Here is a 140,758-nt window from a genome sequence, read left to right on the forward strand (position 1 = left end):
GCCCAGCTGACTGCCAAAGGGCCTCTAGTATTCCCCTCGGTTAAAGTGGATTGATTGTTCAGTGGACTGACAGCTACCATCGGCCTTTTGTCTCCTTAGAATTTTTGGAAGTTTAACCACCTGGAATGCTCCTTCTAATTTCATGACCCCTTAAGGACATATTCAAGTTGACTGTGATCGACAAGGACAACAAGTCTATAACTAGAAACATTTATCTTAATAGGTTGGGAGGCAGCCAAGCTTGTTGGAAAGAGATGAAAAAGTTAACGCCCCTGCCCTCCCCGTCGCGGAATCGAACCCCGGTCTCCCGCGTGACAAGCAGGAATACTCACCATCATGCTAACGAGGAACGCAGACAAACGTTTTCTTCCTGCAGGGAGTGCTAGAATTGGCAAGCACTTTTGTAAGTTTCATGTATATTTCCAAGCCTTGTGTCTTGTTAACATTAACTCTCCTAATTTTAATAGAAACTCTAAGATAAAGTTTCTAGCCGGGAAGACCAGTTGTGGATTCGTTAACAGAGTCTCTACCATACTTGGTGACCTGCACAGGCTCCTCGGAAGAAAGAGAGATAAAGGCGGGGGGAGGGGCGGTGGTCCAAAGAAAGACAATTGAATAACTTTTAGAGCTGTTGAAAAGGGGACACAAAAGTGAACCAGGGGTGGACGAGGAGGATGTCTTTCTGTCTGTCTCCCTCTCCTTTCTCCTGTCCCCTTTTCCCCCATCTCTCCTCCCCCTTCTCCTCCCACCTCCTTCTCCATTCTTCTCCATTCTTCCTTCTTCTGCTCCCATCTTCCCCCTCCTCCCTCCCCCTTTCTCCTTCCTCCTCTTTCTCTTCTCTCTCCTTCTCTCTCTTCTTCCTTTAAAACAAGATTTAAAAATTAAAACTAAGCTCTAGTTTAGATATAGAAAATTAAAACTTCAACAGTGAAAAACGTCACTGCGTTGGCCGGGAATCGAACCCGGGTCAACTGCTTGGAAGGCAGCTATGCTCACCACTATACCACCAACGCCGACAATGACTGCTTTGCAAGGAAGCTTAGATGAGATCGGCACAGAGCGCGCCAGGCTTCTTGAATATGCATCTTTCCAAAATTAAGTATCCACCCGTTCTCGTACCTTCCCCAGGACGCGGGAAGAAGGCCTCTTACTCCTCGCCCATCCGTCCCCACTCTCTTTTCACAAGCCACCTTCCTGGTGCCCCCGCTTGGAAAAGGGCCGCCAGCATAGATGCTTAAAGCGCCCACTATGTGCCCTGCCGGCTCCGTTCCAGGCGCTGAGATTGCAGAGACAAAACTGGAACAGGCCTGCCCTTAGGGAGCTTACTTTACTGGGGGACTCCCTAAAGGAGCTCTCGGATGAGTCAAAAAACAAGCTAATCTGGGGGAGGAGAGCACAAGTCAGGGGCAGAGGACAGGCGCCCCCGTGGAAGAGGATAGAAGACCGAGAAGGGGAAGGAATGGCTTTGCTTTTTGGAAACTGAAGAGAGGGTTCGGTGAGCAGCAAGTAAGCCAAGTGGGCTGGAAGAGAGAGGGAAAGCGCTGGGTTCAATCGGCCGGGAAAGGCAGCCTGGAGCCTGGCTACGAAGCGCAGAAAGGCAGGGTTTGCGCTTTATCCTGGAGCAAGAGGGAGACGCTGAAGATCCTTGAGCAGGGCAGTGGCGCACAAGGCCAAACCTCCGCTACAGGAGATGGTGTTGGGCAGCCGCAGGCGGAGCAGATTGGAGAAAAGAGGGATGAGAACTGGGGGTGGCGGGAGGCGGAGAGGATTTGACCAGACTTGGCAAGCAAAGGAGGGGGAGGAGAGTGGACATTCGAGCACGAACGAGATTGCTAAGACAGGAGGTTGGCGGGGGGGGGGGGAGGGACACCCACCCTTCCAACTGATAAGAAATACACCTATGGGGGGGTAGACCCACTAATCTCTTTTCTATGGTTACCCAAAGGAGGAAGAGAGCACTTTCTCCTGGAGGAATCCTAGAAGGCGTCAAGGAAGAGGCAGCATTTGAGCTGAGCCCTGATTGACAGGACAGGTTATCCTGGAGAAAGGATATTGGAGAAAAGGAGAAATCTGTGCAAAGGCACATCACTGAGTCACGGAGTACCAGAACTGGGAGGAACCTTAGAGATCACCTGGGAGCTAGAACCTAGTTCGACCCTCTCTTTGCAGACGAAAAAACAGAGGCCTTTAGAGGGTGAGGGGCGTTCGGAGAACAACTGCGTAGTCCAGATGAACTAACGGTCCCCACGGTTCTCAGTGCCCTCCCCTCTCCCATATCACACTAGGTGTTATGATAGATGGATGGTGGAGAGAGACAGATAGAGAGAGAGAGAATAGAGGGAGAGAGATAGGTGGATGGATAGAGGAGGGGACACACGGACAGGTAGATGGACAGATGGAAAGAGAAAGAGAGGATAGGAGAGAGAGACGGGTGGATGGAGAAAGGCAGGGACAGACAGGTGGATGGATAGAGGGAGACAGAAAGAGAGAGAGAGAGAGAGAGATGATGATGATGATGGGGGGGCGGTATAGATATATAGGAGGAAGGCCGGGAGGTAAGCTCCCAGAGGGCAGAGCTTGTTTTCCTTTTGTATTTGTGTCTCCGCGCTGCTGCCTGGCCACCCTGCAGGAGGAGCTCAGTAACTGTCCCTGGATGGATTGAGTAGGTGTGTGAAAGGCAGAGGTGGGAAATATGTCTGGAAAGGTGGGTTAAGACCAGCGTGGAGGACCTGGAGGGCTCCGGTCAGTAGCCTGGCCTTGATTCTGTAAGTAATGGGGAGCCACGGCGGAGCTCGGAGCTGCGGAAGCGCTCTTCTGCTGGCACGCGCATTCATTCTCAGACTCATAGAAGGGCGGCTGAGAGGCAGGAACCCGGGTCAACTAGGTCATCGCGTCCTCGGGGTGGCTGTCACTCTTAGCCCCCCACCCCAGCCCGGACCGCCAGGGGACAGCGCTCTTTAATACCCCAGGAAGGGGGAAGGGCGGTGGAAAGGGCCACGTGGGTGCAGAGAGCGGAGGACTAAAGTCGGAGGGAAGTAACGGAGCAATGGAGCCTGCCCGGGCTCTAGGGGTCGCTGGGCTCTAGAGCTCAGATCTCTTATAGCCGTAGTGGATCCCTTACCATAAATGACGGAAAGAGCCCAGAGGCCGCATAGACAAAGGGGCTCCCTCTTTCGTACTGAATGTGGGCAGATATTTTTTTTAAGTTTCACACCAGGTATTTACGGTAAAGAGAATCCTGACCGACAGCTCCACTTTGCAATAGTATCCTGTACAGGAAGAAAGACGCGCTTTCCTCGTAGTCAGGATGGCCGAGCGGTCTAAGGCGCTGCGTTCAGGTCGCAGTCTCCCCTGGAGGCGTGGGTTCGAATCCCACTTCTGACAACTACGGTTTTTTTTTTCATTTCTCTTCACGAACTGAACTCTTCGGAGAAACTACTCGGAGGCCGCGCCAGCGCCAGGTTCTTTGGGCAAGCGCGAACACCGCACGCTTTCCTTGGCAACGTTCGCTTCAGGAAGCGCTTCCCTCATCACACTGCCATAGCGAAGTGCTGGAAGGATGGAGGTGTAACCCTTGGTACTCCAATATCAGCTCTAGAGCAAACGCCAAAGAATCGTTTTTGACGGAAGAGGGTAGCTGGGGTGCCCTCTCTACCGGTGGGATTATTACTGCGCAGCCCAAGAGGTCGGTCAGTTAGTCAGGCAATAAGCATTTATTAAGCACCCACTATGTGCCAGGCAGTGTGCAGAGCTCTGGGAATACAAAGAATGGCAAAAGACAGGCCCTCCCTTCAAGGAGCGCACAGTCTAAGGAAGAAGACAACATGCAAACACCTCTGTACAAACAAGATACAGAAAGGATACATTGGAAAGGGGGAGGGTGGTGAGCCATTCATTCATACCCTCTTCTGTCAAAAAGGATTCTTTGGCGTTTGCTATAGAGCTGATATTTATATTTTCAATGGCTTTGCAAGGAAAAAACAACTGTAGCACCCCAATGAAGTGCTAGCGAGAGGCTGGCTGGAGGACGCTCAGGCAGGGTCTGGGACCAGAGATGTTTCTCCTGATGGGGAAAAAGGTGGGTCCAGTGTTCTCCTATTGCAACATGGTAACATGGTGGGTCCGGAAGGTACATCTGCCCCTCACCCACGAGGTGATCTATACCTAACACAGAGGTCAAACAGATCAGTAAAACTAATTATACAGTAACCTCATCTGAAAGTGCAAGCAGCATTTTACATTTGTAGTACCCCTCCTCCATATTGTAAATTAACAGAAATGTTTTCTCTACCTCCTTTCACCATGTAGGGTAGGAGGGGAGAAGAAAAGATGAGAGAGAGAGAGACAGAGAGAAAGAGAGAATAGATGAGAGAGGAAAAGGTGGATGGATGGATAGATAGATAGACAGACAAGAAGTAAGGTAGGTAGGTAGATAAGGGAGGGAGGGAGGGAGAGGGATAGATGGATGGAAAGATAAACAGATAGATATATAGGAAAGGAAAAGGAAAAGAAAAATAAATTCCTTGTAACAGATATGCATAGTCAGGGAAAACAAATTCCTCAATGGCTGTTTACCAAAATATTTGTCTCATTCTGTACCCTAAATCTGTTACCTCTCTGTAATGGATAACGTGTTTTGTCATGTTGGTTTTTTTACAATGTTGTTATTGCATAATTTGTTCTCTTGGTTCTGCTCATTTCATTTTAATCAGCTTATCAAAGTCCTCAAAATTGTTTATTTTTATAATATCGATGTTACAGTATAGACTATTGGTCTGGTTCTTCACATTTCACTCTGTATCAGTTCATTATAAGCTCTTCCATGTCTTTTTGAAATCTTCTGTTTCCTCATTTCTTACAACACAACTCCCTCACTTTCATATACCACTAATTATTCAGTCATTCTTCAATTGATAGGCATCCCCTTAATTTCCTTTCTTTTTGTTTGTTACCACAAAAAGAGCTGCTGTAAATATTTTTTGCAGAAAAAGGACCTGTTCCTCTTTCTTTCATCACTTTTGAGTGTAGGTGTAGCAATGGAATAGCTAGGTCAAAGGGCAAGCAATGTTTAGTAACTTTTTATGTATAATTCCAAATTGTTTTCCAGAATGTTTTATGAGTCCACCAACAATGCATCAATGTACTTGTTTTCCCACAGCCCATCCAACGTTTGTCATTTTTCTTTTTTTGGTCATCTTTGCCACTCTAATGGGTGTGAGGTGGAATCTCCTCTGACTTGCTTTAGTAATGACTTGGAACATTTTTTTATATGGTTGTTGCTAGCCTGGGTTTCTTCCCTTAAGAACTAGTGTTTATATCCTTAGACCATTTCTCAATTGAGGAATGGTTCTTTCTCTTATAAATTTGAATTGATTCCTTACATTTCTTGGAAATGAGACCTTTTCTGGAGAAACTTATTGCAAAGATTTTTTTCCCCAAATAATTGTTTCCCTTTAATTCTTCTGTTATGTTGTGTCCCAAATCTGTACCCCTGGCAATACTAGGCCCCTTAATTAGAAATAATTTCATTCCAAAATTTCTTATCATAATTTCTCTTGAGATTCTGGACATTTCTCCCCCCTTAATATGAATTTTATTATTATTTTTCTAGTTCTATTAAAGTGGTCTTTTGATAGTTCAATCACATTGAGTAAGTAAATTGGTTCAGGTAGTATTGTCATTTTTATTATATTGCCTCAACCTACCCATGAGCAATTAATATCTGTCCAATTATTTAGATCTATTTTTATTTCTGAACACAGTTTGTAGTTGTAATTATATAGTTCTTGTATGTATCACAGAAGGTAGACTCCCAAGTATTTTCAATACTCTGTAGTCATTTTAAATGGAATTTGTCTTTTTCCTTTATTTCTTCCCAATGGTTTTATTGGTGTCTTATAAAAGTGTTGATGGTTTATTTAGGAGCTTAATGAATGTTCATTGACTTGAGTGGAATTGAATTGGATGGTTAAGCTACACTCTTTCAGTGGCTCTAACTGTCCTCAGGAGGCCCTATGGTTTTCTCTGAAGCACGTGTTAAATGACAAATTTAACCTATTTCTATTATCTGCAGCAGACTATAGCGTTAAGCCAAATTTATGCCAGTCAGGATAAAGAGAACTTAATGTTTAAATGTTTTAAAATATTTGAATAGCACTAAATAAACTGTTTAATTGCACTTCTGATCTGGATAATGGGTTTTGTTTGGTTTGGTTGGATTTTTCCGATTCACAAGCATTTCTGAAGCGTACTATTATATACTATGGTGGGCGCTAAGGCTACAAGTAGAAAGAATGAAACAATCCCCACTGACAATGAGCTTACATTTTAACAGGGGTAACAACAAATACATATGAAAAATATAAAACCTAAGTATCAAGTTTGTAAATGAAAATGTGTACAAGGGCCTTAAATACAAGGTAGTTTGGGAGAGAGGGCACCAACATTGGTATCAGGAAAGGTTTCCTGCAGAAGATGGGGCTTCAGCACCATCTTAAGAGAAGAGAGGAATTCTGTGAGTTGGAAGTAAGGGACAATTTCAGAGAAGATGCAGAAGATCACTATGGGCTGATGCATAGTGAAGTGAGCAGAACTAGGAGAAACATGAATAAAAGAAATCCAAGCTTGTGGAGTGACCCTTGTGAAGGAGATGCAGCCCAGCAACTGCTCCCTCAGCTGCTTTAGCTACATCTATTAAAGACTCAGAAAGGAAAGTTTTTGCCACCAAAGTTCTTGGCCCTGTCAAATGGTTCAGCATCAGAAATGGCATGATTTTATTAGTGGAAATAACATTAAAGAAGAGGCATTAATATTGCTTTTCTGCTGCTCCCTAAAGACAACGAGGCCTTTCCATCTGACTTGCAGTTGAAACTTTCCATATGTGTTGTCTCCGTGATTGGAATGTGAGCTCTGTGAGAGGAAGGAATGTCTTACTTTTCTATTTGTATTACCAGCACTTAATATAGTGCAGGGGGTGGGGGAACTGTGGGCCTCGAGGCCACACGTGACCCTCTAGGTCTTCAAGTGCAAATCCAAACTTCACAGAACTATTTGTTCTGTGAAGTTTGGATTCAATCAAAGGGCTGCACTTGAGGACTTAAAGGGCCACGTATGGCCTCTGAGGACCATAGTTTCCCCACCCCTGGTAGTGTTTTGCACATAGTAAGTGCTAAACAAATGACTGCTTCATTCATTCATCACCGTCTTGGCAATTTATAGAGTTGCCAGGAACACTAGGATGTTAAATAACTTGTGTAGAGTTGAATAGCTAGTATGTGTCAGAGGGACGTCTTGAACCCAAGTCTTCCTGACTCTCTGGCAAGTACACCAAACTCAACTAGAAACAGGGGGCACAAAACAGTTCATAAAGATCCCTGAAGGCTGCATATTTACTTAGCTTTTAAATGTAATGTCATCTTAGTTGTATTTTTATTTATTTTGTTAACTTCTCCTCAATTACATTTTAATCTGGTTTGGGCTGAACTCAGGTGGTCATATGCCAAGTGTGACATCTCTGCATTATACTGTGTCACTGCTCATATTATTAGTATTACAAAGACAAAAAAGGTAGATACAAATATTTCTAGGAATTCTGATTCTAAGCCTGTTGTATACTAAACTAGGCATTTCTAAATTATGGGCATTTCTAAATTATGGGCATTTCTCTTAATTCTAGCAAGTAGAGTGAGCTATGAGTAAAACATTCCAATTTTGTGAAAATATAATTTACAAATTGTCCTACAATCTGCAAAGTCTTTGAATCATGTCCAAATTGAGGCCAAAAGACAGCAAAGAAAGGACACATAAGGAGGTCTATTTATAGTAGCAAAAAACTGGAATATAATGGACTGCTTATCTGTTGATGAATGGCTGAAAAAAAAAAGATGTAGAAATGTAATGGAATATTATTGTATCAGAAAAAAAAAAAGGAAACGGACAGTTTCTGAGTAAAGTGGGCCCTGATGATGAGTGAAGTGAGCAAAACTAGAGACTTTTTTTACAAAAACATTATTAAGAAAACCAACTTTGAAAGTTGATAGAGCCCCGATCACTGCAAACCGCAGTTCCTGAGGCCTGAAGATGAAGCTTGCTATCCTCCTCCTCCTCCTCTTCCTCTTCCTGTGCTGAAGAGGTGACAGACATAGATAAGAGTCAGAATGAGGCCTATGACTGAATCAACAGAGAGGAGTTCTCATTTGGATAAGGTAGCTGGGCTAGCATATGGACTGTACACACTTGAAAGAGGGTGAGACCTTTTGATTGACTCTGCCCCCACCCTTACATGAGTAAAATACATATTTTTGGTATTTTATATTCATGTGTTTCATGTATTCATACATGAAACATATGTGTTTCAATTATTTTTTTTCTCATGAGGATAAACTGATATCTGAAGGCTTTGAAAGTAAGTCTTGGGGCAGCTAGGTGGTATAGTGGATCCAGCTTTGGCCTTAAAGTCAGGAGGACCTGAGTTCAAATTCAGCCTCAGACACTAACTAGCTGTGTGACCCTGAGTAAGTTACTTAACCCTGTTTGCTTCAGTTCCTCATCTATAAAATGAGTTAGATGAGGAAATGGCAAACCATTCAGTATTTTTGCCAAGAAAACCCTAAATGGGGCCAGAAGAGTCAGACATGACTCATCTTCAACTCAACTGAGTTCCAAATTTATCCTCAGACACTAGCTGTATGACCCTGGGCAAGTCACTTAACCCCGACTGCCTAAGCCAAAAAAAAAAAAAGTCCTAAGGATTTTCCCCCTCTTTTGCCTAGCCCCAAAACCCAGGGAGACATATCCATACAACCCAAGGGATATTTAAAATGGAAACAAATTATTTCTGAGGCCTGTGACTCTGGCTGACCTGTAGCCCACATTCCCAGTTTTAGGGTTTACCAATTATATGATCTGAGGCCTGTCACAGTTTACTTCTTAACTTCATTTTCTTCATCTGTAAAATGAGAGGGTTAAAATATATAATCTATAAGGTGCCTTCCAATTCTAAATCCATTTTTGTTGGATTTTATATTTATGGTTTTAAATTTTATTTTAGTGGATTTTATAATCTACTTTTGTTGGGTTTTTTATGGTATGTTTTCTGGAGAATAAGAACTAAGAAATCAAAAGGTAACAGAGGGGAAGCAACAGCTGTCATTTATAGAATGTGTGGTGAGTCTTTCCCTAACTTGCAAACTACTTGTAATCTAGTTCTAAACATAGGTATAACCCCAGATCAAGAAAAAACAGGCCAGGTCTGGGAACAAGCAATTCAAGATAAAGGAGGGAGGCAATTGCTTAGTATGCACTATCTTCCACTTACAAAGAAGGGGACATGCCTTGGTCTGCTTTGCCATAATAACATCCCAACCCCTGCACAATGACCTGCCCCCTTCAAGGCCCAAGGGGCTACATCATCTTCTCTTTGCCCCAGGAATGAAATCACATCTCTTGTTTTTCACTCATAAAGGTAAGGGTTGTAGCTTATTAATAAGTCTGGTGAGCCCTGCCCTCATTTCAAAGTCTGGGGGAATGTGGATGTGAAATAGTTCATGAATGAGACCTGATGTGTTAATTGGTTTTGCTGAACAGTTATCACTCCCACCCACCCTTTTTAAGTGATGGCTCACTAGTTAAGAGAATGACATATTTGGAAATGGAGAGATGATGTAAAACCAAAAATTATCAATAATATTTGATTTTTAACTAATGATTTTTAAAACTCTGATATGTTTCTGTACTTGCTCTAATGATAATTTAAGGCAGCAGAGACAAACTAGTGATTACTTTTCATAATTTATTGAAATTTTCTAAATGAACAACCATTTTTCTAATAAATTATTCAAGTAGACAAATAAGAGAATATACATGTTACAGCAGTTGAATAAAGACCTAAATAGACAATCTTTTGCTTGTCCTAACTAGAAAGGAAGAGTTGGAAGAAAAAGCCAAAAAAAATCACTATTCCCCGGGGAGTAGGGCTTCTGAGAATAGAGCTCCCCAGTGACAGCAGTGGGGGAAAGAGCGAAGTCCTGGGGCTTACTAGAGGCACCTGTCCTTCATTAGCTTAAAATTTCCTTGCTAGCAAAAGTCACTTATTTAATCCACCTCTTCAATGGTGGGTCCAGGGGTGGGATTTGAATGCCAGGCCTGGGCCCCACAGCTGTTCCCTCCCTGTGAACCTGGTGCCTGGTAGAGCTGGGAAACGATGGGATGACACACCCGCTCCAGTTCCTTCCTCTGGTGTTCATACTCATCCTTCTCTGCCAGTTGGTTCACCTCCAACCAGGAGAGAACTTCTTGGCACTTTCCCAGCACCTTTCTCTTGTCTTCCTCCTTGATCTTGTCCTGAAGGCCATCCTCTTGCATAGCACTCTTCACCTGGAAAGCATAAGACTCCAGAGAATTCTTAGCCGTCACCCTTTCACGCTGAGCCTCATCTTCAGTCTTGTACTTCTCAGCATCCTGCACCATCCTCTCGACCTCCTCCTTGCTCAGCCGGCCCTTGTCATTGGTGATGGTAATCTTGTTGGCCTTGCCTGTGCTCTTGTCTGTGGCGGAGACGTTCAAGATGCCATTGGCATCGATGTCAAAGGTGACCTCGACCTGGGGGACCCCGCGGGGCGCAGGCGGAATGCCTGACAGCTCAAAGCGTCCCAGCAGGTTGTTGTCCCGAGTCATGGCCCGCTCCCCTTCATACACCTGGATCAGGACACCCGGCTGGTTGTCTGAGTAGGTGGTGAAGGTCTGCGTCTGTTTGGTGGGGATGGTGGAGTTCCTCTTGATCAAAGTTGTCATCACCCCACCTGCTGTCTCGAGACCCAGGGACAGGGGGGTCACATCCAGGAGCAAGAGATCCTGCACCTTCTCTGACTTGTCTCCCATCAACACAGCTGCCTGTACTGCCGCCCCATAGGCCACAGCTTCATCAGGGTTAATGCTCTTGTTGAGCTCTTTGCCGTTGAAGAAGTCCTGAAGCAGCTTCTGCACTTTAGGGATTCGGGTGGAGCCCCCAACCAAAACAATGTCATGGATCTGGGTCTTGTCCATCTTGGCATCCCTAAGCGCCTTCTCCACTGGCTCTAGGGTTCCCCGGAAGAGGTCTGAGCACAGCTCCTCAAAACGGGCCCTAGTAATAGTGGTATAAAAGTCCGTACCCTCATACAAAGAATCGATCTCCAGGTTAGCCTGGGTGCTGGATGAGAGGGTCCGCTTTGCGCGTTCACAAGCTGTCCGCAGCCTCCTCACAGCCCTCTTGTTCTGGCTTACGTCCTTTTTGTATTTCCGCTTAAACTCTTCCACAAAGTGGTTCACCAAGCGATTGTCAAAGTCCTCCCCACCCAGATGGGTGTCCCCTGCTGTGGCTTTCACCTCAAAAATGCCATTATCAATGGTGAGGATGGACACATCAAAGGTACCACCACCCAGGTCGAAGATGAGCACGTTTCGCTCCCCCCTGCCCGACCTGTCCAGGCCATAGGCAATGGCTGCTGCTGTGGGCTCATTGATAATCCTCAGCACGTTGAGGCCCGCTATGACCCCAGCATCCTTGGTGGCCTGACGCTGGGAATCGTTGAAGTAGGCTGGCACCGTGATGACTGCGTTGCTGACCGGGTTGCCCAGGTAGGCTTCAGCAGTCTCCTTCATCTTAGTCAGCACCATGGAGGAGATCTCTTCTGGGTAGAAGGACTTGCTTTCCCCTTTGTAGGACACCCGCACCTTGGGCTTCCCAGCCTCACTCACCACCTGGAAAGGCCAGTGCTTCATATCTGACTGCACCACCTGGTCAGAGAACTTGCGGCCGATCAGCCGCTTGGCATCAAAGACGGTGTTCTGGGGGTTCATGGCCACCTGGTTTTTGGCAGCATCCCCAATGAGCCTCTCAGTGTCCGTAAAAGCCACATAGCTGGGGGTGGTACGGTTGCCCTGGTCATTGGCGATAATCTCCACCTTGCCATGCTGGAAGACACCCACACAGGAGTAGGTGGTGCCCAGGTCAATGCCGATGGCCGTTCCCTTGGGAGCAGACATCATTCCTAGAGGACTTCTTCCCTTCCTCTCTTCTGGGACTGGAGAGGAAAAGCGGCGTCTGAAGGTCTACGGAGCAAAGGAGACGGTTGCGGCGCTTGGCTCTGATGAGATCCTCTTGGTCTGTCTCGAGGGAAGACGCAGACGGGTCCTGCTGTTCTGCAGCTGCAGCTCTCGCTCTCTGCGGATTCTTAGCTGGGATATGCCATCCTGCGCTCAGGGCCGGCCTTTTTATGCGGCTGCTGGGGACCCACCTCCTCCCTCCTCCCCCGGCCGGGAACCTTCGGGCGCTTTCGTGGAGAGCCGAGAGCCAGGATCCTCTATTTGAATAACTCCGCCCCCTCCGCCTGGATCCGACCAATCAGAACAGAGGACTCGCCTCCTCTAGCAAATTCTCGGCGGTTCTGGTTCTGGCTGGTGTTCTCGAGCAAGGGGGCGGAGGGGGCGGAGGCGAAGCTTGGAGTGACTTATATGTGATATTACAGCAGCTAGACCTGTTTTTAGGACTTCAGGAAAGTTCGCAATTGTTCCCTGGGGTGGGCGAGGCATTCGTCAGGCGGAGGTTTCCAAAGACAGAATCTCTAATTAGTGTCATTATTACCCGCCCGGAGAAATCCCCGTCTTTTCCTGACATTAACTTGTTTGCCCAGCCAGGCATCGGGTGCTGGAATGAAGGGCCTGAGCACCTCTTAAGTGTTCTAGGCATCACCGTTTAGGGTGGGACAGGAGGAAGACCCGAGAGGAGGGGGGCATAGAGGGGGGAGCAAAAAAGGAAGGTGGGAAGTGAGAACGGGGAGACAGAAGAGGGAGGAGGGGAAGGGGTAGCAAAAAAGAAGGGTGGGAAGTGAGAACGGGGGGACAGAAGAGGGAGGAGGGGAAGGGGGAGCAAAAAAGGAGGGAGGGCTGGAGTAGAGAATGAAGGGGGAAGGGGGGGGTCTTAGTCCAGAGATCTGTCACCAAGGAAACATAAGTAGGATGCCAGTGAAATGTTTGGAGAAATGAAGCTGCGTTTCTTCCCGAAACTTGTCTTTGAATGTTTTTTTCTTACGGAAACATAACCTAGCAATTCTCGAAACCCCGTTACTCAAAAAGACTTTGCTTGGGCCCCTTCACAGAACTAGTGCACGGTGAAATGATGGCTCGGAGAGCTGTGGTGTATGGCCTGCATTGGTGGTTCAGTGGTAGAATTCTCGCCTGCCACGCGGGAGGCCCGGGTTCGATTCCCGGCCAATGCAAAGTCTTTTTTTCTAAATCAAATTAAAGCCCATTCACTATTCGTTGAAAATCATTTTTAATATCTTGGTGAACTTTAGATCTGTCGTTAAAGCAACGCTCCGGCTCACTCTAAACTAATTTTTCCACGTATCACCTGCCAAGGGACTGAGCCAAAGAACCACGAGGCAGACGGCAGGAAGGCCGCAACCTGCTCTGTTTTGGGGGTTCGGCTGTGGGTTATCTCCCTGGATCCCAGGAGGCCAAAGGATCCCCCAATTCCTTGATAGAATCAGGAAACAAAGCCATGGGTGGAAAGCAAACCAGCATATGTAAAGAAGGATGTCCCCCCCATCCGTGAATGATTGGGGCAGACCTTTTGGATGTAGTCATAGGTGCTTAATAATTGTTGATTTATTGATTAACCATACACATAGGACTTTGTTATTTGTTCTTTTTCCTGTTTAGAGGATAGAGAAATTCTTTTGAATGGAAAAGGAAGTTAAAATTTTTAAAAGGTAAAATGCACAAATTAATAAGTGTGATCAATAATAATTAAACTTTCATAAAGTCCAGATCCCCTTTCCCAACTCTACCCGAGCCGAGGCACTGCAAGAACATGGTTTGCTCTCACTAGGGGATGACCTTGACCTCTGGGCACCCTGGCCTAGGACACTTCTTCCCATTTTAGGGGCTTATTGACAATAGAATGGGATTAGATCCCTGGAAAGCACCAAGAGGATTTAGGGAAGTGCTGAGGCCTTTTTAATGGGAAATGAAAAGGAAAGAAAAATGTTCTTGTGGGAAAAAGAAGAAAAAGAAAAAAAAGTGTCGTCACTTCTCCCCGTCGGGGAATCGAACCCCGGTCTCCCGCGTGACAGGCGGGGATACTCACCACTATACTAACGAGGAGCACCTTGAAAAAAACTTTTGCTAGTTTCTTCAAGTGAATGAAAATAGGTGTTTACACCGGCTTTATATTCATGATAAACATTTTATTTTATTAGATTTATTTTAATGTTTTATTGGTTTCATTTGTTCCTACATTAACAACATTTACAAATTATTCTCACTTTATGAGAGATCTTGTAAAAAATGTAATAACACAGTTTGACTTCATTTGAAAATGCATGCACCACTTCACAGGTATCGACCTTCACCTCTCTATTGAAATAAATAAACAAATCTGTTTTCTCTTCCATTCCAAAAAATAGGGTACTAACCCCAAGTTACCATCAAAGAAGTAAAACTCGTTGTTCTGCAAGGAAACAGAATAGAGATTATCCTTTTTGACCGTAAAGAAGAAAGAGAATCGACTCGGAATATTCCGTGGACTAACATGCTTTCCCCATAGGCTAATGAGAGACTAGTGGGGGAATGATTACATCTTTTTTTGCAAACCCAGTCCTAAAGATTAAAAGTTTCACAAAATGAGTTTCCCTGACCGGGAATCGAACCCGGGCCGCGGCGGTGAGAGCGCCGAATCCTAACCACTAGACCACCAGGGAGGACACAAACTTGAAGTCTTCCTGTTCCTCAATAATTGCTGTTAAAAAGACGTACCCTTTAAATGTATCTGAATTTTTATTGGTGGTTTTCCCCTTCCTGCTCCTAAACCCTTTAGGTGTTGCCTGGAGTCTTCATTGCGCCTGCGCCACGCGCTACACTGTCCTTTCCCAACCCAGCTGGCCAAGTGAATCTATTAACAAGTTCCAAACCCACTTCCCCATCTCTCAGTGCTGGGAATGAATTACGAGGGAACTTCAGGCTCCCTCAGAGGAAGGAGATGAGGGTCGGACTGATGCTAGAAAAGGGTGCAAGCAAAGATTCTATAGAAGGACCTAGAGAGAAGGTGGGGTAACGGGCATCAGTCCAGGTCGGTTCGTCTCTCGAGTGAAAGCAAAAGTGAGGTTCCAGAAGCCTCCGGATGACCTGTTGGGGGCGCCGTTTAAAAGATAAAGAAATTAAAATAATTAAAATAATTTAATTTCCCCGAAAAGCTAAGATGCGTTGGCCGGGAATCGAACCCGGGTCAACTGCTTGGAAGGCAGCTATGCTAACCACTATACCACCAACGCTGTTACGCAGGGCGTTGTTCATAATTCTATGTCAAGCAAATCCTGAAAGACGTCACTGCCTGTTGTCAATCCCAGTCTTTTTCTGATAGTCACAGATTTCAACAGTCTGGAAAACAAGAGGTTGTCTCGTAGCTGCTCTGAGACAGTGAGAGGCCTCCTACCTCTGTCTCTCCCCAGCCTCTGGAGAATGAGGCGGTTGGTGCGGTTGGTGCTTTCCAAACACTGCTGTCCATGTTTGCAAAAATTTCGAATTGATTCCTTTTCATTTGAGCTTTATGAAATATTCACATTTTTTAAAAAATGAACCTAAGAAGAGACTGCTTTATCCTTAAAGATAATGACAGAAAGGATGAGCGGTCAAGGTGAAAACGGTGAAAATGTTGACTTCACGTTGGTAAGTTTCAGTTCACGACTTTATTTAGAAGTTGGATAAGGCCAAATAGCAAACTATAGTGTCTCCTAATTAGTACGCCACCAAAGATTATGAGCTGCAATAATAATAAAAATACAAACGCACATCAAAGCAAGATTGAGTAGAAGAAATACAGAATACCAACGCACATCCAAATGCTTTAAAACATAGTCAACAGGCATTCGTCAAGGGCCTGCTATGTGCCTGGCAGTGTGCTAAGCACTGGGGAGACAAAGAAAAGCAAAAGAAAGTTCTTGCTCTCAAGAAGCTCAGCTTCTTGAGGGGAGGAAGGAGGAGAAAACTTTTGAACTCAAAAGCATATGGAAATGATTGTTGATAAATCAAAATAAACTAATAAAAAAACTAGCCAAAAAAGAAAAAAAGTTCACCTAATGGGAGAGAAAACATGTCTTTGCTTGATGCAGATTACAAACTTTATTTTCTAACGAAAAACCCATGGGCTATTGCTATCCCATGACAATTTGCTGTATAAAAGTGGGTTGTCATTTCTTCATTAGTCCTTCAGTAGATTTCCTAAATAATTCATATGTATACATCTGGACAGGTCAATATGGTGCTCATTGGGCCAAGCAGGTCACTTGGCTACAGAGTTGGCTCTCCTCTTCAGACCTAACCTGGAAGCACATTGCCTTGTCCAGCTGAGATGCTGTGCCCTACAAAAAACAAGCCCAGCTAATTGGAGGGCTCTGCCAGCCACAGTTTTCTGGAAGAAGAGTACTTTCAGCCTAGCAGCAGAGCAAACTCAGGAAACATCAGCTTGGCCGCACCAAGTGAACTTGGTTGGTAGAATGTTGGTAGATACTATTTTAAAGTCTACTCTCCCTAGCTTCCTCTACCCCCTCAAGATTACCTCTAGACCTCTGAGGGGAGCAATTCTTGTTTGGGGGGACCTGACCTATTTGTCAGAATGAGAGCTGGGAGAGTGATCCCAGAGCCTATATATGGTGTATCTATTCAAAAAAATCAAAAGGCCAATAGCCCCAGCTTTTTGCAGACTACCTAAGGACCCTAATAGTAGTTTGACCTGATAACCCTAATAGTAGTTTGGGGATATTTGGGAATGAGGGTTGGTTGAAGTAGAGTGTATGGGATCTATAGATTTAAACTTCAGCTCCACATTACAAGCAAAATAACTTGTGGAAGAAAGATTTTCAGAGGCACAGAGAGCAACTCTGACCTTCTTTCTCCTTCTAAGTAGAAAAGTTTAGAATTACTTTAATCTAAATTAATAAAATTGCTTCTAGCTGGCAGGTGCCTAAAACACAGTGTTGGTTTTTTTGTTTGTTTTTTTGCTCACAGGAAGTTTGAAGTTAAATTCTGCATAGACTTTAATCATGTGAGGCTATAATTCACAAGGTAAGCTGTTAGCCAAATGCATGGCCTAAGTTCATATTTAAATTTTAAACAATGAGTAGGTACTCCTGAATATAAGAAGCATTTCTTTTAGCTGGCTCCAGAGCTTCTCACTGAGAAATGTGACACATAACTCTAATTTTTATATGCTGTCATCACATATGACCTAGGCTCCCTTGAGCCTGTAAGTGTATGACCAGTTTCTCAGTTTGCACACTAGATGGCGTCCAGTTCGTTTTACTCTTAGTTTAGAAACCATCAACTATGGACCCTCCCCAGTTTGGTAGTTTTATGACCCTTGCCTCCTTCAGGATTATAGCGTTTTTAAGAAATTCAGAAGTACTCCATTCTTCTTAACTCAATAGCTCTTAATTGGTGAATTGGAGCATAAATAATGCATATTAAATATAAGTGTTTAAATTACAAATGTACTTACTCCCTGATTGATCCATGATCTCATCTATGTGGGCAATCCCTTCACTAGTGCAAATTGCAACTCCTCACCATCTCATCCTGTGGATTCTTATTTGTGTCCTCTCATAACTTTCCCCTCAGTCTTTCAAATTCTGTTGACAGGCACTCTGTTTGTCCATGTATTATGTCCCACTCTACCCTTATAATTGGCTTATTATCTATTTTTCCAGTCATACCTATCCCGAATGTTTCTTAAGTTCCTTCTTGTGTGATAGTAATCATTGATAATACATTATAGCTACAAACCACCATGGATCTCATGGATGTGGACTATGCTAACTGTCCCTAGCTCAGATGATAAGAATCAGGTCAGTTCAAGACAAAACTATTAAAAATACAAGTGTAATGAGGGGCTGGCACATATGCAGACCTCATTCCTTTGCTAAGATGGACAAATACTAGGGTGCTACTTCCAGCTGAATTGTGATGCTGTGTGAAGGAAGTGCCTTGGACATATCTGAGCATGGGTGAACATTCTGTTACTGATTCTGATTGAGGGTAGCCTTTTTCCATTGGCTGCATAGCTGGAACTCTGAACATCTGAGTCAACACTAGACATTGTTGCTGCACGAAAGTAAGAGGGGAGTAAAAGAATTCCTTCCTTCATTCATGGCATCCGGGGAGACCATGAGGTAAAGGGGAGGGCCTCGGGGTCTCATGCCCCACTCTGAGGCTGAAAGCCTCCTGACAAAAGATCAACTCCTGGGCCTTTTTGTTCATTGTTTTACATTATAGCTATGGGAAATGGAATCCCTCAGTCTGTGAGTGTCAAGGGTTGAGAGTCAGAATCCAGGGTGGGTTTTGAAGCCAGTGCAGGATTGATGCCCTAAGGAGGGAGGATCAATCTTTGGGAATGACCCTGGCTTGAAACACCAAGGTAGAGACTCATTTGGCAATGATGCTGCTTTTAGACATGAAGTTGGTGGGCTCAATGCTATGTAGGAACTGCACTGTGTTAATTATATCTAATCATAGCTAATGTTTCATTTTGCAAAGTGTTTTACAATTATTATTTAATTTGATCTTCACAGCAACCCTAGAAGAGAGGTGCTATTCTTATCCTCATTTTAGATACAAGAAAACTGAGGTAGATAGAGGTTAAGTGACACAGCTAGCAAGTGTCTGAGGACAAATTTGAACTCAGATCTTCCTCCTTTAGTTTCAAGAGTAGGCCTCTATCCATTTCACCACCTAGCTGCCTCTAGACAATAACAGAGTCACTGAAGTTTTTTGAGTAGGGTAGTGACATGGGTAGGCCTATGTCTTTGAAAGATTATTTTAGCAGTTTTATGAAGAACTGATTGGTGAAAGGAGAAATTAGAGGCTAGGAGACCAATTAAAAAAAGACTGTTGCAATAGCTCCAGCAAGAAGTGTTGGGGGTGTTGGGGTTGGGGTGAAGAGGTCTACGTGAAGGTAGGATGATGGAGAGAAGAAGTGAAGGTCAGAGGTATGGGGAGAGAAATGGGAACAACTTTGGCAACTGATTGGTTGGCGAAGGAAGAGTCAAGTATGATTCTTAGGGTTCATACCTGGCAAGTAGAAGGATGATAGTGCCCTCCACAGAAACGGAGAAAGTTGGGGGAGGGTGTTTTTATCGTAAATCAAATGAGATAACATTTGTAAGGCACTTAGCCCAGTGCTCAACATTCCAGTTAAGATTTCATTGATCAGTTACAGAACTCATTGTTGTAGGATCTTGTAGGGTTCTTTATCTGCAAATAAAACAAACTCATGAAGAACCTCCATATTGATAATACAATACAAGAAGTATACAAAGTGGATGTAAACTCTTACCCAAAAGGTATTTATGAGAAGCTATAGAGCAATCTATGTGATTGATCAAAGCTGAAATTTACAAATAAAAAATATCCATAATCTACATATAATATACAAATGTGTATGCATTTAACTGCATTGTATGTGTCCCACATACAACACATTGTAGATGCTAGATGATACAGCAAAGTGCTGGGCCTGAAGTCAGAAAGATTCATCTTCCCAAGTTCAAATCTAGACTCTGAAATGTACTAGTTGTGTGACCCTAAGCAAGTCCTTTAACCAACCTCTTTTTGCCTCAGTTTCCTCATCTGTAAAATAATGGTGATAGTACCTACGTTGCAGGGTTTTTGTAAAGTTCAAATGAGATAATACTTGCAGAGCACTTAGTACAATGCCTGGTAAATAGTAAGTGCTATATAAAATTAGCTCTTGTTATTATTTTTCAGTAGCCAATTATCAGAAAAGTGCCTAGAGCTCCTCCCTGCTATTCAGGACATCAGGAGCATCTCCTAATAGTCTTTTGCACCAATCAAATCTGAAGGCTGGTTGTAATACCTTTTAAGGAAAATCTAGCCTAATTTTTAAGGGGCAGGCTTTAGGTTATTCCTTTTACCCCAACAAAGACCTTCAAAATCTGCTCTTAGTTTATCTCTTCAACCAAACATTCTGCCAATACCCTACAGGAACTCTCCACTCCCTCAAAGTAATTTAGTCAGTGCTGCTGGCAACACAAAGAAAGGTAAAGATTTCAGTAAGAACAAATAAGATTATACTTGAGTAAGTGATTAGATGTGCTCAGTACAGGATGGCATTATTGAGATAAAGATCATTCCAAAGTTATAGCCTTTGGGAACAAGTTGAAGGTGGTTTTTCTAACAAGGTGATGAGGTTGAAAGGGGGTGGGATCCTTTGGGAAGATGAGCCATTTCATTATTTGCAAGTTTATTTTGTAGTTATCATGTGTTCATATGACTAGGCCTGGATTATTTTTTGACACTGTACTTTTTGGCTGAGTTTCAAATAACTTTTCTGAAAAAAGTGGTAAGGAAAAGATATTCCCCCTGAGATCAGGCCCTCAAAGCCAAATAAAAAAGAACTGAGAGAATTATTTATAATATGAGAGAGGTGGGCAGTTGGAATTAGTCAAGGTCCCTCAGAAAACAATCAGGTTTGTGCAACCAGGGCCTATGGAGCAATGTGTATGTTTCGAAACTTGCCAAGGGAAAAGATTGGAGAAGCTTCCCTTCCTTGGAACCTCTGCCTCCTAGCTGAGGAGCCATAGTCAGCTGTCTTGACCTATGTCCTGCCACTGGACTCCAACGACTGGAGGAAAGAGTGAGACTGGTGACAGAACAGCTCGCTTCAATCCAATTCACTTGCAAGCCGAGACATCACCCTCCTGATGTCATTGGTTTTCTTCAAGAATTAAGGACAATCAACCACAGCCTCACAGCCTGGCTTCAGGGAGAATTTGCCCAAGATACATAGGTCTGTGCATAGTATTAGCTGTCAAATACAAATAATAATATAATATAATACATTGGCCTATTATCTGGTTTTAAAAGAGTTAGCTTTTTTTTTCTCTTATGAGTTTTAATTCCAAAATAAAAAATGAAGCATATGAGGGGTTCATTTTATAAATCAAGCCCTCATGCATTTAAGACTGGTGGTAGTATTCATATCACATACAGGGTTTGGATATAAAAACAGTCAAAACATGGAGGACTTAAATTCTCTGGAGTTTCAGGTATGGGTTCCTAATTTGATCTTAACTAGTTACTAATTATATTAAAATATTTTTGTAAAAAGGGTTATAGCAGAAACACTCAGGAACCTCTGCAAGTTACCAGCCCTTCCTAGAAGAGCTGCCATCAACTGAGACCTTCTCCAGAATGGGACCATAGGAAGTTGTTTCCAGGAACCACAGGAGTACCTGAGACATCTGAAAGTCAACTGGAGATTAAATGGACATTGGGAATTGGCTACTAGGGTACAAAGGCACTTGATCATTGTATTACCTGGAAGACCTGTAAATTTCACTTTTCCCCATGTGTCAATACCCCATCCTTATTTGGATTCTGAGAACAAGGCCATGCTGCTTTGTATTGGCTGCAAAAATGTTACATCTCACAATAATAATAATATTCTTGCCTGCAGGAACCATATCAACCCTTTCCCCCTTATTGTCACCTTTGTAACTCAGTGGAGGATTGCCCTATCTGGTACTTTGCTTTGCCCATAGAGGACTTCCCTTTATCAGTCTTTAAGCCTTATCAATCCATAAAAGATATGTCTTTTAAGGATTGAAGTGGGGAAATCATTTTGATTATTTACTCAATTTAAGCAGTATTTACTCAATTCATTGTGATTTAATGGGTGTCAGTGATTGTAATTAGTGAGTTAAGTAGAATAGACTTAAATTTGATTTATGTTAGTTAATGCTACAAGAATAAGTCATAATTAACTTACCATATATTGATTACAGTATTACTTGTATTTGATTTATGAGACAGATTTAAATTTTACTAGTTAGATCTGTTACAAGGATTAATGTTAACTTGTGTTAGGAATTTGCCCAGTAAGCAATATTCCCATCCCACTCCTAAGAGAACTATGCTTTAAAAAACCATAGCTTCCTTGTTCTTCCTTGTTCTCTTGGTGTGAATATTCTGAACAGCCTGTGGAAAGCTCCAGAATATCGTGGACAAAAATACTGACAAAATACTAGTGGTCGATGGACATCTCCTTTAGCCAATCATAGAAGTTTCCTCTTGCTTCTGAAGATGGCCAAGCATGACTTGTAAAGAATGCATCATTAGTGACCTCCCAAGGTCTAAAAACTCTCAATTATGAGCTTAGGAATCCTTGACCATGAGGAAGGTCTTGGATTCGGTTGCTAAAGGACCACTGTTCTCCCTAAAAAAAAAAATATTTTCCTTGAAGCTCTGCCTCAGTTTCCTTTTGTTCCAGATCATATTTTTATGGTCCACAAAAGTAATGTAGCAATAACAGGGACCTAGAGCCATGGCTCTGATTCATCTGAAATATGATGACAAACCTAACATCTATAGGGACCTACAGATCAAGACAGAGGATATTCACTACTGATTAGAAAAATGCACATTAAAACAACTCTGAGGTACCACCTTACATGTATCAGAGTAGCCAATGTGATAAAAAAGGAAAATGTTGGATATTGGAGGGGATGTGGGAAAGCCAGGACACTAATACACTGTTGGTGGAGTTGTGAACTGATCCAACCATTCTGGAGAGCAATTTGGAACTATGCCCAACGGGCTATAAAACTGTGCATATCCCTTAATCCAGCAATACTACTTCTAGGTCTATATCCCAAAGACATCCAAAAAAGGGGGGCAAGACATAATTGTACAAAAATATTTATAGTGGCTCTTTTTGTGGTGGCTAAGAACTGGAAATCGAAGGGATGCCCATCAATTGGGGAATAGCTAAACAAGCTGTAGGATACGATTATGATGGAATACTATTGTGTTATAAGAAATGACAAGCAGGATGCTTTCAGAAAAACCTGGAAAGACTTCCATGAGCTGATGCTGAGTAAAGTGAGCAGAACCAGAACATTGTACACAGTAACAGCAATACTGTTCAATAAACAACTGTGAATGACTTAGCTATTCTCAGCAACACAATGATTGGAAGACAATCCCAAAGGACTAATGAGGAAGCATACCATCTACCTCCAGAGAAAGAACTGATATGGTCTGAATGCAAACTGAAGCATGCTATTTTTCACCTTCTTTCATTTTTTTCTTTTATTCAAGTCTTCTTGTACGAAGTAACTAATATGGAAATGTTAACACATAATTGCACATGTATAACCTATATATGATTGCTTACCATCTCAGGAAGGGGTGGAGGGGAAAGAAGGATGGAGGGATAGAACTTGGAACTCAAAACTTTAAATAAAAATATTTTTTTAAAAAACAGAGGGTGTTTAAGAAAAGAGTTTACAAGTTAAAGCATGTATTACAAGTGTCAGACAAATGGAATACAGCACCATGAACAGTCCAAAAGTCCTTTCTTCAATGCTAGTTGATGTAGTCAGCAGTAAAACAGGCCTTCTCAGGTGGTTTAAATTCTGTGGTCCACTGAAAGTTCTTTAACATAAAAGTCCAAAAGTCTGGTTGGTACTGCAGCCTCTGGCTGTGAAGGCCTTTCATCCAGCTTTGAAATTCTCTGATGTAGGAAGTAACAGGAATAAGCCAAATTCTCAGAAGGGAAATATCCTCAAAGTAAAGTTTCTAAGTCATTATTCCACCCTCTGTCTGTCTGCATCTTACCTGTGCTAGGTAAGTTTAATTTTTGCGGCAAGTTGATCTTTTCTCAACTAAATATAACAAAAGTTTTCTTCTGTGAATCACACTATCGGCAGCTTATGTTGTCAGTAAGGTTTGGCCATCTTGTTCATTTGAAGATATGTCCTGCGGCCCCCTTGCAAAACTATTTGTAGAGCATCAGGAAAATAAGAGCCTGCAGGCCTGTCTCACTCTAGTGCTCTACGACTGTTGGGGTGAGGGGGGGATCTCTCACCCAGTCTGGAAGTGTGGAAATCCAGAAGCTGCTCACAGGTTTGCATCTAGTAATCTGGCTACTTTAAGTGGGTTTCGGGGTAAAGCTCGCCAGTAAAAATTTAATCTAATAAGTAAGTTGAAGGTAGACTTTGGAGTGACCAGACTGAGGCACAGATATGAAATCAACACGCAGATGTTCAAATTGGTTAAATGTGACAAGTTGGACATGCAGCATAAAGAATACATTCTGGAGCTTCTACACATGCAGTGAATTCCTGACAGTCTCCTCAAAAACCTCAAGAAAATTGTTGGCTACTGTGAGTCTTAAATACAGTTTTTGATTGTTACCAAGCTATAATTGCAATAATTCCTTTTTAGGAAGAGATACAACTTTATAATTCTCATGTTCTCTGATGGATTTATCACTATATACAAATGTGCAACTTTCCACACATTGACTGGGAGGACCCCGGTCCTTAGAATGCAGTTCATAAGAATTACTTCAGGGGGCAGCTAGGTGGCGCAGTGGGTAGAGTACTGGCCCTGAAGTTAGGAGAACCTAAGTTTAAATCTGACCTCAAACCAAACACTTAACACTTACTAGCTATGTGGCCCTGGGCAAGTCACTTAACCTGCCTAAAAACAACCAAACAAAAAGAATTGCTTCAAATGCTGTTGGGGGTGGAGTGTGGGGAGTTGATAAGATCTTATGACCTCATTGTTAACAGATTCCGAAAGCATAACCCGTTGAATATTTAATAGTTTTAAAACAATTTCACACTTTTAGCAATCTAATTCCTAAGATACAAATCCTATATTAGTCAAATAATAATAGCAGCTTGGCCTACATAAAAGTAATCATTTATTCCAACATGGATGGCTTTTAATCTCATAATCTATACATTTTGGAAAAGAATTATTGCTAGATACAGTTTATTAAAGACACAACAAAAATTCTACATGGCAAATTGAAAGCATTGGAGCTTTGTGACAACCCTGAGGGTGGATATTACTTATTACTCTAGAAGATCGGGAAAAAGAGGTGACAAAAGAGGTCACATTACCTCTGTTTCCCAGTCTAAAGGACAGTAGGGAAAGGATGACAGGTTGACCACAGTCGGAGCTGGAGGGCTGATACGTGGAGGACTTCTGTCCTCGAAGAAGGTTCTAAGGTGTTTTGTCTCACTCAGACATAGTGTGACCTTACTTCCTTAAACTGCAATCCCTTGCACTATTAGCAGGGATGCTAAAAGCCTGTTCCCCCAGGAAGAAAGCTTAAGGAAAGTAAGGAGAATAAAACTTAAAAATAACATAATGCTACGTGTGTTATAGTTTTATATATATATAGCTATAGTTTATGCAACATACCTGAGAGGTGGGTGTTAGGAGACGGAAGGCCCAAAAATCAGGCAATGAAGTTTGATCATCAACCTTTAAGCTGCTCTTAGCTACTTTAAGAGGAGTAAAGAGGGATTTCACATTTTCCCAAGGCTTACTCTCCTTTGTAGTTTTAACACTCAGGGAGTGAAGACTGCTCCTGATAGCATCACATTCTCATCCCCAAGGTTTTAGTCTAGGAATGTGTCAGGAAAAGGTTTCCCAGGGTCTTTTGATTAAAACCTACTCATTTCTTTTTTTTTTTTACATTTAATTTTTATTTTATTTCTTCTCAATTACAGGTAAACAAAAATTTTTAACATACTTTTAAAAAAAATTTTGAGTCCCATTTCCTTCCCTCCCCCAAGAAGGCAAGCAATATTATGTTATATCTGTGTAGTCATGCAAAACATTTCTGCATTAGCCATGTTGCAAAAGAAAACCCAGACCAAAAAGCCTCCAAGAATAATAATGCTTAAAAAATATATGCTTCAATCTGCATTCAGACTCCATCAGCTCTTTGGAGTGGATAGCATTTTTGTTTGTCATAGGTCCTTTGGAATTGTCTTGGATCATTGTATTGCTGAGAACAGTTAAGTCATTCACAGTTGAACATGATATAATACTGTAAAGCCCATTAACTTTGATGTTACACCCTGCCTTTTTCATTTTATTTAGTTTTCATAAGTTGTCTGGGCAGTCGATTCCAATGCTGTTATTAATGAAATACTATTGGAGTGTGTTTTTTGGGGGGGTTTTGTTTGGGTTTTTTTGCTTTTGACACAAAATGTTGCTTCAGAATAAATTTTGAGTGGGAAAAAAAAAAAGCAACTAGATCCCAAGGTATGAGAAGCCTCCCTCCCCTTGATAGCTGGATTTTCTCAAGATCTGATGCTGTGGCACAATCTATAACGGCTGAGGAATTTGGTGCTGAGTAAAAAAGACTTTAAGCTGCTCCTTCATTTAATCTGTCTTTTAAAACTTTTAAAAACTGGTTATCTTCAAAACCTATTCACACAGTATAAACAGACTGCAACTTTCTTAAGCTTTAAATCCTTCTAAGTTGCCTGTTTCTTTCAGATTCCAACACTTCTTTTTCTTTCTTCTCTTTGCTTAAAATATTCTCTGAAGTTAAACTCTACCTACTTCCAAGTTATTCTATACATATAGTCAGGAAAGAGTCAGGAGACAGGTGCCACGTACTCCTGGCTAGTTGGCAGGCTGGCAGCTTGCAGTTCCAAAGCACAATAAAATGCAAATGCACTTCCCCTTCAAAGCCTGCAGAACTGGATAAAATTTCAGGGATGTATTAAAGTGAAAGCTAGCCCACAGCACAGTCTCGGGCAGGGCAAAGAAAGCGTCAAACCCCTGATACAGCCAAAACATTTATAAAGATACCTTTAAAAATTGCAACTGGAAAATATTGAATTGATAAGTTACAGGATGGTTGCCCCCAAATCCCCCAAATCGTTTTCTAAGTTGTTCACTGCAGTGTGCAAGGGTTTCTCCTTGTGTGGTCAAGAAAAGCGAGAAGGAAGAGAAAAATGTCAACACGTATAAGACTAGAGTTTGAAAAGAACATTTGGATTTGAATTATTTATCTTGTAGACTGGAAACAAAGATTCCCTTCTTTCTTCTCTGTCAAAGGGATTCCGAAGGGCCCTGAATAGTTTGCCTTGCTCAGTCACCCAGACCCCAGATACCTGTTTTGCCTCAAACTGTGGCGTCAGTTCTATTATCCTCGGAGTCCGTGGAGACAAGGTAGCAGATGTGAAAGAGGAAACACGTCTTGCCTCAGCTCGAATTAGGGCAGCCCGGATCAATTTCAAAGGCCCTTAGGAGGGAGGCAAACCAGATAAAACCTGAGGCTTATGTCACCTTTAACCTTGTGGGGAGGAGTCTGTTCTCTCAGGTAAAAAGGCAAACAGGAAAGGAGCGTCTGGATGAGTGGGATGCTATTTATTTTACAGGAGTAGAGCTGTGTTAAGCCTTTCCGCAGCACTCCAAAGGATAGTTAGGTAAATGTCTATAACCTATTTAAAATGAACCCTTTAGTGATCCTCCAAGGGCTTTGGCATGTTATGTTTAAACAATTTAATGCTATAAATATTTTCCAAGTAACATTTCTTCCTATTTGTCTTGAAAAAGATCAGATTCTTTTTTAACTCTCTCTACATTCCCAAAGTCCCACCAAACCCCTAATTAGAAGCTCCTCTATCTAATAAACAATTATACTAGGTGTTATCAATGTCGAGTGCTACCTGCGGTTCATCAGTACAAGGAGAGGTGAAGACCGGCATTTATGGGTGGTTCCTATCTCTCCACGCTTCTCAGCGTTATACCGCTGCCTTTTAATCCTTTTCTTTAAATCAGCTTCCTTCTGACCCTACACTGACCGATGAGATGGCCCTTTTGATGGCAAAAAGAACACTTGCAATCTTCTGAGAGCTTCTGAACAGTAGCGAGGACCGGAAGAGCCTGTGTTCTTGGTTCCATTTCTTTGTTTCTTTCCTCATGGACATATTGGGCGATGTTTTTTCTTAGCTCATCTGTGTTCTTTTTAGACCAGCCAGGGCCCGTAATCTCCTGTTGGGAATGATTAACAAAGGTCAAGTTATCACAACTTCCTTTTTCCTTTTGTGAGATCTTTTGAAATTGGTTCCAATTTTGAGAGTAGCCAGTGCAGATCATCTTTTTTCCTGATTAAGGAATCCTTTGCTAGTAATAGCCTGGCATAATCAGCTGGCTGGTTAGGGTTCCACTGTGAGTCTGATGAGGGCCAATTAGAAAGACCCTCTGGGCCATGCTTATTTGCAGCTCTTAGGATGGCTTTCTTTTCCTTAGGAGAGAGGAGGATTTCCATTAAGTCAACTGTACCCTTTAAAGCAGCCCTTCTGCCTGTCTATAGAAGGAGCAGATTCCAGAGGGTAGTTAGTATTCTCTTAAAAGTTTCTTATTATTTCTCCTACCTAGAGAAGGTGGTGTGTTTGGGTCCTGTGGAAAAAAAAATAAAAAGAAAGTACTGTCAGTCACAGACAGCCTGACATACTTAGGGGGAAAAAATAATATACTAAGAGTTCTCTGGTAAGACTATTAGTCCCTCAAGGGCTCACCCATGTCTTTAAGTGTCCACTAGGGGAAGTATTTTCTTAAATATTTCCTATTAATGCCCCTCAAAAGACTTAGGAGTTTTAAAAGGACTTGGATATGATAAAATAACTGAAACTTGATCCTAGGCTATAGTACTTTAGAATTTAATCAAAATTTAGCATACATGTCTTTCAAAAAAGTCAATTTTGCTCTTAAACTGCAGTGTCTTTTACAATTCAAGTAAAAAGTTACTAGGTATTACAACTTTGTTTCAAGCCCTACTTCCTCTTTGAGAATTTACTTTCTTTTTGAAAAGTTAGTTGAAAGGTCATGCACAGTTTTCTGAAGAATCAATTTCAAGGCCTCATCACCAATTAAGTGCCACAGGAATTTTCCCATTTGGGGCTTACCTTAGCTCAGAAGGCCACTAAACCTTAAAGTGGAGGTCTCCTTGGGATAGCTCTCCACGGAGGAGTTCCTTGGGTGAAAAACCAAAGACAGCTCTAGGAAATGACCTGAAGGGCTGCCTAAACCCATGGAAGAGTCCCTCAGTCAAGCCCTACATTGGGTGCTAATTGTCACAAAAATCCTTAATAAGAGAAACTGAGGCACAGAGTTCAAGCAGAACCGGCTAGCAATTTCCGATAAATGTGATCCAAAGCCCCTCTCTAGCCAAGGACAAACTGACAGGCAGAACAGCTCTGTTGTAGTAAAAGCATAGTTACAAAATTTAAACAAGGACTTATCTCACTCCTGATTGGTTGGTGCTATTCCGTACCAGATGAACCAACATCCTATGATCCAAGGCCTGTGGCTGGCAATTTCTAAGGGGGAGGAGTTTGTGATATGTATGCTATTGTTTTTCAAAAGAATGGGAATCTCGTGGCTTGGTAAGTCCTGTAAAAAGGGTATGTGAGTGTGTGTGTACACATATATACATATATACACTTGTATACATATAGACATACATGTATAGACATACACACACACATATATGTAACCTGGAGTTGTCTCTGTTGCTAGAGAGCTTGCAGGTCCCAAGCTACAAAGGTGAATGAAGTAGGCAACTGAAGTTGCAGGTTTATGGAGTTTTAAATTCACATAATGAGGGAGAATAAGTAAATTGATTAAATCTTAATAAAATAATACAAAATAAAGGGGGATATCAATTTTTAATTCCTCACCTGAGGTGTAATGTACCTAACAAAGACTAGTAAGGATATGTTTGTTGTATAGCTTATGAATCTAATTAAAGAGTTTTAAACTAAAAAGGCTAGGAGAGACAAAACTTTTTGTAAATTCACCAAGCTAGATACTACAAATAGTAATTATTACACTGAAGGAAGAATATCAGCAGTGACATCTGGAGGTCACAGGAGACAAATATAAATGGGAGGAAATAGAATTAAAACCCATAGCTTCATACGTTTATACATAAATGCCTGAAGTTTAGGCAACAAGGGGAAATGGAAATCCTAACCCAAGGAAGCTGAGAATATTATGTTCTGCATCATTTAATAATTGATTATATTCTGTAATTGACCCTAATTTTGTGTAATTGCTCAAGCCACATTTCTCCACCCCTGAGTTAAGCTCAGGAGTGCAGCCTTTCTTCTGAGTTAGTTTAAAGTTACAAGTTAACTTGTTATCATCCATCAAAGGTATATCTTCCATCCTTGCCTGTCCTTGTACAACTCTTATCTCCTTAACAAACCCTTCTAGGCACCAGGGAGTCTGCTAACTCCAGTCTAACAGGATAGGTATACAAGATGATGAAAGGTCCCATAAAACAATAAACATTCTTTAATTGTCAGAGAAGGGTGGTCACTAGCCTTCAATTTCTTTAAAACCAATCATGTTATCCTCACCCCTATGATGTTTGTCTACCCTATAACAACCATATTGTCTTCCCCACTTGTCCAACTCTGTACTCCCTAAAACAGGCTGGGGAGCCCTACTTTAAGAGAGGCCATTGACCTAATTTATCGGTTGCTGTTAGCTTAACTAAAAAGTTGATCGTGCTTGGAACATTGTCTCTCAGTTTACCCTAATTTTCAAATGTTAACACCTCACCTAAAAGTCAAATTTACATCATAGAAATCTACTTTGCATACTTTACGTATTATATTTTTCTAAAACAGGTAGGAAACCACTCTCTCCCTTCCTTGTTCCCATATTCACAAGATTCTTTTTCTTCTGATCTTTCTCATATTCCTGGATGTCAGTAGGCTAAAGCCACTAGGGCCCAGAAGGTTGTAGAGAAGGGATTAGTGATATTATGAAACAGCTTGCATTACAGAATCTTTGCCTTCCAAGACCCAGAACTGGGTCTGTTTCCTGGGAGTTTCTCAGGCCCTGGCTAGAAGATTCTATATGCTCTGAATCTATCCTTTGCTGGGGTACTTTCCCTACGATCTTGACCAGCCAAGACAAGTTTCCTTTGCTGTACCCAACTCTCCTCACACCAGGATCATTCAAATTCTTCATGAAGGTGGCCCTTTTTATCCATTTGTATACATGCCCTCACCCACAGTGCCCCTGACCCTGGGTTTAGGGAAATATATAGCAAAGAGAAGAGGGACCATTGGAAGCAGTGGTATGAGAGGAGGTTAATCTGCTCCTCAGGCATGGCATCTCCTCCTGAGAATGGGATGGACTAACTATGGTTCTTTTTTTTTCTTTTCTACTCCTTTTAGCCCCAACATAGGGGCATTCTGGGGCAGACCCCAGGAACTTGGAAAACTTGAGTCATACTCCTCACACCAGAAGCCAGAGTACTTGCCTTCTCCCAGAGTCTGTGGCACCCTATGGGTGCCAAAGGCAGGTTACACATTGATTCAATGACCTTTGGGTGCCAAAGATAAGTTATATATTCATTCAATGACTATCTGTTAAGTACAAGGACCTGTGATAGTCCTTGAGGCTATGACTCTGAATAGGACACAGACCGAACAGTTTAAGGGAAGAGAGGGGAGGAGAATGGCATAAGTAACAGCTAGCATTTATGTAGTATTTTAAGGTATACAAAGTGCTTTACATATATCATCTCACTGATATTTATGTAACAGTAATGACTCTGCCCCTCACTGCCTGAAGGCCAGGTGTGTTGCATCTCAACCCTCCCCTAAGGTTCTCTAACACACTTAAGGGGTTTGGAGTTGTCTAGGCTTTCTGTCATTGACTCCAGCCCCAGTCAATGGTTTTCCCTCATTTACAGAGAAGGTCCATTTAGACACTTAACAGATTTCATTTTACAAATAAATATTTACTTTAAAGATATAATAACAAATACATAAACATATTCCTCAACACTTGAAGGCGTAATCCACCCCTTCACACCCCTATAGCACAGTCCCAGTTCTCATGCCAAATCCCTCCTTGGTCTTGAGCAGGGCACCCTTGGTTTTGAAGCCAGGATGTATTGGCTTCTCAGGGCTTCTCTATTGAGCTGGCCAACTGCATATCCAGTCTAGAATGCTGGCTGTAAGGGTCATCATGGCTTGGTTCTGGGTCCAGTGGAGATCCTACCTTCTTCCCCCAGAACTGAGAAGTACAAAAGAAACAGGACAAACAAAACACCTCACCACTATGACCTCACCCTCATGGTATTTGTCAGGCCCATGGGACCTAGAAAGGTAGAAGAGGGAAAGGTAGCCCTTTTCCTTTCACCAGTTCAGAAATGAGACTTTTCACCCTCTTTGGACACCAATGGTCTCATCCTTTTTTTTAAATTTTTTTTTTGGACACCAATGGAAAGAAAGTATTTAGGAATGATATTGAGACTGTCCCAGTCTAGCAGTTTTAAAAATGCAACCTATTTTGGCCACACAGCCAATCAAAGGAGATTACTGTCACAAACTGTGTGGTAAGAGAAGGCAGGATATCTTCTCCCAGAAGCAAGATACCTCCATGTTAGGTAATCTGATCATTGTCCAAAGCCCCCCCCCCATTGCACTTACAACAACCCTGTGAGGGAGATGTTATTAAAACTCCCATTTTACAGATATGGAACCTGAGGCTTAGAGAGGTGATTTTTCCAGGTGACAGCTAGTAATTACCTATGTTACAATGGAGACTGAGGTTAAGTGCAAAGAAAAGAGTTTTGAGAAATTTGAGAAGAGATAAGGTACTTTCATGTAGGAAAAGAGGTAGGACAGCTTTATGGAGTAGGCAGTACGAGTAGGGCCCAAAAAAATGGAGGAAACTCAAGAACCAGAGACAAGGAGTGGAGAGGAGTCTATTCCAGGTATTGGGGATGAGTTGAACCAACACCTAGTGAACAGAGAGGGCAGGAAACAGATGAGAAGACCGGTTTGGCAAGAATGTAGAATATTTCAAGAGAGTAGCATGAGGTATATCTGGAAAAGGAGCACAAGATGTAGCTCTGGGCTCACTCTTCCAATTTTCCCTGGACAAGCAGGTGGGTGTCCAGAGCTCAACTATGGTTGCTCCCTCAAGGCTGAGAAAATTAAAATTATGCTGTATCATTTAATAATTAATTCTACTCTGTAATGGACCCCATTCCCCATTTTGTCAAGCCCCATTTCTCCATTAAGCTCAAAATTGCCATCTCTCCTAGCCTGAATAAGCTTAAAGGCATACTTGAAAAGGAATTATATTTATCACACATGAAAGTAGCCCCTAGAACATCTGTTTGTTTTCTGTAAACACAACCAGCTTGGCCTAGTCCATCCAAGACAAGTCCTTGCCTGTCCCTGTGCAATTAGGGGTGGTGGTTTGATCTTCCCCCAAGAGGACAACTAACCGGGTGGTTCTGATTTTCTAGTCAAGTTTACAAGAAGCAGAGGAGTCCCATAAAATAATTAATATTCCTCAATATTTAGTGAGGGGGTAATCAGTCACACCTGAATGCCAACCCATTTCTCCCAGCTGTAGCCAATCATAGGGCTCCCCAGCTACCCTCATTTCCTGTATATCAATAAAAGGGGTCTTTCCTTCTCATAAGTGTTGCTGGCCTTACTAAGGTAGTTAGTCTGACTCACTTTGTTAACAATGATGTGTGTCACTGTTAAACTAATCTTGCTTGGAGAACTCCCTCAGTTTCTCTTACTGTGTTTTACTTGCCACAGAACTCTATGGACAACTCTGAGGTGTTGAGGTTTAGAGTTGGGAGAGCTGGTTCAGGTGTGACAGAATTCACTTAGACCTTCTCTGTAACCACTGGGAGCTTTATTACATGAAAGCTTCACAGGCCTGAAGTTAGCAAGGAGCTAAACAAAGGTCCCGATATAGGAAAAGACCTAGACTTCTATAGACAGAAAGCTATACAGCCTGTAGGATGATGATGTGTTTTTAGGATTTCTTATTGCGTTTGGAGATTTGGGTACTCGCCAGGAAAGACGATAATGGCAGTAGGAAATGAGGCAGAATCACATTTTAATAAGGTATGGAGGCCCACAGCACAGAAAGTACAGAAACAAGAAGCAAAAGGGATACAGAGGCAGAGGGCAGGCGAAGAGGAGATGGGATGATGACAGAAGGCAGGCGGTGTGGGGAAGAGGTTGGGGAGGGGAAAAGAGGCACAGAGTATCCCTCATATAACCACGTATTAGTGGAACATTCAGCAGCACGGACCTATTATCAGTGCCACCTTGGGGTTAGTTCGTTAATATTTTCAAAGCATCTCAAAGTTATCAGCACCATTTGGTATTCTACTGGTCTTCTGGAGCTTGTCTGAAATTTACATATCATAAATAGAATCAAAAGGCCCTGACAGCAAAGCCTAGCTAGCTTCCCCTGATTCAGCAAACATGACCAGGATGTGATTTTTATTTAATATGTAACACAATTACGACACTTTGATCTTGAGATGGTTTGTATTTGACATCTCGATTCCCCTTTGCAGTCTTACTTCCTGCTATTGCTACTTTATGTTGGCTACTTATGAACTTATTTACTATATTGACTAGAAGGGAAGGAGTAGTCAAGGGGATCAGAATAAGATTCAATTTCAACATAACTCATATCTCATACTGTGTACCAAGATAAGCTCCAAATGAATATATACTTCCAGATAGAAGGGTGACTTAAATAAAGAAATAAGAGCAAGGAAGAAATTACCTTTCAGATCTATGGATAGGGGAAGAAATCATAACCAACAAGGATAAGGAGAATCCCAGAAGATAAGATGGACAATTTTGATTACAAAAAAGTGCATAAACAAAATAAATGCAGCTAAAATTAGAAGTGAAGTAAATAGCTGGGGGAAAATGTGCAACAAATTACTCTTATACTTACATATACTTATAATTTCTCATTTATAAAACTTATTCGAATACCTAACATTTTATAGTGCTTACTATGTGCCAGGCTTTGTAATTATAATCTCCTTTGATCCTGCAAGAGGTTAAGTGATTTACCCAGGGTCACACAGCTAGTGAGTGCTTGAGGCTGGATTTGAACACAAGTTTATCCTAATGCCAGGCTTTCTATTGGCTGCACTACCTAGCACCCATATATAAGAAAAAGAGTCATTCTCCAATTGATAAATGGTCAAAGGATATTAACAGGCAATCTTCTAAGGAATAGATACAAATTATCAATAGACATATGAAAAAATGTTCCAGATGATTAATAGAGAAACAAATTAAAACGACTCTGGGATTCCACCTCACACTCATAAGATTGGCAAAGCTGACACAAAAGGAAAATGACAGATGCTAGAGGAGCTGTGAGAAGTTAGTTGCATTAATGTAGGAAGCTAGGTGGCACAATGGATAGACAGTGGAACTTGGAGTCAGGAAGACTTGAGCTCAAATCCTTCTTCAGACACTTACTTCCTATGTAACCGTGAACAAGTCACTTAACCACTGTTGGCCTCAGTCTTCTCATCTGCAAAATGGGAGTAATAATGGAAGGACGTTATAAAGATCAAATGAGATAATATTTGTAAAATGTTTTGCAAACCTTGAGGACTATATAAATGCTGGCTATTATTAATAATTATTCATAATTATTATTAATGTTGGTGGAGCTACGAATTGGTGTAGTCATTCTGGAAAACAATTTGGAACTAAGCCCCCCAAAGTTATTAGACTGCTTATACTCGTTCACTTAGCTATACTTACTCTTCAGGCCTTTACCCCCAAAGAGATCAAAGAAAAATGAAAAGGACATATACATACAAAAATATTTATACACACACACACATACATACATACATACATACACACTGGCCCCCTCTTTTTCTCTTTTTCTCTCTCTGTCTCTCTGTGTCTGTCTCTGTCTCTTCTCCTCCCTCTTCCTTCCCCTTTTAGGCTCTGTGACCTGGAGAAATGGGCCTCCGTTTGGTTTTTTGTTATTGTTGTTCTTCTGTTTTATTTGTCCTGTTCAATTTTAGGTGCAGGGAAAGGAATCCCCACTGAGACTTGACTCAGCCATGTTGACCCTGCAGGCAGGATTCCTAACTAGATGTTGCAGCTGACCCAATGAGAAAGCCCTGAGATGCCAAGGTGCCTGGAATTTGAACCCAAAGGGGACTTTAGATATGGAACTTGGTGGGACTGTGTTGTATAGGGACTGAGCCAAACTGTGAACCTAATCCACCTCTTCTCCCCAGAGAATGAAGTGGTACAAGGGGATATTGATTACACCTTCTAGATATTGGGGGTAATATTTATATATTTTTAATTGCTACGCCTTTGAGGTAAATACTTATTTGTAAAAGTTATTTTGACTGTTAAGTGGTAAAATGGAACTGGGGTTCAGGAGAATCCTAAAACTGGGAAAACATAATTATCAAAGGATTGAGTCCATGACAGATAAACTAAATATACCCTGACATCCTAAAGTGTACTAGAGAACTCTGTGGGAGGTGAGAAATGTTTGACACCTGTCGAGATATTAGGAGAGCCCCTGTTTTTCAGAGCTAAGTCCCAGCAAGCAAGCTGTGCCTTGAGATTGGCATAACAATTCTTTGCACTCACCCTCTGGATGGTCTCAGCCACAGCAAAATCTCAAAATTGTTTCATACAAATTATTGTATTGCTTTGACCAGAACCAGGTGGTCTCTGAGCCCAGACAAGCACCTACTGTATTCATGTTCTGGTCATGAAGCCCTGCTATGAGTCAAACTTGTCCCATTGGTGCTGTTGCCCCTCATTGTCAGGGCTACAACTCACTTCATAGCCATTGGTTTAAGGGTTGAGATCTCCCCACACTGCCTCGGGTCCCACTCCCCTCAACCTAGGGGCAGGGCTTCAGCATATGTGACCTTGTGGCATGTAATATGTAATGTACAATAATGATAATGTAATGTAATATATGTATGTAATGTAATGTAATATGTGGTATGATATGTAATGGCTTGCAAGCCATTTCCTTCGGTTTGAAATTACACTTCTATTTGATTCCTGATTCTCTTGTCTCTAACCTGCTCTGTTGGCTGGTTCAGTCCAGTTAACACACCTGGTTTCCAGGCAGTGTAAGTCAGGGTAGGCACTGTTACATTCATAACAACCCTACAAAGTAAATAGACAGGTATTATTATCACAGTTTTACATATCAGAAAACTGAAGCTCAGAGAGTTTAAATAATATAATCATGATCCCAGGAATTATAAGTAACCAGTGCAAACTCAGGGCTTCTTGTTTTGAATATGGATTTCTTTCCACTGAGTCATCCTGGCTCTCTCTGTCTATGACATTCTTAAAACCTTAGTGTGAATATCTTTATGAGGAAAAAACAGATATACATGAAAAGTTGAGTCACACTCAAATGTATGAATATGTTTATGAGAAGAGATAGATGTGCATGAAAAGTTAAACAATAACTAAATATATGAAGGATGCATATTTCCAGGCTATGATATGCAGTTGGATAGAAAACCTGTAGATTCTTTCTTATCTACCTATCTATCCATCTCTCTCTCTCTCTCTCTCTGTCCCCAAAATATGCCAGAAAAGACAACTGAGGCAGAGCTCCAAGCCAATAACACTTTATTAAAGGGACCATGGCACCCTCTGATGAAGTAGACCTCAGATCTTTCTCACAATCTGAGATGCCACCTTTCTCCAGGGCCTTGGTTTTATAATGCTTGATACCTAAATGATACAGATGACTCAGAGTAAGCTATAGGATTTCATTGGTTGTCATATCTAAACTTTGACTCTCCAGAAGAACCAAAGAGGCCTGGTAGACAGGCAGGCTGAAAAATATACGTGGTCATATTTTGCAAGGCAAAAGACATCTGCTGTCCAAATCAGAGCCATTTCCCCACATTGAGCAATAGAAAGATAATGATGGGCAGAGGGACAACAAAAAGAGCTCATTAGGTTATCTCTGCCACAGCTGGAGTTTGTTTCCCACTCACCTGGATAAAAAGATGGAGGTCCTCTAGTTAGGCTTCTGTGATTAAGCAAGTGAGCTTTATAACAAGCAAATGAACTTGTAGCTTATAGTTTAAAGTTTTGGGGACCAAATATAAGGAAGACTCTATCTAACTTTATTGAATTATCTCTAATGATAAGATATATAAAATATGTATTCCACTAGTTGATTAAACTAACTGTATATTAATAGACAATAACAGAGATGATCACTATCCCCTACAGAATCACACTATAATGAATAATATTGATTGGAATAAAATAGAGGTTGAATTAATAGGGAAATCAATCATCTGGCAGATCTATCTATCTCCTTCTATCTTTTAGTTATAGACAACGAGACAAACCAAGAATTAAATTGGATGAAAGGGAACTGGATTGCTTTTTGGAAGATCTGTTAGTACTTTAATGACCCCAAACTTATCGTTGAGACAAAGGCCCATCTTTCAAACACAGTCTTCAGCAGTGTGACTACAAGTCAATATCCAAGCAATGAGATATCTGGGTAATCTGAGCAGCATCATTTTGTGGTGGGTACCAGTAGGCTACATATCACTAATGCATAATTGTTTGGGAAAAGTAGTAAAAAGCATATAATCAAAGAGACATATGACCAGAAAGGAAAGTGGACTGGTCAGATAGCAAGAGCAAGAGATAACCATTGACCAAACTGTGTGCTACCCTAGCATACACAAGGATGTCAAGAGATGTAAAGAAAGGAGCCCAGAATATGAGGTTGCCCAGCTTGGAAAAATTTCTAGGAGGACGTGGACAAAAGTCGATGAAAGTCATTAATAGGTTGCAATCTATCCAGTTAGAACTACCTTGATAAGATCCCAGATTCAAATAAATATCACAGTATAAGTTAAGTGGACATCTAGGTCGAGCAGTGAGTAGATAGATGGATCCGTGACTGCCACTGTCCTGGCCTAAAAATATCCAGTTCAGTATCACAGCCTCAGGGAACGGGAAGGTGTAAAGGGGAGGAGTTATCCTTTTCCTTTCTCTTTTCTGCTTATCTCCCTTGGGCCTCTCTCCCTTCCCCTCCCCCCCTCCTCCCCTTCTTCCGCTCTTCCTCTCTTCCTCCCCTTCTTCTATCACTACAGGTTGAAGATCTCTGATGTCCTTTCTTCTGCTGTGGGTAATATTCCCCTAATGTCAGAAAGGTAGCTGCTGTGAGAATGTGTGCATTCATCTGGCTTCTGAGTCCTCTCCAGTCACTCACAAGGATTTGCTCTAAGCCATAATATACCTGCGGATGAGTTTGACACCATAAAATAGCAGAGCCTGGAGGTGTCTTAAATACTCTCATGTAAGGCCCTGTCATTTTCAAAGGAGGGAATGGAAACTCAGAGCGGGCTCGGATTAGTCATGTGCAGACACAGGTATGGGCCCCAGATCTAGATTTGGGTGGTGCAGACTGGGAGAACAAACCTGAAGAGGTCTAGGACTTTTGGGGTGCTGCAAACCCCAAATCGAGGTACCGGGCCCTGCTGAATGAATTCACCTCAAATCTTCAGCCAGAGGAAAAGGCGGGCATGAGAAAAGCTCCAACAGCCTTTGGGGCACGAGAGATTCTCAGCCATTAACGCCGTGAGGACAGGTGGGCCTGAGATTATCAGCATCTCAATGGGGCCAAGGTGGATCTTAAATACTAAAGTAACTTTGGGTGGCCAGAGAAGGGGGTTGGGAAATGGGCTTAGGTAAGAATTCTAATTGGGGAGGGCTGAGAGATTGAATAGACAATGGGAATAGCCGACAGAGGGAACAGGAAGGCAGAAGCCCGAAAGGCATCTGCACAAGATCAAAGGGTGGGGCTAGAACTTTCAAAAGGAAATAAGAGCTGGGGTGGGTAGACTAGTGGGAGTCAGATTCCCTTTGGTGCACGGGGGGGAAAAAATCTTGGCTTGGGCCCCGCCCCCATCAAACCGAAAGGTAGGGGAAGAAAAACTAGGGAAAGAAAGTAGGGAAAGGCAGGCGAGTCGCGGTTTCTTATGAGAGCAAAAGGTAGAAAAAGAGGGAGAGCAAAAGGTAGAAAAAGAAGGAAAGCAATTGTGACTGCGAGTCTGAGTGGAGATCTTGATACACGTCTCTAAGTAGTTTTGCACTGTCTTAAAATAGATTTCAGCATTGCGTTGGCCGGGAATCGAACCCGGGTCAACTGCTTGGAAGGCAGCTATGCTCACCACTATACCACCAACGCACACAATCACTGCGCTTTCAAGTGCCTTAGATGAGTAATTCTAAGGGGGGGGGGGAGAAGGAAAAAGGAAAAATTGTCAAGTTTTTTTTTTCTTCTACAAGTATCGCTACGGTCTGCGTGAGCTACACTGTGATTAATACCCGCAAACGTTTCCAGCGTCTCATACCCACCATTCTGGTCACTCATCGGACCTCACTGCCAGAAGTGGCGAGGGGGGGGGAGGGGGGAAGAAGAAGAGTGGATGGAGGGAAAAAAAACCTTTTCTTCTACAGATACTACAGATATCCCTAACACTTCAGCCTTGGGAGAAGATCCAACAGAGAGTGCGGAGCAGCAGAGACAGGGCCAGAAACTGCACCAAAAAGGGGGCTTCTTCGCAACCTCTTTCCACCCCTTCTTTTGACCCCTCGCCAGGCGCAGACCCGAGGCTTTGTTCCTAGATGTCCCCCAACTTCACAGCCCCGGGGTCCGAGACTCTGAGGATGGCTTAGAAGAGTCCGCGGGTCGGTGAAACCAGACCTGTCCTTCCAGCCCCCAGTCCTACCTTCCTCACCACCTACCAACCCCGTTTCTTATTCGATTCGATTCGATATTTATTTATTAAGCACCCACCAAGTGCTAAGTGTATGCCAGAATTGTAGACGAAGAGACACTAATTGAAACAGTTCCTCCTTAAAAAGTATATATTCTACTAGTGGGACAATAACATGAATACATATAATAAATATAAAACACAAAGTTTAGTTAGTCGAAGTTGGCAGAAGAACACCAACAAGGTGGGCGGGGGAATGGGGATGGAGAAGGACGTTCAGGAAAGGCATTGTGGACAGACTGTCAGGCCTGGAATAGGGAAGACTTTTCTTCATGAGTTCAAATCTGGCCTCAGACATTTACTAGCTGCGTGACCCTGGGCAGGTCATTTATCAGTGTTTACTTCAGTTTCCTCAACTGTAAAATGAGTTGGAGAAGGAAATGGCAAAGCACTCCATCATCTTTGCCAAGAAAACCCCAAATGAGGTCACCAAGAGTCAGACAACAAGACTGAACAATAACAAAGGAATTATGAGGGGTAGAAATGAGAAGTGAGAGAATTCCAGGAATAGGAAACAGTTGTGCAAAAATATGATCACAGAAGGTGGAACTCTGAGTATAATAAATGTCAGGTAGACCTGTTTGGACTTGAGTGTCCAAGGAGTTGTAAAATGAAATAAGTCAGTCTAGATAGACAGGTTTGAACTAGATTGTGCTGGTTCTAAATGCCAAACAGGACTTGGTATTTTATCCTAGAGGCACTAGGGAGCAACAGAAGCTTCAGAATCGAGGGAGTGCTAGGGTCAGACCTGCACTTTAGAAAGATTGGCTAGACAGTTATGTGGGAGATGGATTGGAGAAGAGAAAGGCCAGAGACAGGGGATACAATTAAGGAAACAAGAATGGTAGTGCCCTCAACAGAAATAGAGAAGGTAGTGTTGAGCTTAGAGTTGGGAGAGCTGGTTCAGGTGTGAAAGAACTCTCTTAGACCTTCTCTGTAGCCATTGGTAATGAGTTCAGGGTGGACCCCAAGGATGTTGGGGTGTTACCTGAAACGATGAGGAATAGACATGAGTGGCATAGTGTCCTGAAAGAATTCACTTGCACAGTCTCTAAATTAAAGAAAGCCAATTTATTGGGGTGATGCACCCAAGTAGGCCTGCTCCCCATGAGGCAGAGCCCCAGTGGGCTCTACTTCACATGGGAGGCAGAGCATAAGGGGCAGGCCCTGCTCCCCTAATGGAGCGGAGTGGCCCCTGCTTCCATAGGAGGCAAAGGCAGTTAGCTAGCTCAAAGGTATGGTTTAAATACAATTTTACAGAACAAGGGGAAAGGGACAAGAGAATGGGAGGAGTAAGCATGGCTCCAAAATGCCTGGGATATCAGGTAGTCCGGAGGTGATAGGCAAAGACAACAGGTAAGGGGAGGGGAATAATTGTTCTGGAATTGAGGGTGCTTTGTTAAAGCATACAGATAAGTGTCCGGTGGGGGCTTCCATGCATCTCTGATCACTTTTCTGTCTAGTTACAGCTTTCATCTTATCTCTTAGCTTGCTCCAATTGCCTCAAGCACTCTTTTCTACTTCATCAGTAGGAAGAAAGTGAGTTGAGAGGCAAAGATAATATGGAGTTCAGGAGAAAAATGAAGATCCCTGTGTTGATTTGGAAGTTATCTGCATGGTGATGATAACTGAGTTCTGGTAGCCAATAAAATCATCAAAAGATAAATCAAAAGGCACCAGGATAGGTTATGGGAGACAGGACCACAAAAGAGACTGAGAAGAAAGATTAGACAGATAGGCTGAGAAAAACAGGGAAGAGAGAAGGATGGGTAACAGTATCAAAATGGTGAAACTGTGTCAAAGGCTACAGAGAGCTAAAAAAGGAGAACTAAGGAAAGGTCACTGAATTTCAAAATGAAGAGAACTTGGATAATTAAATGAGATAGTATCTGTTCAGTGTTCAGATGAGACAAAGCGTTAAGTAGTTTGGGAGCCCAAGGGGCATGAATATCCAGATCTTCTCAGGTTTTGATTGGAGAAGGTCCTTTACTATAAATATTTCCACCATTCAAAGTTGCTGAGGGACTGAGTTCAGAAAAAAAAAAGAGTTGTAGACTCCTCAGCTTATAGGCTTCAGATTTCAAATTCTTGCCATCTGGACACCAATTCAAGGCAGCTCAACAAACATTTGTTAAATACTCTCCTAAATCCTCTACTATGTCTACTGCAAAGGTTATAGAAATAGATAGATAGATAGATAGATAGATAGATAGATAGATAGATAGATAGATAGATAGATATGTGGTTTATACAAAGTTTGCATTTTGGTGTTAAAGGAGAAAAAAAATACTATGCTACACATTTTAGACACAAGTGTGTCAAGAAAAGAATTATTTAATTTAACCTTCATCTAATATCCAATCCATTTTTAGCTTGGAGAGAAGTATGTCCAAATTGGCATATTTTGCTCATTCTCTCAGACTCCAAGATGATTTTAGATAGCATTTATAGGACTCTTGAACAAGGAAAAATATTTTACCATACAATTGTGGGGTTAACAACAATAGCCACTACACAGCTCCATTTCCCTAAAGTATTCTCCTGGAGTAAACAAAGGGACCTCCTCCCTTTGATCAATACCTTCATCCTTTCTCTGTAGAGAAGTGCTGGACCTAGCACCAAAAAATTCAGGGGATGGACATTTTTAAATGGATCCTAGGGGTCATCTCCCCCATTTGAATGTAAGCTCCTGGAAGGCAGGGACTGTCTTACTTTTCTATTTGTTTCTCCAGGTTTTAGCACCATTCTTTGCACAAAGTAACTGATTAATGAATGCTTCATTCATTAATTCAAATAGCCCAACCAAGAGTTACTTTTTGTTTTACATTATGGCAACTAATCTTAAAACATTTCCCTAGGGAAGTCCTTTTATTTCAGACATAATTCAACTTCAAACAGGGAAATTTGAAAAAGAATTCTTTTTATAGACCAGAGAAATATTATTTCTTAATATTTCTAGAGAAAGCCCCAGCTTCTGGGATAAGAACCCACTCTGAAAAAAAGTGCTGGGAAAACTGGAAAAGAGTATGGCAGAAACTAGGCATAGACCCAAATCTCACACCATATACCAAAATAAAGTCAAAATGGGTTCAGAACTTAGATATAAAGGCTGATACTATAAGTAAACTGGGAGAACAAGGAATAGTTTACCTATCAGATCTATGGAGAACAGAAGAATTCATGACCAAACAGGAGATAGAGAACATTATGAAAAGCAAAATGGATCATTTTGATTACATTAAATTGAAAAGTTTTTGCACAAACAAAGCCAATGCAACTAAGATGAGAAGGAAGGTAGAAAATTGGGAAAGAATTTTTACAACCAGTCTCTCTGATAAAGGCCTCATTTCTAAAATATATAGAGAATTAAGACAAATTTATAAGAACACAAGCCATTCCCCAATTGATAAATGGTCAAAGGATATGAACAGACAGTTCTCAGATGAAGAAATTAAAGCCATCTATAGTCATATGAAAAAATGCTCTAAATCGTTATTGATTAGAGAAATGCAAATCAAAACAACTCTGAGGTACCACATCACACCTATCAGATTGGCCAACATGACAAAACAGGAAAATGATAAATGTTGGAGAAGATGTGGGAAAATTGGAACACTAATACATTGTTGGTGGAGTTGTGAAATGATCCAACCATTTTGGAGAACAATTTGGAACTATGCCCAAAGGGCTACAAAAATGTGCATACCCTTTGATCCAGCAATAGCACTTCTAGGGCTATATCCCAAAGAGATCATAAAAATGGGAAAAGGACCCACGTGTACAAAAATATTCATAGCAGCTCTTTCTGTGGTGGCAAAGAATTGGAAATGGAGAGGATGCCCAGCAATTGGGGAATGGCTGAGCAAGTTGTGGTATATGAATGTAATGGAATACTATTGTGCTATAAGAAATGATGAACAGGCTGACTTCAGAAAAACCTGGAAAGACTTATATGGTCTGATGCTGAGTGAAGTGAGTAGAACCAAGAGGACTTTGTACACAATAACAGCCACATTATGCAATGACTAAGAATGTTAAACTGAACCCTTCGCAGCATTACGAGGATCTAAGACATCTCCAGAGGTCTCGGGATGGAAAATGCTGTCCACATCCAAAGAAAGAACCATGGAAGTTGAATCTCTATCACTTATTTTTACCTTCTGTTGTTTTGTTTCATCTTTCTGATGGTTCCTTCTATTGGTTTTAATTTTTACTTACAACTTCACTAATGTGGAAATATGTTTAATGGGTATGTAAATGTAAAGCCTATGTCAGATTGTGTGCCATCTTGGGGAGGGTGGGGGGTAGGAAGGGGGAGAAAAATTTTCAACTCAAAAGCATATGGAAAAAAAAAACCCCCCAAAAATTAAAAAAAATATTTCTAGAGAAAGCAAAAGGGCAGATTTTTAAATATACTTCCTCCACATTAGTAAGGGAAGGGAGACATTCACAAACGCCTATTGCTCAAGTAAAAATATTAAGAATTAAGTACATAGAAAAGAGAAGGTGTCTTGAGAGTATATCACAGGGACTATTTACTTCTGGTTGAGAAGTTCAGGAATGATTATGAAGATGAGACCTGTACTGAATCTTGAAAAGAAAAGTTGTATTTCAGCAGGCATGGATGTGGGGACAGGTTACTTTAGGCATGGAAAACGGCTGTTTCTGCAAAAGTAGAGAAGCACAAGAAAGCCTGACTAGGTCCTGGAACAATAAACAGTATAGTTTAGCTGGAGGATAGGGTACGTGTCAACTTCCCACTGTAAAGGATACAGCCTTGGAGGCCTCAAGGAAATTCGTTAAGTTTTGGGAGCTTTCAGCCTAGGGGACCCTTTTTGCCCCTAGCCCCAGGTTATTCTCTATTGTCTAATCTTCCCTGGTTACTGTGCCCCATCTAGGGACACTAGTCTTCTTAGTTTTTCTTTTTTTAGGAACAAGAAGTTCCCTAAACCTGTTTGACTTCCTGAGTTCACAAATCCTCCTTGCCTGTAATGCCCGATTTCCTTTGCCTTTTTCTTCCATTGTCACCATCACAGAATTCCCATTTGGTCAAATGCTCCATCTTTCCTGTCTATTCTGTATTCATGAATTCCAAACAATTGTGGGTAGAATTGTCAGTACCTGCAACAAACAAAAATCAGAAGCAATCCCAAACCAAAACCCAAAGCAAAAATTTAGGAACTCATGAAAGTTTATTGAGTTCACCAACAAGGGAACTGCACATACTGGCGGAGACTCCCCAGAAGAAGAAAAGGGAAAAGCTCATATAGGTTTCAACTTGAGCAAGAGGTGAATTGGGCATGGAGTACCTCTGGATTGGACAGGGCTGTTGCTGGGGGCTTAAAGGGTAGGAATAAGGGACGTGGTATCCTTTCATTGGAAAGGCCTGTGCTAGTAATGGGAAATCTTCTCCTTCAGGTTGGCTATCTCTTGTAAACCTGCTCTAAAAGATAGGACTGTGCTTTCTGTTTGGTAGATCAGGAAGGTCGAAGACAGGGTTGGGATTAGAACATCAGCAGGGTCAGGGTCAAGACTGAGGAACTACAGACAAAATGGAGTTGCTTTAACATTCTCAGCTACACGCACTATGAAAGTGTGTGGTTTTATTTTTTAAGAGGTTGTTCCTATAAGAGAAGAAAATATACAAATTCAAAATTCATACGCTTGAGAACATGGGAATGCCTTGCTTTTATGACAGTTCCTGCTGAGTCCCAAAGATCAGAAGGACCATGAGGTCCCACTTTGTAGTCTATATCCATACTGAAAATCAAGATTTCAAGAGCTTTTGCCCTTCTGCTCCATGGGAAGTTTTTGTCCTCCCTGAGCTCACCTTACAACACACTGCATTTCAGTCTGATGGATGAGCTGCCCCAGTCAAAATCCCCAGGAGATGTGTGAATGCCCTCAGTGTATTATGGAAATGTGAACAAAGTAGAACCCTCCACTGAAGTATCAGTATAATGCCTCATTGTGGTGTGGTGGGGACTCTCTCTAGGGCTAAGCTAAAGGCCTGTAAGTTCTTGTAGGTTTCAGCAAGATGAAAAGGCTTTGAGTTCACCCCTTTGAAAGATCTTGGAAGGCCGTATGATATAACAAGTTGGCCTCAGAATCAGGAGGATGTATACTGGCTCTAAGACTCTGGGCAAGTCATTTAACTTCTAATGGTCCCACAAAACTCTGTAAGACTATAAAGAAGGTGCTAACTTGTGTTGGTAGAGGGCAGTTCTTAATCTTACACCAGTGAAGTCATGCGTTTAAAACAAAAAATAAAATCAAAGACTATAGTATGTTTCTTGTTGGGGGCTCAAGCTACCTGAACTGGGTATAGCTAATCACTAGATTTGCCCAGAATAATGTGAAATTGATTATTGGTTACTGACTGATTAATGGTTAGGAGTTTTAGTAATCACAGAAGTACTTGTTGTAGCCAATTTCTAGGTTTAGATTTAGATTTATTTTGTAAAGGCCTTGGTAGAAAAGTCTGTAAGAGACTACATACACAACTGAGACCTTTTGAGGAAGATAAAGAAGATGGATAGAGGTGAGAAAGGAATTTCTAATTTTCATATTAACGATATGGTATGTGTAATAAATACGCTAATAATTTAGTTTTCTCAAGGGCTGCCCTTTTCCAGCTTGTGAGTCAGACTCACAATGCAACTTGAACTATCAATCAAACCTTGACAACGCTCACAATCACTGGCATCCTCATGCCTGTGTACCTGAAGTGAAGTGAATCAAAGACTGTAGAACCTGTCCCTATCACAGAACTCTGGCCCTGTGGCCCACTAAGTAACCCCCAAGGACTTGAGCAGTATTGCTCCAACAGGACTCCAGAATTGTATTGTCTTAGGGGTAGCTAGGTGGCGCAGTGGATAGAGTTCCGGCCTTGTCGGAAGGACCTGAATTCAAATCTAGCCTCAGACTCTTAACACTTATTAGCTGTGTGACCCTGGGCAAGTCACTTAACCCCAATTGCCTCACCAAAAAGCAAAAAACCAAAAACAAACAAACAGAATTGTGTTGTCTTCCATTCTCGGGTATGTTGTGGGAAACCACTCTGGCCCTGGGAACGATTGTTTGTGATCCACCTTCCCCCCTCCCTTTCCACTTGTGATTTATGTATATAATCTCTGTCTTCACTTCAGCAAGACAGAATTCTGATCAGGAGAATTCTTGCTTTGCCAGTTTGTTCCTCATAATGAAACTAATTAAGAAAAGGACTACCTGATTACTGGCACTTTGTCTCTGGCCTGCTGTTTCATCATTCTCAGGTTAGAGACTGGCCCAGTAAAATCCTGTTAACAGAGGGAGGCTTCAACCTGGTCAGGAGATGTTTTTTCTAATACTGGGTTTCTCTGGTAAAGGGAGGAGGGTATCTGGTGGACTTTCCAGAGGCTATTCAACTCTGTGTTTTCTTTGTTACTATGGATTCTAAAGAACCCCTTTTTGCAAGTCTATATAATTATGGACCAATCATATGGGACCTTCTATAACCACAAAACTATAAAAAGCTGCTTTGATTATAAGGTGTGTCTTTGGTCACTGAGGGGCCACTGACCTCTATTATTGGCAACTGCTAGCTTTGCTAATAAATAATATTAGGACTTTTGTGCCTCAGTTTTTCTTCATTGCAGATTTTTATCCCAATACACTGAGGGCATTCACACATCTCTTGAGGAGAGCATCAAGTGGGGTGTTTGACTGGGGCAGTTTACCCATTAAATTGAAATGCCGTGTGTTGTATGGTGAGCTCAGGGAGGACAAAAACTTCCCATGGAGCAGAAGGGCAAAAGCTCTTGAAATCTTGATTTTCAGTATGGATACAGACTACAAAGTGGGACCTCATGGTCCTTCTGATCTTTGGGATTCAGCAGGAACTGTCATAAAAGCAAGGCATTTCCGTGTTCTCAAGTGTGTGAGTTTTGAATTTGTATATGTTCTTCTCTTATAAGAACAACTTCTAAAAAAAACACACTTTGATAGCGTGTGTAGCTGAGAATGCAAAGCAATTCCATTTGTCTGTAGTTCCTCTGTCTTGCCCCTGACCTTGTTCATGTTATAAAACAAAAAACCCCTCACATTTTACTTTTTTTTTCAAAATTAGGCTTTCCCCCCCCTCTCCCAGCCCTCCCATGAAGGGAAAAAATAAAAAGCTAAAGCCTCTGCTTTGAGCCAAAACAAATGTTCAATGGAGCCAGAGACTGGATACTTCATTACAGGGAGGTTGTTGTACCAGCCAGGTTCTTACTGTTGAAGTGAATAAACTGAGTTATTCACTATTGCATTTAGTGATCAGCTCTATAAGAAATAATATTTATTTGTTATATTAAGCATTTATTTGGAGGATGTTTACCTTATAGAGATTCCTTTCTATCAACAAAATATTCTGCATCAATACAAAAATTCTGGGATTTTTGGTTTCTGTGAAGATGATGGAGCTCTAGAAATACTAGACATTTCTATACACTACAAGGATAATATTACCAATACGAATAAAAATTGGAGAGTTTATCAAATGGAAAGGGAAAACAAGTCAAAGACACCTTTGTGATATTAGATCATAACGGTCTGAAGCCTACAACTTAAAGCACTCCAGGACCAGACAAAGGTATTATAAATTAGCACGACTCAAACAATAGCAAATTATTCATACAAAGCCAATTGTAACTGGTCATATAATGAAAAGCGTTAGTTATCTTTTAATACTGCTTACTCTACAATGACATTCTTACATTTACTATTAGTCTTGACCAATAGCTAATTAAACAAATTAAACAAGAGGCCTAATAAATTCAGCTAAGTATTACAATTTACTTAATTTTCAATTATGCTTAAGTTTGATATGAAAACATTTGATTCTATACTAATTAAAAGCTAACTCTCCCCTGTCTCCCTCATCTGTCACAACACAGGCCTACTCAGAAAAGACAAATGGATACAAAACAGGTGAGGACAGTGTTCCTCAGACTCCTAATCACCATTTCCTGGCCTCCCTGCCTACCTTCAAGTTCCAACTAAAATGCTACCTTTTGCATGAAGTCTTTTCGAATCTCCCTCAGTACTCCCTCCCTCCTTCCCTCTTTTGATTTTCCCCAATTTATCTTGTATGTAGCTATTTCTGAATAGTTGTTTATATATATTCCCCACCCCCTTAAACTGTGAACTCCTTGAGAGCTCTGAACATGATTTTTCCTTTCTTTGTATCTCTAGTGCTTAGCACAGCACCTGCCACATGGGCACTTAATAAGTACTTCTGATGTACTAATTGGCTTTAAGATTACAATTATTTAACTCAACAACAGGTTGCATTCAAAGTCCGTAACAGAAAACCTTTTTTAATGAAGTGGAGTAATGTGAAATAAGGTAGGAAAGTTTATTTGGTGACATTGTATATTGCTTGAAATGTCAAAATATGAACCCTACTATGCACCGACTCCCCCTGATCCACCCTGTCACTAGCAAGTTGAATCCTCTGAGGGTCTACCACTACCTTAAATCCTAGGAGCAAACTTGTAAGTGGCTAGGCTCCTAATTCTATTTCTCTACTGATATGATTCTGCTTAATAGTAGACTTAGGTTTTAGTCAAGGCACTTACAAAAAATGGTATTAAGACTGGTAGTTACAAAGCATTTCTTACAGAACCCTGACGTTCTTTCTTTCTCCTGAAGTTCTTATGGAGTTCACTAGGAGGGCATTGCTGAGTGGCTGAGTCCTTTGGTAGGCTGGGTTTAAATTTCATCTTTGATGGATGGGTAGCTTAACAGGGTTTGGCTAGATAGGTTTGCCTGCTACTGGGATGGGTCAACTGGACCATTTGGCTGCTAGTCTGACTCCTTAGTGGGTTGAGTTGCTAGTGGACTGGATTAATCCAGCTGCTCAGCTGCTGAAGATAGCTGATGCTGGAATGAGGCAAGGTGATCACCTATTGCTGGACTTTCCCACTAGTCAATGGACAGTGAATGGCTAATAGCTTTTATTAGTAACTTTATAGCCACGGGGCTGCTGCCACTAATCTAGTGCAGAGAGATTTCTGGGCTTACTACTGAGACCATATTTCAGCTGGACTGAAACAAAAGACTCCCTGGATTTGCCCTGCAATGAGTTGCTGCAGTATCTTTCACCTCAAGCCTCTAGCCATTAGTTTAACTGGTTGATATTTCTCTCTTTTTAGCTAGAGGGCTACTCTACTCTTTGGTCCCAAGCAGTGACCATTAACTTAAGAGAGACAGAATCCACTTCTCTTTGAGGCCCTCAGAATCTTGGTTCTGAGGTTTACCAACTCCAAGCAGGAGATGGGGGAGGGCTAGCTTCTTCTATCCTCTTAATTTCTTCTTGTCCAGAGCCGGTTTCTCTGAGAAGGATCTCACCATCAAGTTCCTTTTGGCATCTTAAGAACAGTCAGAGACAAAGGTACCAGAGTTTTCCTTGCCTTGGAACAAATTCATGGCCCTTGAAAGCCTTTTCATATGCAATTAAGCTATTCAATCTTCTGGGTCTGTCCAGAGTATGAAATACATCCATTATTCCGAAAGAGTTCCTTTAGGTTTTACAATCTCTGTTCTAACTTTTCACAATTTTAGCTTTGTCCAAGGTCTAAACCGAGATTTCCTCCAACTCTCATAAATTTTTTTTTTAAAAAAAAGTAGACAAGGTGGGATAAACAAAGAGTTAAAGGTAAGACAAATGAGAAGTGGGAAATTAATTTTGGTTAGAGCTATAAGAATTGGAAAGGGAGAAATAAATGTAGAGAGACCAGCAAAAACAAGATAAAACAACGATTACAGTAGGCCTGGTAAGAGGTAATGAGGGTCTGAACCGGGATCCCAAAGGAAATAGGCAAAAAAAAGCATAAAAATAATTCGGAGTGAAATTCAATTTAAAAAAATTCAATAACATCTGGTAACCAATTGAACGTAAAAGAGGAAGGAGAGGGGAAAGTCACATAAAATTGAGAGATGTAAAGTTTGGACTACTAGGAGCTCATTTTGACAGGAACCTTCGACCTTTAGAAGAAGAACTTGCCCCAGAGACAGGGTAAACTTGGATCTCACAGGCCAAGGGTGGGGAACCTGCGGCCTCGAGGCCACATGTGGCTCTCTAGGTCCTCAAGTGCAGCCCTTTCACTGAATCCAAACTTCACAGAATGAATGAAGTTTGGACTTCATGGACGCAACGTAGACTGTGAGTCATCTGCAGGCTAGAGTACCTGGGATCAGAGATCGATCATAGGGCGAGCTCCTTCCTCGGAACCAGGGGCTGGGCTGCCCTAGCTGAGGTTGGCGCCTGGGTGAAATTGGGACCTGCCAGAGCTACGAACATTCAACTAGATTAGAGGTAAGGGGGGGGGCGAGGCATCCATGCCACGTAGGGCACGGGTGGTTCAATGGTTGAATTTTCACCTGCAGTGAGGGAGGTCCAGGTTCGATTCCCGGTCCACGTACGTTCACTTTTTTTAAAAGCGCAGCTCCCCTTCAGCCTCTGACTGCTCCTGGGAGCAAGCAGCGTACCTCGTCAGCACCGTCATCCTTCCTCACTTCGGCCCTCCAATCTTTGTCACCCAGTGCCCACTAAAGGAGGCCTCGTTGGAACTCATCTTGGGCCGAGAAGCAGAAAACCATAACTGATGCAAAGAATTCCCCCTAATTTTCAGGGTGCCAAACGTCAACCCCTCGGCAAAAAGCTACATCTCGCTCTGGTCTCTAGCCCTCACCCCCCCGCCGCATCAAAGGTGCAAAATCAGACAGTGCGAGCGAGCCGAAAGGATGGCATTGGATCTGCGGCACTCGGCTCTGGATTCCTTTTGGCCTCTGGAAACTTGGTGGTGGGGCGAGGCGGGAAGAAAGAACAGTGCACGAATTGCCCAGGGCGCACTCAGAGGGCACAGAGCGGACTTGGTAGCAGCCCAAGGAGTCCCTTGCAACAAAAGCTTCTTCCCTGACCGGGAATCGAACCCGGGCCTCGGCGGTGAAAGCGCCGAATCCTCACCACTAGACCACCAGGGAACAGACGCCACCTCTATTACCTTCTTTGCTCCACACAGCACTGGACTTCCGCTATCTTCAGCTGTTGCGTTCACCCTCTATTGGAGACTTATTGGACTCACGTCTGGCCCACTCCTGTATCACTCTCACTCACCATGGGCAATACTAATGGAGGGCCACCTATCCTGCTGCCCCTCTCTTACACATTAGCCCATTCCCTTAAATGCTAGCACCAGTTCGCCTCTTCTGAACAAAGACCCTACATCATAATTCAAAACCCAAATCTCTACCCATGTGCTATCTTTCCCTCCCGAGTCTCTCCTCATTCTACCCTTTGCTGTGTGCCAGCCTTCCAACTTTTATTCATAGGGTCGCCTCAGTTGCCCCTTTGTTCCTGTACCATGTCCTTCCTCTCTATCTGTCTCTCTCTTTTTGTCCTTCTCTCTTCAGAACCTTTGAGAATACCTGTGCCTTTGCAAAGACTTTTCCTTGGCTTAATGACAATCTGTTTGTACATTTGCTCTGGCTTCCTGTTTCCTGTGGTTCATAGAATAGAGTGCCGGGCCTGGAATCCGGAAAGTCTCATTTTCCTGAGTTCAAATATGGTCTCAGACACTTACTGAATGATCCTGGACAAGTCACTTAACCTTGTTTGCCCAACTTTCCTCATTCGTAAAATGCACTCGAGAAGGAAAACGTCAAACCACTCCAGTATCTCTGCCAAGAAAATCCTAAATGGGGTCACAAAAAAGGCAGACGACTAAAAATGGCTGAACAATAGGAATCCGGGTAACTCAGAAAGAGCTTGATGGTCCATGAACCCTAGGAGGAATGGGGGGAGGTTGCATATTCAGACGGCAGTCTTGCTTTTCCTATATACTCAATAGCCCCCCTCTAAATCCTCCAAGTTCTGCCTTATCCTGGAGCATGTGCAACTACAAATCCAAACTTTATTGGGAGGGGGCAGAGAGAGAAGGAAAATAAGCAGAGACAAGTGTCCTGTCCCACTGCACGAACCCTTGAAACTGGGGACCTTCTTTCTTCAAGTATCATCCCTATGTGCATGACTCTCAGATTTCCTTATATAGCTCTAACCTTTCTCCCGACCTCCAGTCTCTCATCTCCAACTTCCTATTAGGCATCCTCGAAGTAAAAGTCCCGTGAACATCTTAAATTCACCACGTCTAAAACTGATCTCAGATCCTTCCCCTCAAGCCTTACCCTTTCTCTGCTTGAAAAGGGTACCACCAATATCCTAGGCGCCCAGACTTAGTGCCTGGTCATGCTAAACTCTTCACTCTCTCACTTCAATTCCCTTCTCTCTCCCAAAGCCAACAAATTGTAGAGTCCTGTCATTTCTATCGTTCTAACATTTCTCCTAATATGTCCCCCCCCACCTCTTTCTTAGTGACTCAGCTACCACCCTAGTGCAGGGCCTCATCACCTCAAACCTAGATGATGTAGTAGCCATCTCTGCATCGGAGCCGCTGTCTAAAATGTCTTGCCGGCTGATATCCAGATCCTTTGGAGTGCGTGAAGATAAATTCTATCCCACTATCCGTTCCCTCCTGAATAAAAGCTCCTAGGACATGTAGGTAGGGGCTCTTTCCTGTTATCAAAGATGCAGCCTCTCTAAGATTGTACCTTGAACTTATTAGGCACTCTGGAGAATGCGAGAGAACAGAGATGAAAGCCCACTTTCGCGCTCAGGCTGGGGAATATGTCCAGAGGCTCCCAAGGCGGTGAGATATCAAGAGAGGAACATAATAGAGGGCTGTCGGTAGCTCCGGGTAGGGGTCGGCGGTGTGAGAAGAGAAGAGAGCGCTGAAAAGAACAGCTGCGTTAGCTGGGAATCGAACCCAGGTTAACTGCCTAGAAGGCGGCTATGCTCACCACTATACCACCAACGCCTGCAGCTAGTTTGATTTGCTCTGCCCAGCCATAGAGCCTCGGCTGCTCCCCAGCTGATCCTTCAGTAGGGGCCAGTACAGGAGCCCTGCCCACAGGATATGGGTTGGGTTGCCACATCTCTTGTCTCACACGTGTTCTGTCCAATCTGCCCGCACCATCGGCTGTCCTCCACTTGACCTTGACATAGAGTTCCCTTGTGCCCACTTTGTGGTCGTGTGGTTTCGGAGAGTATTTGTGTGTGAGTGGTACTGTGTGTTCTGGGGATGTTAGTTGCGGATCACCTGCAGGCAAAAGCGCGTGTATTCAGAGACTGGACTTGGTGCCCTGGGGCCGTGGCCTGATAGAGGAGCCTGGTGCTCGGGGCCTTTGCAGCCTCCTATTCCTTGGCAGCTCAAGTAGGCGCGCCGAAAGTGGCCCACAGGTTTCCTCTGCGAAGGTCGGCCACAAAACCCTAGCTCTTGTTCGGGCTTCCTTTTCGGTTGTAGGCGAGGGATTGGACAAGAGGGAGAACCAGCGGTCGAAGCCACAGAGTGGGAGACGGTGATGCCCTTAGGCACCTAGGGCTGGAGAAGGGCCGGCGAGTGAGCGCCTATGGGAGTCCAGAGCTACAGGGGACTGCTTTCTGAAAGCTTGTACTGGGCGAGAATTCCAGGGAAGTGATGCGTTTGGCTCTGGGTCTCCTAGTGCCACAAGCAGAGAGAGAAGCAGCGTAGTGTTATGTAAAAATGTACGCGTCGCCCCCATCTGGGAATCGAACCCGGGTACCCCGAGTGATGGTGGGGATACTGACCACCATACTAACCAGAAAAGTGCCTGGCAGATCCCCGGCCTGGTTACACATTTCCTTCTTTCCTGCTAATCTCTGGTTTGGGGCTTCCTAGATTTCTCTGTTTCTGAGCTTTACAAATCAGAAAGGCGCCTTCCTACTTTCCTACCTCTTCTGCCGGCCTCAAAAACTTTTCATTCTCTTTCTTCACCCCCTCGAGCCGCATCCCCAGCCATCACACTTTTCGTCCCTTGTCCTCCAAGATGTCTGTGATTTTTTTCAGAATTAAAGAGACGGCTCTCTAAAGAAAGAAATTCTTCAATTTAGGTGTGTATGTCAGAGTATGTATGTATATGTGTGTCTGGTTTGACCCCTCTGAAAGTCTCTAGCAGCCTGTGGACTTCTTCTAAGGATAACATTTTTGAATGTGTAAAATGAAATCCAAAAGAATTAACAAATAAATCAATGTTTTAATGAAATAGAGACATCAACATGTCTTTAAAAAAATAACCAAAGTCAGGTACTACAGAGTAAAAACCCTGTCTTTTCTTGATACCTTCTAGGGAACTTGATCAAGTGGGAGGCCCGGGAGGATATGAAAAGGGGGAAGGTAAAGGAGGAGGAAAAGACAGGGGAGGAGGAGGCGAGTGGGGAGATGTGGACAATGAGGAGTGGTCGTTTGAGGAAGCTACGCCTGGAAGTTGATGGGCTATGTGCATATGGGTGGAGGGCTAGAAGAGAAAGCAACTGACTGCTTGGGGGACCTCATCCTTCCGCTGCTCCTTTGACCTGGTCTTTTCCCTCCGGAACGCTTTTCACTTCCGCTGCAATGTTGATCTGGTCCCTTTTCCATGCCAACCCCATCCTTATCCGTCAGACTTTTTTGGAATGTTCTCCCGCCTCCTCTCGTTTCCTGGGTGGAAATCCTCCCAGTGCTTCTACATCCCTCCGGGTCTAAGCTTTGCTTCACGGGCGCACAGTCGACAAGATACTTGTACACCCATTCCCCTATGTGCTGTGGTCACAGCTAGGCCGGCGCCTCCACAGAGGCTCTCTGGCTTTGGGACCCATTCCCTGGAGCAGGCCGCCAGTTCTTTCGTTCTCTGAGTCTCCCCATCTTTCATCCCCAGTTCCAGTGTCGGGGTAACCATTGCTTAGCTGCCTAATGGGAGCTCTGGGGAACTGCTTGTTGGAAAGAGTGAGGCCCTAAAAAAAAAGCGGCTGTTCGTAGTGGGTCTTTGGGCCCCCGGGAAAACGTGTTGGCTTGGAGAGGCGGGCGGGACAGCGCCCAGCTCGTGTGGAAGGATGGACTCTTCTTAGACAGTGTTGGTGCCAGAGCAAGAAGCTGGGGCGCCTGGAACGAGATGTGGTATTGGAAAGAGCTGGATGAAGTGAATTGGAAAATCTGCCCTTAAGGTCGTGTTATGCTGGTATTGCCAAGTTGGAGGGAGGGGGAGACTTTGGTGTGGAGTCAGGGTGGCCGAGCGGTCCAAGGCCTTGCGTTTAGGTCGCAGTCTCCTCTGGAGGCGTGGGTTCGAATCCCACTCCTAGCAGTCTGATTTTGCCTCCGCTGGTTCAACTGTCCCGCAGCTGTCTCAATGCCACTCGAGGAAGTGGGAGCGGCTGGCTTGCACAGGCACATGTCTCTTCTCTCCAACTTGCTGGCCTTCGCAGGCCAACCCTGCGTATGCGTGAATGAATGGTGTGTGGAGAAACTGTGGCCGACCTGAGGGCCAAACTAGAGCTTTGCCAGAGGGTAAGTAGATTGAAAAAGAAACGCACACATGAAAGGTGGGCCTTTCAAAGCTCCACAAATATATAGCTTTATATACTTAGGTTCAGGAGTAGGAGAGAGGGAAAAGATGAGGATGAGGAGGGGAAAGAGGAAAAGGAGGAAGTGGAAGAGGAGGGAGAGGGGGGAAGGGGAGGAAGACAAGGTGGAGAATTTAGAGTATAGCCCACCAGAAATCTCAATGTGTCCACGAAGATCAGGAACACAGCTGAGGAAAGGAGACGCTAGTCCGCATGGGTGGTTCAGTGGTAGAATTCTCACCTACCACGCGGGAGGCCCGGGTGCAATTCCCGGCTCATGCAAAAATTTTAGCGTGAAGATGTCGTCAGACCGCCTCTACACAACTTTTGAACGGCTCCCCGCAGGACTCTTGCATCTCTAGGAAGGACTGCATTTCCTGTTCACGACCATCATCCCCACTTTCTACACCCCTTTACCCACCCCACCCCCACTCCCCTGCCACTCTCCCACCTTGCGGAGAAGCAAGAGAAGCCCTTGCCTCTCGGATCATGAACAGTTTCCTTCCTTGGCACCTAAAGGACCAGGCTTCTGTCAAAAGTTGGTCCCGCCCACTCTGTTCTGCTTCACCTTCCACGTCAGGATTCTCATTCCCAGCACCAGTTGACTGGTCGAAGCGTTTCCACTATCTGAACGTTTTCTTGGGACTGACGTTGAAGCAACACAGACTTCCGAGAAAGATGTCGCGCTGTCCCACAGCTGGTGGTCACTTGTTATATTATGTATTCGTATAAAATGCTATTCCCTGACCGGGAATCGAACCCGGGCCGCGGCGGCGAGAGCGCCGAATCCTAACCACTAGACCACCAGGGAAGACGTAAGTTTGTTTTTCTCTTGTTTGTTCTGTACTATTCTGGTTTTCTGCCTCTCTTCCATGTCCTCTTCAGTCTACTCTGGGGATTCATTGGATCCATGTCTGGCCTCTCCTCTGGACCCCTTGTAGATGTGAGATTGGAGGTAAGAAGAGAGACTGAGGCAAGAAGGGTAGATTTGAGAATCATCAGCATAGAGAAGGTAATTCAATTCATGGAAGTTTATGAGATCAACAAGGGAAACAGTATAGCCCGGAGAAGAGAAGAGGACACAAGACTTTTCTCCGAAGGAAACCTACAGTTGGAGCGCGTGATTTAGAGGAAGATCCCGCAAAGAAGAAAGAAAAAGATAGTCAGTTGGCTAAGAGGAGAATTGGAGTTTGGGATGAGCTTGAACTGGGAGAGGTCCTTGGTGTGTGTAAAAGTAAACTCTCCCGTCGGGGAAATTGAACTCCGGCATCCCGCGTGACAGGCGGAGACACTCATCACTATATCAACGAGGAACATGTTGGAGAACTGGCACTTGTTCCAATTATTTACTATATACACTTTCCTCTTCCCCGCCAGTTTCTGGATTGGAATTTCTTAGGTTTTCACAGTTTCGGAGCATCACAAACCACAAAGACCAGTTCCCCTTCTCTATCTCCACTACTCGCCTCAAAACCCTCTAGCTCTCTCACTCCGCCTCGTGAGCCACCTCCGCAGCCATCACATTTTTAATCACTTGTTCTCCACCAAGTCCATTATTTTCCGGAATTAAAAAGACCACCCTCCAAGGAAAGAAATTCTTCAGCTTAGGCGTATTGGTGTGTCTGACCCCTCTGAAAATCTCCAGCAGCCTGTGGGCCCCTTCTCAAGGATGACATTTTTGAATGCGTAAAATAAAATCCAACAAATCACCAACGAAACTAATCGTATTAACATAGAGCCATCAATATGTTTTTTAAAAAAATAACGTCAGGGACACTAAGGTCAATACTCTTATCCTTTCTTGATACCCTTTAGGAGGCTGGCTGTTACTCTCGATCAAGGGGGAGACCCTAGAGGAAGTGAAATGGATAGGAAAGAGGAGGAGGAGGAGAAGGAGGAGGAGGAGGAGGAAGAGGAGGAAGACTGTGTATCAGGCGAAATCGAGTTTTCCCTAGCAGATTGGAGGCGGCATGAGAGCAGGTCTCCAGTTCTTTCCCTCTCTGAGGTGCTTCGCCAGAGCCCACTCCGTGGGCGACTAGATGTCGACCGTCTCTCCCGGCTGTCATCCCTGACAGTCACTGGGAACTTTCTCGTTGGAAAGAGGGTGGTCCTAGTAGGAATGCTTTAGGGAGTGGTTGTTGTTATTTGTCCTTCGTTCTCGAAGAGCACCATGACTTCAGGAAAGCGATGCCACGACATTCAAGTGAATTGGGTTTAAGTGAGGAAGTGCTATGCAAAGTTACCAGCCTCACGTTCTCCTCCGGAGCCATCTGGGTCCAGTAGACAGATACAGATCAGGACCACTGGAGATGGCTCCCAGTTTTCAGTGGTGAAGTTGCGTGCATTCCCCAAAGAAGGGGGACGTTGCAGACGCAGTTGGGGAAGGTCACACCGATGACAGCTCTGGGACCCAGAGGCATGGGAAGGGTTGGGTTAGATAAGGGTGGTTTGTTGTGGTGCAGGTGGTAGGGCCCCTCTGGAAGGTTTGTGTCCTCACCGAGAGCCTGAGCGGAAGGGAGCACTGTGTGTGTAGATGGGTAGTTTTGGACATGTGGACTTGCTCGGACAGTGCTGGTGGCTGGGTGAGAGGGCAGGGCTTGTGCAAAAGGGTGGCATTTTGGAAGGAGATGAGCGTACTGAACCGAGAGGTCTTGGGTGCGTGTTTGTGTTGAGGAAGCGTCCTGGGGTCCAGTCAGAATGGACAAGCAATCTAAGGCCCTGCTTTCAGGTCATAGCCTCCCCTGGAAGTGCGGGTTCGAATTCTACTCCTGATAAATGTCTTTTATCTCCCAGTATGGTTCCAGAATCTCACGGGTGAGGAAGAGGGAGCTATCTTCTCTGATTCCTAACTCCAAGGACATCACCCCCTTCGCTCCAACCCTCTAGCCTTCCTCGAATGGTGATCGTGTATATTAGAAATGTGTGGAGGGGCGAGCTCCACCTGGGGACCAAGCTGGATTTTTGCCATAGAGTAGATTGGAAGAGAAATGCACACTTAGACGTCGTGCCTCCTTCGACACTTCCCACCAGTACTAAACTTCAGCTACCCACCTTTAAGACGTTCGTAGGATTGTCATGGAGAAGAACCGGTAGCAACAGCAGCCGGCAGGAGTAGGTGAAATGACGGAAGACGTGAGGGAGGAGGAAGGGGGAGGAGAAAGACGAAAATCAAGAGGAAAGATTAGGAAGGTGGATGGTGAGGAATCCAAGGAAAATTACAAAGATTGAGCGCAGAACTCTTCGTGTGTTCATCATATCAGAGGCATCAAGAGATATACTATCGTGTCTTGCGTGGGTGGTGCAGTGGTAGAATTCTCACGTGCCACGCGGGAGGCCCGGGTTCGATTCCCGGCCCATGCAAAATTGAGCTTTTAGTACAAAGTGCAAAACTCTCAGAAAGTGTCGAGCCACACTGTTTTTGGATGTCTCCCAGCAAGACCATTGCATTCCCAAGTGGGAGCTCGTTGCCTGGTCTGTTCCACCATTCTCCACCTTGGCACTCCAGTCTCAGCCACCCATCCCTAACTAATATGAAAGCCAGGAAAAACCTGTGCTCTCGAGAGAGGAAAACTTCCTTATATAAAATAAATCCACATGTCTTTTGGGCATCCAAAGGCCAAGAAGACCTCTATGAAATTTGATGCTGCCTACTCTTTCTCTCTATTCGGCCTCCCCAAGTTTTCCAGACAGACAGTCCGAGGCCAGTGGAAACGATGCCTTGGGGTGGACACCAACCTACTCAGCTTTTCCTTTGGCTCCGGCAATTTGGCGGCTGGACTAGATGATAGGAAACAACACAGCACGGAGCAGGGTGCGGAAATCATTTGCATTGATGGTAGGCAGCAGACGCGGAAAGAACTCCCGCATAAAATAACGTTCCCTGACCGGGAATCGAACCCGGGCCGCGGCGGTGAAAGCGCCGAATCCTAGCCACTAGACCACCAGGGAACCCTCGGATGAATTGTATAGCTCAGCATAATATTCTACTCCTGTATCCTTTCCTTATTCTCTTCAACTTCTGGGAATCCTTTGGACTCATGTCTGGCCTCTTTTCCAAACTACTCTCATTTGTTTCTCCACCATCACCACCAATCGATGCTCATCTAGCCAGCGGGCCCGTTCCTCTGAGTGCTACCAGCTTGCCTCTTTTGAACAAAGCACGGCGTACACAAGAATTCAGAAACCAAACTTTTACCTCTTGCTATCTTTCCTCTCCTCATTACTCACCTTGCTGCCTGCTGCCCTTGCACATTTCATTCATTGGTCACCTCAGCTGCCCCTTTGTTCCTGTGCTATGCCTTCCTCTCTCTTCCCGGCTTCCTCGGACTTCTTTGAGCATGTCTAACACGTCGTTAAAGATGAGAGACCGGAGGTCGGTAGGGAGGTTAGTGCTTTATAGGTAAATCTGAGAGTCATTTTCATAGGGACATTTTAATCTCACCATGTCCAAAACTGATCTTATGGTCTTCCCCTCGCACCCTCCCCTTTCTCTAACGGTACAGGGTACCACCAATTTCCAAGGCACCCAGAGTGATAACCTAGACGTCATCCTAGACTCCTCCCCCACCCAAACTCCAACCCAATTACTCTGGTGTTTGGTCTCCTTTTAATAAAGTCTCTCTCTACTCCAATGTAACCCCCTCTCTGCTGTCAAGCTGATCTACCTGAAGCTCAGGTCTAACCATATCTCCGCCCTATTCATTCAATGAACTGCAGCGATTCCCTATTGTCTCCTGAATTACATATACAGTCCTTTTAAAGTCCTTCATACTTGTATGAACTGATGCTCAGTGAAGTGAGCAGAACCAGGAAAACACCGTACACAGCAAAAGAGACATTGTGGAATGACCAACTTTGTCAGACAGTTCTTCTGAGCAATGCAATGATCTAAGACAATTTCAAAAGACTCATTATGGAAAATGCTATCTACATCCAGAGAAAGAACTATGGAGTCTGAATGCAGATCGAAGCATATTATTTTCTCTTCCTTTTGTTGTTTTTCGTTTTTTCTTTCTCATGGTTTTTCCCTTTTGTCCTGATTCTTCTTTCACAACGTGACTAATGTGGAAATATGCTTAATATGATTGTACACATACAGCCTATATCAGATCACATACCATCTTGGGGAGGGGCAGGAATTTAGAACTCAAAATCTTATAAAAGCAAATGTTGGAAACTAAAATTAAATTAATTATTTAATAAAAAAAGAAAGAAATCACGTATTGAATTCCAATTTCCACCCCTAAGAATGTCTAGTTGGCTTTGATGTATTAAAAAAAAATAAAGTCCTACATAACTTGGCTCCTTCCAACCTTTGCTGTCCTTACTTCTCACTCTTCTGCATAACCTGAGATATAGTAATACTGGCTTCCTTGTTGTTCCTCCAAGTAAGAGATTCCCTCTCTGTACTCTGGATGTCCCCTGTGCCTGTAACTCTGCCCCCTCATCTCCACCTCCTAGCTTCCCTTCAAGTCTCAGCTAATGCCCAATCATTGTGAGAAACCTTTCTCAAGTCGTTATTAATCTGAAAACTTACCCTCTGAGAATTCCCCCCTTTTATCTTGTATGTCACTTGTTTGTACATAGCTATTTGCAGAATCTCTCCCATCAGACCATCTACATTTTGAGAACAGGAACTCTCTCTCTTTCTGTGTGTGTGTTTTGTTCTTTTCTTTTTTTTAAACTTTGCTTTGTATTCAGAGCATTTAGCACAGTGCCTGGTACATAGTAGGTGTTTTAGGAAATGCTAAGTGAGTAGAGGCAGTTAAGTGGCATAGTAGATAGAGCACCAGTCCTGAAATCAGGAGTACCTAGTTCAAATACCATCTCAGACACCTGACACTAGCTATGTGACCCTGGGCAAGTCACTTAACCCTATTGCCTAGCAACCCCCCCCAACAAAAACAAAATAAAACAAAAAAGAAATGCTAATTGACTGACTCCTGGTCTGACAAAACTACCACTTCCACCATCTTATGGTCAGAAAAAGAAAGCACTCTTTCTTGACTGGGACATCTTTAACACATTTGGTAGCTTTCTACCTATATACCTTGATAAGTAGAGAAGTTTCTTAGGTATTCCTGAAGTAGAATTGGACATTGGAATCCTCTGTCCCCAAAGATTTCATTGGGGTCTTCAAATCAAATAAGGTTGAACCATCTCTGATAGCTCCTCCAGACAATAGCCAGAAAAGGAAGGTCTGGGTCTACTGGAGACCATGAAAACTACCAGATTGCCTAAAGCTCTTCTTCATCCCTATCTCTCTCTAAGCTCCCTCTATATTCCCCATCTCTCCCTCTTCCCTCTCCACTTCTATATGCATTCCTGCCTTTCTCCTTTGACTTCCTAGTTGGCCCACTAAGGTTAAACAATTAAAAGCATTTTATCATTTGTCCTTAATTCAAATGTATGATATAGCATCTCAGCTGGTCTCCCACAGCAGCCCCACAATACTTTTATTCCTTCAGGATTTCTATCAGGAGTTCTATTCCTACTGTGCTAGACCTTCTCATTTCAGATTTCTTTTCATTACCTGCAGCATCCTTTCCCTTCATAAGACTTCATGTCCTACTTTCATCCACATGGAATGTATATTCTCATATCCAGCACCAGATAGTTCTACTACCCCACTCTACATCTCAAAGCCCCTAGTTTCTCTCATTCTCTTCTCCTTTGCTCCATTCTCTGATAGAAGAGTTGAGCCCCCCAGCAAAGCTCTCCTCCTCTTGTGTTCTGATCCCATCCACTACTTTCTCTTCTGGGAGGTTGTCCCCTTCATTCTTAACCCTCATTTTCAATCTCTTCCCATGAACTGACTCATTCCTGCACCTACAGACATGCAACCTTCTTTTGCCCCTGCCATTTCATCAAAGTATGGAACCATACCTTAGGTCCCTTTCATAGCCAAACTCCTAGACATGGTGGTCTTGGTTACTTGCCTCTATTTTCTCACCTTCTGCTCAATTCTGAATTCATTTGCTATCTGGCTTCATACCTTATCCCTTGTCTGAACCTGCCTTCTCTGGGGCAACCTGATTTTATGACAGCATTATGTTAATAAGGATAAATTACTTAAGTGGACTAGTCTGGACTTAGGAGCTAGTGGCATTTGAGAAGAAGTTTTACCTTATTAGACAATGGGCATGGGAGGAAGGTGGAATCTAATTTAATCAATGTAATGCCCTGTATTCAGACCATGGGGGTATGCATAAAGACTCTATTACCAGTTCAGCAGCTCAGAGAATAGAATACAGGGGCTCCAGTCTGGAAAACCTTAGTTCTACTTGGACTCCATACACTTACTAGATCTGTGACCTTGGGCAAATAGTGTAACTTCTTTTTGACTCTTATTTCTCAACTGTAAAACTGCAAAGTGTGAAACTGTTATAATAGTACCAGCCTCCCACAATTGCTATAATGACCAAATGAAATAAATGTAAAGCACTTAGCATAGTGCCAGAACATAGTAGGTGAGTAATATTGCTCATATAATTCTTTCATTTGCATCCACCTACTTCTATACATTTTATTGTATTAGAAGGGCACAGACAGGTTTTCACAAGTGATGTCCCCCAATAAGCCCCTGTAAATGAAGACATCTTCACAATCCCACAATTGACAGAAAGACCTAGATAATGCAAGATCTTTTTCTACTTGTTAACTGTCGAATCCTTAAAAGGAAACAAAACAAGAACATTTGATTCAGTAGAACACAACATTGACTTTCCAGAAAAGGGTCTGTCTCCCCAGCATATCTTAGAATTCTACAAGACTGCTGGGGACTTGAAGCAAAAGAGATTCCCTCTGTTCCATAAAACCCCTCTGTCAACCCATTTATCTGGCCATGTGAAAACAAAGAGAATTATGTTTCCAAGGATATTAGCCACTTGACAGGAAAGGGAGGTGGCTCAGAGCCCAGGTCACCCTAATGCAGCGAGGTGGCCCAGAAACTTCTGCTTGCAGATGAAGTTTGGCTCTTAAATCTCAGAACTCTGGAGAGCCTCCTGGTGAGATTCCACTGAGTCTACAGATTTAGGCCTAACCATCAACATCGAAAACAAAACAAAACAACAAAATAACAAAAACAAAACCTAGTGTATGGAAAGCACTTAATGATTCAGACCAAGATATGCAGTTAAAAATGGTCGACAAACTACAGAATGGATTCATCAGGGCATAGGTATACGATTTGTTGAATGTGTGATGAAGCAAACCTGTACATATAATGCAAAAAAGTATGCCCATTTTTGTATCCTGCCTACTGAAAACAAACAAGGGTTTTGTATCAGAACGGAAAAGGAGGTAGAGACCCGGATGCAACCAAAGCACTGTGGAAATCTTATTGAAGGAGATGGACAGAAATGTCTGAGGACCCGCAGGGCTGGCTTCAGCTGGATCTTCATCTTCGGAAGGAATGTCCTAATGGATGAGATCCAGATCTTTTGGTGTGCTTGAGGATAAATTCTTATCCTATTGTCGGTCCCCAAGCTCCTAGGACGTGTAGGCAGGGGATCTTTCCAGTTCGTCTACCAAAGATGCAGCCCTCTAAGATCGTACTTCGCGTGGTTCAATTGAAGTAAAAATGAGTGAAGGGAGGTGGAGATGTGAGCACAATAACCAGCAACTAGCCAGATAATCAGAAAGATCTAGGATGCGAGAAGACAAAGATGAAGGGCCGATAGCAAGCCCAGCCTGAGGTATATGTCCAGAAGCCTCCAAGGGGGTGAAGCATCAAGAGAGGAACATAGCAAAGGACAGTCGAAGGAGAGAGGGTCCTTTGTTGGTTCTGTGTAGGGATCGGCGATATGGCAAGAGAGCGCTGGAAAAAACGCAGCTGCGTTGGCCGGGAATCGAACCCGGGTCAACTGCTTGGAAGGCAGCTATGCTCACCACTATACCACCAACGCTGACTGCGAGTATGATTTCCTCTGCTCAGGTCCGGAGTCTTGACTGCTCCACTGCGGATCTCCCAGCTGTGGCCAGCGCAGGAGCCCTGCCCACAGCTGTACTCGCTAGCCAGCTCGCTCGCTCCACACACTAGCCGAGACTCAGAACTCCTCTTGGCTCCTTGGCAGCCCTGCTTGGCCAAAGTCTTCAGCCCTCACAGAGCTCCTGCCACTTCTGCCAGAGACGCCACCTGGTGCTACTCGAGTTCAGCCACATCCTTCATTGCCCCGATGTCCCAGGCCCTCGGTTCCCAGCTTCCCGCTACAATCCGGAACCATTCCCGCCAGCGATCCGCAGCCGCTCAGCAGGTTCAGGCTGCAGTCAAGGCGGATTGTTCGACTTTGGAAACCCGAGCTTCGCACACATGCCTCAGGCAGGTCAGCTCGAGCCCGCCAGTTTAGCCAAGGGAATGAACAAAGAACTGGGCTCCTGTGTTCTGCGCCAAAGTCCACCACCAAACCGGACCAGATAGTGATCTCAGTGTGTACGGTTACCACATCTCTTGCCTTCCACTTGTTCTGCTCCAATGGTACACTCCCTGCTGGAGCAGTCAGCGGCCCTTCACTTGACCTTGAGATAGAATGCCCTTGCGCCCACTTTGTGGTCAGGTTGTGACGGCGCACATTTGCGTGTGAGTGGCACTGAGCGATCTGGGGGTGTTGGCTACCTGCCACCTGTAGGCAAGAGCTCGTACATTCAGAGACTGGGCAGTGGGGTGAGCTCCTTGGATTCAGGGACTGAGGGTCGATTGCCTCAGTCGGACGGACTCCCGGGGCGCTGGCCTTGGGGCAGCCTACTGCACCTCACCCGCTAGAGCAAGCGTGCTGTGAGAAACCCAGAGGCTTCCCCTGCTGAGGGGCACCGAGCCCCGGCTTTGTGCTCCAGCTTCCTTTTCGGTCTGGAAGCGAGAGACTGGGCAAGAGAAATAAAGCAGCCGCTGTTAACTATACTTGCGAGACAGAGTCCACCAGCGAGAGGAGGAGGGACCACTCTTGGGCAATCAGGAGGGTGAGGAAGATATCGAGTGTACTAGGGGTCAGGCCTGCATTTGGCAAGGACGGGGCGGGGGGAAGTGGTGTGGGTGACACTGAGACACCTGGTGCCACAAAGGCACCTCTTTTTGCGCGTGGAAGAGTCTTCAGCAGCCCGGAGTTAAAGCGGCAGCAAGGAGAGGAACACAGTTGGGAACTGTGTGCAGAAAAGGGAAAAACGCAAGTCCTCCACTTCGGAAAATCGAACCCCGGCCTTCCGCGTAACAGGAGGGAATACTGACCACTATGCTAACGAGGATACAACTGTTCTGGTAATCCTTATCTACAGTCCTGACCCCATTCTCTCTTTCAGTTCGCCCTGAGAGTCACCTCCGCAGCCGTCCTACCTTCTGTTCCGCATCCTCTAGGACGTCCATCCTTTCCCAGAATTAGAGACTGATTTCCAAAAGAAGAAATTCTTCAACTTATCTTGTGCATTAGTGCGTGTCTATGTGTGTGTTTGTGCATGTGTTTGATCTCTCTGAAAGTCTCCGACACCCTATGGACTCCTCAGCAGAACGTTTTTGAATGCATAAAATGAAATCCAATAAATTTCCAAAGAAACTAATGGCATTGAAATAGAATTATCGACATGCCTTTTAAAGAAAACTTCATGTTTAGGGATATTAGGGTAAAACTCCTTTCGTTTGACGATGGAGGCTGGCCATTATAATCAATCGAGTGGGAGTCGCTGGGGGCGGTGAAATGGGAGACAGGAGAGAAGACAGAGGCGGGGGAAGGGGGAAATCGAAGGACGTGGGTGGGGAAGTCTGTTTGAGAAAGAGTGGTGCAGTGAGGGAGGTTGGTGGGTGATGGGCAGGTGGGTGGTATGGCGAGAAAGAAGAGCAGCCGATTACTCAGGGACCACTTCGGTACTCCTTTGAGCAGGTCCCTTCTTTATTGGACAATTTTCACTTCCGCTGCAATGTTGATCTGGTCCCTGTCCCATGGAATCCACCTTCTTACCCGGCAGTCTCCCACTTTTTTTGGAACGGTGTCCATCCCCAGCACTCGCTCCAAGGGTGGAAATTCTCTCAGAGCTTCTAGGCCCCTCCGGGTCTAAGTTTTGCCTCACAAGTCTCACTGTCGACCTGACCCTTGCACACTCATTCCCCGCTGGACTCTAGTAGGCGCCTCTTTTAGAGGCACCGGTTTCCTGGCAAAGTCCCCAGGAGATTGGATGCTTCTTGAGAGCAGGTCTCCAATTTTTTCGTTCTCTGAGTCGCCTCACCCCGCCTTGATCCCCAGCTCCAGTGTCGGGGGAACCACTGTTTAGCTCCCATAAAGTGCCGAGGACCTGCTTGTTGGAAAAAGGATGGCCCTAGAAAGAATGGCCTCTGGGTGAGCTGTGTGTGTTCCCTAAAGAGACAGGTGGCTGGAGGTCGGGGACGCAAGTAGGAGAAGATGAGGGGAACTGAGATGAGGGGAAGCAGAAAGCGTAGGAAGAGTCGGACCAGGTGAGGGTAATTTGTTGTAGTAGGGTATTTGCGCCCCTCCCGAGGGTGTCTGTGTTGGCATGAAGAGGCGGGTGGGAAGGCGCGCGGCGTGTGTGGAAGAATAGTTCTGGACATGTGCACTTTCTTAAGCAGTGCTAGTGCTAAAGAGAGAAGTTAGAACTTGTGGAAGGAGCTGGATGAAACGAACCACAGGTCTGGGCCTGGGGCTGTGTTGTGACTGTTATCACCAGAGTGAAGAGACAGTGGTCCGCGTGTCAGGATGGCCGAGCGGTCTAAGGCGCTGCGTTCAGGTCGCAGTCTCCCCTCGAGGCGTGGGTTCGAATCCCACTCCTGACATTAAACTTTTGCCTTCTCCTGTGCTCCCTTCGCTGCCTGAGCGCTACCTGAGGAAGACAAGATGACTTGCCCAGGCCCCCGAATCCACGGGCATTCACCCGTTATCCCCAAATAACTGGCCACCATGGACCAGGCCTCCACATACGTACTTGTGTGGTGGAACAATGGTCCTTTTGAGGACCAAACTGGATTTTTGCCAGAGGGTAGGTAGCTTGGAAGAGAAACGCACATTTGGTTGTTTCAGTTACTTGTCTTCAGAGTAATCATAAGACGCTCCAAGGAGGTGGTGTGGCAGAAGTAGGAAGAAAAGAAGAAAGAAGAGGAAGAGGAGGGAGAGGAGAACGACCAGGAGGAAGAGGAAAAGGGGGAAGAAAAGGAGAATGGACGAGTACGTAGGAGGAGGAAGACAAAAAAGAAGTTTAAAAGGGAGGAGATCCGGGAAGCCGAGGATAGCAAAAGTTGTAGGTAGGTTAGGACGAGCACGTGTGTTAAATTTTGGGCTTGCAACAGCCTGCCAGAAGACTCCGTGTGTCCTCGGGGATCAGAGACATAGCTGAACAATATATGCCAAGTCTTGCAGAGGTGGTTCAGAAGTAGACTTCTTGCCGGGAGGCCCCGGGTCGATTTCCTGCCTATGCATAAGGAAGATTTTAACATAAATTCTGTCGGGAAATGTCTAGCTGCCCTTGCCGACCTTTTGGACAGGGCCTCTCAGGACGCTTGAATCTGCAGGAAGGAGGAAGGGCCCACGACCATCGTGCCCACCTTCTCTCTCTATCCCTTACGAGCCCACAACCCGCCTCTTACCTTGCGGAGGCCAGCGACGCCCGTCGCTCTCCGGCTCATGCACAGCGGGGAAAGTCCTCCTTTCCCGGCACCTAATGAACAAAGCCTCTGGCAAAAGTTATTGACCGTTCTGCTCCTCCTCGCCTTCCACGTTGCGCCCCTGCACCATGCCCAACAAAGATCTACTCTGCTTTCCTTCCTCAATCGGGGCCTGGCAAAATGGCCAAGGGAAAAAAGTACACATACTCTATGATATTCATGGTCACCTGTTGGAGAACGACTTAAAACAACGTTCCTCGGCCGGGAATCGAACCCGGGCGGCGGCGAGAGCGCCGAATCCTAACCAGTAGACCACCAGGGAGTACACGTGAAATAATTCCTGGCTTTATACAACACTGGCCTTCTGTATCCCTTCCACGTCTTTATTTTCTTCAGGTGAACCCATTGGACCTACGTCTGGCCTCTCCCCTGGACTACTCTCACTTGCAGTTCCATTGTCACTACCAACCACGCCGACCTATACCGCTGCTCTTTTCCTACACTCTAGTCATTCCCCTGCCTCTTACCTCGCATGAACAAAGAACCTACACAATAAAAATTCGAATCCCAAACCTCTACCTACCCTACTTTTCCCGGACCCCAACCTCTGCTCATTCCACACCTTATTACTTGCTGTCCTCCCTCCTTTTATTCATAGGGTCTCTGCAGCTACCTCTTTGTTCCTATACCACGCTTTTCTCTCTCCAGGGTCTCTGCAGATACCTAGGTGACTTTGCACAGCTTCTTCCTTTGGCTAAGTAACAATCCATTTGGCTATGGTCTGGCTGCCTATTTGTTTTCTTTTCTAGTCAGTATCAGCTCCATTAATATGCCAGAAGTAACTGAGAAAGAGCTTAGTTGGTCCTGAGCCCCGGAAGGAGTCTCATTCTCCTGTATGTGCTCAATGGTGAGAGAATCCCTCTCCAAAATCTCCAAATTATCTCACCTGTCTTCATTCTGAAGCGTGTGCAACTGCAAATTTAGATTCCGCTTGGGGGTGGGGGGTTAGGGTGAGGAGCTTAAACAAAGTCCAGTGCCCCATCCCATTTTACAAACTCTCAAGACTGAGGGTCCTCCTTCCTCCAAGTGTCATCCTCATGAAGATGGCTTCTAGCTTTTCTTTTCTTTTTTTAAGTTATATTTTATTTTCTTCCGATTTCATGTAAATATTTTAAAATACTCGTTCTCTAAAATTTTACGTTCCAAATTTTCTCCATCTCTTCCCTCCACTCTCCTTGAGAAGGCAAGCAATTTGATATAGATTATACATGTGCAGTCATACCAAACATATTTCTGTATTAGCCATGTTGCAAAGGAAAACACAGACCAAAAAGCAAACCAAAACCAAAACAAAAACAAAACCACCCAAGGAGAAAAAAGAGAAAATTTTAAAAAGTACTTTTCTATGTGCATTAGGACTCTTTCTCTGGAGGTGGATAGCATTTTTCATCTTAAGTCTTTCAGCATTGTCTCAGATCATTGTATTGCTGAGAATATTTAAATTATTCACAGTTGATCATTATACTACATTGCTGTTACTGTGTACAGTGTTCTCCTGGTTCTGCTTACTTCATTCAGCATCAGTTCATGTAAGTCTTTCCAGGTTTTTCAGAAAGCTTTCTGCTTGTTATTGCTTATGGTACAATTAGTATTCCATCACAAGCATGCACAGTGATTTGTTCAACCATTTCCCAATTGATTGGTATCCTCTCAATTTCCAATTCTTTTCCACCACAACAAGAGCTGCTATAAATATTTTTGTACATATAGGCCCTTTTCCCTTAAAAAAATCTCTTTGGAATACAGACTAGTAGTGGTATTACTGGATCAAAGGATTTGTACAGTTTTAGAGCCCTTTGGGCATAGTTCCAAATTGCTCTCCAGAATAGTTGGATCATCTTACAACTCTACCAACATAGCATTAGTATACCAATTTCTCCCTATCTCTTCCAACGTTCGTCATTTTCCTTTTCTGTTATATTAACCAATCTGATAGGTGTGAGGTGGTACCTCAGAGTTGTTTTACTTTGTATTTCTGTAATTAGTAGTGATTTAGAGCATTTTTAAAATGTGGCTATAGATAGCTTTGATTTCTTTGTTTGCAAACTGCCTATTCATATCCTTTGACCATTTATCAATTGGAGAATGCCTCTTGTTCTCATATTTCTATATATCTGAGAAATAAGACTTTTATCAGAACAACTTGCTATAACATTTTCTACCAGTTCCCCCCCCCTTCTAATCTTGGCTGCACTGTTTGTACAAAACCTTTTAAACTTAATGTAATCAAAATTATCCACTTTATGTCCTTTAATTTTCTTGTTCTCTTTTATCATAAATTTTTCTCTTATCCATATATTTGACAGTTAAAATGCTCCACACTGCCCTAGTTTGCTTGTGATATCACCCTTTATGCCTAAACCATGTACTCATTTTGAGGTTATCTTGGTATACAATGAGATGTTGGTCTATACCTAGTTTCTAGGGGGCAGTTAGGTGGTATACTGCATAAAATGGAGGGCCTGGAGTAAGGAAGGTGAATTCAAATTTGGCCTCAGATACTTGGTGGCTCTGTGACCCTGGGCAAGTAACTTAACCCTGTTTGCCTCAGTTTCCTCATCCATCAAATGAGTTGGAAAAGAAAATGGCAAACCACTCCCATATCTTTGCCAAGAAACCCCATTAGAGGTCATGGAGAGTCAGACAAGACTGAAAAATGACCAAACAACAAGTGAGTTCTTGTCCCCAAAGCTTGGATTTTTGTGTTTATCAAGCGCTGGATTTCTTTGGTCATTTACTACTGTGTATTGCATACCTAATCTATTCACAGATCCATCACTCTATTTCTTAGCCAGTACCAGATTATTTTGATGATCCAGTACTACTAAGCCACCTTCTTTCATTTTTTTCTTTGATTCCCTTGATATTCTTGATCTTTTGCTCTTCCAAATGCATTTTGTTATTATTTTTTTCTAGCTCTATAAAATAATTTTGGTAGTTTGATTTGTATGGCATTGCATAAATAAATTAATTGAGGCAGAATTGTCATTTTTATTATTTTGACTCAGCCTACCAATGAGAAATGAATGTTTTTCCAATTGTTTAGATCTGACTTTGTATGAAAAGTGTTTTGTAATTGTGTTCATATAGTTCCTGGGTTTTTCTTGGCAGGTATACTTCCAAGTATTTTATATTGCTATAGTTATTTTAAATGGATTTCTCTATCTCTTGCTGCTGGACTTTGTACAGGGAAATGCTGATGATTTATGTGGGTTTCTTTTATATCCTGCAACTTTGCTGAAATTGCTAATTATTTCAATTAGTTTTTAATTGATTTTCCAGGATTCTTTAAGTATATCGTCACATCATCTGCAGAGTGATGTTTTTCGTTCCTTGTTGCCTATTCTAATTCCTTCTATTTCTTTTTCTTCTCTTACTGCTATAGCCAGCATTTCTAGTACAAAATTGAATAGTAGTGGTGATATTGGGCATCTTTGCTTCACCTTTGATCTTCTTGGGAAGACTTCTTAGCTTATCCTAGCTACAAATAATACTTGCTGACGCTTTTAGAGAGATACTAGTTATCACTTTAAGGAAAATGCCATCTACTCCTGTGCTTTCTAGATTTTTTTAGAAATAGGAATGAGTGTTGTATTTTGTCAAAAGTTGAGATAATCATATGATTTCTGTTAGTTTTGTCATTGATATGGTCAATTATGCTGAAAGTTTTCCTAATATTGAACTAGCTCTGCATTTTTTATATAAATCCCATACGATCATAGTGTATGATCTTTGTGATATATTGTTGTATTCTCCTTGCTACCGTTTTATTTAAAATTTTTACATAAATATTCATTGGGGAAATTGGTCTATAGTTTTCTTTCTCTGCTTTTGCTCTTCTTTCCTTGTTTAGGTATCAGCACCATATTTGTGTCATGAAAGGAATTTGGTAGGACTCCTTTGCCTATTTTTCCAAATGGTTTATATAGTATTGTAATTAATTGTTCTTCAAATGGTTGGTAGAACTCACTTATGAATTCATCTGTCCTAGGGATTTTTTCTTATGGATGACCTGTTTAATTTCTTTTTTTTCTAAAATGGGATTATTTAAGTATTCTATCTCCTCTCCTGATTCTTTGTATGTAGCTGTTTTGACTCTTCTGTATTCTTCTAATTTTGTATCTTGACCTTCCCTGTTACCATAGCAACTTTCTATGGTCAGGTTTCTTTTTATTGTTGTTTACTCATTTTTCCAACCTGTTTCTTGACTTTTAACTTTATGTTGGATAGCGTTCTCTCAGTGTGAAGGGGACTATACCAAGCTTCAGGCCTTTCTTGCTTCTATTTTCAGAGCTAGCTCTGGGGGTCTGTAAATTTTTGGTTCTTCCAAGGTGGTATGATCTAAGGAGGGGTTTAGTCACTGCTCTCTCCTGGACTGTGCTTGGGTTTTGAGCCACTATAAGCACTCTTTTCCTCCCTAGAACTGTGACCAGGGTTTCTGCTTCCCTGAAGCTGCAAGTACGAGTGTGTAAGTGTTCCTCCTTGCCCTGGGACTGTGACCCATACCCAGCCATGAGCAATGCAACAGAGTCTTGCACCTGGTGCTAGCAAATTATCCCCTGTAATCTCCTTCTGACTAGCTGTCCCACCCTCTTACCACCTGTGGGCTGAGAGATCCAGAAGCCACACTGCCAAGACCCCCTTCTGGCTTTCTGGGAAGTGTTTAGTGCTGCACTGAGCTCCATTTTCACCAGAGTCAGACAAACCTTTTCTGCTGACCTTCTAAGTTGTCTAGGACTGGAAAATTGTTTCACCTAAACTTGTGTTGGTTCTATCACTCTGAGGTGTTATTTTAAAGTTATTTGGAGGGGAATTTGGGAGAGCTCAGATAAGTCCTTGGCTTTATTATGCCATCTTTGACTCTTAGATTCTCTTATACAGCATCTAACCTCTTTCCTGACCTCCAGTCTGTCATCTTCATCTACCTATTAGACATCTTCGAAGTAGAAGTCCCATAGACATCTTAAACTCACATGGCCAAAATTGATCTGGTGAGCTTTCCCCTCAAGCCCTCCTCTTTTCCCTTTCCCTAATTGGAGAGGGTACCACAATTGTCCCAAGCTGGCAGCCTACTTGTAACCCTAGACTTTTCACTCTCCCATACCCCAATTCCCCCACCCCTAAATAGCCAATAATTGTCCAGTCTAGTCAGCTCTACCTTCCCAACATTTCTCCTACATGCCCCCTTTTCTCAGTAACATAGTCACCACCCCATTGTAGGTCCTCATCACCTCCAGCCTAGACTGTTGTAATAGCTTGGGTTGGTCTCTCTGCGTCTGAGCCCCTGTCCAAATCTTACTGGAGGAGAATAGGAATGCCAGAGGATAGGCAGGCCTGGCTTCAGTGGGATCTCCATTCAAAGCAATGTCCTGATGGATGAATTCTAGAAGCTTTGGAACGCTTAAAGATAAATTCTATCCCATAGTCTGTCCCGCCAAGAATGAAAGCTCCTAGGATGTGTAGGCAGGAATGAAGTGGAATGAAGTGAGGTTGAGTTTGGGCTCTAGATCCAGTATTCTACCAGACAACGTGAAAGATGCAGGGAATTTCACAGGACTGAGATAGAGGGCCACTCTGACGCCTCAGTTGAGGAATATGCCCAGAGGGGCTTCAAATCATTGTGAAATCAAGACAGGGACGTGGCAGAGGGCTGGCGACAGAGAAGAGCCTTCATACCTTTGTGTGGCCGTGGGCAGTGTGGCAGGACAGTGTTGTAAAAGGCGGCTTCTGGTGGGAATTCAACTGTTTGGAGGGCAGCTGACGCTCACCACTATACCAACCAACGCAGACTCCCTGCGCCTGCCTCTGCCACGGTCCAGTGAAAGCCCCTGCTGCTTCCCTGCTAATCCGCCAGCTGGAGACAGCACGAAAGCCCTACTCGCAGCTGTACTCGCAAGCCCGCTTGCTCAACATACGAGCCAAGGCCAACCCAGAATTCCTCTAGAATTCTTAGCAGCTGCCTTCCTTAATCTAAGCCTTCAACTGGCACGGGGTTCCTGTCACTTCTGCCAGAGACGCCACCTGTTGCAGCCCCTGTTCAGTTACATCTCTTGCAGTTCAGTTGTCCCAGCACCTCAACTCCATGTTTCCCGCTACAGCCCAGGACAATGGCGGCGATCAGTCCGCAGCTGCGAAGCGGGTCAGGGCCGGCTGCCATAACAGGCTGTGAGGTTGAGGAAAAGAGAGTTCTGTGTACATCCCGCAGGCAGGACAGCTCAAGCCCTCCAGCTTTCTGTGGGATCTGGGAGAAATGGACCAAGAATGGGTCTTGTGTTGGTGGACCAAAACCTACGACTGCTCTGGGACCAACCCATAACCTCTACAGGTTGGGTTGCCACGACTCTTGCCTACGAGTGTTCTGGTCCCAATCCTACCTGGCCCTGTGCAAGCACTCCTGCCCTATGCCAATCCTATATGACTCTCCCCTTACTCTTGCCGTGGAGTTCCCCTGAGCTCGCTTTCTAGTCCGGTTGTGTCTGCACATGTGAGTGGCACTGTGCTGCAGGGAGGACGTTGGCTGCCTGCCTGCCACCTGCACGCAAGAACATGCGCATTTAGAGACCGGGCAGTGGGGTGAGTTCCTTGGAAACAGGGACTGAGGCACCATTGCCTGAGACGAGCTTCTGGGGCGCTGGCCTTGGGCAGCTTTCTGCACCTCTCCCGCTAGAGCAGGGGTGCTGTGAGCAACCCAGAGGCTTCCCCTGCTGAGGTCGGGCACTGAGTCCCGGCTTTGTGCTCTAGCTTCATTTTCGGTCTGGAGGCAACGAATTGGGCAAGAGGGGAATAAAACAGCTACTGTTACTACGCTTGCGAAACCGAAAGTCCCTTAGGCGCCTGAGGTAGGGGTAGGCCCTCTCGTGGGTGGGGATAGTATCGAGCGTACAAGGGATCTGTCCTGCATTTGGCAAGGCCTTAGGAAGAAGTGGTGGAGGTGACACTAAGCCACCTGGTGCCACAGAGGAACTTCCTTTTGTGCGCGGAGAGACTTCTGTAGCCCAGAGCTCAAGCAACAAGAAGAGGAACACGGTATAGAGCCTGCGCAAAAAGTACTCCCCGTCGGGGAATCGAACCCCGGCCTCCCGCGTGACAGGCGGGGATACTGACCACTATACTAACGAGGATGCTGCTACACCCCTCAGCCCTGTCCACAGCCCTGACCCTAAAAACACACCCTTCCCACTTGGTCAACAGTCTTTTCTTTGGGGATTCTTGGACCCAGAACTCTGGACTTTGAAACAACGCAAAGGCCCTTCCTTCCTTCCTTCCCCACTCCACTGCTTCCCTGATCCAAACCACAATGGCTCTATCAGTCCACCTTCCACGGCCATCCTCCCTCTCCTTCCTTGTTCTCCAGGACGTCCATCCTTTCCCGGAATTAAAGAGACTGACTTCCAAAATACCCTCCTTCTTAGCTTCTGAGTTAGTGCGTGTGCGTGTGCGTGGGTGTGTGTGTCTGTGTGTGCGTTTGATCCCTCTGAAAGTTTCCAGCAGCCTATGGACTCCTCAGGATAACGTTTTTGAATTTGCATAAAATGAAATCCAATAAATTTCCAAGGAAATCAATGATATTGAAATAGAGTTATCAATATACATTAAAAAAAATTTCAACAAGGGTCAAAGATACTAGGGTAAAATCCTCGATCAACAGGAAGCCTCTGCGGGAGGGGGGGCGGTGAAATTGGGGACGGGAGAGGGAGAAGGAGGGAGGTGGGGGTGGGAAGATGTGTCTAAGAAAGAGTGGTGCTGTGAAGGAGCTGAGCCTGGAGGTTGGTGGGCTATGGGTAGGTGGGTGGTGGGGCTAGAAAGGAGAGCAGCTGATTGCTCAGGGACCGCATCAGCTGCTTCTTTGAGTGGTCTCCTCTCTCTGAAGCAATGTTGATCTGGTATCTTCCCATGCCAACCCCATCCTCACTCGCCACTCTTTTTGGGTTGCTCTCCCCTAGCACTCTCTCTGAGGAGGAAAAGATTTCTCAGAACTTCTAGCCCCCCCCCCCCCCCGCCCCGGTCTAAGCTTCACCTCACAGTCGACCGGACGCTTACACAACTTCCATGCCTCGGTGTGTCCTGGTCACCGCTAGGCCGTAGCCTCCACAGAAGCCCTTCTGCTTCGGAAATATGTATGAGAAGTTGAATTTTTTCCTAAGAGATTGAACGCTATGTGACAGCAGATCTCCATTTCTTTCCTTGTCTGAGACGCTCCCTCGGCTGGAGCCTAGGTGTCAGCCACCTCTTTCCTCCTTTCGTCCTTCGCCCCAGTGTCCGGGGAACATTGCTTGGCTCACAGCAGACGCTGTGGACCTCTTTTGTTTGTTGGAAAGAAGGCTGTCCTAAAATGATTCTGGAGAAGAATTTTCACAATTGGACATTCGTTCTGATATAAAAGAAAGCGTTGTTGAACACCTGTGTCACTTCATTTAGACTCCTGAAATCTTCCCATCTTTTATTCAAATGGTTTGAGACTGATAATGATTAAAGAGCAAATTGATCAGGAAAAAAAAAAGGGGGAGGTCCTAGAGAGAATGGCCTCGGGAATGAACTACTCTTCTCCAAAGAGGTGGAAGGAGGAGAGTCAGGGACACAGTTCGGAAAGGTCAGGGGAGCGAGACGCACACAATCAGGTGAGAATGGTTTGTTGTGGTGCAGTTTTTTGGATTCCGCCGGTGGGAATACGTATTGGCATGGAGAGATGGGCAGGAAGACTCGCAACGCTCGTGCAAGGATGGTTCTGGACAGGTGGACTTTCTTAGGCAGTGCTGGTGCCGGAGGAAGAGGTTAGGGCGTGTGGAAGAAGCTGGATGAAATGAAATGGGTGGGTGGTGGGGAGGTCTGGGACTGTGGTTGTGTTGCTACTGTCATCATCAGAGAGAAGAAAGGAGTAACTTCGGCGTTGAGTCAGGATGGCCGAGTGGTCTAAGGCGCTGCATTCAGGGCGCAGTCTCCCCTGGAGGCGTGGGTTCGAATTCCACTTCTGACATCTCTTTTTTCCCCACTTCTGAAATTTGTCTTTTGCTTTCCACTGTGGTCTCACTGCTGCCTGAGCACTAAACGAGGAAGAGGGAAAGACTTGCCCAGGTCCCTGACTCCGTGGACACACATTTCTTCTCCCCGATTCACTGGTCTTCATAGGCCCATCCTTGACGGCGTGCGTGTGGATGAAGAGTGTGTACAGGAACAGTGGCCCATCTGGGGACCAAACGAGGCTTTTGCCAGAGGTAGGTAGATTGGAAGACAAGCGGACACATGGAAACCCGGCCTTCTGAAAAGTCCCCCAAATATAGCTTCAGATGCTTATGTTCAGACAAATCATAGGACTTTCCCCAGACCAGGTGGTTTAACAGCAGCAGCAGGAAGAGCAGAACGAGGGGGAGGAGAAAGAGAAAGGGGAAGTAGAGGAGGAAAAAGGGAAGGAGGATGGAGACGATGGGGAGGAGTAGGAAGCGAAGGAAGAAGTGAAGGATGAAGGATTACGTAGGCGAAAAGGAAGAAGAGGGAAATTGAGGAGGGAAGTGGAGGAAGCCAAGGAGAATGGCAAAATTGTAGGTTAGGGTGAGCACATGTTGCGTAAAATTTCGGGTGCAGGTCACAGCCTACTAGAAGCCTCGCTGCACAAAAATCAGAGGGAGAGCTGAGAATAACTTGGAGTGTAATGCATGGGTGGTTCAGTGGCAGAATTCTCGCCTATGGTGCGGGAAGGTCGGGTTCGATTCCCGGCCCATGAGGAAATAACCTAGAGAGGCAGGTTTTTCGCTTTGTTGGGAGTCTGTACCTGTCCATGTTTTGGACAGCTTGTATCTTCCGAAAGCAGCGCCTTTCAAGCTTCTCCCACTAGCCCTTGCCATTTCCCCAATCTCCCCTACCTTTGGAGGCCGAAGAATCCCTTCACTCACCGGCTCGTGCATACCTGGGAAAAACCTTCCTTCCTTCTTTCCAGGGTTCTGACAAAAGTTGTTCTTGCCCACTCTTTTCTGCCTCGCCTTCCACTCCTGGCCCTTGTCCAGGGCCCTTGCCCTTTGCCCTTTGTCCTCGCCCCTAATTCCCCACACCAGTTAGCCAGTAGGACAGTTTGGAACGACTGACGAGAGGCTTGGGATTGTGGCCTCTCTGGTTTTCCTTACAACCGGGACTTGGCCCGGGGAATTAAAGCCACAGGGGATGGGAGCAGGGAAGGAGGACTATTTGCCGCCGGGGTTGTACACTCCAACAACGTGAAGGAATCTAGGAAAGAACATGAGCTCTCCTCGATGTTTCTGGTCATGTGTTGCGGGACAGGATAAAATTACGTTCCCTGATCAGGAACTGAACGCAGGCCGCGGCCGTGAGAACGCCGAAACCTAACCATTGGACCAGCAGGGAATATGTTGTATCCTTTTCTGTGTTCTTCACTCTGCACTATTCTGGCCTTCTGCATCGTTACCATGTCTTTAGTCTCTTCTAGGGATCCACTAGATCTATCTTTGTCTTCTACTCTGGATCACTCTAGCCACTCCACTGTCACTACCAATCACGCCGACCTATACAGCTGCTCCTTTCCCGCACTTTGGCCCATGACCCTAAATGCTACTGAGACGTTTAAATTGATTCTGGATAATTTTCCTATTGGTCCTATTTACAGTTTAATTAATTTTTATCTTGTAATTGCCTAAGTAATGGTTCTTTACTGCTGAACTTAGTTCAGAAATTCAACTGGCCTATGATGGAAGTTTAGAAATCCAGTTCTCCTGATAATCATTGTTCTAGTCTTGCCTCAAGGAAATCTGCTGTACTTGAAGGATGCAGATGGACTTCAGGGAGTCACGTCAAGTATTTTTGCACCACCAAGCTGTCCTTCAAAGATATTTGGTTTGCTATCCAAATAAATCTGCTCCACTATCTCTAGCCTTGCAGGTGGACTCAAAATATGCACATTTCTTAGTAGCAAAAGGGAAGGAGAGGATTGTTGCTAGACCCTCATTCCCAATTTTCAACCAATCATATTGTCGTCCCCCCCAACCCCAGTTCTGTAACCAATCATATTGATTTCGCCATTACTTCAATCTCTTGTTACCAATCGTAAATTGCTCCCCGCTTAAGGAATGCTATTCATGTATAACGCATATCTGAATGCTTACCGTCTGGGGAGGGGAGAGGGAAGGAAAGAGAGAGGGATAGAACTTGGAAAACTTTAAATAAAAATGTTTTTTAAAAGTAACAAATGAAGGAAAAAAAAAGAAAAGAGAAAGTTGACTCTGGGGTTCTGTGAGGAAAGGTGGAAATTTTCCCCCCTCACCGTAATAAAAGGCATGAGGAAAACATATGTATTAGGGAAAACATTGGGAAAAGGCTGTATTCATTTTGTAAATTAAATATGACAGGATTGTTTAAAAAGAAGTTTTTAAAAATATTTTTATACAGTATCATTGAAAAAGGTCATATGGTAAGAGTGATAATCCATATACCCCACTGATATTCTTACAATGTCAAGAGAACTTGAGGAAGGCCCCTAGTAAAATGGGTAAATCCTCTGTAGGAGTGAATTTGTAGGATGATGTGGACGTGATTTCTCTCAGGATGAGTAGGAATGGATGGATTGCAACGTGCATCCTTGGAGGGAATACCCACATCAATGAAATTGCAGTGAAGTACAATAGTATGTATTTGTTTATGTTTCTATGCACATACAGGTACACACCCATGCAGAATTTCAATTCATGTAAAAAGTTGGGAATATAAAACTCACTGAAATATTCTGAGAGTTCTGATACATGGTTTGCTAATTTCTCGGAAATAAACCATAATGCATAATACTAGAATAAAATATACAATATTAAAACAAAAAAAGAAGTATTGTTCTTTGTTCTGTACTCCACAAAACCTGTAAAAGAGAATTGTACTCCTCTTTCCCGAATCTCATCTTTGCTGAAGGAAAAGGAGAATCTATTTGTGGGTAAATTCGGGCTTTACTAATAAAATGATCATGCTTCCAAAGTTTTGCATCCATTTACCATATTTTTAGCTTAATACTACCACTGCCTTACCTCACCTGAACTAAGAACCTACACAATAAGAATTCGGATCCCAAACTTTTACCTACCCTACTTTTCCTGGACCCCAACCTCTCCTCATTCCACACATTGCCACCTGCCAAACTTCCTCCTTTTATTCATAGGGTCTCTTTAGCTACCCCTTTGTCACTGTGCCATGCTTTTTTTTCTCTCCTCAGGGTCTGGATGACTTTGCACAGCTTCTTCCTTTGGCTAAGTAACAATCCATTTGGCTATGGTCTGGCTGCGTGTTTCTTTTCTTTTCTAGTCAGTAGCAGTTCCATTAGCATGCCAGGAGTAACTCAGAAAGAACTTGGTTGGTCCTGAGCCCCAGAAGGAGGGAATCTCCTTCTCCTGGATGTGCTCAACTGTGAAAGAATCCCTCACCAAATCTTCCAAACTGTCTCACCTGTCTTCACTCTGGAGCTTGTGCAACTACAAATACAAAGGGGGAGGGGTGGGTTAGGGTGAGGAGCTTAGACAAAGCTCAGTGTCCTGTCTCATTTTAAAAACCTTCAAGAATGAAGGCCACCTTTCTTCAAGTGTCATCCACATCAAGATGACGCCTAGATTTTCTTATACAACACCTAACCTTTTCTCCTGACTTCCGGTATCTCATCACCTGCCTGCTAGACATCTTCAATGAGGAAGTTCCATAGGAATCTTAAACTCACCATGCCCAAAACTGATCTTGTTATCTTTTCTCCTCACACTCTCCTCTTTCCCTAACTGGACACCAATGTCCTAGGCTCCCAGGCGGCAATCTAGGTGTCTTTTCACTTTGCCCTTCCCCAATTCCCTCTGCTCCCAAATAGCCAATAATTATTGAATCTAGTCATTTCTCCTTCCCAACATTTCTCCCATATGCCCTCTTTTCTCAGTGACATAGCCACCACCCTAGTGCAGGACCTCATCACCTCAAACCTAGACTGACATATTAGCCTGCTGGTTGGTCTCTTTGCATCAGAATCTCTTGTACAGATTTTTACTGGAGGAGATGAACAGGAATGCCAGATCACGGGCAGGCCTGAATTCAGTTGGATCTCCATCTTTGGAAGGAATGTCCTGATGGGTGGGAACCAGATCCTTGATTCTCTCCAGAATAAAAGCTTCTATGACGGGTAGGTAGGGCTTCTTTTCTATTTGTCTATCAAAGACGCACCCTTCTAAGATCGTAACTTGGAAAAGGAAATACCCAACCATTCTACTTTCATATACTTATCTTGCACATATTAGGCACTCCATTGTCTTTGAATTGATGTGAAATGAGGTGGAGATTTGGACTCTAGATCCAGCACCCAGCCAGACAACAAGAAAGATGCAGAGGATATTAAAGGAGATAGTTAGAAGCTCACTCGTACATCCAGGTTGGGAAACATGCTCAGAGGGCCCCAAAGAGTTGCGAAATAAAGAGAGGAGCGTGGTAGAGGACCGGCGCAGAAGTCTTCAGTACCTGTGTGTAGCGGTTAGCAGTGTGGCGAGAGAAGAGGGCAGTGTACAACGTAGCGTTGGCTGGAAGCGAACTTCGGTCAACTACTTGGAAGGTAGCTATGCTCACCACTGTGTCACCAAAGCGGACACTCTGCGTGCGTGTCTTCCTCTTGCCAAGGCCCAGCGACAGCCCCGAGATCCTCTACATCTCTCATAGTGAAGTTGTTCCAAAGCTCAGCTCCCAGCTTCCCTCTGCAACCCAAGTCCATAGCTGCTAGCATTTCTCTGCTGTAGCAGAGAATGAGGATCAACGCCATACAAAGCCGGTGGTAGGGCTGTCGAAAATGACTCCGCACACACTCCGCCCAAAGGCCGGCTAGTGCCTGGTGGCTTTCCGGGCGGTCCAGGGCGGAGTGGGGGTGGTATGAAGCAAGAGCATGCCCCAGGGAGACAGCACACACGAAGTCTTTTTAGTTGTGGACCAAAGCCGACGACAGTCCCGAGACCAGCCAGTGACCGTTGTTGGATTTGGTTGCCACAGATCTTGCTTCCCAAGTGGCCCCCCCCCCAACTGCCCTGCCTGCGCTCTCGCAGCCCTTCCTTCACCCTGCCAAGGAGTTTTCTTTCGTCCGGGTTCTGGTTACGTTGTGTCTACTCGAGTTTGCGGGTGAGTAGGACTGAATGTCTGGGGATGTAGAGTAGGCGCAACCTTCCGGCCAGACAGCGTGCGCTTGTAAATTGGGAATTTGGGGTCGGAGCTCCTCGGAGCCAGCAGCTGGGGCGCCCGACGGTGGCAGCCCAGTATCCTTTTCCTGCTGGAGCAAGACTGCTGTGAATGGCCCACAGGCTTCCCCCGGGGAGGTCTGGCACAAAGCGCTGACTCTTGGTGGTGCTTCCTTTTGGGTCGGAGGCGAGGCATTAATGGCGCAAGAGGGAGACTCATCGGTCTCGGCTACAACAAATATGAGATAGAGATGCCCTTGGCTACCTCAGACTGGAGGGGGCCCGCGAGTGAACGATTTCGGGTGAGATATAGGAAGCTTCCAAGAAGTTTGATTTTGGCGAGCCCCTGAGAAGATGCCAAAGCTCTTGGCCGTCTAACACCACAAAGGCTTCTCACCCTGAGGTGAGTGGGCCAGGAGAAAGAAAGAGCAAGGTGAGTGGTTTGTGCAAAACGCATGGACAGCTCCCCGTCCGAAAATCGAACACCGGCCTCCCACGTGACAGGCGGGAATACTGACCACTATACTAACAAGGAAAGTTGTACGTTGTTTACATTTGGAGATTCAAGTAGTTCCGAGCACACCTTCCTTCTTCCTTACCTCTACTACTTCCCAAACTCAAATCATTCTTGCGCTCTCGGTCCAGCCCAGAAGCTATCTCCGCAGCCAAGATATCTTTAGTCTATTGTTCTACAGGACTTCCGTCCTTTTCTGGAATCAAAGAGACTGATTTCCAAAAGAAGAAAGTCCTAAATTTAGCATGTGCGTTAATGTGTCTGTACGTCTGTGTCTTTGATCTCTCTGAAAGTCTCCAGCAATCTACGGACTCCTCAGGAGAACGTTTTTGAATGCATAAAATGATATCCAATAAATTACCAACGAAACCAATGGTATTGTAGTAGGAATAGGGCTTTCAATATGTTTTTTTTAAATTAACCACGTTCAAAGATACTTGAGTAAAGCCTTCTTCCTTTCAGGATACCCTCTAGAAGACTAGCAGTTACTATAATATAGGCCAAAGAGCGAACCTCTGGGGGAGGCGAAACGGGAAACAGGGCAGGAAAAAGAGGGGATGCCGCAGGAGGGGTAGGGGATGGAAGGGGGAGAGTAGGGAGATGTCTTTGAGACAGAATGGTGCTGTGAGGGAGCTGTGCCTGGAGGTTGGTGGACGATGAGCAGATGGGTGGTGGGGCCAGAAGGGAGAGCAGCTGCTTGCTCCGGGACCACATGGGCTGCTCCTTTGAGCTCCTCCCTTCCCTCCTTTCCACTTTCGCTGCAATGTTGATACGGTCCCTGTCCCTTGCTAACCCTATCCTTACTCGTCAGCACCCCACTTTTTTGGGAACGGCCTCCCCCAACGCTCGATCCACCGGAAGAAATCCCCTTAGAGCTTCTAGGCCCCTCCGAGTCTGAACTTTGCCTCACAGTCCTCACAATCGACATGACACTTGCACAACCTTTCTCAGGTGTGCCCTCCCTGGTCACGCCTAGCTGGCGCGTCCACGAAGGCTCTCCGAATATGGAAATGTGAATTAGGCGAAGTCTGGTTTTCCCCAGGAGATTGGATTCGGCGTGACAGCAGGTCTACTCCCCCCCCCCCTTCTCTGAGCCGCTCTCCACTTGTTCCCCAACTCCGCTGTCGGGAGGACCATTGCTTGGTTCCCAACAGCAGCTGCGGACGTGCTTCTTGGAAGAAGGAAGGCCCTAGAAGAATGGTCTCAGGGCTGAGCTGCGTGTGTTTCTCGAAGAGACAGGGGCAGAGGTGTAGAGAAGGTCAGGGCAGCGGCAATTCCGTGAACCCAAAGCGCAGGAGGGGTTGGGTCGGGTCAGGTGAGGGAGTTTTGTTGTGGTGTGGGTCTTTGGGCCCGGCGAGAAGGTGTATGTGTTGGCTCAGAGAGGAGGGCCGGAAAGCGCGCAGCGCGCGTTGAAGGATGGTTCTGGACAGGTGGGCTTTCTTAGGCAGTGCTGGTGCCAGAGGGAAAGGTTAAGGCGCGTGGAAGGAGATAAATGGGATGAACCAGGAGGTCGCACCCCATGATTATGTTGCAACTATTATTGCCAGAATGAATGAAGGAAGGGGGCATTTTAGTGCCGCGTCAGGATGGCCGAGCGGTCTAAGGCGCTGCGTTCAGGTCGCAGTCTCCCCTAGAGGCGTGGGTTCGAATCCCACTCCTGACACCAGTCTTTTGCCTTCTCCTCTGCTCCCTTCGCTGACTGAGCACTACCTGAGGAAGACAGGATGACTTGCCCAGGCCCCAAATCCACGGACATTCACCCGTTCTCCCCAAATAACTGGCCTCCATGGACCAGGCCTCCACATGCATACGTGTGAATGAAGGGTGTGTAGAGGAACAGTGGTCCTCCTGAGGACCACACCGGGCTTTTGCCAGAGGTGAATTGGAAGAGAAACGTACCAGTGGACAGCGGCCCTTTTGAAACTTCCCAGCATTATAGTTTTCAGATGCTTACTTTCAAGGCAATGATAGGACTTTTCTAGAGGAGGTGTTGTAGCAGCAGTAGGAGAACCAGGAGGAAGAGAAGCAGGAGGAGGGGGGAGGAGAAGGAGAAAGAGAATGCAGAGGAGGAGGAGGAGGAAGAAAAAGAGAATGGGGAAGTACGTAGGAGAAGGAAGACGAAAAGGAAGAAGAGGGAAGTTTGGAGAGAGGAGGGCGAGGAAGTCAAGTAGGATAGGTTGTAGGTTAGGGCGAGCACGTGATGTGTCAAATTTTGTGTTCAGGGCATGGCCTACCAGATGTCTCTGTGTGTCGGCGAAGATGAGAGACTTCTCTGAGTAAGGCCCAACGTGGCTAGCATGGGTGGTTCAGTGGTAGAATTCTCGCCTGCCACGCGGGAGGCCCGGGTTCGATTCCCGGCCCATGCAAAGTTTCGGTTTTAGCACAAGCGCGCTCTCTGAAATCGTCTACCTACGTGCCTTTTGGACCAGCTGCCAGCAGAACGCTTTTATCTCTAGGAAGAAGTATCTTTCCTTTTCAAGACCATTGTCTGAACCTTCTCTCGCCAGCCTTTATGAGTTTACCTTCCGAAGATCCGAGAAACCCGCGGCTCTCGGACTCACGGACAGCGGCGAAAGCCCTCCTTCCTGGATATCTAAAGCACAAGGCCCCCAGCAAAATATTTTGTTGACTACTGTTCTGCCCCATCTTCCACGCTGGGCTTCTGCCTCTGGCCTCGCCCCTGCATTGCCCACACTAGTTTGCCAGCCAGGTGGTTTGGATGGACTGAAGAGATGTTTGGGATTTGCGCTTCATTACTCTGTTTTCATTTCTCACTTGGTACTAGGCGAAATGGCCAGGAGAAATGAATCAATTGAGCAAGGGAGCAGGGCACGGCGGCAATTTGCTTTAAGGGACAGACGGCAGAACAGGAAAATACGCGAGATCTCCTCGATGTTCGGGGTCACCGGTTGGAGGGCAATGTAAGATAGCACTCACTAATCGGGAATCGAAGCCGGGCCACGGCAGTGAGAGCGCCGAATCCTAACCACTAGACCACCAGCGACCGTGCAGTACGCTTAACTCAGTACAACATAATCCTTTTCTGTACTGAGGTACAGAAGGCCAGTGCCTTCCGCATCGTTTTCACGTCTTCCTTAGTCTCCTCTGAAGACCTGAAGAGTCTCTGAAGAGACTTCTAGCCTCTCCTCTGGACTCTATCACTTGCAATTCCACTGTCACTACCAACCACTCCGACATATACTACTGCTCCTCTCCTACACTCTAGTCATTCCCCTAAATGCTCTGGCTGGTCTCTCTGCATCAGAGTCCCCGTCCAAATTTTACTGGAGGAGATGGACAGGAATGCCAAAGGATGGGCAGGGCAGGCTTCGTTGGATCGCCATCTTTGGAAAGAATGTCCTGGTGGGTGAGATCCAGATCCTTGATCCCCTACAGAATAATAGCTCTTATGACGTTCGTAGTCAGAGTCTCTTTCCTGTTTGTCTCCCAAAGATGCAGCCCTCCAGGGCCATATGTCGGAGAAGGAAATGACAAACCACTCTAGTATCTTTGCCAAGAAAATCCCAAAAAGAGTAGGACGTGACTGAGAAAAGACCTTATTTTGCCCATACTAGGCACTCCATTGTCGTTTGATCGATGTGAAGTGAAGTGCGGTGGAATTTGGGGCTCGAGATCCAGCATACAACCAGACAACGTGAAACATGCAGTGGATGTCGGAGGAGAGATATAGAAGCTCACTTGTGCATCCGGGTTGAGGAACATGCTCAGGGCTCCAAGGAGGTGGAAAATGAAGAGAGAAGTGTGGTAGTGGGCTGGAGCAGGAAAAGAGTCTTCATACCTCTGTGTAGGCGTCAGCAGCGTGGCAAGAGAAGAAGGCCATGTAAGATGTTGCGTTAGCAGCGAATCAAATCCAGGTCAACTGCTTAGACGGCAGCTATGCTCACCACTATACCACCAACGCTGACATTCTGCATGTCTTCCTCTGCCAAGGCCCAGCGAGAGACCCAGCAGTTCCTCTGCTGATCCGCCAGCTGTGGCATAAGTGTCTGGCTGTAAGCTGTATTGCTCGCCAGCTGGTTCACTCCACAAACTAACCAGAGGCCAGCCCAGAACCCTTTTGGCTCCTTGGCAGCCTCTCTCCTTCCCCGAAGCCTTCAGAACCCACATGGCTCCTGCTACTTTTGGCAGCCTGTTGCTCCCCCAGCTCAGCTACATCTCTTGCAGTCAAGTTGTCCCAAAGCTCCACACAGCTTCTGGCTACCACTCTGAACCATGCCGGAAGGCAGCAGAGAATGTGGGCCAATGCTGTCACCAAAGCCAGGGGTGTGCTGTCAAAAAGAGAGCTCAGCAGAAATCTCCCCCACAGGCCATGCTAGTGACCACGCCAGCTTTTGGTGTGGTCAGAGGGTTTAAGAATCAAGAACACGCCTCAGGGACAGAGTGCACTCAAGATCTCTTTTGTTGTGAGCCAAGGCCAGGCCCAAGGCCAAGGCCAAGGCCGAGACCAGCCCAGGACCTTTGCTGGATTTGGTTGCCACAGCTCTTGCCTCCCAAGTGCCCCCCTCCAATCCTCCACTGCACTGCTTGTGCCCTCGAATCCCTTCCCTCACCTCTGCCACAGAGTTCTCTTGTGCCCGGGTTCTGGTTATGTTTTATCCACTCGTGTTTTTGTGTGAGTAGGACCTAATGTCTGGGGATGTTGTGGTCTTCATTGTTGTCCTTCGTTCTCAAAGAGGACCAAAATGACATTACTACGCTAGAATCAAGTTACAGTGTGTCTGACTGTGGCTGATCAGACTGGAAGGCTCCACCACAGGTCTGGCACAAATAGTCCACGTGAATATTTGGGGTGGATTCTCTAAATTCATGCATCTCACGTTTCTTTTGAGTTACTTCAATTCTGCTTTGCTCTAAGAGCAAAGCACCTTTTCTGATGAAGGCACACCATGCCGGGTGGTCCTGTGCCAGTGTCTCCCATGTCACACAATCAATTCCAAAGTTAAGACCTTGAGAGTGTCCTTGTATTGCCTTTCTAACCGACATGTGAGCACTTGGTCTGTGTGAGTTCTCCATAAAATAGTCTTTTCGGCAAGTAGATGTTTGGCATTGGAACAACATGGCCAGCACATTGGAATTGAGCTTTCTGCAGTAAAGTTTGAACACTTGACCATTAAGTTGAAGAAAGGATCTCAGTGTCTGGTATCTTATCCTGCCAGATGATCTTCAGAATCTTCCTAAGACAATTCAATAGAAGCAATTCAGTTTCCTGTCCATGTTTAACAGGCACACAATAATGAGGTAAGTACAACGGCTCTGCAGATCTTCAGTTTGTTAGTCAATCCAATGCCTCTTCTCTCCCACACTGCCTTCGCAGCCTTCCAAACACTAAGCTAGCTCTGGCAATGCATGTGTCAACCTCATTATCAAAGTGACATCCCTAGAAAATACACTGCCAAGGTAAGTGAACTTATCCAGAGTATTCAAATTTTCTCCATTTGTTGTAACTGATGGTTCCACTTATGGATGGTGTGGTGTTGACTGATGGAGCACCTATATTTTCTTGCTGTTAATTGTTAGGCCAAAATTAGCACAAGCAGCAGATAATAGATCCATACTTCGTTGCATCTCAGCTTCAGAGGCTGCACTGAGAGCACAATCATCTGCAAACAAAAAAAAATCATGCACCAACACTCCCTCCATTTTGGTCTTGGCTGTAGCCTTTTCAAATTGTGGAATTTACCATTAGTGCAGTAGCTGACCTTGATGTGGTGTTAGTCCTCCTTGAAGGCAATCAACAACATGGCTGAAAATATCATGCTAAAAAGAATGCAAGCCAGCATACAGCCTTGTTTACTTCATTGGTGACCGGGAAATTGGGAGAGCATCACCGATTATCCAGAACACCGGCAAGCATGCTTTCATGAAATTGATGTACAATGCTGATGAACTCCGGGCAACCAAATTTTGACGTATTTTCCATAATCCTTCCTGACTGAAAGTATCAAAAGCCTTGTTCAGATCTACAAACATTGTGTACAGACCTCTGTTCTGCTCCTGGCATTTCTCCTGTAGTTGTCCCACAGCAAGCACTGTTCAAATGAACCATTCCTCAGCCCTTTCTGAAGCCACACTAGCTCCCACTTAGATGATTATCTTCCAGGTAAAGGGTCAGCCTATTGAGGATGACTCTGGCAAGAATCTTGCCAGCAATGACTAAGAGAGAAAGAACCCCCCCACCCCCCCACCCCCACTATCACAAAATAATCTATTTCCTTTACCTTTGTAGAAATAGAAAATGGAAGCATCTTGAACTCTTGGGGGATAATCTCCTTTTGCCATATAACCCAGAAAATTTCTGCCAGTTTTTGTATGAGTAATGGACCCCCCCCCTTGTAAATCTCAGTGGGAATAGAATCAGCACCAGGTCTTTGCCACAGGAAATGAGCCTAACAGCATTCAAGACCTCTTCTTCAGCTGGAACTTCACCTAGGGAGGAGTTGACTTCAACCTGAGGTAAACAGTCATTGGCTTCAGAAATTGTGTTCTCTTTGTCTTGTTTGGCCCGTAAATAGCCTTCAGAGTATCATAAAAGAGTTTTGGATTTTTACTATTAGCTTAAAATGGAATTTCATTTGCCTTCTTACTGAGCTAAGAATCCTGTATCACTCTAAGCTTTGCTTGTACTTTGCTCTTGATAGAACTGAATGTTGCCTTCTTAGAAATGGACGAACTATCCTGCTGGTAAACTCTGTGGAGTTTTTGTTCTTTTCATTTAGCAGCTTCTGAATATCCCCATCATTTGTGTCAAACTAGTCTTTATGTCTTCCAGTGTTCTGACCCAGATGAGCAAATGCAGTGCTGTACACCAAATTTTCTGTTCCACTGTTGCCAACTGTGTGTTGGCTCAACTTTCCCTCCAAGTTAGCAACAAACTGCTCCCACTCAAAGAAGAGCTCTAATCTGTTAACATTAATTCTTCTGGTAGTTATTTTGTCTTGGGGCCACCACTTTTGTTGAATTCGAACATTTAGCTTGGAGAGGATGATTCTATAATTAGTCCAGCACTCTTTACCACACATTGCCTTCCTCACTCTCACATCCTGTCTGTCTCTTCTTCTTTCAATCACATAGTCTATTAAACTCCAATGTTTGCTTTGAGTGTGTGTCCACGAAGTTTTATTGCCTTTTAGGTAAACAGAAGACAGGGTTGGTGATTAGAAGGCCCTGAGATGCACAAGTCTTCAGTACTAAGTGACTGTTGCTGTTGCTGTTTCCAACTCCATTCCTCCCTAGGACTCCCTGCTGTGTCTGGTATTCTGAGCCTACTCTAACATTAAAGTCACACAGAATTATAAAGTTGTCCTCTTTTGGCAAATTGATGATAAGAGTCTTCAGCTGCCTCACTGACATTGGAACAAATTGTTCTCATCCACCCATTCCACCAGAGGAAGTCTTCACAGGGTTGGGGTAGATACCTCCCTAACACACTGATGGGTTTGAGACTCCTTGGTTACCCTCAACCAGGTTTAGCCTGTCAGCCAAAAGGTTTAACAGTGTGTGGCCAGAGGGCTTGCTACGTCTTCTTGGAGCCACAGGTGAGAGTTGGGTGGAACAGGTGGACACCAAAGGTGGAAAGCAGCCCTGAAAAAGGGCTGGGCAGCCCTTACACCAGAGGTACCAGTATTCTCTGCCCATACCTTACACCACAAGAACAAGAGTTGTCTCAAACCTGTGTCCTGGTTATGTTGTGTCCACTTGTGTTTGCATGAATAGGATTGAATGTTGGGGGAGGTAGAGTAGGCACAACCTTCAGGCCAGAGCCCATGTGGTTGTAAAGTGGGCATTTGGATTGGAAATCCTTGGGCCAGGGGCTGGGGCACTGAACGTTGACAGCTGCATATCCTTCTCTTGTTGGAGCAGTACTTCTGGGAGAGGCACATAGGCTTTCCCTGGGGAGGTCAGGCACAGAGTCCTAACTCTTGTTGGTATTTCCTTTTAGGTTGGAGGTGATGGATCCATAACTCAAGAGGGAGAACTATCAGCATCGGCTACAAAGAATATGACAGAAATGCCCTGGGTTACCTGAGACTGGAGCTTTTGGCGAGCCCCTGAGAATATCCTGAAGGTAGCTCTTGGCCATGTAATGCCATAAAGAGAGAGAGAGACTTTAGAAGCCCCGAGGCGAATCGGTAGGGAGAGAGAAAGAGCTAAGTGGGTGGCTTGTGCAAAATGTATAAGCACCTCCCCGTCGTGGAATAGAACCCCGGGCTCCCTCCCAAGTGACAGGCAGGGATACTGACCACTATACTAACGAGGAAAGTTATGGATCTTTCCCACTTGTAACCTCAAGCAACTCTGAGCGCACACTTTGTTGTTCCTTACCAGTCTTTGCTTTGAGGCTTTTTAATTCCGATTTTAACAAAACACAAAGAACCCTTCCTTCTATCCTTCCTCTTCTGCCTGCCTGACTCAAACCACTCTCAAACTTTCTATGCGTCCCGAAAGCTATCTCCACAGCCAATATACTTTCTGTCCATTGTCCTCCAGGACGTTGGTCCTTTTCCAGAATGAAAAGAGGCTGATTTCCAAAACAAGAAATTCTTTCTTTTATTAATTAATTTATTTTGATTTATCAACAATCACTTCCATATGCTTTTGAGTTTAAAATTTTTCTCCCCCTTCTTCCCCATCACCCTCCCAAGACAGCGCACAATCTGATATAGGCTATACATATAGATTCCTATTAGACATATTTTCACATTAGTGATGTTGTGAGTAAGAATTAGAACCAATAGGAGGGATCACCAGAAAGAGGAAACAAAACTCAAAAGAAGGGAGAAAAAAATAGTAAATACTATGCTTCGATCTGCATTCAAATTCCATAGTTCTTCTTTGGATGTGGATAGCATTTTCCATCACGAGGCTTTTGGAGATGTCTTAGATCCCTGTATTGCTGGAAGGGTTAAGTTTATCGAGATTAGTCATCACACAACGTGGCTGTTATTGTGTATAATGTTCTCTTGGTTCTGCTCGCTTCACTCAGCATCAATCCATGCAAGTCTTTCCAGATTTTTCTGAAGTCAGCCTGCTCATCATTTCTTATAGCACAATAGTATTCCATTACATTCATATACCACAACTTGCTCAGCCATTCCCCAATTGATGGGCATCCTCTCAATTTCCAATTCTTTGCCACCACAAAAAGAACTGCTATGAATATTTTTGTACATGTGCGTCCTTTTCCCATTTGTGTGATCTCTTTGGGATATAGCCCTAGAAGTTCTATTGCTGGATCAAAGGGTATACACATTTTTATAGCCCTTTGGGCATAGTTCCAAATTGTTCTCTATAATGGTTGGGTCATTTCACAACTCCACCAACAATGAATTAGTGTTCCAATTTTCCCACATGTTCTCCAAGATTTATCATTTTCCTGTTTTGTCACATTGGCCAATCTGATAGGTGTGATGTGGTACCTCAGAGTTGTTTTGATTTGCATTTCTCTAATCAATGATTTAGAGCATTTTTTTTCATGTGACTATAGATGGCTTTAATTTCTTCATCTGAGAACTTTCTGTTCATATCCTTTGACCACTTATCAATTGAGGAATGACTTGTATTCTTATAAATTTGACTTAATTCTCTATGTATTTTAGAAATGAGGCCCTTATCAGAGAGACTGGTTGTAAAAATTCTTTCCCAATTTTCTACCTTCCTTCTCATCTTACTTGCATTGGCTTTGTTTGTGCAAAATCTTTTCAATTTAATGTAATCAAAGTTATCCATTTTGCTTTTCATAATGTTCTCTGTCTCCTGTTTGGTCATGAATTCTTCTGTTCTCCGTAGATCTGATAATAAACTATTCCTTGCTCTCCCAAAGTTTACTTGTAGTATCAGCCTTTATATCTAAGTTCTGAACCCATTTTGACTTTATTTTGGTATATGGTGTGAGATTTGGGTCTATGCCTAGTTTCTGCCATACTCTTTTCCAATTTTCTCAGCAGTTTTTTTTTTCAAAGAGTGGGTTCTTATCCCAGAAGCTGGGGTCTTTGGGTTTATCAAATAATAGATTACTATAGTCATTGATCACTGTGTCTTGCATATTTAACCTATTCCACTGACCCACCCCTCTATTTCTTAACCAGTACCAAGCAGTTCTGAGGATTGCTGCCTTATAATACAATTTAAGATTTGGAATGGCTAGGCCACCTTCCCCTGCATTTCTTTTCATTGGTTCCCTTGATATTCTGGACCTTTTGTTCTTTCAAATGAATCTTGTTATTATTTTTTCTAACTATAAAATATTTTTTTGATAGTTTGATTAGTATGGCACTGAATAAGTAAATTAGCTTAGGGAGAATTATCATTTTTTATTATATTAGCTTGGCCTACCCATGAGCAACTGATGTTTTAACAATTATTAAAACAAAAAATTCTTCAACTTCAACTGTGCATAAGTTGAAGCACTTCTTTTAAGACTTCTTTTAGACTTCTTTTAAGGATAACGTTTTGGAATGAGTAAAATGAACTTAATAAATTTCCAGCCAAACGAATGGTACTGAAATGGAACTATGCTTTAAAAAAAATTAACCACGTTCAAGGATGCTAGGGTAAAACTGTCTTCCTTTCATGATACCCTCTAGGAGATTGGCGGTTACTATTGATCAAGAGGGAGTCTCTAGGGGAGCTGAAATGGGGAAAGGGAGAGTAGAAGGAGGGGATACCCCAGGAGAAGGAGGGCATCCAAGGCGGTGGGTGAGGAGATGTGGCAGGTGGGTGGTGGGGCCAGAAAGGAGAGCAGATGATTGCACAGGAACCGCATCCGCTGCTCCTTAAAGCAAGTCCCTTCCCTCTTGGACAATTTTCACCTTCGATGCAATGTTGATGGGGTTGACCGTCAGCCTCCCACTTTTTTGGAATGGTCTCCCCCAACACGCCATCCACCGGAAGAAATCCCCTCAGAGCTTCTAGGCCCCTCCGAGTCTGAGCTTTGCCTCACAGCCCTCACAGTCAAACTGACACTTAGTAACCATTCCCAGGTGTGCCCAGGTCACACCTAGCCCGCGGGTCCACAAATGGACCTCTGGCTTTCGAAATGTGTTTCAGGAGAAGTCTGGTTTTCTCCGGGAGACTGGACTCGGCGTTAGAGCAAGTCTTCATGTTTTTTTCCCTTTCTCTGAGCCACTCTCCACTTGTATCCCCAGCTCCGGTGTCGGGAGGACCACTGCTTGGTTCCCAGCAGCAGTTGCGGACCTGCTTCTTGGAAGGAAGATGGCCCTAGAAGAATGGTGTCGGGGCTGAGCTGCGTGTGTTTCTCTAAGAGGCGGGGGCAGAGGTGTAGAGAAGGTCAGGGCAGCGGCAATTCCGTGAACCCAAGGCGCAGGAGGGGTCGGGTCGGGTCGGGTCAGGTGAGGGAGTTTTGTTGTGGTGTGGGTCTTTGGGCCCGGCGAGAAGGTGTACGTGTTGGCTCAGAGAGGAGGGCCGGAAAGCGCTCAGCGCGCTTTGAAGGACAGGTTGGACTTTCTTAGACGGTGCTGGTGCCAGAGGGAGAGGTTAGAGAGCGTGGAAGGAGATGAATAAGCTGAACCAGAAGGTCAGACCCTGCGATTATGTTGCGATTATTGTCACCAGAATGAAGGGAGGGAAAACCATAGTGCCGCGTCAGGATGGCCGAGCGGTCTAAGGCGCTGCGTTCAGGTCGCAGTCTCCCCTGGAGGCGTGGGTTCGAATCCCACTCCTGACATCAGTCTTTTGCCTTCTCCTCTGCTCCCTTCGCTGACTGAGTACTACCCGAGGAAGACAGGATGACTTGCCCAGGCCCCCAAATCCACGGACATTCACCCGTTCTCCCCAAATAACTGGCCTCCATGGACCAGGCCTCCACATGCATACGTGTGAATGAAGGGTGTGTAGAGGAACAGTGGTCCTCCTGAGGACCACACCGGGCTTTTGCCAGAGGTGAATTGGAAGAGAAACGTACCAGTGGACAGCGGCCCTTTTGAAACTTCCCAGCATTATAGTTTTCAGATGCTTACTTTCAAGGCAATGATAGGACTTTTCTAGAGGAGGTGTTGTAGCAGCAGTAGGAGAACCAGGAGGAAGAGAAGCAGGAGGAGGGGGGAGGAGAAGGAGAAAGAGAATGCAGAGGAGGAGGAGGAGGAAGAAAAAGAGAATGGGGAAGTACGTAGGAGAAGGAAGACGAAAAGGAAGAAGAGGGAAGTTTGGAGAGAGGAGGGCGAGGAAGTCAAAGGATAGGTTGTAGGTTAGGGCGAGCACGTGATGTGTCAAATTTTGTGTTCAGGGCATGGCCTACCAGATGTCTCTGTGTGTCGGCGAAGATGAGAGACTCTCTGAGTAAGGCCCAACGTGGCTAGCATGGGTGGTTCAGTGGTAGAATTCTCGCCTGCCACGCGGGAGGCCCGGGTTCGATTCCCGGCCCATGCAAGAATGCGATTTTGGCGCAATTGCTGTCTGCCCGGCCCTCCTAACTTTTGGACAGAAGAAAGCGAGCATTCCCCCCAATCACTGTCCCCCCCATTCTTCCGCTGTCCCTTACCACCTTCCCTCCAATTCCCTCAAGCCTTCCACCTAAGTGGCAGAGACCGGAGAAGTCCTTGGCTCTAGGACTCCAGGGCGGCTGGGAAAGCCCTTCTTCCTTGGCACCTGAAAGACCAGGCTCCAAGCAAAAGTTGCCCATTGTCTGCTGCTTCGCCTTCCACACTGGGCTCTCTTTGCTCGCACCATTTTACCAGCGGAACTCTTTGGGCGAGAAGAAGAGATGCTTTGGTTGCTTCTCTTCTCTGATTTTCCTTTCTCGTTCCAGACTAGGCGAGACTGGCAGGGGAAATGAAGCAATCGAACAAGGAAAGCCGGCGCAGGCAGCAGTGAGAAAAACAGAAAGAGCACACATCCTTCTTGAGAGTAGTGGTCAACGGCGTAAAAGAAAGTTCCCTGACCGGGAATCGAACCCGGGCCGCGGCGGTGAGAGCGCCGAATCCTAACCACTAGACCACCAGGGAGGGTGCAGCAGTGAGTTCCTGACTCCATATAACACGGACCTTCTGCATCCCTCCCGCGTCTTCCTCATTTTTCTCAAGGAATCCATTGGACCTCCTTCCGGCCTCTCCCCTGGACTACTCTCACTTGCAGTTCCATTGTCACTATCAAACGCGCCGACCTATACCGTTGCTCTTCTCCTACACTCTAGTCATTCCCAGAAATACCCCTCACCTCTCATGAACAAAGAACCTGCACAATACGAATTAGAAGCTCCGGAACGACGGTTCTGGACGTGCTCAACTCTGAGAGATTCATTCTCTAAATTTTCCAAATTTTCTTGCCTGTCTTCGTTTTTGGAGCGTATGTAACTACAATTCTAAATATAAAGGGGGGCTGGGAAGTTGAGGAGCTTAGGCAAAATCCACTGTCCTGCCTCATTTTATAACACCCTCACCCCACGGCCTTACTTCATGTATCTCTCATCTTCACCTGCCTTTTACACATCTTAAACTCGCCATGCCCAAAACAGATATCTTGGTCTTTCCCCCTCACACCCTCCTCTTTCCCTTATTGGAGAGGGTCAGTCTCATGCTAAGAGAAGGGGAAGGTGTTAAAGGTTGCATGGGCCTGGAATTGACTTGAGTCTATTGCTTGGATAGCAGTTATGCTCACCACTATACCTCGACGTCGACATTCTGAGCGACTTCCTCAACCAGGGCCCAGTGAGAGCCCAGGCAGCTCCTCTGGTTGGGGCCAGCACAAGAGTTCGGCCAGCAGCTCTACTCGCCTGTCAGCTGGTTCGCTTCACACATGAACCGAGACCAGCCCAGAACTCCTTTTGGCTGCTTGGCAGCACCTCTCCTTGCCCGCAGCCTTCAGCCCCTACGTGGTTCTTGCCACTTCTGGCAACCTGTTGCTGCCCCAGCTCAGATACACCCCTTACTGTCAGGTTGTCTCAAGTCTCTGCTCCTAGTACGATACCCGCCAGCGTTTCTCGGCTGCAGCAGAGCACGCGGGTTAATGATTATAGCCAAACCAGTGGTGTGGTTTTGGCAAAGAGAACCGCACGCACTTTGCCTGCAGGGAACCTTAAGGTGCGGTCCAGGGGCTGCGGCGTATAAAGCAAGAATACGCCCCAGGGACTGAGCCCACAGGAGGTCTGTTTTGTTGCGGGCCAAAGCCAACGACCGCCCCGGGACCAGTCCGTGATATTTGCTGGATTTGGTTGCCACAGCTCTTGCCTCTCGAGTGCCCCGCTCCAATCCTCCAGCGTCCTGCCCGCGCCCTCTTAACCCTCCGTCACTCCTGCTACGGATTTCTCCTGAGCCCGGTTCTGTTATGTTGTGTCCACTCTTGTTTGCGTGAGCAACTGGACTGAGTGTCTGAGGAGGTAGGGTAGGCGCAACCTGCATGACAGAGCGCGTGAGCTTGCAAATTGGGGATTTGGGTCCAAGATCCTCCGAGCCAGATGTTGGGACGCTGGACGTTGGCAGCGCCATATCTTTCTCTTGCTGAAACAGGACTGCTGTGAGGGGCCCACAGGCTTCCCCTGGGGAGGTCAGGCACAGTGCCCTAACTCTTGCGGGTGCTTCCTTTTGGGTCGGAGACGAGAGATCAACGGCGATAGAGGGAGACCCATTGGCCTGGGCTACAACGAATATGAGATGGAGATGTCCATGGTTACCCAAGACTGGAGGAGGGCACGCGAGTGAACTATCAAGCTTCCAAGAAGCTTGCTTTTGGCGAGCCGCTGCTGCTGTCTGTCCATCAGTCTGGAAGAGGACTATGATATCAGGGAGGTAATGCCGTGACATGCAAGTGAACTGGATTTAAGAGAGGGCGAGTTGTGTAAAGTCACCAGCCGTACTTTCTCCTCCAGAGCCATTTGGGTGCAGTGGCCAGATACAGATCAGGACAACTTGGGGTAGCTCAGGATGCAGTGGGGGGGGGGTCCTTGGCCTTTTCAAGCTAAGGTCTTGAACAGGTCTCAGTTTGACCGAGGCAGAGCCCATTCAGTGATTAAGACTTATTTTTTTTTTTTAAATCAAATCCCTGAGAATATCCTAGAGTAGCTCTTGGCCTTCTAACGCCATAAAGGTTTCTTTTGAGTCTGGAGAGATTTTGGACGCCTTGAGGTGAGTGGTGAGGAGAGAGAAAGAGCTAGGTGGGTGGCTTGTGCAAAACATACAGACACCTCCTCGTCGGCGAATCGAACCCCAGCCTCCGCCATGACAGGCAGGGATACTGCCCACTACACTAACGAGGAAAGTCACAAGCCTATTACACTTGCAGCCTCAGGCAGCTCAGAGGCTTTCTACGTCCCTCAACTTCCTATTCTGACAAAATACAAAGAACCTTTCCTCCTTCCCTTCTATCTCTTCTGCCTGCGTGACTCAAACCACACTCGTAATTTCCGTGCGTCCGAAAAGCTATCTCCGCAGCCAACATACCTTTCGTCCATTGTCTTCCAGGACTTCCGTCCCTTTCCAGAATGAAAAGAGGCTGACTTCCAAAACAAGAAATTCTTCAACTTCAGCTGTGCCTAAGTCTCCAGCAGTCTATGGACTTCTTCTAAGGATAACGTTTTTGAAGGCGTAAAATGAAATCCAATGGTACTCAAATAGAACCATGTCCTTAAAAAATCAACCACGTTCAAAGATACTAGGGTAAAACCGTGTTCCTTCCATGATACCCTCTAGCAGACTGGCGGTTACTCTAGGGGAACCGAAATAGGGAAAGGGAGATGAGAAGGAGGGGATACCCCAGGAGTAGGAGGGCATCCAAGGCGGTGGGTAAGTACATGTGTTTGAGACAGAACTGTGCTGTGAGGGAGCTACGCCTGGAAGTTGGTGGACTATGGGCAGGTGGGTGTCGGGGCCAGAAGGGAGAGCAGCTGATTGCTCAGGAATCGCATCCGCTGCTCTTTTGGGCCAGTCACTTCCCTCTTGGACAATTTTCACTTTCCCTGCAATGTTGATCTGGAACCTGTCCCCTGCCAACCCTATCCTTACCCGTAAGAGCTCCATTCATTTGGGAATGGTCTCTGCCAGCACTCGACCCACAGGTGGAAATCCTCTCCAACCTTCTAGGCCCTTCTGAGTCTAATTTTGCTTCACAGTGGACATGATGCTTGCACAATTCCCCAAGGAGTCCTGGTCATACCTAGCCGGAGCCTCCAAAGAGTCTCTCCTAATTTGGAAATGTGTATCAGGCGAAGTTGGGTTCTCCCCAGGAGACTTGGACGTGGCATAAGAGCAGGTCTCCATTTTCCCACTTCTCTGAGCACCTTTCCACGTGTATCCCCAGTTCCAGCGTCTGGAGGACCACTCCTTGGTTCCAAGCAGCAGCTGTGGACCTGCTACTTGGAAGAAGGAAGGCCCTAGAAGAATGATCTCGGGGCTGAGCTACGTGTGTTCCCCAAAGAGACAGGTGCACACGTGTCGGGGAAGCAGTTGGAGAAGCTCAGGGCAGCTGCAATTCGGTGAACCCAAGGCGCACGAAGGGTCAGGTCAGGTCAGGTGAGGGTGTTCTTTTGTGGTTCGGGTCTTTGGGCCCAGCAGGAGGCTGCAGGTGTTGGCATGGAGAGGCGGACAGGAAGGCATGCACCTTGCTTGGAAGGAAGGTTCTGGACAGGTGGACTTTCTTAGGCAGTGCTGGTGCCAGAGGGAAAGGTTAGGGTGCCCTGAAGGAGCTGGTTGAACTGGACCAGAAAGTCTGGACCTGTGGGTGTATTGCGACTGTTGCCATTAGATGGGAGGGAGGGAACAACTTGCAGTCGCGTCAGGATGGCCGAGCGGTCTAAGGCGCTGCGTTCAGGTCGCAGTCTCCCCTGGAGGCGTGGGTTCGAATCCCACTCCTGACATCAGTCTTTTGCCTTCTCCTCTGCTCCCTTCGCTGACTGAGCACTACCCGAGGAAGACAGGATGACTTGCCCAGGCCCCCAAATCCACGGACATTCACCCGTTTTCCCCAAATAACTGGCCTCCATGGACCAGGCCTCCACATGCATACGTGTGAATGAAGGGTGTGTAGAGGAACAGTGGTCCTCCTGAGGACCACACCGGGCTTTTGCCAGAGGTGAATTGGAAGAGAAACGTACCAGTGGACAGCGGCCCTTTTGAAACATCCCAGCATTATAGCTTCAGATGCTTACTTTCAAGGCAATGATAGGACTTTTCTAGAGGAGGTGTTGTAGCAGCAGTAGGAGAACTAGGAGGAAGAGAAGCAGGACAAGGGGGGAGGAGAAGGAGAGAGAAAATGTAGAAGAGAAAGGAGGAGAAGAGGTAGGATGGGGAGGAGGAAGAAGGAAGGAAGGATGGAGAAGTACACAGGAGGAGGAAGACGAAAAGGAAGAAGAGGGAAGTTTAGGAGAGAGCAGGGCGAGGAAGTCAAGTAGGATAGGTTGTAGGTTAGGGCGAGCACGTGATGTGTCAAATTTTGTGTTCAGGGCATGGCCTACCAGATGTCTCTGTGTGTCGGCGAAGATGAGAGACCCTCTCTGAGTAAGGCCCAACGTGGCTAGCATGGGTGGTTCAGTGGTAGAATTCTCGCCTGCCACGCGGGAGGCCCGGGTTCGATTCCCGGCCCATGCAAGAATGCGATTTTGGCGCAGTTGCCGTCTGCCCGGCCCTCCTAACTTTTGGACGGAAGAAAGCGAGCATTCCCCCAATCACTGTCCCCCCCATTCTTCCGCTGTCCCTTACCACCTTCCCTCCAATTCCCTCAAGCCTTCCACCTAAGTGGCAGAGACCGGAGAAGTCCTTGGCTCTAGGACTCCAGGGCGGCTGGGAAAGCCCTTCTTCCTTGGCACCTGAAAGACCAGGCTCCAAGCAAAAGTTGCCCATTGTCTGCTGCTTCGCCTTCCACACTGGGCTCTCTTTGCTCGCACCATTTTACCAGCGGAACTCTTTGGGCGAGAAGAAGAGATGCTTTGGTTGCTTCTCTTCTCTGATTTTCCTTTCTCGTTCCAGACTAGGCGAGACTGGCAGGGGAAATGAAGCAATCGAACAAGGAAAGCCGGCGCAGGCAGCAGTGAGAAAAACAGAAAGAGCACACATCCTTCTTGAGAGTAGTGGTCAACGGCGTAAAAGAAAGTTCCCTGACCGGGAATCGAACCCGGGCCGCGGCGGTGAGAGCGCCGAATCCTAACCACTAGACCACCAGGGAGGATGCAGCAGTGAGTTCCTGACTCCATATAACACGGACCTTCTGCATCCCTCCCGCGTCTTCCTCATTTTTCTCAAGGTATCCATTGGACCTCCTTCCGGCCTCTCCCCTGGACTACTCTCACTTGCAGTTCCATTGTCACTATCAAACGCGCCGACCTATACCGTTGCTCTTCTCCTACACTCTAGTCATTCCCAGAAATACCCCCACCTCTCATGAACAAAGAACCTCGTTTCTTCGAATTCCAAACCTCTACCTTCCCGGACCCCAACCTCTCCTCATTCCACACCTTGCTACCTGCTTGCCCTCCCTCCTTTTATTCATAGGGTCTCTTCAGCCACCTTTTTGTTCCTATACCACGCTTTTCTCTCTTCAGGGTCCCTGCAGATACCTGGGTGACTTTGCACAGCTTCTTCCTTTGGCTAAGTAACAATCCATTTGGCTATGGTCTGGCTGCCTGTTTCTTTCCTTTTCTAGTCAGTATCCCCTCCATCAGTACGCCAGGAGTAACTCAGAAAGAGCTTGGTTGGCCTTGAACCTCGGAACGATCGTTCTGGACGTGTTCAACTGTGAGAGATTTGCTCTCTAAATCCTCCAAATTTTCTTGTTTGTCTTCATTCTGGAGCGTATGCAACTACAAATCCAAATTTAAAAGAGGCGCGGGAAAGTTGAGGAGCTTAGCCAAAATCCACTGTCCTGTCTTGTTTTACAACCCGCCCCCCCTTACTTCACATATCATCTTTGTGGTTATGACGTACATGACTAACCTCTCTCCCGGCCTCCATTCTCTCATCTCCACCTGCCTGTTAAATATCTTAAACTCACCGTGCCCAAAACTGATCTCGAGATCTTTCCCCCTCACACCCTCCCCATTCCCTGATTGGAGAGGGTACCACCAACGTCCTAGACTCCCAGGCTGTCAACTTAGGTGTCATTCCAGACTTGTCACTTTCCCTTACCCCAGTATCTCCACCGCTAATAGCCAATAATTGTTGAGTCTAATCGTTTCTACCTTCCTAACATTTCTCCGATATATTCCCTTTTCTCAGTGACATGGCCATCGCAACAGAGCAGGACCTTATCACCTCAAACCTACAATGATGTATTAGCCTGCTGATTGGTCTCTCTGCATCGGAGCTCTTGTCCGTATTTTGCTGGGAAATGGACAGTAATGCCTAAGGATGGACAGGCCTGGCTTCAGGTGAATCTCGGTCTCTAGAAGGAATGTCCTGATGGATGGGATCCAGGTCCTGGATCCCCTCCAAAATACTAGCTCTTGGACTGCACCTCTCCTGATCAGGTTGTCCCAAGCCTCTGCTCCTAGTTCCGGGTTACAGTTATGTACCATACCCACCAGCGTTTCTCGGGTGCAGCAGAGTATGCGGGTTAATGACTATAGAAAAACCAGTGGTGTGGTTTTGGCAAAGAGCACGGCACGCTCCTCGCCTGCAGCGAAGCTTACGATGAGGTTCGGGTGCAGGGGGGTATGAAGCAATAATTCGCCCCAGGGACAGAGCCCATACGAGGTCTGTTTTGTTGCGGGCCAAAGCCCAGGACCGCCCCGAGACCAGCCCGTGATATTTGCTGGATTTGGTGGCCACAGCTCTTGCCTCCCGAGTGCCCCGCTCCAATCCTCCACAGCCCTGCCCGCGCCCTATTAACCTTCCCCTCATCCCTGCTACGGAGTTCTCTTGCGCCCGGTTCTGGTTACGTTTTGTCCACTAGTGTTCGCGTGAGCAACTGGACTGAGTGTCTGAGGAGGTAGGGTAGGCGCAACTTGCATGATAGAGCGCGTGTGCTTGTAAATTGGGCATTTGCGTGGGAGATCCTCGGAGCCAAGGGCTGCGGCGCTGGACTTTGGCAGCGCCACACTTTTCTCCTGCTGGAGTAGGGCTGCTGTGAGGGGCCCACAGGCTCCCCCCGGGCAGGTCAGGCACAGAGCCCTGACTCTTGCGGGTGTTTCCTTTTGCGTCGAATGTGAGGCATTAATGGGGCAAGATTGAGAGTCATAGGCCTGGGGTACAACAAATATGCAATAGAGATTGCCTTTGGCTATCTGAGACTAGAGGGGCGCCAGCGAGTGAACGATTTCGGGTGAGACACAGGACACTTCCAAGAGGCTTGCATTTAGCGAACCCATGAGAAGATGCCAAAGGTGGCTCTTAGCGGTATCCAACGCCACAAAGGTTTCTGTTGAGTTTGGAGGGACTTTGGCCACCCTGAGATGAAGCGGCGAAGAGAGAGAAGGAGCCCATTGGGTGGGCTTTTGCGAAATGCAAGGACGCCTCCCCGTGTGCGAATCGAACCCCAGCCTCCCGCGCGACAGACCGGGATCCACACACTTCGATCTTCCCCCCCCCCCCGCCCCCGACTCTGGTCCAGTAAATTACCAAAGGAATCAATCTTATTGAAATAGAACTATTAATTTGCTTTATAAATTTTAACCAATTCCGAGACACTAGGGTAAAACCCTTTAGGAGGCTAGCCATTTTTCTCGATAAAGAGAGAGTGGGTGTGTGGGGTTAAATGAGGCGTCAGAGGAGGAGGAAAAGAAGAAATATGAGGAGGTGGAAGAGGGGTACGAAGGCGTCGAGGAAGAGATTTGGAGCTGCTTAGACTAAGGATTCCACTGACACAAGCCCCTTCTCCCTAACCCAATGGCCTTCACAGGTCTAGCCTCGAGTTGCGTTGGCATGTGTGAAGGAGCCGACCCCATCTGAGTACCAAGATGGATTTTTCCAAGAGGTTGGAAGAAAATTCACACTTGGACTTCGGGTCTCTTTCCACCTTCCCCACCAATTAACCTTTAGGGCATTCACCCGACTTTCTCTGAGAATGCGTAGGTGCAGTAGAAGAGAGGTAGGAGGTGAGAGGAGGGAGGAGGGAAAAAGAGGTGGAGGAGTAGGTAGAAAATGGAAGAGGAAGAAGAGGAGAAAAGATTAGGAGGTCGAAGAGGCTAAGGAGCAGGACAAAAAAAAGGTCTTGGTTAAGTTGAGTACGTGTTGTGTCATATTAGGAGCGTGGGTTCTGGCCCACTAGAAATTATTGGGTGTTCAACCAGTTCTGACACTGAGCAGATAGTTAAGTTATTTTTTGCACAGGCGTTTCAGTGGTGGAACCAGGTTGGTTTCTCGGCTTATTTGAGCACTTTTATCCCCCCCCCCTTTTTATTCATTCATTATTTATTCATATATTTATTTGTTCATTCACTTATTAATTTTTTTGTTTGTTTATTCATTTATTTATTATTCATTCATTCATTTATTTGTGTATGTATGTACGTATGTATGTATTCATTTATTCATTCATCTATTTATTTATTTGTTTATCTGTTTATCTATCTATCTATCTAGCACAAGTCCTTTCCTGAGGTCTCTCACTGTCCAGCTCACCTTTTTGGACAGCTCCGTCAAAAAGGCTTGCGTCCCCAGGAAGGAGCACCTTCAACCATCATTCCCACCCTAAGCGCAAAAAAAAAAAAAAGGCCCTGCCAGACCGTGCCACCCGGCCTTAACTTATTTTAGGGAGCCAAAGAAGACCTGGACTCCGAGGCTCTTGGATAGTTTGGAAAGCCCTGCCTGTACAAGATAGAATCAGGCTTCCAGAGCATATAAAAGCTAAGACTTCTGGCAAAAGTCGATCTCTGTCACTCTGCTCTACCTCCAACCTTCTCCCAGCCCTCAACCCCCGAGTTTGCTAGAATGAATGCTTGGGATGGGAGGTAATGCCCTGATTTTCTTTCGGCCCACTCCCACCCCCTAACCTGGCGGCCTGTTCACGGGAAAGGAAGTAAAAAAGTAAGGGAGCAGGACAATAGAGGCGCGATCTTCCTCTTGACCCCTAGGTTACCTCACATCCCACTCTTCTTTTTCCATTCCTTAGCCCCTTCCATCCCCATTGCCACGTTTCTATGCCTTCCTAGTCTGGACATTAAGGTTTGGCACCTTCTGGTCTTGCAGAGACTTGGCTGGTCGGAGTTGAAGCGGCAGCATGGAAAAAGAGAAGAGCAAGGATGGGTAACGTGTGCAAAAAAAAAAAAAAAGAAAAACTCCCCGTGGGGGAATCGAACCCCGGCCTCCCACATGACAGGCGAAGATACTGACCACTATACTAATGAGGAAGCTGCTACATTTCTTCCCCCCCCCACTTCCTACTTGGTTGACAGTCTCTGCCTTGGGGGTTCTTGAGACCCATGACTTTGCACTCCTGACAAAACATAAAAGCTCCTTCTTACTTCCACTGCCTGTCTGATTCAAATCACTCTTCACTCTCTCATTCCGCCCCTCGAATCACCTCCGAAGCCATCTTTGGTTCCTGGTTCTCCAGGACTTCCATCTTTTTTTCTGGAAATAAAGACACTGATTTCCAAAGAAGAAATTCTTCAACTTAGCATGGCATTACTCTCTCTCTCTCTCTCTCTCTCTCTCTCTCTCTCTCTCTCTCTCTCTCTCTCTCTCTCTCTCTCTCTCTCTGTTTGTGTTTGACCGTTCTGAAAGTCTCCAGCAGTCTATGAACTTCTCAGAATAACGTTTTTGAGCGCATAAAATTAAATCCAATAAATTTCCAGCGAAACCAACTGTATTGAAATAGAGCTATCAATATACATTAAAAAATGTTACAGTGTCCAACGATACTAGGGCAAAACCCTTGTCCTTTCACGATACCCCCTATGAGACAGGCAGTTAATCTTGATCAAGGGGGATCTCTGGGGGAGGTGAAATAGGGTAAGGTAGAGGAGGAGGGAGACAGAGGTGGCAGATGGGGAGATATGTCTGAGCAAGAATGGTGGTGTGCAGTTGCTGCCCCTGGAAATTCGTAGGTGATGGGCAGGCGGCTGGATGGCTGAGAAGGGAGAGCAACTTGATTGCTCAGGGACCTCATCAGCTGCTCCTTTGAGTCAGACCTTCCCTTACAATGCCAACCCTATCCTTACCTGTCAGCCCTCCACTCTATTTGGAATGGTCTCCCCCAGCACTCTATCCACAAGGGGACATCCTCTCAGACCTAGGCTTCTCTGAATCTAAGCTTTGCCTCACATGGACATGATGCTTGCACAATTCCCCAAGATGTCCTGATCACACCTAGGGCAGAACCTCCACAGAGGCTCTCCTGATTTGGAAATGTGTATCAGGTGAAGTCGGGTTTTCCCCAGGAGACTGGACATGGCATAAAAAGTATGGCCCTAGAAGAATGGTATTGGGGCTGAGCCTCATGTGTTCCCCAAAGAGACAGGGGCAGAGGTGTCGGGGAAGCAGCCATTTGGTGAACAGGAGGCTAAAGAGAGGTGGGGTCAGGTGAGGGTGTTTTGTTGTGGTTCAGGTCTTTGGGCCTGGTGGGAAAGTGTATGTGTTGGCACTGAGAGGAGGGCCGGAAAGCTCGAAGCTCATGTTGAAGGATGGTTCTGGCCAGGTGGACTTTCTTAGGCAGTGCTGGTGCCAGAGGGAGAGGTTAGGGCAAGAGGAAGGAGCTGGATGAGATGAATCAGGTGGTCTGAGTCTGTGGTTGTTTTGCTACTGTTATCACCAGTGTGGAGGAAGGGGGTGTTCTGATGCCAAGTCAGGATGGCCGAGAGGTCTAAGGTGCAGCTTTCAGGTTGCAGTCGCTCCTGGAGGTTGGTTTTGAATTCCACTCCTCAGGTTATTCTTTTGCCTCCCGCTCTAGTCCCAAGACCTTACTGCTTCCTCAGCGCTACTTGAAAAAGTCTTCATAGGCCGAGCCTCCAGTTGCCTGCATTTGGATGAAGGACCAAACTTTTGCCAGAGGGTAAGTACATTAGAAGAGTAATGCAGACAAGAACAGACCTGTTGAAACTTCCCAACGATATAGCTTCAGATACTTACTTTCAAGACAACCGTAGGACTTTCCTGGAGGAGGTGGTGTACCAGTAGTAGGAGAACCCCAGGAGGAAGAGGAAGTGTGTGTGTGTGTGTGGGGGGGGGAGGTGAAGGAAGAAGAGAATGGAGAAAAGGAGGAGGAAGAAGAGAAGGAAGATGGGAGGAGGAGGAAAGTAGAATGGAGAAGTACATAGAAGGAAGATGAAAAGGAAGAAGGGGGAAATTTAGGAGGGAGGAAGGCAGAAAGTCAAGAAATATAAGTTGTAGGTTAGGGTTAACATATTGTATCAAATTTTGGTTGTGGGATATGGCCAACCTGTGTGTCCAAGAAGATCAGAGACACTACAGAGAAGGCATAGTATGTTCTGCATGGGAGGCCCAGGGTTCCAAGTCATGCACATCTTGAAATGTTAGTATACATTCTATCCGGGGTGTCCTGCTGCCACTACCCACCTTTTGGACAGATCCCTGAAGGACGCTTATATCTCTAGCAAGGAGTGCCTTTACTGGTCACAACCATCATCCCCAGCTTCTACTACTAACCCTTGTCACCCTCACACATAGCTACTTACTTTGCTTAGGCCAAAGAAGCCTGTGCCTCTCCCATTTATGGACAGCAAGAAAAGCCCTCTTTCTTTGGCACCTAAGGTACCAGGCTTCTAGCAAAAGTTGTTTATCACTCTGTTCTGCCTCACCTTCCACGCTGAACCCACGCTGAGTTCTGCCCTCAACCCCACTTTCCTTGCACCAGTTCACCAGGTTAGACAATTTGATCACTGAAACCTAGCAAGATATCTTGGGGTTTCTTTCTTAAGTGACTTGTCCAGAGTCAAACAGATAGTGAGTGTTATGTGTCTGAGGCCGAAGGTTAGACAATTTGGACGGACTGAAGAAATGATTAAGATTGGCACTTTGTTACCCTGTTTTCCTTTCTCACTTGGCACTAGTTGAGATGGCCTGGGGGGATGAATCTATTGAACAAGGGAGCATTTGCAGCTGGGGGTAAGCAGCAGAGCGCGAAAGGTCACTTGTTGAAGGGGTAAAGCAGCACAGCAGGAAAGATCACTTGTTGGAGGACGGCAGAAAAGGGGATTCCCCGACCAGGAACCGAACCCAGGCCGCAGCGGTGAAAGCGCCAAATCCTAACCACTAGACCACCAGGGAGTACTCGGCACCGAATTTCTCTTTCTCGCTCAGCACAACACTGGCTTTCTGCATCACTCTCACGTCTACCTTAGTCTCTTCTGGAGACCCATTGGACTTACTTCTAGCCTCCCCCTCGACCACTTTCACTTGTGGTTCCGCTGTTACTACCAACCCTGCCGACTCATACATCTGCTCCTCTCCTACACTCTAGTCATTCCCTTAAATGCCACCACCCTCTGCCTCGAGCGAACATAAAACCTGCCCAATAAAAGTTCGAATCCCAAATTTCTACCTATTCCGTCTTTCCTGGACCTCTCCTCATTCCACACCTTGCTGCCTGAGGCCCTTCCTCCTTTTATGTATAGGGTCTCTTCAGCTGCCCTTTTGCTCCTGTGGCATGCTTTCTAATCATATCAGCTCCATCAGTATGCCAGGGGCTTGGTTGGTCCTGAGCCCCTGAAGGAGGGAACCTCATTCTCCTGGATGTACTCAACTGGGTAAGACTCCCTCTCCAAATCCTCCCAATTTGTCTTGTCTGTCTTCTTTGTGGAGCGTGTGCAACTACAAATCCAAACTCTTCGGGGTGGGGGTGTATGTGCGGTAGGGGGATTGAAGAGCTTAGGCAAAGCCCACTGTCCTGTCCCGTTTTACAAACCCTCAGGAATGGGGGCTTCCTTCCTTCAAGTATCATCCCTGTTGGAGATGACTCTTAGATTTTCTTGTACAGCGCCTAACCTCTCTCCTGACCTCCAGCCTTTCATCTCCACCTGCCTACTAGACATCTTCGATGTAGAAGTTCCACAGGCATCTAAAGCTCACCACGGCCAAACAGACCTTGCGATCTTTCCCCCTCACCCTCTCCTCTTTCCCTGATTGGATAGAGTACCACCAACCTCCTAGGCTCCCAGGCTGGCTATTTAGGTGTCATCCTAATCTTTTCAGTTTACCCTACCCCGATTCCCTCCACTCTCAAATAGTCAATAATTGTTGAGGCTACTGTCATTTCTCCTTCCTAACATTTCTCCTCCAAGCCCCCTTCTCTCAGTGACATAGCCACCACCCTAGTGCAAGTCTTCATCACTTCAAACCTAGACTGATGTATTAGCCGGCTGGTTGGGCTCCAGTGCAGAGAGGAGATGGCCAGGAATGTCAGACGATGGACAAGCCTAATCACCATCTTTGGAAGGAATGTCCTGGTGGAAGAGATCCAGGTCCTTGATCCCTTCCAGAATAATAGCTCTTATGAGGTGTAGATAGAGCCTCTTTCCTGTTTGTCTACCAAAGATGCAGCCCTTGAAGGCTATAGGTTGGAGAAGGAAATAGCAAACCACTCCAGTATCTTTGCTAAGAAATTCCGAATGAAGTGACGAAGAATTGGACGCGACTGGAAAAAGACCATACTTTGTACATATTAGGCCCTCCATTGTCGTTCAATTGAAGTGAAGTGAAATGTGTTGGAGTTTTGGGCTGGAGATGCGCATCCAACTAGACAAAGAGAAAGATTCAGGGGATATTGGAGGAGGAGGTAGTTAGAAGGTCACTCGTACATTCAGGTTGGGAAACATGTCCAGAGGGCCCTAAAGAAGTGCGAAATGAAGGGAGGAGCTTGGCAGAGGGAGGGGGCGGGAGAGCCTTCATACCTGTCTGTAGGGGTCAGCAGTGTGGCAAGACAGGAAGGCAGTATGAGGAATTGCGTTGGCCGGGAATCGAACCCGCGTCAACTGCTTGGAAGGCGGCTATGCTCACCACTATACCACCAACACGAACCCGGTATGTTGCTTCCTCTACCAGGCCCTAGTGAGAACCCCTCCAGCTTCACCAGTACAAGGGTCTACCCGCAGTTCATTTGCTTGCCAACTGGTTAGCTCCATACACTAACCGAGGCCAGCCCAGAGTTCCTTTTGGCTCCTTGATAGCCGCTTTCCTTTGCCCACAGCCTTCAGACCCACATGTCGTTTGAGTTGGAGCCAGGGTCTGGAGCACTGGGCGTTGGCAGCCCGGGGCCCTTTCTCGCTTGATCAGGATAGCTGTGAGGGGCCCAGGGGCATCCCCTGAGAGGTCGCGCACAGAGCCCTGACTCTCTTTTGGGTTGGAAGCTAGGGATTGATTGCGCTAGAAGGGGACCCATCGGCCCAGGCTACAATGCATATGAGACAGAGAAGCCCTTCCTTACCTGAAATTGGGAAGGCCCCGGAATGTTAAAGATCACGGGTGAGACAATAAGAAGCTTCGAAGAAGCTTGCGCTTGGCGAGCCCCTGGGAAAATGTTATGTAGGCAGCACTTGGCAGCCTAATGCCACAAAGGCTTCTTTTTGAGTTTGGAGAGACTTTGGCCACCCTGAGGTGAGTTGCCGGCGTAGCAGAAGGGGCAAAAATGTCGGGGAAACAAACTCCTGCGTGATAGGTTGGGATACTAACCATTATACTAACGAGGAACGTTATAGGTCATTTACACTTGTAGATTCAAGTAGTTCTAAGCACATGCTTAGCTCTTCCCCGTCAGTTTGGTTTGGGGTTATGTCCCACAGCTTGGATGATTGATGGAATCTTAGCCACTGCCTCTAGCTAGCCACTGCCCACAGACCCAATCCTCATATTTCTCACAGAAACAGGTGTGTCCACGCATTCAACCACAACCTCATCTGTCTAATCTCAGACAGGACGCAATCAGAAAGACAGGACCAGCCAATCAAAAAGCAGCACTACTGGGATGCCCGAGCAAGATGTGGACCCCAAAACAATAGAAGGACTTTCCCTAAACAGGCACCTGTGCAGTAATAGTAAAAGCTGTACTTTAGGTGAACTCATGACGTAGAGAGGCTTGCTATAATATCATCATCATACATACATCCCCTCCCCTTTCGGTTTTTCTGTATGTATTGTGGGTAATGGCACGAACAGTTCCACCAAGTCTGGGACCCCTCTTCTATTACCTAATCCCTTAACAAACCCCTCCTATATTTTAAATATTCAAATATTTGTAATTGCATCTTTTGCCCTATAAAAATCTCCACCTTTCCCTGACAAGTTTTTGGTTCCTTCTTGAACCTCAGCTTGCTGGAGAGCATAATTCTCAATAAATGCCTTTGCTTGGGTTGGAGATGGTTGAGTCTGTGAATTCTTCCCAGACAACCCCCACAACACACCATAAAACCGAAACAAGTTAAGTGTATAATGACCAAACCTGGGCATTTTTGTTGTTGTTCAGTCGTGTTGTGCTGTTTGTCGTTGTTTCCATGACACTATTTATCCATCTCATTCTCTGTCGGCCCCTCTTCCTTTTACCATCAGTCTTTCCCAAAGTCAATGTCTTTTACATTGGGTCCTGTCTTCTCATTATGAGACCAAAATATTAAGCTTCAGCTTCAGCATTTGACCTTCCAGTAAATAATCTGAATTAGCTTCTTTAAGTATTGACTGGTTTGATCTCTTTACTATCCAAGGGACTCTCAAAAGTCTTCTCCAGGACCACAATTCAAAATCGTTGATTCTGCAGTGCTCAGCTTTCCTTATAGTTCAACTCTCACAGCCACACATTGCTATTGGGGGAAGAACGGAGAAATGGAAAAGAGAAGGCTTGTGGTGACTGGTGGTGGGGGTGGTGTGCAAAACAAAAGAAAGAAAAAGAATGATAAAATTTCTAGGTAACAGTAGGTGAGTGTTGTGTCAAATTTGGGTACTGGGCCCTGTCCCACCAGAACTCTACACATGTTCATGGAGATCAGAGGCAGAGAGGAACCGAGTGCTGCTCCTTGCATGAGTAGTTCAGTGGTAAAATTCTCTCATGCCATGAATTATCTCCTTGGTTCGATTCCCGCTCCAAAGAGACGAGCTTTTTTGCGTAAGTCCATTCCTGAGTATTCAGGCTATCCTTTGGCACCTTTTGGATAGACAGCTCCTGGCCGGACTGTGGCATCCCCAGGCAGGAGCAGCTAGCTTGTCCTGTCAAAATCATCACATCCACCTTGTATGGCCAACCTTAGCCAGCCACCCCTCAGTCTCTGGAGAAGGCCATATGAGACTGGAGCTCTCATGCTCTTGGAGATAGACGAAAAGCCGCCTCAGTTCAAATTAGGTCCATAAATTTCCAGGGGACCCAAGAGTCATGGCTCTGGAAAACCCTGCTCTCTTGCAACCTTGCTCCTCGGCACTGCCCTCCCCCTCACAAGTTTTCCAGAAGGAACCACGTAAGACCATTTCCTATTTTTTTTCTGCCCCCGGGACTTGGCGGCAGGGCCAGGTGAAACGTGACAAGACAGTAAAGTAACAAGGAACAAGGAACGGGAAACATTTGTAGTTGGAGGCGGGCTGCAGGGTCCAAAGAACGAGTAAGAAACCACCCTTGGTGCTGGTGGCCGCCGGTTTCAGCGGAAAGCAACTGGACAAAAGCTTTCCCTGACCGGAAATTGAACCCGGGCCGCGGCGCTCGAATCCTAACCACTAGACCACCAGGGAGTACAAGCTTAACTACCTCCCTTACTTACTCAGCCCAACACTAGCCTTCTACATCGCTTCTTTTCTCAATCTCCTCTGGGATTCCATTGGACTTACCATCTGGTCTCTCCCCAGTCACTCTCAACTGACGCCTAACTACCTCACTTCCCCTCTCTCATACTATGGTCCATTCCTTTAAATTCCACCAGCTCGCCTCGCCTGAACAAGGCACCTGTCTCCCCAGTGAGAATTTGGAACCCACACTCCTACAACCTTTGCCATCTTCCTAGCTGCCTCATTCCACACCTTGCTGCCTGCCACCCTTACATATTTCATTCGTCTTTGTTTCATGCCTTCCTCTCTCTTCAGAGCATCTGCGGATGCCACGATGCCTTTGCACAGACAGCCTCTTCCTCTGCCTTAAGAACAATCTGTTTAGCTCTGCTCTGGCTTCCTGTTTCTTGTCTTTCCTAGTCAGTATCAGCTCCACCAGAAAGGCAGGAATTACTCAGAAATAACTAGGACCGGCCCTGAACCCTAGACAGAGGAAGGCTTGAGCATTCAGAGAAGAGTTTTGCTCTCCTGAATGTGCTCAACCACGAGAGAACACACCTCCAAATCCTCTGAGTCCTGCCGCACTGGAGCTTGTGCAATTACAAAATCCTTCGGGGTGAGGAGCATAGGAAAAGTTTCCCGTACTGTTCCGCTGTACAAACCCCCAAGACTGGAGTCCCTCTTCCTTCACTTATCATCCCTATGGGTGACTCTCAGATTTACTTAAATAGTACTAACCTCTCTCCTGACCTTCAGTCTTTCATCTCCAACTGCCTACAAGACATCCTCAAAGCAGAAGTCCCATAGACATCTTAATCTTACCATGTCCAAAACTGACCTCATTATTTTTCCCATCAAACTCTCCCCTTTCCCTAACTGTAGAGGGTACCACCAATTTCCCAGATGCCCAGGTTGGTACCCTAGGTGGTGTCATCCCAGCCTCTTCACTCTCATTTCCAATTTTTTCCACCTTTCCCATAGCCAATCAATTGTCAACTGCAATCATTTCTATCCTCCTAACATTTCTCTTATATATCTGTTGGTTGGTCTCCCTGCCTGAAGCCTCTCTCCACTCTATTCCAACCTCCTCTCTGTTGTCAAACTGATCTACCTGAAGCTTAAGTCTGACCATATCTGTTTTGTTTTGTTTTCATTCAATAAACTCCAGTGGTTTCCTATTGCCTCAAGAATCCCATATACAGTCCTCCTGCTTTTAAAGCTCTTCAAAACTAGGCCCCTTCCTCCCATTTCACTATTTTCACTTCCCTGCACGTATCCTGAGATGCAGTGATGCTGGTCCCCTTGCTGTTCCTCTAAGGAAAGATATTCTATCTCCAGACTCACATACTTTTCACTGGGTATGTCTCATACCTGGAACTCTATGCCTCCTACTTTCCCTAGCTTCTTTTAAATCTCAGCTAATGTCCCATCTTCTGCAAGAAATCTTTATCAGACATCATTAATCTTAGTCTTTCCCCTCTGAGAATTCCCTTGGTTTATCCTGTTTATAACTTCTTTGCACGTACTTGTTTGTCAATCTTCCCTATAGACTGTTGGATTCTTGACATCAGGGACTCACGTTTTCCCTTTCTTTGTTTCTGGAATGTTTATTTAGCACAGTGCCTGGCACATATCAGGCCATTGAGAAAAGCTAGTTTCTAACTAGCATTAGGACTGATTCCTCATAACTGCCACTTCCATCATTCTATTTTGAGAAAAGGAAAAGGAAAGTACTATTTCTTGAATGGAACATCTTTCACACTTTATGAACTATATATATATATATATATATATATACACACACACATATATATATATGTACACACAGTTTGTTGGTTTGTTTGTGGTTCACAATTCACAAAGAGTAGTTTTTTGCCTGTACATGTCCTTGATAAATTGGAAAAATTCAGTGGTATTTTTGAAGTGGAACAAACATTGGAATCCTCCATCTCCCAAGTTTTGTGGGTTTCTCTTAAGCAAATGAAGCTGAACCATCATTCTGATTGTTCCTCCAACTGTTCATCAGAAAAGAAAGAGGAGGAAGAGCCTTCTAGAAGACTGTGGAAACTTCCAGATTCACTAAAATTCTTCTTCATTATTATAGGCTCTCTCTGCATCCACACTCCCTCTTTCCATGCCCTTTCCTTTTCATCCCCATTCTCACATTGTCTCTGTGATTTCCAAGTCTAGACATTAAGATTGTACAGTTCAAAAGAATGCAAATCAACTGCCCTTAAATCCCTCCCCACCATTTCCCCACCTTTTGTCTTAGAGAGTCTCTCTTTGCCAACTCCTTCCTAGAATCACCATTGCCCTCTAAGCTCCATTTCTATAAAGATCACAATCTAGGTATCTTCCTTTTTTGTCCCTCTTCAAGTCTCAAACTGGTTCCATAACAAATTTATGATACTGCATAAGTCATTTCGTCCCCTACTGGAGCCCCATCATACTTTCATTCCTTCAAGATTGTTTCTCTATGGAAAGTTGTGCTCCTATTGTGCCAGACTTCTCTCCTCAGACTTCCTGCACCCCCTGTAGCATCCTGTCCCCTACAGAGGACCTCAATCCAACTTTATGGAGATCATTCCGTCACCCAGCTCCTTCTGCTCCTTCACTCCATACCTAAAAAAGCTTCCTCTTCCTGCCTTCTCCCATTCTGTCTTACTTTGCTTCATTCTCTGATAGATGAGGTGGGCCTTCCTACCAAAGCTCACTGTACCTCTTTCGTTCTTGATCCCATCTCCTGCTGTCTCCTCTGGGAGCTTTTCCTCTCTATCCTTCCCTTTCATCTTAAATCTCTCCACAAACAACTTCTTCCTCATTTAGCTCTTGACCACACACTGACAGGTTTCCCTCATTGTCAAGCAAACTTCCCTTGACCCTGACATTTCATTAATCTATTGGATTGTATCTCTTCTCCCTTTCACAGCCAGATTCTTTGCCAGCATGATCTAGGCTAGTTTCCTCTATTTCCTGATCTCCCTTTCACTTTGGAATCCCATTGTAATTTGGTTTCAGATTCCTTACCTAGACAGAAATTGCCCTTTCTGGAACCACTAAGGACCTCTTAACTGAGCACTCAATCAATTAAAGGTGTTTGTCTCATTCTCTTTGAAATGGGGATCTCTCTGTGCCACAAACCATCTAGACTGGTTCTCCTTCATTGCTTTCTGGGACTCTGTAATCTGTCTCTGTAAGAATCTGTCCCTTTCTCTCTCTCTTTCTCTCTCTCTCTCTCTCTCTCTCTCTTCTCTCTCTCTCTCTCTCTCTCTCTCTCTCTCTCTCTCTCTCTCTCTCTCTCTCTTGTTATCCTTAACTCTCCTTTCTCATTCTGTCTCTGTGTCTTTCTTATCTGTCTGTGGCTCTCTCTATCTGTCCCTTGTTCTCTGTAGAGACACCCACCACGTTCCTTACAGCATTTCTGGTAGGCTTTGCCAGGCCAAATTCTTCCTCCAGCTTGTCCCCTAAGTTTGGGCGTGCCCTCCACCTAGGCTCTAGTCTTGGCCCTCTTTCTTTGGTGATTTCAACATATCTCATGGGTCCCATGATTATTTTAATGCAGATTGCAGGTGACTCCTGAATCTGGCAGTGTGGACTTAATCTCCTCCAAATGCATCTTTTTTTTTTTAACCATCTGTTGCTCAAAATCTCTGTCTGGACTTCCCCATGGCATCTTAAGGGTAACATGTCCAAAACTGAGCTCATTCCATTTCCTCAGGGGCTCAACCCTCCTCTAAATATCTACATTTCTGTCCATGGAACCATTTCCCTTCAAATCATCCAGATTCACATTCTTGGAGTTATCCTTGACTTTTCCCCTTCTCTCAATTCCTATGGGACTGACCATTTACCAGCTCTTATCTACCCTACCTCCATTATATCTGTCCCATTCTACGGATGGAGGGACCGCTGCCAGGACTCATATTTAAGGTCTCCTAATATCTTGCCTAGACTGTGGCAATAGTCTCATAATTGGCCCCTCTGGCTGACTTTACTGTCTTCTCCAATTTATCATATTTATTTATAGCTGCTTCATGAATGTTCCTAAAATACAGACTTCAACACATGACAAATTATATCACTATCACCTCTCTCTCTTACGTGCGCGCACACACACACACACACACACACACACACAGAGCAAAAAAAAAACCATACCAAACATCACTCAGTGATCTTCAGGAGCTCCACATTGATGCTAAGATAAAATACTGACTCCTTAGCCTGGCATTGGAATTCCTTCCCAGTATGACTCCTATCTCCCTTCCTGGTTCGATTTTCTATTCCTCCCATTCCCGATCTCTCTATTTGTTGTCCAACTGGCTTGCCTTTTTTCCCCCGTGGGCCGCATTCATACTTGGGCCTTTCGGGCACAGTATAAGTGGCTCCCACCTAAAATCTAGGGTCCCTGGATCTCACTCTCTCCCGGACTCAGATGGAAAAGATCCCCATTAATGCCTTCAAAGCTCAGCTCAAATGAGTCCTGCTTTCTACAAGAGGCCACTTAGAGTTTTTGAGCAGGATACATCCTTAGAAGCCAGAGATCATCATCCTCCCTCATCCCCTCAATAGGGAAAGTGAGACTCAGACACTTTAAGTGCCTGGCCCAGAATTACTGCATCTAGTAAGCGCCTGAAGAAGGATTGGAACCCAGTGCCACTGAGCTCTAAGGTCATCAGCCTATATAGAAAGTCACCGTATTGCCTCATCTCCCCTTCTCCCTCCACTTCCCGAAGCCCCACCCCCCAGGCCATTTCTTATCACTTTCTCCATAATGATATTATCATACCTTGTTTTTACATTTCACATTTTCTGGTAATTTATGCAATAAAAAGGAATTGGCAGACATTGAGGGAAGCAGGGGGTGCGAGAGGGGTAGGACTGGGTGAGGGTGGTTTGCTGTTGGTGTGGATCTTTGGGTCCCGCAGTGGGGTGTGGGAGAGGCAGTGCCCTGGAAAGGCAGGCGGGAAGGAGCACAGAGTGTATGGAAGAGTGGTTCTGTACATGTTGATTTACTTGAACACTGCTGATGCCGGGGTGAGAAGAAGAGGGCATGGGGAGGGCGGCGTAGTGTTGGAAACATCTGGGTGAAATGAACTGGGTAAAATGAATACCTGGTTTTGTTGAGGCTGAGGGCAAAAGAGTAGAGGGAGGACAGTCATGGGGCCAAGTCAGGAAGGCCTAGCGGTCTGAGGTGCTGAATTCAGGGCACAACCTCTCCCGGAGGCATGAGCTCCAATCCCACTCCTAGCAGGCATATTTTGGTAGGGAGATATCTTTCCAGATTCAACTCCAGGCACACAACTTCATTCTCCACAATCCACTGCCCTTGGTTGGTGGAGCCACACGATAAGAAGCGAATGACAGGTCTTATCTGAGGACCAAGTTGGATTTATTTATTTATTTATTTTTTGCCGGAAAGTAGACTGGAAGAGAAACGTACAGACTTCACGCCTTCTTCTATTCTTCTTAGCAATAGAGCTTCAGATAGTTATCTCTGGGCCATTTACTCGACTTTCCCAGGGGAGGAGGAGGTGTAGGAACAGAAGGACGAGGAAAAGGAGTATAAAGGTGGAGAAAGACGAAGAGGAAAGGTTAGGAGAGAATAGTGAGGATGCCAAGGAGAACTGCAATATTTTTAGAGTCAACACATACTATTTCCAGTTTTGGGCGCGGGGCCTGGGCCACGAAAAGAGTGTTTGTAGATATCAGAAGTAGAGCCTCAGACGTCCTTCTCATGCATGCATGGGTGGTTCAGTGGTAGAATTCTCGCCTGCCACGTGGGAGGCCCGGGTTCGATTCCCGGCCCATGCAGAGTTCAACTTTTCCAAAAGCCCTTCTAGGCAGGAATCTTCTGGACCGCTAAGCGCTGGATTCTTGCATTCCCAGGATAAAACACGCTAGCCTGTTCAAACTACCGTCCACACCTTGGCACTCCAGCTTACGATACCATTCTTAAGAGGGAAGAGGAATTCTTGGTTCTTTGACCCTAGGACATTAGAGAAAGCGGCTCCGGTTCAAGATAGACCTACTGGCTTCCAGAACACCTAAATGCCAAGTACTCTGGCAAAAATGAATCTTGTCCACCTTCCTCCCCGGAGGCGCGGCTGCCTTCCCCTCCTGAGGTCCGAGTTTTCCAAACTGACAGAGAAGTTGAGCAGGACATCCATCCTGGAATGGGCGTCACTCTACTCCAGTTCTCTATCTACTCTGGAGACCTGGTGGCTGCGCTGGAGGAAATGAAGTAATACAGGACAGCAGCAGGAGGCAGGAACCATTTTAGGCAGAGGAGCCAAGAAGAAAGGAAGACAGGAAGCTCCGCAAAACGATGCTCCCCTAACCGGAAATCCAACCCGGGCCACGAATTCTAACCACGAGACCACCAGGGAATTACAAGATTTTTCCACGTTCCTTGATCAGCCTAATACTCACCTCCATAAACCTCCAGTATCCTGTTCAATTTCCTCTAGGAATCCATTGGATCCTCGTTTGGCCTCTCCCTTGGAACTCTCATCCTGGCCATTCTGTTTCCACTCCCAACAGACCTAACCTACCCCTCCCACCCCTCCCAAGCTCTGGCCTATCCCCCTAAATGCGACCACCCGCTGCCTTTGCCTAAACAAAGCACCTAAACAAGAAGAATAAAAATTCGGAACCCAAACACCTCCGCTCCCCTGTCATCTTTGCCCAACCGAACCTTTCCTCATTCTAGAGCTTGCTTCCCCTCGCCCTTTCACATTTCATTCATCGGGTCCCCTCTTTGCTCCATCCTTTCCTCTCTCTTCAGGGCATCTGTGTACACCTCTACACCTTTGCACGGGCTTTTCTTCTGCCTTTGGTTCAGCTCTGGTTTCTCCTTTCTTTTCTTTCCTAGTCAGTTATCAACTCCACCAGTATTGCAGGAATGACTCAGAGAGCTTGGTGAGCCCTGGAAGGAGGGAGACTTGAACATTCCAACAGGAGTGTTGCTCTCCTGGATGTGCTCAACCATGAGAGTATCCACCTCCAGACCCTCCAAGTTCTATCCTAGACCATGTGCAACTACAAATATGAGCAAAACCCCCTATCCTGTCCCTATTAGACCTTCTCGAAGTAGAAGTACCATCGAATCTTAATCTTACCACATCCAAAACTGATTCCATGATCCTTCCCCTCAAATCCTTCCCTTTCTGTAACTGTAGAGCGTACCACCAATGTCCCAAGCACCCAGCCTGGTAACCTAGGTGAAGTCCTAGACTCTTCACTCTCACTCCCAGTTTTTTCCACCTTTCCCATAGTCAATCAATTGTCCACTGCAGTCATTTCTACCTTCCTAACACTTTTCCTATTTGCCTGCTAATTGGTTTCCATGCTTCAATTCTCTCTCCACCCCAATAGAGCCTCTTTTAAGCTTTTAAATTGATCTACCTAAAGCCAAGATCTGACAACATCGATGCTCTATTCATTCAGTAAACTCTAGTGGTTGCCTATGACAATCCTCTGCTTTTAAAGCCCTTCATAACCTTGCCCCTTCTTACACCTCACTCCCTTCCACACAACCATCTTCCTTACTTCCTTACTCTCAACCCAGTGAAGGAGTTTTCCATACTTGGAACTCTCTGCCTCACAGCTTCCTGTAAGTCTCAGTTAAAGTCCCATGTTTATGAAAAGCCTTCCTCATCCCTACTCCTTAATTTAAGGAGTAGAGATTCCCTCTGAGACTACCACTCAATTTATTCCATATGTATATATTGTGTATGTGTATATATATTGTGTATATGTCTCTGTGTGTGTATATATAAATGTATATATATATTATATGTGTATGTATGTATGTATGTATGTATGTATGTATGTATGTATGTATATGTTGTACCGAGTTCTTTGCAGATAATCTCTTGCATTGGGCAGAAGCTGGGACTGATTCCACTCCAGTCCCCCATCCCCTTTTCTTTGTATCCAGAGTATTTAACCCCATGACTGGCACATAGCAGTACTTGCTTAACAAATGCTAGTTGACTGATTGACCCTTCCCAACTGTATTTCTACAATCAGAAGAGAAAAGCACTGTTTACAAACTGGGATATTGCGACACATTTGGTAGCCTTTCCCTTATACGTGTCTATAGTATCTTGGGAAGTTTAAGGGATATACTTAATGTGGAGCAGACACTGTAATCCCCTATCTCCCAATTTTTTGTTGGGTTCTCCTAAGCAAATGGGGCTGAATCATCATTCTGATAGCCCCTCCAATTTCTCACCAAAAAATAAAGAGCAGGGAGGATCTTCTGTGTGACCATGAAAACTCTCAGATCCACTTAAAACATTTCTTCAGCCATATTTCTACCTCTAGGACCTCTCCCTACTCCGCCCCTCCTCTTCTCACACCCTCCCTCTTTCATCCTCATTTCCACTTCTTTGCCCTTCCTTGTCTTGTCCCCAAGGTTGAATAGTTCAAAACATGCTATCTACTGCCCTTAAATCCTCCCCTCTCCATTTCCCTGCCTCCTTTCGTCTCGAACAGTCACTCCTTGCCAAATCTCAGCCCAGGTTTAGTATACCCTGCCACCATCATTATTCCTTGTACCCTCTTCCTATGGGGAGAACTACCTCTCTTTCCAATACCCCTATGCATCCTCTCCCACCACTCATCCCAATCCCTCCCCTTCCCACGTTCTCCATTGCTGTCAAGCTGGTTTGCTAATGTTCCTCATGGCCCTCCCAGGCATAGCATAAAGGATTTCCACCTGAGTTCTCCAGTGTCTGCACTCCCCCTTTTCTCAGATGGGAAGAATCCCAAGGTGCTTTCCCAACTCAGCTCAGATGTCACTTGTTTGTTCCAATCTTAAATCTAGAGTTGGAAGCATTTTTAGATTGCAGTGATTCCCACTCCCCTCAGCCTACCCCATCACTCTGGAAATAAGGAAAAAGACTGAAGTTACTGCTTTGCTTAGGATTACCTCAGCTGAGGAAAGGCAGCAACCTGGGGCTTTCTGTCTCTAAATTCAGTGGCCTAAGACAGTACCTCGCTGCCTCATTTCCCGGATCTTTTCCCCTTTCAGATAATTTACCAGCACTCTCTCCCAATTGATTTTACCCCTTCTGGTTTTTGAAATTTCCTTGAGTTGGAAGGCCCCTCTTTCCTCTTTGTCTTCCAAAGATACTGCCACCTAACTTGGTACCTTGCAAAGAGTAGGCACTGGGTTTCAGCTCAAATGCAGGATCCAGCCTGACGACGGGAAATGTGACGATGAGAGAAAACAAAGGATGAGAGGGCCACTCTCAAGCTAGGCTGGGGAACACGCCCTGGGGCCTCCAAGGAGCTGAGGAATCAAGAATGGCAGAGGGCAGGTTATACCTATATGTAGGAGTCGGCGGTGTGCCAAGACGAGAGCGCTGAGAAAAGAACTGCGTTGGCCGGGAATCGAATCCGGGTCAACTGCTTGGAAGGCAGCTATGCTTACCACTATACCACCAACGCGATGTTCTAGGGAACTCTCTCTGTTAGAGCTCTGGGAGATTCGGGCTGCTCCCCAGCTTACCTGCCAGCACAAGGGGCTCGCCCTCACCTACACTTGCTCAAGGGTTAGCTCTCTTAAGCTGAGGCCAGCCTAGAGCTTCTCTTGGATCTTTGGCAGCCACTCTCCTTGCCATAGTCGTCAGCCTGGGCAGGGCTTTTGTCATTTCTGCCGGAGACAGCCTGTTGCTGTGCGAACTCAGCCACATCTTTCATGACCCAGATAATTCAGCACCTCTGCTCGCCGCTTCCAGTTACCGGCCTAGATCATCCTCCGCAGCGGGTCAAGGCAGCAGCCCAGGTGGGTGGTACGGCAGTCGAAAAGAGAACTCAGCACACACCGTGTAGGCATGCCCACTTAAGTCCGCCAGCTTTTTTTTTTTGGGGGGGGAAGAGGGGACGAGATAGAAATGAACCAGGAACACTCCCCAAGGACAGAGTACACTGGAGCGTCTTTTGTTGTATGCCCATAACCGCACAGGGACTAGCCCGTGCTTACCACTATGGTTCCTCATTTCTACTTCTTTGCCCTTCCTTGTCTTGTCCCCAAGGTTGAATAGTTCAAAATATGCCATCTACTGCCCTTAAATCCTCCCCTCTCCATTTCCCTGCCTCCTTTCGTCTCGAACAGTCACTCCTTGCCAAATCTCAGCCCAGGTTTAGTATACCCTGCCACCATCATTATTCCTTGCACACTCTTCCTATGGGGAGAACTACCTCTCTTTCCAATACCCCTATGCATCCTCTCCCACCACTCATCCCAATCCCATATAGTTTGCCACCCGAAGCTCTTGCCTCCCTCATGTCCTGACCCAATCTTCTACGTCTGTGTCGGTGCCTTCGAGGCCTTCCCCTTGTCCTTGATATGCAGTTCTCTTGCTCACTTTCTAGTCGGGTTGTATCTACAAGTGTTTTCCTGAGCATTATGGGGAGGTAGGGTGGGCGACACCTGCAAACCAGAGGGTGTAGGGTTAGAGACTGGGCAGTGGAGTCAGCTCCTCGGAGCCAGGCGCTGGACTGCCCAGGCCCTGATACAAGCGCCTGGGGCTCTAGGCCTCGGCAGCCTTAATTATTCAGGATGATTAATTATTAAGATTTTATTAAGAATTAATAATAAGGATTAATAAAAGGTTTTGTTCTGTGAAATTTGGATTCAGTCAAAGGGTTGCACTTGAGGACCTAGAGAACCACCTGTAACCTCGAGACCGCAGGTTCCCCACTCCTGGATTTCTCTCTAAAAGAAGGAATTCTACCGTGTGTGTGTGTGTGTGGTGTGTGTGTGTGTGTGTGTGTGTCTGTGTGTGTGTGTGTGACGGGGTGTGAGCACGTGGGTGTGTCCCTGTGTCTTAACCCTCTGAAAGTCTCCTACTATGGACCCCATTCTTAGGATAGCGTTTCTGAGTGCATAAAATGAAATACAATTAATTACCAACGAAACCAATTTTATTGAACTGAGTCATAGCTTTTTTTTAAAAAAATATTTCAAAGAGACCTAGTTCAAGGATTGTAGGTTAAGTCCCTTTTTCTTTCTCGATAGCTTCTCTGCAGCTGGCGGTTTGTTCGCTATCTAGGAGACGTCCAAAGGAGATGAGGAATGGAGCGGAGGGCGGGGTCGAGAGAGTAGGAGGAGTAAAGATAGGGCAAGGTGTTACAGGAGAAGGAGGAGGGAGACGCTTGGCAGCTGGTGGGGAAATGTAGCTGAGAGGGATGTTATGAGGAAACAGAGCCTACAGGTTGGTCGGCGCTGGGTAGGTAGGTAGTGCAGCTAGAAGACAGAGCAGCTCTTCGACCATATCGGCTGCTCCATTTTGAGCCAGACTATTCTCTCCTGGCTAGTTTAATTTCTGCTGCAAAGCTGATCTGCTCCTTGCTCCTTGTCAACTCCATATTTACCTGACAGCCCCCCTCCCCCACTCTTTTTGAAATGCTTTCCCCTGGCATTCGATCGCAGGGTGGAAATGGCGGGGCCTACTTCTATGCCCTTCCCGTTCTAACCTTTGCTTTACAGGCCTCACAGTCGACACAACACTTGCACATCCATTCCCCAGTTTGTCTTGGTCTCATTTAGGTCGGCGCCTTCCTAGAGGCCCTCTTGCTTTGGGACTCTTTTGCTGGCAAAATCTTGTTTTCTCCAGGAGACTGGATGCGGTGTGAGAGCAGGTTCTTTCCCTGAGTCACTCCCCTGGCGTTCCCTCCTCTGGCGCCTAGGGTCAATCCCCGATCTGAGCTTTCATCCTCAGGCCCAGTGTCGGAGAAGTTTTTGCTGGGCTCCCAGTAGACGCTTAGAATAAGGTTTTTGCCAAGATGGAGGCGCTGGAGAGTGGCCTAGGGAGTGAGCTGCGTGGGGTCAGGGACGCAGCTGGGGAAGGCCACAGCAGCAGCGGTGCAGGGAGGTGGTGGCGTGGGCGGGGTGGAGCCAAGTGAAGGTTTGTTGTGATGCTTGTCTTCCGGACCCTCAGGAAGGTGTACGTGTCCCAATCGAGAATTTGGCTGGAATGCAAGCAGGGCGAGTGGAATGATGGTTCTGGACATGTGGGTTTACTCGGACAATGCTAGTGCCAGAGTGGGAAGGCAGGGCATGTTGGAAAGTGGTGCCTTGTTGAAAAGATCTGGGTGAAATGAACAGAGCAATCTAAGCTCGAGGTTGTGTAGTCGCAGAGGTCACTTGAGTAAAGGGAGCGGGCAACGCTGGAGCACAATGAGGATGACGGGGCGGGTTAAGGCGGTATGCGCATGTCATAGATTCTCCTGGAAACGTGGATTCGAATCCCACTGCTGAGAGCAATCTTTTGCATGTCTCACTATATGGTCCCATAGTCCCTCGGCCACCTGAGCGCTACAAGAAGCAGAGACAGCGACCTGTCTAGGCCCCTGACTCCAATGACACCACCCTTTTTCTCTCTGCCCTCATAGACAGGGACCGCACAAACTTGCGTTTGTATGAGGGATGTGTGGAGGAGGAGGCCCGGTCTGAGGACGCAGTTGGACTTTTGTCGGAGGGTAGATTGGAAGAGAAATGGACACTTGGACGTCGTTACTCCTTCGACCCTCTCCACCAATACAGCTTCCTTTAGGCCATTCCTCCGACTTTCCCTGAGGAAGAAATCTAAGGGCAGTAGGGGGAGAAGAAAGAGGAGGACGAAGAGAAAGGGGAAGGAGTATGCAGGAGGAGAAAAATGAAGAGAAAGAAGAAAAAAAAGTTGGGAGAAAGGAGGGCAAGGAAAGCGAAAAGTTTTAGGTTAGGATGAGCGCGTTTGCCATTTTTTTTAGCGCTGGGCCAGACTTACCTGCAATCTCCGTAAATTCATTAAGATCTGGGGCAGAAAGAAGTATGCATATCGTGTGGGTTATGGGTGGTTTAGTGGTAGAATTCTCGCCTGCCACGTGGGAGGCTCGGGTTCAATTCCCAGCCCATGTAGCGGTACCTTTTAAAGGTAACCCGCCTGAGGACTCGGGATTCCTGCATCCCCAGGACCGATGACCAATGCTTCGTTCGAGCCATTTTTACTTTGGTAAAGAGGCCATTTGCTTCCTCTTACTAGCATTAATCATTGTATTAATCACTTGCATGCCTTGGCATCAACTGCCTGATGCCATAGTCGTCTTCAAGAACGAAGAACAAACAGCAACCCCCGGCCGTCTAACCTTCGCCACCCAACCTTCATTCACTTGAAGAGGCCAGAGAACACCCGGGTGCTCTGTCTCTTGAATAGCTAGGCCACAGATCTGACTCTAATCTTCCTCCTTGGAGCTCCATCCTGAGTTTTCCAGACGGACAGTGAAGAGGATAGGAATGCACTCCTGAGATGGGCGCCATTCTACTCCAATTTTACACTTGGGACTTGGCAGTGGCCAGAGGAAATGAAGCATTTTGTGAATGGGAAATTAATGTGCTTAACCGTGAGAGAATCCACTTCCAAACCCTCCAAGTCCTGCTTTCTTCATAACAGAGCACGTGTAACTACAAATCCAACCTGTATGGGGGAGGATTGGCAAAATTCCGTGTTCTATCCCACTACACAAACCCCAAGGCTGGCGGATCTTTTTTCATCTCCCTATATACGATTTCCTTGGTGAACTCCTCAGCTCTCGTTACTTCAATAACCATTCCTATGCAGATGACTCTCAGATTTACTTACACAGAGCTAGCCTCCGGGCTGACTTCCAGTCTCTTATCTCCAACTATCTATTAGACATCTTCTTAGTAGAAGTCCTAGAGACATCTTAACTTCACTATGTCCAAAACTGATTTCCATTATCTTTCCTCTCAAACCTTCCTCTCTTGGAACTATGCCCATAGGGCTATAAAAATGTGCATACTCTTTGACCCAGCAATAGCACCTTTAGGGCTGTATCTGAAAGAGATCATACAAATGGGAAAAGGACCCTCATGTACAAAAATATTTATAGCAGCTCTTTTTGTGGTGGTAAATAATTGGAAATTAAGGGGATGCCCATCAATTGGGGAATGGCTGAACAAGTTGTGGTGTATTAATGTGATGGAAAACCATTGTGCTGTAAGCAATGATGAGCAGGCAGACTTCAGAAAAACCTGCAAAAGACTTGTATGGACTGATACTGAGTGAAGTGAAAAGAACCAGGAGAACGTTGTACACAGTAACAGCTACGTTGTGCCATGACTAACTTTGATAGACTTAGCCCTTCTCAGCAATGCAACATCTAAGATATCTCCAAAGGTCTCATGATGGAAAATGCTATCCACATCCAAAGAAAGAACTTTGGAGTTTGAATACATATTGAAGCATACTATTGGCTATTTTTTCCTTTTGTTTTGTTTCTCCTTTCTTGTGGTTCCTCCTATTGGTTCTAACTCTTCATTACAACATCACTAATGTGAAAATATGTTTAAAAGGAATGTATATGTATAGCCTATACCAGATTGCTTGACATCTTGGAAGGGAGGGAGAAGGGAGAGGGAGATAATATTAAAACTCAAAAGCTTATGAAAGTGATTGTTGATAAATCAAAATAAATTAATAAAAAATTAAAAAAACCCCTTCCTCTCTCCCTAATTGTAGAAGGGTACAACCAATTTCCCAGGCACTCAGGCTGGTACATGCCATCCTAGACTCTTCATTTTCTCTCTCCCTTAATTCCTTTCCCTCACCCCTCCCTACCATAGGCAACCACTTGTCCAGTTCAGTTATTTCTATTTTCATAAAATTTCTCCTATTTATGTGCTGGTTGATTTCCCTGCTTCAATTTTCTCTCCATTCCAATCCAATCTATCAAATTGATCTACCTGAGGGCCTAAATCTGCCCAAATCTCTGCCTTGTTCATTCAATAAACATTCATAATTCCCTTTTGTCTTGAGGTGTATGTATACATAGATACTTCACATACATGTATGTATGTCTATATGCATATATATGCATTATGTGTACACATACACACACACAACTGGTTGTGCAGAATTGTTTACCAGTAATCTCTCTCCCAATGGATTGTTTTAGTCCCCTGGGAGAAGGGGTTGTCTTTTGCCTTACTTTGCACCCTCTGCATTTAGCACAGTGCCTGACATACAGCAGGCATTTAATACAAACTTCCTGATTAACTGACAACCAAAAGATCGAACTCAGTCTCTGTGTGTCTATTGATTGTATAAAGGACCAGACTTGTACATACACACTGGGGGGGGGGGGGGAAGGTATTCACATTTTGTTCCTTTGTTTTCCTGTTAGTGCACTGAAAATGGACAAGGAGTTGGACCTGGGATGGAAAAGCAAGAGGACATCCAGTTGCATCTGATACCCTGTTGAAATCTTATTGGAGGAGATGGACAGAACTGCTAACGGTTGAACAGACCTGGCTTAAGTTGGATCTCCATCTTTGGAGGAAATGTCTTGATGAATGAAGTTTCAGATCTGCTGTATTGCATGAGTATAACAATCAGGTGTGGGGAACCCAAGGCCTTGAGGCCACATGTGGTCCCCTAGGCCCTCAAATGTGGCCTTTTGCCTGAACTCAAAGGGCCACACTTAAGGACCTTGAGGGCCACATGTGGCCACGAGGCTGAAAGTTCAGTTCCACCTTCGGTCTTCTCCAGGATAAAACCTTCTTGAAGGCTAAGTTAGGGGCTCCTTCTCATTAGACTTCCAAAGAGGGACACTGCAGATTAAGTAGGCACTCTATAGTAGTTTAGCTGAACTAAAGTTTCAGGCTGAAGACCCAGCATCCAGCCAGACAGCGGGAACGGACCAGAGGATGGGAAAGAACAGAACTAGAGGGCTGCCCACACTCGCCTAGGAGGGTGGCACGGCTACTGACAAGAGAGCTCCGCATGCACCTGTGGGCAGGCTAACCGGAGCCCACCAGCTCGGGGCAGGGAATCAACCAAAAAGACAGCTCCATGACAGAGCACACGCGAATCTGTTGGACCAAAGCACAAGATAGCTCCCGAATCAGTTCGTGACTCCTGCTGATTGCGTTACCACAGCTTTCGCCTCCAGCGTGTCTTGCTCCAATCCTCCAAGCCCCTGACTGTGCCCTTTCGGCCCTCCTTCCGCGGCCGCCACGGAGTTCTCTTGAGTTCACTTTGGCCGGGTAGTCTGCGCTTTGTCAGTGTGTGAATGGGGCTGAGTCTAGGGATGTAGGCTGCGTGCTACATGCAGGCGAGCTCCCTGGAGTCAAGTGGCTGGGCTGCTGCGTTTGGGCATCTCCGGGCCCCTCTCAGACTGGAGCAAGTAGGCTGTGAGTGGCCCACAGGTTTCCTCTGCAGAGGTTGGGTACCGAGTCCTGGCTTGGGCTTCCTTTTCGGTCCGAAGCGAGGGGTTGGGTGAGAGGGGGACCTCAAGGACCCGACTATACTGAGGGCCAGACAAGCAAGCCCTTGGACGCCTGAGGCTGGGGGGACACTGGAAAAGCACCAGGTCTGTATTCTTGATAATAGTAGTCACCTAATTGTTTACCTACTATTTCCCATTTTTCTGTATCTATCGTCCCTTCCTTGGGAAGCCAAGGACAGCATTGTTCCACTGAATCTAAAAATTCAACCAGCTGTCCAAAAGTGATTAATAACCCCCTGTCTTTTACTAATGATTTTAATACTTCTAAATAATATTCTTTGTTTCTTTTTTTCTGCTGATGAGGTTTGACCCATCTCAAATGATTATATTTTCTTATATTCTCAACTGATTATCTTTTCTTATGCTCTCAGTCAGCCCATGTAACTTCACCTTCACTGTAAACTGAATATAACAAGGTACTTCAATTCGAAGTGAAAATAAAACACACACACTGATCTGTATCTAATATTCTGCTAAACCTGGTTAACTAAAACTACATAGGAAGAAATTATCGCCCTTACCTTAGTCGTTGCTCTCTACTTCTGTGCAATGACTGGAGTACTCCTTTTTATGTATGATGGCCAGACAGCCCACCTTGTTTCAGGGCTACTCACCCGGGGAAGCCTCTTTTTCAAGCCCCCTGCCCCTGATAGGGTCCCCATTCAGGTTCTTGTTAGAGGTCCCTGTTCAGGTGCCACCTGTTGAGGATGCCTGGGTCCACGACTGTGTTTAATTGCCGGTAGAGTATGATAAAAGAGAAAGATATACGGGCCAGGTGGGTAACAGGTCCAGAATCAGTTCCGTTTATTGATCTGAGGGCTAGGGTTTTTATACCCCATTCATGGGAAGAGAACCCAGAGTACCAAAGACAAAAGTATCAACAATAATTTTTCTCATGGGAATGGTAACTAGGGGGAGTCCCCCTGAAACGTCTCCTCGCTTCCCAGTTATCTTTCAAGGTCCTTCTGTTCTCAAGGGAAAGACAGAGCAGGGGAGGGCTCGGAGAGCCTATGTTCTGACTTACGTGGCCATCAGACTAAGGAGAGGCTATAGGTAAAACCGGGCGTGGCCTAAATCCTCAAACCCATCAGTGCAAGCCCTCTATAACTCAGCATCAGATCATGTAATTCTTTCCAGGTTTTTCTGAAATTCTCCTGCTCATCATTTCCTATAGCACGATAATATTCCATTACATTCATATACCACAACTTGTTCAGCCATTCTCCAATTGATAGATGTCCCCGCAATTTCCAATTCTTTGTCACCACAAAAAGAGCTGCTATAAATATTTTTGTACATGTGAGTCCTTTTCCCTTTTTTATGATCTCTTTGTGATTCAGACCTAGTAGCACTATTACTGGGTCAAAGGGTATGCACAGTTTTATAGCCTTTTGGGCATAATTCCAAGTCGCTCTCCAGGGTGGGTTGGGCAAATAACATTTTTTATTTTAGAAAATGAAATCCAATAAATTACCAACAAAACTTATTTTTTGAAATAGCTATTAATTTTTTAAAAAAGAAATTAAGTTCAAGAACTCTAGATTAAACACCTTTATCCTTTCTGGATACCCTCTAGGAGGCTAATCATTGCTCTCTATCAAGAAGGCATCAAAGGGTGAAATGGGGTGGGGCAGGATGGAAGAAAGTCAGGAAGGCAGGAAGAGGAGTTGGGGAGGATGAGGAATAGGAGAAGGAGGGGAAAGAGGAAGGTGACTAATGGAGAGACATGAGTAGAGTGGTGTCAGGAGGAAGCAGCTAGTGGAGGTTGGTGGGTGACAGGTGTTTGTTTTTAAAACAATAATTTCATAATTGACCACTTAGCCTTCTGTCATTCTTTTCTCCAATCCATCATGAGTTCCTTGTCTCTTTGTATCCCTAACTCTTATCATAGTGCCTAGTGTGCTGTAAATTTTTAATAAATGCTTGATTTGACCAGGTCTCTTGCTTTATTTCCCTTTCTTTTCCTCTGAAAACCTACTGATGTTAATTCCCATGCTTTCCTTCTTCTAATTTCATCCATTCCCATCTTCTCCAGAAGATTGCAATCTCAATCATGCCTCCCCCTTGAATCTTCAAACATGCCCAAATCTCTTCCATCCTTTAAAAAACAAAACAAAAGAAAAAACCAAAACCCATCACTAGACATTACTATCCCCACGAGCTATGCATTGTTCTATTTCTCCTTTCCTTTTCATGGAGGCTATCTCCAGTCGTCCTGATCTATGTTTTGCCACTGGACCCAGATGACTCCAGAAGAGAAAGTGAGGCTGGTGACCTTGCATAGCCCCCTCACTTAAATCCAATTCACTCGAAAGTCATGGCATCATCTTCCTGATGTCTTGGTCCTCTTCGATATATTTTCTTTTTTCTCTTTTTTTAAATTAATTTATTTTGACTTATTAACAATCACTTCAATAAGCTTTTGAGTTTTACATTTTTCTCTCCTTCCCCCCCTGCCTCCCTCCCCAAGATGACATAAGCTATACATATACATTCCTATTAAACATATTTTCACATTAGTGATGTTGTAAGGAAGAATTAGAACCAATAGGAGGAACCACAAGAAAGAGAAAATGAAAGAAAACAGAAGAAAAAAATAGCCAATAGTATGCTTCGATCTGCATTCAAACTCCAAAGTTCTTTCTTTGGATGTGGATAGTATTTTCCAATATGAGACCTTTGGAGATGTCTTAGATCCTTGCAATGCTGAGAAGGGCTAAGTCTATCAAAGTTAGTCATGGCACAACGTGGCTGTTACTGTGTACAATGTTCTCCTGGTTCTGCTCACTTCACTCAGCATCAGTCCATACAAGTCTTTCCAGGTTTTTGTGAAGTCCCCTTGCTCATGATTTCTTATAGCACAATAGTATTCCATTACATTCATACACCACAACTTGTTCAGCCATTCCCCATTCCATGGGCATCCTCTCAATTTCCAACTCTTTGCCACCACAAAAAGAGCTGCTATAAATATTTTTGTACATGAGGGTCCTTTTCCCATTTGTACAATCTCTTTGGGATAGAGCCCTAGAAGTGCTGTTTCTGGGCGGTCCTCTTCCAGAACGAAGGAGAAACAACAACACCTTCTCCAATCCATTATATCTATGTTGCCTCATGAATGTTCCTAAAATGCAGACCTCACCAGATGACAAATTATACATTCCTATCTCCTCTGTCTCTCACGTATACACACACTCACAATCACATGATATTTACACAGATATGCATGCCCACAGAATGCCCCCGCATACATACATACAAATATGTACATACTCCAAGCAACATGCCAAACATCACTCTATGATGTGCAGGGATTCATTGATGCTAGGAGGAAATATAGAACTGAGTCCTCAACCTGGCCCCCCTTCCCACTGGAATCTGGTCCATATCAAAAGCTCAGCAAAACAAAGTTCCCTAACCAGGGCCACAGCGGTGAGAGCAGCAAATCCTAACCACTAGACCACTAAGGGTTAGCTGTCGGTTTTGGGTCCTTCCTCACTCAACATAACATTATCCTCTTGCAACCTCAAGTCCTCAGCCTTCTGAGGCTGAGGTGACCCATCAGATGACCCATTAGATTCATGACTGGACCCTTATGAAATAAATAATTGTCCCAAGACTAATGTGATTAGGTTTTTTGTAAGACTCTACTAAATTATATTAAATCTCATTACTAGCAGGTTTAAGTAGCGCTGAAGTGCCTTGAAACCTGGAAAATAGATCTAACGGAAGAAACATCTCTGAAAATCTGCCCTACAAAAGGACCCTAGAAACAAGTACTGTTGACTAATAGCCTTATTAAGGATACTGAGATTCTGATTGAGGTCGCATATCTGTCAGTTTAAGTAGATCAAACTGGACAATTTGTGGACAATGGTCAAGGACCTATCTCTTTAACCTAGAATTTTCATGGGAAAACAGCTTCCTAGAAGTAGACAGCTCCTACCCAGACCTTTGACCTGGATGCATCTTAATGAGTAAGCAGGAATTCTCTTTCTTATCTTCATTTTTGCTAATATTTTTGTCTTTTTTGTACATTCTTTTCCTCTTAATTTATCTCTTACCCCTGAGTCACTCATTCCAAATTAAAAACTGTATTCCCCATAAGGTCATAGACTGGATGCTGGCTAAGACCAAGGAGTGGACCAAGCAAACAAATCAGTGTGATCATACCTATCATTCTATCTCACGTTTGCTACTGGCTCCTAAGAATTTATATTTCATTCAAGTAATACTTACAGGGAAGTTTATCAAAGAGGGGAACTGTGAAAAATATGAAATTGCATTGTCATTTTAAAAAATTATGTTCATTTGTCCTACCCATGAGCACTTGATATTTTTCTGGTTGTTTAGATCTCACAATGTTTGTGTGAAAAGTGTTTTGCAATTGTGTTCACATAGTTCCTGGGTTTGTCTTGGTAGGTAGACTTCCAAATATTTATATTGTTTACCGTTATTTGAAATGGAATTTTTCTTCCTATCTCTTGTCCATTACTTTTGGATTTGTTGGTAATATATAAAAATGCTGATGCTTTGTGCTTTTCATGTTTTATGGGTTTATTTTACATCCTGTAACTTTGCTGAAGTTGTTAATTATTTCAAGCAATTTTTTTAGTTGATTATGATTCTTTAAGTATACCATCATATCATCTGCAAAGAGTGATAGTTTCATTTCTTTATTGCTTATTTTAATTTCAATTTCTTTTTCTTCTCCTACTGCTAAAGCTAATATTTCTAGTACAATAATCAATAATGGTGGTGATAATGGGCATCCTTGTTTCACCCCTGATCTTAATGGGAAGGCTTTTAGCTTATCCCCACCAGAGACAGTTTAGTGATGGTTTTAGATAGATATTACTTATCATTTTAAGGCAAGCTTTATTTATGCCTATACTCTCTACTGTTTTTAATAGGAATGGGTGCTGTATTTGTCAAAAGCTTTTTCTGCATCCATTTCTGTTGGTTTTGTTATTGATATAGCTTTTACATTATAGTTTTCCTAATATTGAACCAGCCCTGCATTCCTGCTATAAATCCCACCTGGTCATAGTGTATGGTCCTGGTAATACATTGCTGTGATCTTGCTAATATTTTATTTTAAAATTTTTGCATCAATATTCATTAGGAAAATTGGACTATATGTTTTGGCTTTTCCTAGTTTAGGTATCAGCACCATATTTGTGTCATAAAAGGACTTTGGTAGGACTCCTTTTTTGCCTATTTCCCCAAATAGTTTATATAGTATTGGAATTAAATTTTCTTTAAGTGTTTGGTAGAGTACACTTGTAAATCCATCTGGCCTTGGGGATAAAAATATGAGATTGTAGATCATAGATGTGGAAGTAACTTTTGTTACTTTACATTTCATAAACTGAAAAATGCATACATCCTCTCTTCTTAATGGGGCAAGGTATCTTGTTCTGGAAATATATGTCTGAAATAAAGTACATCTACCCATTCTTGATATCCAGCTGATATAGAAACTGAACTTTGTTGTGATTGATTTAAACTATTCTTGCTAATGCTGCAGAATACTGCCCAAAAGCAATGTATAAAGGAATGTTTTTACCTTGTGCTTGCGGTAGATGCTTCCACATGTGAATATCTATCTGAGTAGCCAAATAAAAGTCTTTGGGCTTTACCTGTCTTAGGACTCATGCTTACGAAGATCCCATCCTTGGGGACCTACTGAGATTGGTGAGTAATGAATCCTGACGGTCAGCTTCTAATTCAATTCTACCACAGCCCAGTCTTTACTCACCAGTTTTCTTGCACCTCACTTCCCTCCACATACTCTGAAATGCAGTGACACTGCCCCCATTGCTGTTCCTCTAAGCAAGCTATTTCATCTCCGTACACAGACTTTTCACTGGTTTTTCCCTTACGCCTCGAACTCTGCCTTCTTATCTCTGCCTCCTATTTTCTCTGACTTCAAGTCTCAGCTAAACTCCCAGCCTTTGCCAGAAACCTTCCTTACTCCTCATCAATCTTAGTGCCCTCTCTCTGAAAATTGCCCCTATTTATCCTGTATATAGATTGTTTGCATAGTTTGCAAATACGGAGTCTACCCATGTCTGTGTATACGAGTGGAACTAAATCCGGGAATGTAGGAGGAGTGCTACATACAGTCGAGCTCGTTGGAGCCAGGGGCTGGCCCGCTGAGTTTGGGTATTCCCTGAGCACCTCTCGGACTGGAGCAAGCTCTTTTATGAGTGGCTCACACAGGTTTGCTCTGTGGAGGTTGGTTTTTTTTTTCTTCTTCCTTTTTTAAAAAAAATTTTAGACAAATGCTAAAACTTAAATACATAACAAGAAAAGAAAAACAAGCCACTGTAAACTTAAATACAAAATAAGAAAAACAAAAAAAGTCACGTGCACAGCAGAACATAGAGGAGAGGATTCAAATTATATAGCAATAACTTCATTTCAAGAAAGGCTCTATATTAAATACTGTTCATTGTGTTGAAAGCTGTCCATCTTTTCTTCCTCTAAGTTTTCTTTTGTTCTCTGCTGTACACTTTTTTTTTTTACTTTGTTCTTCCCCCCACCCCCACTCCTCTCTATCACTTGGGCTTCCTTTTCGATCGGAGAGAAGAAATTCGACTAGGCGGGGAAGGGGGTAGCTCGCCGCTGCGGTTAAAATGAGTGCCAGACAGACTCCCTTGGGTTTCTGAGATTGGGGGAGGGCGGGCGAGCTGGAGAAAGAGGGTGGCGAACACTCCTGTGGGCGATCTCCAGAAAGCTTGCTTTTGGCTAGCTGTCTGTGGAGGTGCTGAGGATGGCTCTTGGCCACCTAAAGCCACAAATGCGCCTTTTGCGCTAGGAGAGACCTTGGCTGTTTAAGAGCAGGGATTAGCGTCCCGCCCCTGCGCTTCCTTCATTCCTTTCTTTGTTTCTGGAGCAGTGGGCACAGAACCTGGCACATAGTTGTCGGTCAAAGCCCTTCATAACCTGCCCTACCCACTTTCTAGTCTTCTTAAGCCTTCCATCATTTCCTGTCCCCTCCATCTACGCTGCTAATCCAGGGACACTGGCTTCCTTGCTGTTTCTCGAAGAAGACACTCCATCTCTCGCTACCAGACATTTTCACTTGCCATCCTCCATGCCTGGAATACCCTCCTTCCTCATCTCCACCTGCTGGAGATTCCTCTGGAGGGAATTCCCAGCTAAAATCCCGAAGGCTTTCCTGTATCTGCCTTACTTCTAGTACCTTCCAACCATGTTTATTATTTCCTTTCTATATCTCGTTTGCACATAGTTGCTGGCTGTCTCCCCCATTAGATCGTTGGCTGCTTGTGAGCAGAGATTGTCTTTTGCCTTTCTTTGTACACCCTTGCACTTAGCTGGGTGCTAAGAGGCGCTTAATACAAGTTTACTGGTTTTTTTTTTGGTTAGGCAATGGGATTAAGTGACTTGCCCAGGGTCACACAGCTAGTAAGTGTTATGTGTCTGAGGCTGTACAAGTTTACTGATTGACGTTATGACAACCAAAAGGATGAATTCATCAGGCTGCGGGTATATGTCTGTTGGGTGTGTGAAGGACCAAATTTGCATATACTTATTCGCAAAAAAAGCATTTAAATTTATTGTGTTTGTTTTCCTCTAAGTGTACTGAAAATGTACAAGGAGTTGGAATCAGAATGGAAAAGGGAAAGAAGACCCGTGGTGCACCCGATATTCCGTAGAAATCTTATTGGAGGAGCTTGACAGGAATGTCAGAGGGTGGGTGAGCCTGGCTTAAATTGGATCGCCATCTTTGGAGGAATTGTCCCGATTGGGGTGATGTCAGATATTTTGGAGTTCGTGAATATGCATTCTATCCCGCCGGCTAAGGTAGAGGCTCTTTCCGCTTTGTCTTCCAAAGTTGCAGCCTCCTAGAGAGTCCCCTTGCACAGACTAAGCACTCTATTGTTGTGAAGTTGAAGTGAAATATTGAGCTCGAGATCCAGTATATCTAGAAAAAGGAAAAGATCCAAGGGATGATAGAAATAGAGAGCCACCAACACAACTAAGGTGGGGCACATGCTCAAAGACCCCCAAAGAGATGAGAAATCAATAAAGAACCCGTCAGGGGTCAGGCGAAAGTCAACGGTCATTCGTAGCTCTGTGTAGGGGTCAGCGGTGTGGTAAGACGAGAGCGCTGAAAAGTAGAGTTGCGTCGGCCGGGAATCGAACCCGGGTCAACTGCTTGGAAGGCAGCTATGCTCACCACTATACCACCAACGCAACACGCCATAAGCGTTCAGTAGCTATCTCTCCCAAGGCCTAGTGAGAGCTCCAGATAGTTTCCTCGCTGATCCTGCAGCTGGGGCGCCATAAGAGCCCTGCCCGCCGCTGCACTCGCTAGCCAACTCTCTCCTCATTCGAGCCAAGGCCAACCCAGATCTCCTCTTGCCTCACTGGCAGTCGCCCTCCTTGCCCGAAGTCTTCAGCCCAGACAGTGCTCCTGCCATGTCTGCCAGAGACGGCGCCTGGTGCTGCCCGAGCTCAGCTGCATCCCTCATCACCCCGGTCTCCCAGAGCCTCTGCATCTCTGGCAGCTTCACGTTTGTGAAGTAGGTCAAGACCGGTATCAACGCTGGCGGTACGGTTGGCTTCACCATAGCCGCAAACCGCCGGCAGGCCAGCCTGAGCCCACCAGCTTTGAAGGATTGGGAATGGACCAAGAACCGCAGACCAAAGCCCAGGACAGCGCCTGAACCAGCCTGTGACCTCTATGGTTTGGGTTGCCACAACTCTTGCCTCCCACGTCCCACTGTCTTGTCCCAGTCCTCCATGTCCCTGCCCGCGCCAACATGGCCCCTCCTCTCGCCCCTGACACGGAGATTTCTTTCTCCCACTTTCTGACTGTTGGCTGTAGTATGAGAGTGGGACTGAGTGTTTGGGTAGGGCGCGAATCACTTGCGGGAGAGAGGGCTTGGGATCAGAGACTGGGCAGTGGGGTGAGTGGCTGTCCTGGCCTGAGATGGGCCGTTGGGCCTTGGCAGCGCGAGGCCCCTCTCCAGCTCGAGCAGGCACGCTGTGAGCAGCCCACAAACTTCCTTTGTGGACATCAAGTACAAAACCCTGGCTCTTGTGCGGGCTTTCTTTTCGATCGGAGGCGAGATACTGGGCAAGAAAGGGACCTCGCGTCTGGGGCTACAATGACTGCGAGACAGAGACCCCTTGGGCATCTGGAGCTGGAGGTGGCCAGCCCACCAGCAAGTCTGGGTTTGGCTGGCTAGGCCACAGGGGGTTGGTGCTGAGGGTGGCCCTCGCTCTCCTAGTGTCGCAGTGACGTCTTTTACACTCAGAGAGGCTAGGAGTCCTGAGTTGAAGCTGCGGCTGGTAGAGAAGGAGTAGAGATATTGGGGTACTGTGATGTGTTAAAAAAAAAAAGCATCTCCCCGTCGGGGAATCGAACCCCGGTCTCCCGCGTGACAGGCGGGGATACTCACCACTATACTAACGAGGAAGCAGTTAGTAGAAGTTGGGCTGTCAACATCCCAGAAATGCAGACATAAAGACAGCCCATCCCAGGGATGTATACACACACACACACACACACACACACACACACACACACACACACACACTCAGCCATTCACTGTGCATCCTAGGGGCGCACATACATACATATCCCTTCCTCCCCTCTCCCCTCCTTTCACTGTTTCTTAAGCCCCACAGCTTTCCAGCTTCACAATCTGAAGGCCCTTTTTCTCCATAGCCACCTCAGTTACCTGCCTCAAACCCCTCTCAAATTCCACCCCTCGAGAGACCTCTGGACCTATCAGTCTAAAGCTGGGCTCTCAGCAGCAGGCTTTTGGGACATGCTTTTGGAAAGAGGGGGCCCTGGATGGAGTGGCCTTATGGATCCTTTAGTCTCTATGATTCCTCTAAAACAGCTACTCTTTCTCGTCATTAGAGATGGCTCTCCAAAGGAAGGAATTCCTCACCGTACTCGCGTGTGTCTGTTTGAGTTTGCGTGTGTGGGTGTGTGGATGTTTGATCCCTTTGAATGTCTGCTGTAGTCTTCTCAGGATAATATTTTGGAATGCATAAAAAGAAATCCAAAAAAAGTTACCCACGAAACAAGCTCAGGAACTCTAGGTTAACCCCTCCCCCTTTTTCCCCCTCGATAGCCTCTAGGTCGTGTGTGTGTGTGTGTGTGTGTGTGTGTGTGTCTGCGTGTGTGTGTGTACATTTTCAAAGACTCCAAGGGAAGAGACATGTAATGAGGTGAGAGGGGGAGAGCAAGAAAAGGAGAAGGTAGGGGAATAGGCGGAGGAGAAGGAGTGGGACGAAGGCGGTGGCTGGGGGTGTGGCTGAGAAAGAGGTGCTGTGATAAAGCAGCTCCTGGAGGTCGATGGGCGTTGGATGAGACGGATGGGTGGTGGGGTGAGAAGACAGAGCAGCTGAATGCTCCGGGACCTCATCTGCTGATCCACTGAGCCAGTCTCTTCCCTCCTGGCCAATTTTCACTTTCATGGAAATATTGACCATGTCTCTAGGCGAACCTTTCACACCGCCAGCTTTGGGATCTTGGGATTCACTCA

The 140,758-nt window shown here is 45.3% G+C and overlaps 1 protein-coding gene, 1 long non-coding RNA gene and 28 other non-coding genes across 30 annotated transcripts; 14 read left to right on the forward strand and 16 right to left on the reverse strand.

The window, feature by feature from the left end:
- The first annotated feature begins 934 nt into the window (after positions 1–934).
- On the forward strand, positions 935–3,262 carry LOC144457841 (uncharacterized). Its single transcript, XR_013487388.1, has 2 exons — positions 935–1,506; positions 1,946–3,262. It is a non-coding gene; the product is annotated as an uncharacterized LOC144457841 (long non-coding RNA).
- On the reverse strand, positions 942–1,013 carry TRNAG-UCC (transfer RNA glycine (anticodon UCC)). Its single transcript has one exon. It is a non-coding gene; the product is annotated as a tRNA-Gly (tRNA).
- Positions 3,263–3,301: 39 nt separating the features above from the next.
- Positions 3,302–3,384, forward strand: TRNAL-CAG (transfer RNA leucine (anticodon CAG)). Its single transcript has one exon. It is a non-coding gene; the product is annotated as a tRNA-Leu (tRNA).
- A 6,392-nt stretch (positions 3,385–9,776) lies between these two features.
- On the reverse strand, positions 9,777–12,255 carry LOC110209913 (heat shock 70 kDa protein 1B-like). The gene has a single exon (XM_020988658.2). The coding sequence runs from the start codon at positions 12,025–12,027 to the stop codon at positions 10,093–10,095; it is 1,935 nt and encodes a 644-aa protein (XP_020844317.1). The 5' UTR covers positions 12,028–12,255; the 3' UTR covers positions 9,777–10,092.
- Positions 12,256–13,185: 930 nt separating this feature from the next.
- TRNAG-GCC (transfer RNA glycine (anticodon GCC)) lies at positions 13,186–13,256 on the forward strand. Its single transcript has one exon. It is a non-coding gene; the product is annotated as a tRNA-Gly (tRNA).
- An 817-nt stretch (positions 13,257–14,073) lies between these two features.
- TRNAD-GUC (transfer RNA aspartic acid (anticodon GUC)) lies at positions 14,074–14,145 on the reverse strand. Its single transcript has one exon. It is a non-coding gene; the product is annotated as a tRNA-Asp (tRNA).
- Positions 14,146–14,669: 524 nt separating this feature from the next.
- TRNAE-CUC (transfer RNA glutamic acid (anticodon CUC)) lies at positions 14,670–14,741 on the reverse strand. The gene has a single exon. It is a non-coding gene; the product is annotated as a tRNA-Glu (tRNA).
- A 498-nt stretch (positions 14,742–15,239) lies between these two features.
- TRNAG-UCC (transfer RNA glycine (anticodon UCC)) lies at positions 15,240–15,311 on the reverse strand. Its single transcript has one exon. It is a non-coding gene; the product is annotated as a tRNA-Gly (tRNA).
- Positions 15,312–39,846: 24,535 nt separating this feature from the next.
- TRNAG-UCC (transfer RNA glycine (anticodon UCC)) lies at positions 39,847–39,918 on the reverse strand. The gene has a single exon. It is a non-coding gene; the product is annotated as a tRNA-Gly (tRNA).
- Positions 39,919–52,444: 12,526 nt separating this feature from the next.
- TRNAE-UUC (transfer RNA glutamic acid (anticodon UUC)) lies at positions 52,445–52,516 on the reverse strand. Its single transcript has one exon. It is a non-coding gene; the product is annotated as a tRNA-Glu (tRNA).
- Positions 52,517–56,642: 4,126 nt separating this feature from the next.
- On the forward strand, positions 56,643–56,725 carry TRNAL-UAG (transfer RNA leucine (anticodon UAG)). Its single transcript has one exon. It is a non-coding gene; the product is annotated as a tRNA-Leu (tRNA).
- Positions 56,726–57,195: 470 nt separating this feature from the next.
- Positions 57,196–57,266, forward strand: TRNAG-ACC (transfer RNA glycine (anticodon ACC)). Its single transcript has one exon. It is a non-coding gene; the product is annotated as a tRNA-Gly (tRNA).
- A 457-nt stretch (positions 57,267–57,723) lies between these two features.
- On the reverse strand, positions 57,724–57,795 carry TRNAE-CUC (transfer RNA glutamic acid (anticodon CUC)). The gene has a single exon. It is a non-coding gene; the product is annotated as a tRNA-Glu (tRNA).
- A 3,065-nt stretch (positions 57,796–60,860) lies between these two features.
- TRNAE-UUC (transfer RNA glutamic acid (anticodon UUC)) lies at positions 60,861–60,932 on the reverse strand. Its single transcript has one exon. It is a non-coding gene; the product is annotated as a tRNA-Glu (tRNA).
- A 4,886-nt stretch (positions 60,933–65,818) lies between these two features.
- TRNAG-UCC (transfer RNA glycine (anticodon UCC)) lies at positions 65,819–65,890 on the reverse strand. Its single transcript has one exon. It is a non-coding gene; the product is annotated as a tRNA-Gly (tRNA).
- A 2,781-nt stretch (positions 65,891–68,671) lies between these two features.
- Positions 68,672–68,754, forward strand: TRNAL-CAG (transfer RNA leucine (anticodon CAG)). The gene has a single exon. It is a non-coding gene; the product is annotated as a tRNA-Leu (tRNA).
- Positions 68,755–76,688: 7,934 nt separating this feature from the next.
- TRNAD-GUC (transfer RNA aspartic acid (anticodon GUC)) lies at positions 76,689–76,760 on the reverse strand. Its single transcript has one exon. It is a non-coding gene; the product is annotated as a tRNA-Asp (tRNA).
- Positions 76,761–78,530: 1,770 nt separating this feature from the next.
- TRNAL-CAG (transfer RNA leucine (anticodon CAG)) lies at positions 78,531–78,613 on the forward strand. Its single transcript has one exon. It is a non-coding gene; the product is annotated as a tRNA-Leu (tRNA).
- A 7,294-nt stretch (positions 78,614–85,907) lies between these two features.
- Positions 85,908–85,990, forward strand: TRNAL-CAG (transfer RNA leucine (anticodon CAG)). The gene has a single exon. It is a non-coding gene; the product is annotated as a tRNA-Leu (tRNA).
- A 632-nt stretch (positions 85,991–86,622) lies between these two features.
- On the forward strand, positions 86,623–86,693 carry TRNAG-GCC (transfer RNA glycine (anticodon GCC)). The gene has a single exon. It is a non-coding gene; the product is annotated as a tRNA-Gly (tRNA).
- Positions 86,694–95,948: 9,255 nt separating this feature from the next.
- TRNAL-CAG (transfer RNA leucine (anticodon CAG)) lies at positions 95,949–96,031 on the forward strand. The gene has a single exon. It is a non-coding gene; the product is annotated as a tRNA-Leu (tRNA).
- Positions 96,032–96,661: 630 nt separating this feature from the next.
- On the forward strand, positions 96,662–96,732 carry TRNAG-GCC (transfer RNA glycine (anticodon GCC)). Its single transcript has one exon. It is a non-coding gene; the product is annotated as a tRNA-Gly (tRNA).
- Positions 96,733–97,235: 503 nt separating this feature from the next.
- On the reverse strand, positions 97,236–97,307 carry TRNAE-CUC (transfer RNA glutamic acid (anticodon CUC)). Its single transcript has one exon. It is a non-coding gene; the product is annotated as a tRNA-Glu (tRNA).
- Positions 97,308–101,066: 3,759 nt separating this feature from the next.
- On the forward strand, positions 101,067–101,149 carry TRNAL-CAG (transfer RNA leucine (anticodon CAG)). Its single transcript has one exon. It is a non-coding gene; the product is annotated as a tRNA-Leu (tRNA).
- Positions 101,150–101,808: 659 nt separating this feature from the next.
- TRNAG-GCC (transfer RNA glycine (anticodon GCC)) lies at positions 101,809–101,879 on the forward strand. The gene has a single exon. It is a non-coding gene; the product is annotated as a tRNA-Gly (tRNA).
- A 502-nt stretch (positions 101,880–102,381) lies between these two features.
- Positions 102,382–102,453, reverse strand: TRNAE-CUC (transfer RNA glutamic acid (anticodon CUC)). The gene has a single exon. It is a non-coding gene; the product is annotated as a tRNA-Glu (tRNA).
- A 17,211-nt stretch (positions 102,454–119,664) lies between these two features.
- TRNAG-GCC (transfer RNA glycine (anticodon GCC)) lies at positions 119,665–119,735 on the forward strand. The gene has a single exon. It is a non-coding gene; the product is annotated as a tRNA-Gly (tRNA).
- A 3,573-nt stretch (positions 119,736–123,308) lies between these two features.
- On the reverse strand, positions 123,309–123,380 carry TRNAG-UCC (transfer RNA glycine (anticodon UCC)). Its single transcript has one exon. It is a non-coding gene; the product is annotated as a tRNA-Gly (tRNA).
- Positions 123,381–138,377: 14,997 nt separating this feature from the next.
- On the reverse strand, positions 138,378–138,449 carry TRNAG-UCC (transfer RNA glycine (anticodon UCC)). The gene has a single exon. It is a non-coding gene; the product is annotated as a tRNA-Gly (tRNA).
- A 1,156-nt stretch (positions 138,450–139,605) lies between these two features.
- Positions 139,606–139,677, reverse strand: TRNAD-GUC (transfer RNA aspartic acid (anticodon GUC)). Its single transcript has one exon. It is a non-coding gene; the product is annotated as a tRNA-Asp (tRNA).
- Between the last annotated feature and the right edge of the window lie 1,081 nt (positions 139,678–140,758).

Source organism: Phascolarctos cinereus, unplaced genomic scaffold (assembly GCF_003287225.1).
Source record: "Phascolarctos cinereus isolate Bilbo 61053 unplaced genomic scaffold, phaCin_HiC Scaffold_5;HRSCAF=322, whole genome shotgun sequence".
Lineage (NCBI taxonomy): Eukaryota > Metazoa > Chordata > Mammalia > Diprotodontia > Phascolarctidae > Phascolarctos > Phascolarctos cinereus.

Bases quoted from the DNA above. Each gene is read 5' to 3' on its own strand.
- LOC110209913 (XM_020988658.2), bottom strand. From the start codon at position 12,027: ATGATGTCTGCTCCCAAGGGAACGGCCATCGGCATTGACCTGGGCACC.